The sequence below is a fragment of the Ischnura elegans genome, chromosome 6 (genome assembly GCF_921293095.1).
Source record: "Ischnura elegans chromosome 6, ioIscEleg1.1, whole genome shotgun sequence".
Classification (NCBI taxonomy): domain Eukaryota; kingdom Metazoa; phylum Arthropoda; class Insecta; order Odonata; family Coenagrionidae; genus Ischnura; species Ischnura elegans.
Window position 1 is genome coordinate 37,536,490 of NC_060251.1, and position 144,179 is coordinate 37,680,668.

The 144,179-nt window shown below is 36.9% G+C and overlaps 1 protein-coding gene and 1 non-coding gene across 2 annotated transcripts; one reads left to right on the forward strand and one right to left on the reverse strand.

Moving 5' to 3' along the window:
- The first annotated feature begins 38,019 nt into the window (after positions 1-38,019).
- On the forward strand, positions 38,020-87,044 carry LOC124160865. The gene is made up of 26 exons (XM_046536972.1): positions 38,020-38,165; positions 39,271-39,349; positions 39,511-39,568; positions 41,783-41,906; positions 43,887-44,039; positions 45,280-45,431; positions 48,007-48,351; positions 48,874-49,009; positions 50,702-50,857; positions 54,288-54,439; positions 57,834-58,123; positions 60,232-60,295; positions 60,747-60,882; positions 60,968-61,114; positions 61,732-61,904; positions 64,356-64,591; positions 65,168-65,228; positions 66,669-66,807; positions 68,000-68,155; positions 72,630-72,799; positions 74,425-74,720; positions 77,449-77,488; positions 78,899-79,022; positions 79,112-79,249; positions 84,961-85,112; positions 86,751-87,044. The coding sequence occupies exons 1-26, from the start codon at positions 38,157-38,159 to the stop codon at positions 86,986-86,988; spliced, it is 3,924 nt and encodes a 1,307-aa protein (XP_046392928.1). The 5' UTR covers positions 38,020-38,156; the 3' UTR covers positions 86,989-87,044.
- Trnaa-ggc lies at positions 82,377-82,448 on the reverse strand. The gene has a single exon. It is a non-coding gene; the product is annotated as a tRNA-Ala (tRNA).
- Positions 87,045-144,179: the final 57,135 nt, after the last annotated feature.

A 144,179-nucleotide genomic window follows, 5' to 3' on the forward strand; every position in this document is an offset into this window, starting at 1 on the left:
TCAATTTCCACGAGAAAAAAATCCCCTGGACCGGGAATGGAACCGCGGACCTATGAGCTCTTTGAATTTTTTTCTCGCGGCAATTTATGTTAATTTCACCGGCGTTCACGGGATAAGCTCGGAAGATTACACATTACCACCATGCACGGCTTTAGCGCAGGTCCGAGATTCTCAACCGGTTGTAGCTTCTTTGGAGTTCTATAACCTTTGTGTTGTCATCTTTGCTGGTACGCGTGGAACAAACATCTATTATGTTGAGCCTCGGTACAATTGCCATAGGAAATACGGATCCTGGATAGCGTAATGGCCTGCGCAGTGGTGCGGAAAGCCAAAGGTCCGTGGTTTCATACCTGGACAAAGACAGGGAGTTTTTTCTCATGTCAATCAATGTGAAATTATTGCACTAAATTGTTTTTGGGGACCCCTTTAGAATTTTGTTTTAAGCTAGGAAAAGTAACAAACTTTGTTTTCTAATAAATTTTAATCGTCAACTGGTTTGAATACATCATTTTCAGACTAGTCCTGAAAATGATAGATTATATCGAAACTAGAGGAAGATTAAAAGTAAAATGGTAGAAACCAAAGTTTCTTACTTTTCCTAACTTCCATGTGAACTTTTACCGCCGTTCAGGCAGAAGAATCGAATTATTACGCAATGAAACATGATTTGCAAAAGCCCATTTATGGTTGGTTAGGGCCAAATATTGAGCGCCCATTATGAATAGTTTGAAACAACGAATAATCACCTTAAACCCAATCACTACCATCATAAAAAATCATTAAAATGAACCGATCTATTACAATGGACCGAATGTGATCAAATCATTAAAGTGGATCGGAATTCTCACCCCCACATCACGCGTCCCATTGGCTCAGCACGCACCTACTGACAGTCGCGTCGCCATGGAAACGATGGACCAAACCAATTTGCATAATCTCTTTCGACCGACCACTCCAAATATCCCTCCTACCACCCCCAGTGCGACGGAATATCCGTTAAAACCCCTCCCAAACACCCCCAGTACTTCCCCTCGTACATCCTGCTCTCGTTTCTGCACGCAACCCTCATTCTATTGCCACCGTGGACGCTGGGAAAGGGATTCAAACCTTTCAGTCAAACCTGGGCGTGCTTCCCATGCAAACCCCTCCATAATACCCTCTCTTAATCACCAGTCATCGCGATGCCACCAGCAGCTCTCCGAGGTACCAATATCCATCCCTCCACTACAGCTACCTCTCCATCCGCATGCGTGGCGCTTCCAGAATTTTTTCCACCCCATCTTTCAAGAGAGAACACTTGCCGAAATACGTGTCTAAAACAGCTTATGATCATCTCTATCTTTTTTTAACATCACCGGGGATTGAAACTTAGATTTTAATCGAAATCCATTTTAATCGAAGTCGAATTTATTTGAAGTCGATTTTAATCGGAGCCAATTTAAATCAAAGTCGATTTTAATGTGTTGGATTTTAATCGGAGTCGATATTAATCGAAATCGAATTTAATTTAAACCGATTTAAATAGAAATCGATTTTTTTTCATCATTACCCCAGTACCAGATCCCAGATCCCAACCATACATAGAACCGCCGCGATAAAAATCACCGGGAATCGGGTTGATGTGGCGGCTAGGCTGTTGGCTTCCCACCCCGTGGGCTTGGGTTTAAATCCCGGCGTTGACGGAGAATTTTCAGAGACTGAATGATTGTGGAGGACATATCAAGTGCAACACATCGTCCGTCGGTTGGGACGTTAAGCTGCGGTTCCCTAGGCGTGTTTTGTTAAGAGCAGGCTAATACCGACGCCGGGTTCCTCTCCCCCCTACTTCCATACCCTTCTTTCTACACCCTTCCCTCATTTCGCAAATGACCTAAGCTGTTGAGCGCCAACTTCAAATGCCATTCCTTATATAGCTCCCTTCTGACAAACAAAGTTGCCCCAAACATAAAAATCCACAATTGACTTCAGTAAAAAATCCAATGGCTCCACTTTGATGAAATGATAACAAATGCTGTCTATCCGTCGAGATAGGTTTATGCGAGGCATTTCGCAATTTATTATTTTTATGCTCAGAGCCGGATTTTTCCGTAGGCTAACTAGCCTTCAGCTTAGGGCCTCCAGATGGACCTTCATTCAAATTGTGAGCAAAATTAAAATTACACTGTTCTAAAACAGTGAACACTAAAACACTGAACCGAAAGCAAAGAGAAATGTTTATTATTTGAGACACATTTTTAAAAAGATTTCTACCAATCACAATATGTTTCATTAATCATATATATAACAGTAATGATGTATTTTATTATCTCTCATGCATATTGCTAACTAAATGGGAAGTGGAGGGGCCTTATACGTGAAATAGCTTAGGGCCTCGTTCTGCCTAAAACCGGCGCTAATTGAACTCCCTCTCTTAATTGCTTAAAGCTCCATTTCCTCCCATTCCATTTATAATATCTATTACCTTTCTTCTTCCTGTAATTTTCCACGAATTAACTTTATGTCGTTCCCTCAGAAAATTGACTTTCAGCATTCCATCCTCGTATTACATTTGCTCTATCCATACCATCAGTCACCTTATCGCTTCGAGTGGTTCCCTACCCTAACCTAATGTGTCAACAAGCGCTTCTTGGCTCCTATGCAGTGCTGTGCCGTCCTACACTTCGTTGAATTAAGTTGTGGTAACTGTAGAAATTATCCATTCTGTAATCTATCATTTTATTAGTTTCACTCCAACCTTCAAATGCTAACGCGTTATTCTCAGGATTAAAATCTCCGAAATTTTTGGAAGTGTTGACAAAATGCAAAGAATTCCCATACCGAACCAAAGTTCCAACGAGGTGGGGGTTTCTTGAGCACAAGGGCAACAAAGGAAGTCTGAATCTCCCAATGAAAGGAGCGAATTAACGAGGGACAATCTGAGGGTAGAGGCGGAAAAGAAGAAGGTATTTTAATCACTATATTTCACGGGAAAGGAAGGTGAAGTAACTTGTATTCAAGTTAGAAAATCAAGGACTTTCAAACCTGGTCTTACCTGCCAGCCCCCCGAATTGATAAAGCAAATAAGTCAAGCACTAAATAAATAAATTAACCAATCGTACTTTTTTGCGGTAAACAATGCGGGTAAAACGTGGAAAATAGTATAGCTACTTCATCATGAATACATTTCATTAGCATTAACTTCTCATAAAAACCAGCACTTCATAAATTCTATCGTAGACCTCCTATAGGAAAACTGTAAATAACCAAAGCAAAGAACAATAATTAACAATAGCCGAACAGGTAGAGCATTATATATGCTCTTCGCAGTTGTCCTGTACAGATTATATAGAGGCAACTTACTCCAATATAACACCTCTCCACAGCATTTCCTTCTCCGGCGAATGGTGCTCCACAGTTTTTTTTCTCCCACATTGCAAGAACTAAAGATAATGCTTTAGTGACCGAATCCTTACCGAACTAACGAGCAAAAGATATTATGAATATAAATCTAAGATTTCAGGAATTTGTCATAAATTTTGAAGTAACTTAGCACCTACACTCACTTGAACTCCTAATATATGATTAAATGAGTGAATAGACACACTTTCTCAAATGGGGTTCTCCTTTTCTTTGGTATTCCTCTCCGACCCCGCGTTTCTCCCTGTATTTCATTGAACCCGTAATACCTGCTGCCAACACCAAAAGGGATATTCTGTGATTCTTCGTTCAAACTTTCGCGGATGCTTCCTATGGTAGTTAAAAACTTTTTTGGGGTTATGCTGCCACGTCAGTTTCTCCAACTTTTCCCAAAAATTGACATAGCCAATAAAAAAAACTTTTAACTAAAATGGGTTAATCTATATTTCCGTTTAAGAATGAATACATCTGGAGAGGTGTGGTACCTTCAAAGCTCTTTCTATGGCACGGATGACGTTATGATAGGCTTGTATTGTCGTTTCTGGGATCAATCGAAGTGGACAAGATTTATTTATTATAGTATTCTACCGATTAAGGTAGGTTTCCATGGAGTAGTAAAGAAGTTATCTGGGAGCCTCCCTTTCCTTCCAGCGCTACCTTCTTCAATTCACTGTAAGGCCTACTCCCTTTCAATCTATCTAAAAATCATATTCTTTTCCTTCCCCTCCCTCGTTTCCCTAACATTCTACCTTCTAACATCATTATCAACATTCCCTCCCCGCTAAGCACTCCTCCAAGTCATACATTCTGTCTCCTCCGTACCTCACCTAAAAGCTGCCTCTACTTGCCAACCATGTCCAGCACTTTGTCGTTCCTTTTCCTCTCCGTCCATTTCACCTTCTCCATACCCACATCTCGAATGCCTCCAATCTTCTCTCGTCTCCTTCCGTCAGCTCCCACGTTTCCGCTCCGTAGAGAGCTACACTCCAGATCAAACTCTTCACTAACCTTTTATTAAATTCTTACATAACGATCCTCTCAGAAGCTCCTTCCTGTTCATGAACGCCTCTCTTGCTAATGCAATTCGCTTCCTGATGTCCTTGCTACTGTTTTCCTCTAATGTGCTGCCCAAATAGTTGAATTAGTCTACCTGCTCAATGTTTTCACAACCTACATTTATCTTGAGTCTCACATTGGAGAAAATCGAGTTTTTATCGAAATATATTTTAATAGAAATCGATTTTAACTGAAATTGATTTTTCCATCACTGCTCAGGTACCAGCTCCGCACCGTCCTCCACCTATCCTCAACCCATCTTCCCCACGGATACATGGAACCGCCGCAATAAAAAATGCCCCCGCCGTTCGAAAACACCCCTTAACCCGTCCATCTCTCTCTCCTCTCCCCGTCTCTTCTCTCCTTTCGATTCCATCATTTATGGCACCGGGCAGCACTCGGTAGGGGCTCAATCAACGAGACAAAGTGCGGGCTCGTATCCCCATCAGTTGAGTGGTCGGACGTCGAGCGGGGTGGGAAAAAACAAAATGAGTTAAAAGACATTCTCCACACGGGGACGAGAATGAATTCGCACCCGTGATAAAGTTTTTAGAATTTCGAATGGTTGGCAAAGAGGGGAAGGGCTAATTTATCCCATGGAAATTTCCTCTCAAAAATAAAACAGTGATGCAAATAGTCTTTGGTACACTCGATATATAATTCTTCGAACTTCGAATTTCAGGAAACCACGTCGACTAACCTCCGAGGAAACATTATTGATAAATGCGAGGTGAAAATTTCGATTAAAAAGTCTTAAATTATCGGAAAAAATATTGTAAACACTTTTTATATCTTCTCATCAAATGTAAATCAAGTCATGATTCAGGTTCATGGTCAATGAAAGGTTGGAGGTCAAATTTGAGAAGACAGAAATGGACTTGAATACTCTTTGGCTTATATATTCTTCTGCCATTAGTTAGAGATAAGTTGTTAGCCCCTGTATTCTTCTATCGAATCCCGTTATTCGTCACCTCATTATCACGTAATACGGATCACAGCGCCAATAACGTTTTACACATTAATTCATCGTCTCAGCGAGGATAGTAAGTGAAGTAATTTAAAATTTCCAGAGCCTGAAGCATTATTTTCATAACACGATGTTCATTTTAGAGATTCAACAATGGAACACAGCTTTGATAACCTCTTGCCCTTTGCCGTAGCAACCAATGAAAGTTTTAAGCTCAGCAATGCCCAATAACTCACGAAGTTGGACAACAGCAATCATCATATCAAGAAAGCTGTTCCATCGAAAAAGTGCGTGAAAAATTCTAGCTCAAATATATTATTTAAATTTCCACCCGTGAAAGTGTCATTCGCAATTATTGCCGGACTCCACAGCTCTGGAAAATGACGTGAAACCTATAAATTACGAATTAAATAGGAGGAAAACAGGAAAAAAATTGATGATAGACAGAAATGCTTACTTTCCACACGTGACATAGAATAGAACTGGCAGGATTAAAAGCAGCTCATTTGCAGAGATATTCTGACCCTTCTAAATTAAAAAATATCTTTATAACTTGTTTTACAAATTTTACCAGTCAACAGCTATGTTAAAAGATTAATGAAGTCGCGCAAATCGATTCTGGTGGCTGCTCCTGGCTAAATCCTGCGTTCGCATATGGCTTCATTTGTTTCATATATCGCCAATCATGACATATGCGCCATAATTCAATACTCGACATATATCCCATGCATTATATCCAGCACGTGTCTGTTTTTTTTCATGCAAATATTCCAAACCTTAATATAAAAATAAAAAATTAACTGCTTTTCGTGACAAATCGAATTCCAAATGAAAAAATTAATTATCGAGCAACTGTTGCAGAGGAAAACCATACAAAGTGACAGGAAAAGGTAAGAGATGAGCGCAGCATAAGCACGAGTCAGAATCGAAGGTCTAGCTTTTGATAGAAATCCTCTCCAAAACGGAATTAACCAGCGTTTTTGAAAATGCTTCACAGCATGGTACCTATCATCGATTTAGCCTTCTTGCTATACGACATGTCCCTCATAAATTCTCTCACATTTGCGTGGGAGCTCACGAATCACGAATACCATTTCTCTTCATATTTTAACAGTGTCATTATTTCCGCCAATTTGGCATTTTTTTACCTCGCTGATTGCGGGAACGTGTTCCAATCACTGGGTTCCAAACAATTCTCGTTAAAACGATGGCATCCAATTCCGGCACGTCGCATTTCTCAGCGCACGCTTGATTGATGCATTCTTACCATTAATGAATCAATATCAACTCCGAACGAAATCTATTTTTGTCCACCGCAGCATATGGATCCGCATGCTATAAAGCGAGTGAAAATTAATATCCACGGGCGCGAGAGTTCAATTGAAAGAATTAACAGATGCAATGCGTTATTAAAGAAAAATTGTTCATAAAACCAAGCTAAAAAACTTAGCATGAGAAAAAATGAATGTTAATTCAAACTTTAAAAAAGGAAATTAAGACGAAATGCAAAGGAAGATTTTATTTATACGCAGCAAGGTAAAAGTAGCACGTAAAAGTTTGGCGAATGGAGTTATTCAGACAGATATCCAGTTACTCAAATTTCAGACGGATCTCATTAAGAGTTCGTGAATACTTTTTTAAATAAAAATTAACTCGATGTCATCGTTATTCCTGGGAAGTAGGTTGAAGATAAAAAAATGCTCTTAATGCTGATTTACTTCAGGCTTTAAAAAAAGAACTCCCTAACACATTGAAATCGTGTAATGATATACCGTTGCTTAGGATAGTTACTAAAATGGAAAAACAATGAAAATAATTGCGTTAAAGTTACTGCACAAAATGTCACGAAATTAATAGAATGAAATGATTTGAATTTATTTGTACTTAAGGAGAGAAGGTCAACAGCACCAGGGGTAAATGAACGAAAAAACGTACTCATGCAAAAATTAGGCGAAACATCCAAAGCTACCGACCTAAGTAGTCTCCGAATCTATACACCTGATATATTGATATTAGTTTAGGATAAAAGTGCACACAATCCTAATATAATCGACACTATGACCTCAAAGTTATTAGAAATTGAGTAGATGCAAATTTCAATCTAGCAAGCAACGTGACTAATTTTTGTCGATTTTCCATCTGTTGTCTGAGAAACTACCGGTGACACCATCAAAAACAATGTAATGTTTGGTTCTTTTCCGGCGAACAATGGCAGTGAAGGTTTCTCGAGTTATGCACCGTGTCAGGTCCCACATACATCCTTCCAACGTTTCGACAAGCAACTCGCTCATTGTCTTAAGGGATTCAGCAATACAATCACTTGGATTCCTGAATCCCTGAAGACTATGGGCGAGTTCCTTTTTTAAACGTTGGGAGATATAAAGGACCTCAACCGGTGTACAACCCGAGAAACCTTCACTATCAAAAGCAATCCTTGCTCATAAACTGTAACGAGCCTAGTAGTTTTCACCGTCATTGAAGCCATATTCAGAATTGTGGAAAAGAAATGGCATGGGAAAAATAAATCGATCATTGAAGGAAGTAATCACTACATAACATACTCCATCGGTGAAATTGCGTTGCTTGATGCATTAGGAAGCAAGTAGCTCCAGTAGAATTTTTACAAAATTCATTATCAAAGGAGGAAATTTTCATGGATACACCAAATCAGTTATGTTACAAATCCTCGCAAAGCTACCATTAGAATTGACGATGACAAAAGCATCACAACATATCTCTCCTGATTACGTTCAGGCATTTAGTCACATCAGAAAATTTTAATGGAATTGGTTACGGAAAAATGAAAAACAGAAATAACAGTTCAGATTTATTGCCGATAGTCTAAATTCCTAATCCACTCTATTAGAGAAAAATTATGTTAAAAGCATTTCCTTCCCTCCTTAATTTTCAGGTTTTAGGTTTTATCAAATTCCAGGAACGTATCGAGAGCGGTTATGGCAAAGTAGCTACAGCAGACGATTTTTCTTCAGAAGACGATGACGATACCAAAGAAAAGAGATCCATTTTAGCATAGGAACGAGGAAGACGAGTGCTCGATCCTACTTATTTCCCCGAACATACCCTAGAAATACTGATTAATATTCCACACAGCGACGACGTAATATGACATCGCTTCGGCGAAGTAATCTCGAAGCAAAAAAGGAGGAGTTAGGCCGTGGTGAAAGCGATATTAATTAGCCACCGCGCTAAGTGGCCTAGCATCTTAAGGATAATTTTAGAAATGGAAATCTGTAATGAGAATCTTCTCGTAGCGAGTTCATAAGAACAACAATAAGAACAAAGTTGCCCTCTTGGAAGGAAAACATTTCTAAGATGAAGATGTCATGTAAAAGCGAAATTTAAGTGATTAATTCATTTAAACAAGAAACGAGAGATAAAAAAAAATTACCTCCGGTTTATACGTTGCGGTGGAATAGAGGCAAAAATTAAGATTAAGGCGAGAACATCCCGCGTTTTATCACAACTGCGGTCGGGAATGGTTTAGTGTGAAGAGGGGAGGAAACGGCTTTCCCACTTTATGTAAAAAAAATAATCCGGAATTTCGAATGGGAATTTAAAAAAAACGCAGTGAGCAAGATTCTGCGATAGAGCGAAATCCAATAAGCTGCTTATGGCATATTATCCGAAGAAATGAGTGGGTCTTCCACCTCTCTCGTGCCAAAAGTCTACCATGGAAACCCATCCCACACTATTCCCAGCGTTCAATGCGTGACGGGTTATATCTACCTCATTTCCACGGTTTGTTTTCATTCAATCAAATTTGTTGAGGGATATAAGAGAGAGAAAGAGTAAATCCCATAGTAGCTTCGACGAAAAAAATCCATTTATTCAGCACCATTAGCGGACGTAACGTAAGGCCTCCCAGTGAATAAGACCTCGCAGAAACGTTCAGAAAAAAAGTCAAAGCTGAGAACCTAGTGAAACCGGCCCACATTCGCAAAATGTCACCGGATCATCTCAGAATTGAGCGCAATGCTAGTTGAACTGTGGCTTTATCCCGCTTATATACCTCCTTTTTGGTACGCGGTGTTAGTTTATGCCCTTCAGTTGTAGAAGCTTGAGTCATGATTACGGTAAATAGAACAAAAAAAAAAGATACGTATGCAAAATCCGTTCCAAGTTCGATAAAACGTCAAAACTCGTGTTTCAAAAAGAGAGTTATTCAAAAATTCTGACGACATCGCTCACTAGTCGCATTGGTTAAAATCCCGTGCAGCCCTCCGGGACTCGCGAATCCAGCTGGGACGACACCGAGGCGTCTTTCCATTGCATTGCATGGAGTTCAACATCGCGATGAAACACATTCATGTGACCGCGAATACACGGAGCACAGCTCTTTCCTAAATATGAGCAAAAAATAACGCGACTTGGAGCAACTTCCATTGGAATTTTAAAATTCTAGCATTTCATTTCATTTGCTATTGGGCTACACAGAGTTTCGAATTCGATTGTTATTTTTTTTCTGTTTCCTTACGGGCAAATATAGTGTTGGTAGGTAACTTACCTGGTATTGTGCGAATTCCGATCGATGGTACGCTTACATACTGTATTCACAGGAGATTGTATACTGAAAATTTGTAAACAAGAAGGATTTATCAAGGGAATCGGGCTGGTTTGGTGGCAAGAGGAGTGTTGGCTTCCCACCCCGTGGGCTCGGGTTCAAATCCCTGCGCATGCAGAGAATTTTTCAGATACTGCCCGATCCCTATTTGAATATGGTGTGCAGTACATTTCAAGCGCAACACTCTGTCCGTCGGATGGGACGTTAAGCCGTGGTCCCCTTGGTGACTGCCGATAAGAGTAGGCTTATGTTGACGCCTGATATTTCACCGCCCTTACTTCCATACCCTTCACTTAAAGCGCAAACTATTACCGCTGTTGGTCGACTCCTACAAATACCATACCGGATCTATCAAATATCTGGGTATGAAATACACTGTATCTTGCCACGTTAATTCAATTCCACATTTCTCCTAGAGTCCTCAAAAGTTATTATCAATAAGCATTTGAAACAAAATAATCACTTGAGTTCCTTGATTTTTACTTCAAAATAAACGCAGAAATTACTCGTGATTGTTTAAAATTAGGAATATAATACATTAGTTAAATAATATGGGGAAAATGCAGGACAATATCAAAAAATTACTTTAGCTCAAAGGTGTTTCGTAGAACGCAGGAATGTGCAGTCAGAGAGTTCTAAAAGGCATATATTTTCCACAATTCAAAGAATTTATGGCCAATAACTCCCTTAGAAACATTTTCGCCGAAGGTATTCTGAATGAATTATTCAGGGAAATCAGATGCATACATATCGATGTATGCATTGTATTGACCATGAAAATTTCCTGCCCACAGCGGAATCAACGCTAGCTCCATGAGCCATGTCGAAAAAAAGCAGACGGCGGCGCGCCGACTCCTAAATCGCTGATAAAACTGAAATAAAGGCGAAATGTTGAGGTAGCTTCACTTGGCATCTACTTTAAAACCAGAAAAGCTTTCAATTATAAACATAACCTCAGAAATTGCGAAGGCAAGTAGTGTTCACAAAATAACGGGAATTTTAGCTTTTTTTAGTATTTATTTTCTCGTCTAAATTAATATTGTTCGCCTTCAAATACCCATTAGATATTATGCGTTTGTGCCAGCGCTTCTTCCAATTCTGGAAACATTTCTCAAAATCAATCATTGGAATAGCCTTAACCTCTGTCAGCGATGTCTTTTAATGTCACATATGCTTATACAATGACGGTCCTTTCAGGTTCTCTTTATTTCTGGAAACAGGGATAGGTCAAACGTAGCCAATTCTAGCCATTATGGAGGCTGGGTCATCGTCACATTATTTTTTGGCCAAACATTCACGAAAAAGCAATGACGTGGGAACCGAAAATCGCCCAGCTCATTAAAAAATCTTTAACTTTATTGGTTGACACAGACAAAGTAAACAATGAATGCAGCTGAAAATTGTAGCATATTTCAGGGGTGAATACCAAAACAATAGTAAAAAAATTTACAATTGGAATTTGCAAAGTCACGAGAAATTTAGAAATTTTGTCCCGTTATTTTCTGGACACACCTCGTATTGTATCGTTGACTTCGCATTTTACTACCAGCAAGTCAATAACATTATAAATATTCGACTAAATACCAATACATTGAAATAGCTTGTTTCAAACCAAACGAGGTAATTTATGTAGATATGAGTGAATATCAAGTCATTCGGCAGTCACGGTCTACATTGCACATGATAAAAGGCCGTGTGCACACATGCCGCCAAAGTTATTCTGTGGAGGATCAAGCACCCTCACTGCGAGAAGCTGGGACACGAAATTATCAGCTTTATCAGAAAGACTTTTTACCGCCTCCTTGGCGAATCAATACGCATTAAAAGAGTCGAACTGATTGTTTGCTCACATGTTTTTAAGATATTAACATTGGAGCACATTTTTCGAATTCTTTAAGTTCGAAAAAGCTTAGAAGTCCTCGCAGACTAATAATTATAATTAAAATAATTAGTTATAATTGAAGGAGTGCACTCTTTGAATAATATTGGGAGATACGTAACCGCTAAATTGAACATATTTTGAGATTCCTGTTATTCACCATCGCTAAAAATGAAAATTAACTGCATTAGTGATGGATGTTAAAAAAAACTAGAGGGAAGAATAGATAGTTGCAACGTACCAAAGACAAAAGAGTCGACATATTTGTCATGCATCACGATCAGAGGTAAGTGAGCGCTTAAAAAGTTGAAATAAGAACAGAAAAACCACTTGAGGAAGTCCAAAGTTGCAAAGTCTTCAGCAGAAGATTGAGCATAAATGATGCAGAATTATGTTAAAAATCAAAGGAAGGCATAAAGTCGAGAGCAATGAGGAACTCCACCTAATCAAACTGCTACTTGCATATCTTTGGATTGGTCACCACAGGGAGAAAACGACTCGCATATCTTCCCGCCGTTAAAGCTGTAGTAACCCTAATTAAAACTTTTAAGTAGGTAAAGCTATCAAAGGATAGGATTGTAAAAAGGCAAATTTCATTGAAACAGCTTTTGAAAATGATTGTCCACGACGCCATTCTATAAATAACGTCATAATTAATTGAAATCAAGATTACAATTTGGATGCGTTCCACACTTCAATTTGATTTGAGAGACTATTTGGCTGAAGAAACTGAGATCAAGACCTAATTTCTCAATTTTCTGTTTCATTTTAACTCCCTCAATTATTTTTTACTAAAAGTATGCAACAATACTGGCGGGAAATACGAATAAAATCTCCAAGTTTATTTCTTCTAGAATCACCGTAGGAAATTATCAAATAACGAATCGAAGAACTGTAATTTGGGAGTCCTTGTGTAGGCTTTCGCGGTGAGGTGAGGATTCAGCGTGGAGGTTTTCGGGGTTACTACCGCGTAGATTCATCTCTGTAATTTGATAGTATCATATTTGTAATAATTTGTAACTCTTCTTCATATTCGTATAATTTGAAGGTAAATATCGATTCCAAAAGTAATTCTTATACTTGATTACGATCAAAAAATGTATTTTATAGACGCCAAAAAGTCATGAACTAGCGAAAATTCGAAAGGGAATTTATCGCACAAGACACTTGCAAGGACTTATGGCTATATATCACGTTGGAATGTTTGGAAAGTAAGTTGTAGAGGCACGCCGTTGAAAATGCAATGCCGGCTGGGACTCCCACATAAATAATTGCTCCGTTATTATTTCTCTCCTGCAACGGATCGCACCTCTTATTTTCTCCTGCGTCTCGGAAGCACGTTGAAGCTTTTTATTTGAGTCAAGAGAGTAGGAGAGATCTTAATGACTCGGGAAAATGGGTCACATACCTCGGAGTGGGAGGAGAGGAAGGGAAGGAAACCTCGGTGGCTTCCCCCACGACGAGTCTGGAAGGATGTAGGGAGAGACCCAAATTGCCTCCTCTCGATGACGAAGTGCAGTGATTGCGGCTCCTCGGAAGTACCTAGCAGGTAATTGGTGCGCCGGCTAGAAGCGCGCCACGGGGTTAATAATCTGCGACCGAGGGTTTAGTTTTTTTTCTTGTTCTAACCAGAAGCTATTAGTGGCCTGCAACGCCCAAAAGGTTTTGGCCGCAATAAAATACGTCCGCGGTTATTACCAGAGCAGAATGATACTAGTACACATATATATACATATTAAAGGGTCTCTTTTAGTCTATGGTGATATCTGGATAATTCAAGAAAAGGTTTCAAAGCGGATGGCATTTAGTACTAAATACTTAATGCACGTACTTTGAATGACCAACATTTTTAGCACGTTTCCATTATTTTTATACGTTTAATTTTAAAAAGTTCATTTGCTCTGTTTTGTATTTGTTTTTTGTTTTTTTACAGTTTTGTGTTGAGTTGGCGCCTTGGTTACAGGGTGAAAAACAAGTCATTGTCGTGGAAGACGCCAAATTGATATGCAAGAAATGAAGAAAGGTAAAATAGTATCAAATGATATTAAAGTTTTTATTATATATAATCGCATTAATACATAATACCTAGTGAATATTATTCTGAAAATTTTTCATAAATGTTGGTGAACTGCGTTATTGAGAGGATATATGTCTAAAATTTGACAATCGATTCAAGCTCACAATCCTGGTGTGCATTTCTTGTCTAGTCCTGTCACTTTACATTTTATATTAAATGCACTAACAACTTTTCCACCCTTGCATAGTGTTGAGGAACAGGGGATGAGCAAATTATAGGACCTTGAATCAAGAATTGCGTAGGTGGAGGTGATTATGAAAAAATAAGTAGTGCAGAATGTTGCGGAATTTTCACCAGCTATAAGTAAGCAAGAGGGATTTCGTGGCAATACCCCACATTTATAAGAACTGAGTGAGGTTAGAGCACATATGTAGAACATCACTAATTTTCTAGAAACTTTTTCCATCCCTTTGGTGTGACATACACTTATTTGAGTACCCTAAAAGGAGTATGGGAAAACATTTGAGGCCCAATATAAAAAATATTGAAGCACAAATGGAGTAAGAGAAAATCATTATAAAAAACAAATATTTGAGATGTAAGTTGCGGAGTAATCATCAGCTAACGATGGCCGGTCAAAAAACATTATATTGCAATTAATTGCTAGCGTGGTAATAAGAATAGTGTGAAGTAGGAATACAATCCTAGCTCATCACAAATTACGAGGAATTTCATGAAAATATACCTACCCCAGAGTCATTTCATAAGAGCTCGGCTGATTTCTACTCTTGAATTCAACTAAAACTAGAGACCAAATTATAAAAATTTAAAGAAACTAATGACCAAGAATTGAGCTTGAGAAAGTCTCTATGAAACAAATATACATTTTTGAAGTAGTCTGCGGAATATTAACCATCTCTTATAATAAGTGGCTCGCAAAAAGAATTTTGTTGAAATTGACTGCCCCCGCGGGTATCAGGAGAGCACAATGCTAAAGCCCACTAATAGTTCAGCATGGAGTATCAGATCATAAAAAAATCCAACTAATCTGGCACCTCATAATAGCCTGAGCAGCACCATTATGAAACCCTTAAAGTAGCACTTGCATATTATTACATGAAAATATAAGCACAAAAAGGAATGATATTAATCCTTTCAAGACCTAAATATAATAATCATCATTATCACCTTGTCAGCAATCCTAAGATCGGTTTGACACAACTCTCCACTCAATTCTCCAATAAGGTAACCTTTTCACGCCTACGTATTTCTTCTCTTTCACATCCTTCTTTGATCATCACTGGTCAACTATCCTAGGATTGGTTTGACGCAGCTCTCCACTCAGTTCTCCTATCAGCTAATCTTTTCACACCTACGTATTTCTTCTCTTTCACATCCTTCTTCACTTGTTCCATATATTTTGCTTGAGGTCTTCCTTTTCCGTTCTTGCCTTCCACTTGTCCTACGATTGTCTTCATCAGGCCATCATGTCTCAAGATGTGGCCTATAAGGTTGTTCCGTCTTCTTGTTAAGGTTTTCATGAGGCTTCTCTTCTCTCCCACTCTTCTTAGGACTTCCTCGTTACTAACTCGGTCGATCCATTTGATTTTCATCATTCTTTTGTAGCACCACATTTCGAAGGCCTCTATTCTTGCTTTCTCCGCTGCGGTCATTGTCCATGCCTCACTTCCGTATAGGAGCATTTACGTATTCCATATATTGTGTACGACGTCTTCCTTATCCCTTCCTTGCCGTCTATTTGAGCCTCGATGATTCTCTTAATCAGGCCATCAAGCTTCAAGATATGGCCTATGAGGTTTTTCCGTCTTCTTGTCAAGGTTTACATGAGGCTTCTTCTCTCTTCTCCTCTTCTCAGGACAATCTCAATAGGAAATATAATAATAAATCTGGAAATTTTTATTTAACAAGATCATTAAAACAAGATTTTGTAAGTCCTATGAAATGTCAACCAATCTCGCATTCACTCTAAAATGAAACTGTAGTCAAATTTAATTTCGCGACAGAAAGAGACTTCATATTATTCAGTACGCTGTTGAAAGATGCTGGTTAAAAAGTGTGCCTACCGACGCCATGAGGCCGAGATCTCAACTGTATCTCTCTTTTACCGCCTTTAATGCCATGCCATTCACGGTTACGCAACCCCCTCAAAGCGCCGTTAGAAATTTTTGGCACCGCTCTCAATTTTGAGCTGGCGCAACGGAGTGTTATGATGAAGATAAATTGGGGGTGATAAAGCTACTGAATCAAGCCCGCAGTTGATTACACCCCGTACTACCATTTGTAACGAAGAGAAGAGAGGGAGCTTCTCGGCTACCCATCTTCTTCTCCAGTGTCACCCCCTCATAATGCCATCCCTCAGTAAACAATGTCACCAAGGTGACACACAAAAACACTCAGTACACCAGTCATTCGATTTATCAACTACTTGAATTACCCAAAAATTCGCCAATATCTTCATTGATAATGAAAATAAATGTTTTGAAGTATTAAAATGCTGGTCATACGTTAAAATACACAATAATCAGAGTAAGTAGATTTCCGGATTAGTTGTAGAATATAATTTCATATTATTGCTATCACCGCACTTCAATACCAAGCTTCATAAGCAATTAATCTACCAGAGTTAAATATATTTTAAGTAGCCAAATTGTATTGAGTTCATATCAATATATCTGATGTTTTATTTGTCTATAGATTCTGTAAAGGATATAAATATTCTTCAGTAAATAGGAGGGTAGCTCACTTCATAGATCTTGCGATAAACATTTCCATTCTTAAAATATTGGTTTACATCAAAATTACTGACTAGCAATACCATGAAAACAGGTACAGACAACACCAAAACCAAAAAATTTTTAGCTCGGGTCCTAAAAAAATTAAGTTTCGAAGCTTTGCTTTCAATAACTTCTCGAATAACGACGCATTATGAAAACTTAAGGAAAAATAGTTAGCGTGAACACCAGATATCAAAATTTAGAATCTTTTTAAGGGTTTAAAACATACGGAGAAACATTAAGCATTTAACCGAGTAAATACGAGTGGCCATGGCAAAAATTTATTTCACAAGCCTCAAAAGATCATTAAAAAATAAGTCAATTAGTGATTTTTTCACACTAATACGCATTGGTATTACTCATTTACCAATTATCATACGGTAAAATGCTTGTGTGGTCTTTCGCAGTGAGTTGAACATTCAGTGGAGAGATTTAGGATACATGTACAGCGCGTTTCCATCTTTCTAAACTCATTTACCCCTTTCATTTATCGACATATCGAATGCATCGACTCAAAAGTTGTCAAGACATCCCGCAATCTCACTTAGGCCATTCACATGCAGCACTATTGCCGATGTGAAGAGCTCTTCGTACTACGTCAGAATTTGCAAAAAACGAGAGTCATGGAATCCAACATCCAAAGATACTACCCATGGATTATTAGTGAAGCGATAGAGATTACGAAATCCATGAAAATTTGCAACACGAAAGACGCCAGATAACAGCTATTCAAATGATGGAAAAGATTTTTTAAACCAACCCGAAAAAGAAAAATGTAAAACAACAGTGAACAATGAAAATGGCCTCCTGCCTCCAATGGCAATGAGAAGACGGCTGATTCCGACGGATGTTTATAAAAGACAATCAATACCATCACTTTGACACTGAGGAAGACAGCTGCATTTCCGGAGAAACTGTTGTCTACAAATACGGAGGCACCCGGCGAATATCCCGCTAACCTCTCTGCTCAATCACACACTAAATACTTTAACTCTTGATATGCACATTACCTTCACCTTAAGGAAAAACTATTTCTGAGTACTCGTGCTCCAGAGATATTTTAAACATCCCACAAAACTCCAGCAAAATCATCCTTGAAATAGATACGAGACCATTCTCCTAATGAACATCTGCCAACGCGAGGCAGGGACACCATAAGAACCAGAGAACATAAAGGGGCATGATGTCCTCCTTTCCACGACACATGCCTTAAAACCTTCTTTCCGTTTCATTAGAGTAATCCGACCTTCAAGTACAGATGCAAACATTCCCATAATAATACACTGCATCCCGGAGAGCGCGAGATTCTTAAAATCCGCGGAAACAGACGCATAACGTAGGAATACACTCCGCTCTCCGCGATAGCGATGCAAATCAAGATACACAATGATGTGAGTAGTCTCACTTTAATGAGAATAAGGTGTAATTCTGGCAATTCCATAAGCCATCTGCAACCCCATTTCAAGGTTGAAAACCTCCCAAGGCCATACGGGTTAGAGTGGTGAGAGGAGAGGACTAATGCGGCCAAAAATAAGATGTCATGAACGACCTTGCCACTCGTTCTATTTAGGTCCACTTAGCTGTTGATACGGTTTCACGGGAATTACGCCATAACTAAAACCTTCCGCTAATATTTATATTGCATTAGAGTGAAGACGCCATTTAAGTAGCGTCGTCGAAAATGAATTCTGTTAGAATAGGAAAATGTTTCTATTCACTGATTACATCACAGAAAAAAAATATAGAAAATGAAAGGTAAAGACGATCATTGATTTTTCTGGAAACGCTAAAATCTATAAGACTAATCTTTTCGATCCTTTTCGATAAGACTTATCGTTGCGATTATATATTATATAAACACAATAGTTTTCATGCTAGTATTAAAGAATAATACAGATTTTTAATTTTTTTATTCTTCCATGTTAAAATTATTTTTGGATTTGAAATATACATGGTATAATATAAATAATAATGATTCCAGCGAAAGGCTAATTAGCATAGGGTTACAGTTGACATTATTTGAAGCAAAAATGTATTAAGAAAATTACTACCTTGGAACTACTGTTGGAAACACAAGACATTCACGTGATCTCATTCTAGAATGCTTTCGGTGTTCAAGAGAGCACGACAATTTCCCCTGCTTCATCGGCCTTGGACATGAATCTCCAAGCGAACATTTTTTTTCGTTTTAGTAAACCATACATGTGATCTCCTTGAAAGTTTGAGGTCAACTATTCATTACCTTTGCCAGCATCTCGATATAAAATTATGTAGTCTTGGAGTGTAGGTCAATGAAATGGAATTCAAAATGTTTGCCGACGTTTCGATATCCTATCATATCTTCATCAGGGCTATAAATAATGGTTAAAAGAAATTAATTCTTGAAGATATGAAAAATGTTCAGAATTATATTTTAGAAATGATTTTTTACAAAAAATATCCTAAAGAATATAAAAAGTTTTATCCAATCCTAAAAAAATGTAAAAAATATCATTGAAAAAATATTTCATCTTTTCATGAATTAATTTATTGTAAATATTATTCATAGCCCAGATGGCGTTATAATATTATATCGTAACATCGGCAAATATTTTTCATTTTATTTCACTGGCTAACACTCAACGAAATAATTAATTACTTTAAAACTATGAATATTTTCTTTAAATAATCAGGGAAATGAAAAATGGAAGTTTTTTTTACTATTACCGAGAAATCACTTTCAAACTGTATAATACTATAGCCAGACCTAATCAAATCAATAAAAACCTCGTAACTGGATGGGATTAAAAAAATAATTTATCTTCATGACTTTTAACAATATGTGCCAACATAAATTATCATAATCTTTGCCTATTCTATTGTATACAAAAAAGCAGTTACGCCTTCTATGTAAATGCTTCTCATAATACAAGCACGCAGTTTCAAATCATTTCTTAACACTACACATAAAAATGTCATCAATGACACCTCCCAGTTGTGATCAGATACTAGCGGGAGGAGCGATAAGTCGATGATTAGCAAGCATGAATGTATATAACGGCTAAAATGAATTCACGACAACGTTAACATTTTCCATGCAACTTTCTACCCCTCAGAGAAATGTAAAATTTGATTGGAGTAAAGACAAATTTCTTTTATTTCAATGCAGAATTTCTAATTAATCGAAGAAAAGAATGATTCATTAATAAAGTACGAGTTAAAGTATTCACTCTATAATTATTTGTTGGCGGGTAATGTATATGCATATTATTGTTGACTCTTAGGGAATTGCCTTGTTGCTGGAAGCCTATAAAATAATTTTATTTTCGCCACTTCCACTGTTTCTAACCCTAAACCCTTATATTTCACGCCGCTAGCGTTGCATTCAAGATTCTAAACGCGTGTAAGCAAATGATTTTCGAGAGCTACGCCTCCCGTCGTACTAATGTTCCCCTTATCGGAAAAATGGATGGGACGCAAAAGGATTGGTAGCACAATGGGCTGGTTACCTTTGTTTGGGAAGAAAAAGTCGGAGGGATGAGGGAACGAAAATAGCAATACTAGAAAGGAGAAAAAACAGGATCACTAAGGAAGCGAATAGCAATAGCTACATAATAATCGGTCTAAATTGTTTTGAAATGTGAATAAGGTGTGACTACAGTTTCCCTTTGCATGCTTAAGAGGAATACTTGATGCACACAATTGCATTACGTAGTTACTCCATATGAATATCTAGTGCAGATGCGCAATAAAACTTTACTTGCAGGCTTATTACATCGATATAACTTTATGGCTAAGATGGCTTTAACGTGCTGGGTGATATCCTTAGCATGGTTTGGGTCTAGTATCACGGCTTTTATCACATGTTATTAAACATAATCGCGAATGATTATACCTCAGGAATACCTATAATTAAAGTTTTAATGTGCCGAAATACACAAACATCTCCTTACAGCTTTAATATCTATGATAATTTGCTATTCAATCAATGTCTTTAATGCACCAGCTAACGGGTGGTATTGCAATTTAAAGCAGGTAAAAACAGAAAAATGAACGTAAACAAAATTAAAACGTTATCGCCACCACAAATAATGAAAACACAATCATTTCTACCAAACTATCTTTTATGTAAGGCCTGTTTAAGAATCTTTCAACCGCAAATGTGTATTGGTATAAACATAAGAGGAACGATAGACCGTTCGATAGATTACGAAACACTTGGAAAATTCTATCAAACCAAATTTGCATACCAATGTAGAGTTTGATAATTTTTACCAAACAAGCAATCACCTTCGTAAAATTAATCATAACTTCGATAAAAGTAATCAAACTCAGAATCGTATTATATTAATTCGGCTATTTTTACGAAACTCTTCCGTACAATTGACCAAATTATGCAATACCAAAATGTTTTTTTTTTTATATAATAATATATAATTTATTCCATTTACAATCAAATATTACATTTTAGAACATACTTAAATATTTTGGAATATATAGGTACCCCTTTTAGTAGTTTTGGGGCTACCATCTTAAACTTTTTACATAGGTCTGGTGCTAGCTCACATGAGAAGTAAAATTTCTTTGTATTCAGTTATTTGTTCTATTGCCGATTGCATTCATTATTACAAAACGTATTTCAAATATTTGGACAAGGATAACTATTTTTCTTATTTTTCTTATATAAACGCATAATTACATACATAGAATATACAATATACCTTTTATTGTAAACTTTTTAACCCACCTTTCTTAGTAGAAACTCTACTTCCTCACACATCATAAGCCATTTTTTAACTGCGGATTTAAATCCCCATCTTTTTTCCGAGTTTGCTACATTACTCGGCAACATGCTAAACAATTTAGGCCCTAAGTAATTGTATGACTGTCGATAAATTTCGGTCGTCGGCCTAGGTATATGGAAGTTTCTCCAAGCTCTAATGTCATAGTTTTGTGGTCGGGCCTTTTCACCACTACGGTTATAGAATATTCTAAGGACTTTATAAATGAATAAATGCCTTAGTGGGAGGACATCTAATTTTTTGAATAGAGGAAATGAGTGGCTTTTCCTATACGATCGTGTTATAACCCTGATAACCCTTTTTTGCGCCACTATCAATGGTTTAATGTTGATAAAATATGCTCCACCCCAGCAGGCTATTCCGTATTGCAATCTTGAATTAACGAGAGCATAATATACCATTTTTAACACTGATTCAGGGCATATGTATCTGAGGAAGTAGAATTTTCTTACAATAGTAATCATTTCTGATTTTAATTTATTTATGTGAGACTTCCATTTACAATTTTGGTCAAAATATATACCTAAATATTTTATGTGACTAACCTGTTCGATCAAAATACATTTATCACAGGAAGTAACATTATCTTTTATACAATTTGCACATTGATAGTATAGTTTACTTTTGTTTGAGGTAGATTTACTCATGCTAAACATAATATATTTCGTTTTTTCACTTAACAACATATAATTAGCCGAAAACCACATATTGAGTGTTAATAGATCACTTTGTATGTGTTCATATAGATCATCAACACTATTAACAGAGTAACTTAGTGCAGTGCCATCTGCGAATGACGTTAATTGACCTTTAAACCTGCCAGCACATAAATTGTTTACATATATTAAAAACAGTATGGGTCCCAACACAGAACCCTGTGGGACACCACAGGTGAGTCGAATCTTTTCACTGTAGCAATTTTTGAGACGCACACATTGATCTCGATCACAAAGATAACTTTGAAACCAATCATATGCGGTTCCACGTATACCCGCTTCCCATAATCGATTCATTAGTATGTTATGATTAATGGAGTCGAAGGCTTTGGTAATGTCTACAAATAAGCCTGCAACTCTACAGTTCTTATTCAGTCCGTCGTTCAGCTCTGAACAGAATTTTAATAATGCATCCTCTGTACTCTTACCACTCATAAATCCAAATTGGTTTTTATTGAAAAAACTATGCTGATTTAGAAATTTAAGAAGTCTGACTTTAACAACTTTTTCTATTATTTTAGCAAATACAGATAATAGGGATATTGGTCTGTAATTATTTACGTTCATTTTATCATCTTTTTTAAAAATTGGTATCACTATTGCAGTTTTTAATTGTTTAGGAAATATTCCAGTATACATACTTAGATTAGCAATATGGGCAAGGACCTCCGAAATATTTGCATTTACTTCTTTTATAACTTGTGTGGAAATATTATCAACACCTTTAGATTTTTTAGACTTTAATTTCTTAATAATGCTGCTAATTTCTTTCGCATCAGTAGGAACAAAAAACAGTGAGTCAATTGAATTGGAGGTTGGGAATATTTCTTTGTATTTATTCGTATTACTTTCAAAATAATTGTTCTGGGTCAATTCTTGAATTACTTTACCATAATGTGAACTAAATTCGTTTACAATGTCCTGGCACTTAGTGACAACGATACCATTACTAGTTCTAATTTTTACACAATTCTCATTTCCTTGCTTTCCTCCCGTGAGTGAATCTAAAATGCGCCATTGAGCAGCGGTATTATTGACATTACTATCAAATAGGTCCCTGTAATACTTTTCTTTGCGCTTTTTAATATCATATTCTAATCTTTGCGTGTACGATACGTAGTACCTATTTAGCTTTTCATTTTCAGGGTGTTTCCTCATTTTTTTATGCAGAAAATTTCGCCTAGAAATTCTCCCGCACAAAGCGTAAGTCATCCATGGCCTCTTCATTCCTCCCGATCTGTTACTGTCTGACACGTATTCAGCTTTTTCAATGCAGCATTTCAATTTATTTATAAATATTTCATAGGCTTCATTGACATTTTGTTGTGAATAAACATCATTCCAGTCACATCTTAGCAAACTATTATTTAGATGGTTAAAGTTTATCCGGCAATGGCTTCTATAAACTCGTTCGTATATATTAATGGGTACATTAATATTTAAAGAACATGATACAGCATGATGGTCTGTTAAACCCCAATCGTCCGCTCTTCCCTCATACTTATAGTTATCTCTACTTCTGCAAAAAATGAGATGTATACATGTACTACCCGTTTTGCTAATTCTAGTTGGTACTCGAATAAGCTGGTCCAGTCCATGACTAGCCATAAGGGTTTGATATTCAAAGGAAATATCGTTGGGTTGTAATATACATAAATTAATATCACCAATTACAATTAAATTCCTCTCACGAGAGATGGTTAATACATTCTCCAATTCACTCAAAAAATGTTCAACAGGATTAAAATTAAGTCTATATACACCAATAATGCTTATCCAAGAAGAATCATTTATCCCTACTGATATTTTAACCATATCAGCAGTTTTTAATTCACCCAGATCAATAGAAGAACACTCATAAGTATCTGCTACATATGCAATAACTCCTCCAGCCCTATAGTTATTATTACACACATCAAAACTCCGATAGCCAGTTATTTGATACATAGATACTTCAGTGTCATTGACCCAAATTTCTGTCAAAACAATTACAGCGGGTTTTATATCGAGATTAATTAGTTGAAATACAAATTTATCAAAATTAGCTCTTAGACTTCTTATATTTTGATGCAAGACAAGGAACCTGCCACCATTAAATCCACTATCATTAACAGTACTCTGCATTTTGTTAGTAAAGATAGGTTGAAGACATACATAACTCACTCACAGAATGCTTACAGTTTCTCCAGGTCATCAGAGGATTTCAGAGTGATTACTTGATCATTCTCCTTCTTCCTTATGAGTATTGTCCCATGCCTTAGCCATAAATATTTGTATCCCTTTTCTTTCTTCGCAAGACGCGCAGCAGCGAAGAGTCTCCTCCGACCTGGACTCAGGCTCTCGTTTATGTACACCGGAGTATCGGTCGCCAAGCCCAGGTGCCGTGTGGAGAAGGTCCTTTTCACTCGCCTCTTTTGAAGAATTTCTTCTTTTGTATACCTACGGACGAATTTGACTATGATACCTCTCGTTCCGCCTTCGTGTCCCTTCTTTCCCAATCGGTGGCATGTGTTCACCATATCGTCGGTTATTTTAACACCAAGGGCGTCCCCCACACTTTTCACGATTTCTAAGGTATTTTCATTTGGTTGCTGGGGAATGCCGTGTATTTCAAGGTCATTAACGCGAGAATATTGCTCTTGGTCGTCTAACCTCTTTTCTAATTCACTCACTCGAGATTTTAAGCCAACATTTTCTTGCCTAAGTAAGTCTATTGTCGCTAAATATTCAGCAATTTGCGTTGAGTTTTCTTGAAGCACTTTAGTATTTTCATCTAATCTATTGTGCACAAACTCAATAGCCTTGTTCAAGTCCAATTCCATGCGTTTCCTGTCCTCTTTAGCTTCTTCTAGAAGGTTTATAATATGAGAGATACTAGCAGTGTCCGTATCCGCCAGTGGAACTACTGACATGCTCTTACGTTTTTCCGCAGCACAGGTAGGACAACGCCAACTTTGCTTTTCAGCGCCAATATACTCGATATCCTCTTTGGACAAGTGAACACAAGTAGCGTGACACTGAGTTTGACATTCACTGCAGGTAATCCTTAGCTGGCGCTTAAGAACATTCACATTACATACACTGCAATTAGCCATTTTAAACTGCGGTTTCCACTTAATATTAGTAACTCGAGCTTCTAAATTGAGTAGGAAGTTATCCTCGTAATTGAATGCACTTATACTCTGGACGCAACTGAACACATCACTGAGGCACCTGCCTGTCTCGAGCGAAGCACCAGCCCACGTCTGTCTCGCGTGGAAGCTCAACCATGACTCCTTGAAATGTTTGATGAAACATATCAAGAGCTCACGCTAGCGTTTGGTAAAATAAATCAAGTGCTTAGTAATTTGCATCAAAGTTAAAGTATATTTAACAAAAATACTCCCTATTACACAAGTTCGATAGTTTTAATCAAATCTTTTTTTTTCCGTGCACATTTCATTTTTCATTTAAACGACTTTATTTTTATTTTATTTGCATTTCTTCTTGAGAAAATATCCTTTGCCGGTCATTATTTTCTTAGGTCTTTCTTCTTGGTATCGTCCGCGCAAAATCATCCTATTCTGGTCATTCCCGCTGTCCCTCTTCAGAGAACAGCAACCCCGACTTACCCCAGTGGCCCATTTTTCCTCCTCTCAGGGCATCACGCTGTTTGGCCGACACTAAGCTGTTTCCCTCCCATTTCAAGGGGTCTCAAATATTCATTCGCAACAGTTTTGGGCGAAAAGAAAAAGGGCTACTATTTTATTATTTTGCGTATATAGTTGATGTTGTACTACTGGAACTCGCTTATCCGCAGTGAATTCAAAAGAATGTAACAAAAGGTCCGAAAATAAACAGAACCTAAAGCAGCCAGAGACGATAAATGGTTGCATGGATAAAAAGACGTCATTAAGAACGCATTCAGATCAATTGCGAGGTGTGGAAGAATTCAAAATATTACAAGTTAATACATGAGGAGTTAAATAGCGTCCAAACAATGGCATTTCAAATTTCGTAGTTTACTATTTAGGAGATTGGTCGTCACTGGACGTCCCTAATACATTGTTGCCAAACTTTACTCTTAACCAGTTAAAATGCCATTTCCTGATATCTGATAAGTCTGTTATCATGGACAACTTGTGAATCGCAAGTCAAACCTTCAACTTGGATTTTTTATGTGGTGAAAACTTGCATACTGGCGATCCAAGAAAATTAATTACTCTAGCATGTAAAGCGGTTAGAAAATATTTACAATGCTGGCATCACATTTCACTTAGGGTTCATCTGACTTCAAGATATTTTCACGCATTTGAGGATGACGAGAGATAAAAATTTAGCCATCACTTCTTCGGCTGAGAAAGACGTTTTTGATTCAAATAACATCGCCTTCGAAAGGAATACGTCATTGGTAGTTAACGTCATCACGGAATAACGGTTTTGAAACCCGTTTTAATAATACTCTTTTAGGCTCTATAATAAAATGACTTATATAATCCAGAATTCAGAGGTAACATTTTGAGATTTTTATGGGTTCCCACGAGACAGGAATAATAGAATTGCGGAATCATCATCTGCATGGTTATGTAATCTTTAAAATCAGAGAAAGGGTAGCAGTGACATCGAGAAGGCAACATTCTAAAATTATAATGGGCTCCCATGATATATGGGTGTAAGCATTAAAGAATCGAATGTAGACGAGAGAAAAGTTATCTAACAAGAAGTAAAAACTTCAATGAAATTTTCCGAATTTTATGTTTCTCGTGATAAAATGTTTCTATAGGCAACCTCTACGGTGATAAAAAAAAGTGCGTTGGATAATTCAGGAGCATATGAAACGGGGTCATTACTGCCTATAATACTTAAATATTAAAAATTTCTACTTTCACTTCAGAAGCTGTTCTACTACAGCCAACGTTAAATGACAGGGCCCCGTGATCATTTTTAAATATGCTCCCATGGAGAAGTGGAAAACATTTGCTGCGACTATGAACTGAATTTTTAATATATACCTACGTTTCCTTTTATCATTCCCAAATCCTTCCTAATCAAAATTATCACCGCACACTAGTAAATTCAATCAATAAACTTTTAAAATATTATATCTGGCAGCTGGATTGAACAAAACTTAATTTGGGAGAGCAGGAATCTGGCGATTCTAAAGTTGAAAAAGATCTTGAGTAGATGCAAAAAGAATAAAAAATTAAATAAGAAAATAAAAAAGAATAAAAAATAAATATGAAAAAAGAATATTTGATCCACAAATATGGAGAATTATACACACTGCAAGCCACATTTGTCCTTTGGAACGACGTTTATAAAAAATAGATGTGAGATTGACTTCCCACACATCCCTCCCAGGCAAGCGATTTATCCTAGAAAAATTCTCGATTTCCGGCTACAGATAAGCCGTACAAGTTCACATTGCACTCAAAGCGAGAGAATGATGAAAAACTTCTCCAAATCAAACAAAATATTGCACGCCTGGCGATATTACAAGCAATATCCGTGAATGGAACTATATTTGAATACGTGGCAGATAATTGCACATTTGCAAATATTCTCCTCGGATAAACCAATTTGGATTTTAAATTGCTATTTGGGCCATCAATCGCTGCAGTCCTTGTCGCCAGTTTACGAACTGCAAAACGCCATTTCCATCATAATATTTTTTTCTAACTATCCTATTTCCACCGAGGGATATCTGGGTGTTGCTTCCTCATTGGATATCTGTTGGATTAGTCTTTTCCAGGAGCTATGAAGGACATATACGTCCTTTCCGTTTAAATTCAACGGTGATTTTTATTATTTCTATGGCTTCTCTGATTTTCTGAGGGAATTAACAGCCTTCTTCTGTTTAAAGCTTCGTGTTTTCAAATTTAATGACGTAGTAGGGGCCCTACCACACGTTTCCGGCAATGGCAGGGAGTCGAAATTCCTCACATATTTATTTTATTTTTCCACAAACTTCGTAGCCAGCAAAGTACACAGCTTACTACAGTCAAACATTTCATTCAATAACAACTAGAATGCACATTGTTAATATCAAGTGCTTTGCAATGCTTCTCATGCAAAAAGAACCAAGAAATTCATTGAAAATCATTTAGCCACTTTTCGTACTGCAATTTTGCGCCTACATAATTTACTAAAATCATTGGTGTAAAAAAAACTGGATGAAATCTGTATAAAGCATATCTTTGGTAAGAAAACATACAAAATCAGCCAAGATAAACAGCAAAGAAAAACAACTTAAATTAGGCAAACCGCCATTTGAAAAATTAGGTGAGTGAAGAGAATAATCAGCGACGTTGCTCCAAACGATGACTTCACTAGAGAGAAAATATTCAAGGAAATATCAGGCAAAAAGATTCGCATTGGCAATGGAAAAATCGTTTACCATACGCTCTTGATATTCTGACGGAATCGGTTTTGTCGGTTCTGCCGGGACGTTTTTCCATCCCTTCCCGTTTTAATTGGTCCAATATGCCAGCAGTGGAACACAAACGTGTGCAACCGAAAAAGAGAAGACCACTTTCAACGCACGTGCGGTTTCAGAACCGAATGAATCATCCCCCAGGTTTTGTGGAAGCGACAAAAAGAAGTTAAAAACATCGATATGCGTTTTCAAAAATTCGTTTTTCATGAAGAGAGGCGCGTAAAGTACTCGTGCTTTGGAGAACACAGTTTAATTTAAAAAAACGCTAAGAATTGCTTCCGAACAATTCTAACCCGCTGCATTAGTTTTTGGCCAAAAAATAAAGAAAACCCTTTCAAATGTAGACCGCAATGCGTAAAAATAACTACACAATTGCCGAAAAATAACAGAGGAGTCAACATCGTGAGGTCAGCAGAAAGGATGTCGTATCCGTTTCCAAATAAAGGGAGACCCGAGGCTATTTTTTTGTTAAACAATCGGACATTTTGCCTTACGACCGAGTCCGCTAACCAACCAGTAAAAAAAAAGGTAAAACGAGTGAAGCCTCACAAAAAATAATAGCTACAGAGCCAGATGCAAAAACACAAGTTAGGATAAAACAGAAAGTTAGTGCGTTGGAACGTTGAGGGCGGTGGTTAAACCTTGCCTTTCAACCCGACTAAACCCAACGATAAAAAAAGCCAGTCAGTCAACATATCAGCGCTGGCTGTGCGTATTATTCTTCCTCATGTCCTGTTTTTTCCCATAACGCCGTGTCTGCCTTCATCCTATCGCTTCCATTCTATCCTTCTTGGCTCCCTAAATCCCTCTCTAAATTTGCTTCCGTTCCCTCTTTTTAAATTACTATTTAGGCGGTGAATTGACGGCGGGTCGGCTAATCATAAGCGAATATCTACCACAGGGTTTTTGGATGCCCGTGGACATACATCCACTCCAGAATAGGTTTGACATTATCTTTTTAGTGTTCATGGATTATACATTATTTTTTAAATATTCATGGATACGACTAGGACAGATTTGGCATACGATCAGAACTGATTTAGCGCGAGCTATTTAAAAGATTTAAAATAATGTCATTGTGGTTCGACAGCCAGGCGGTGAACATTTCTTTCACACCCATGGGAGATTTTCTCCACTAGCACAATGCCATCAATTTACTTAATAGTATATATACCCTTGGATTTACCACCGCTCATCTCATAAATATCACAATGATCCTCTTCTAATACCCTTGCGACGTAAACATTCAAATAAATTCAGAGGTAAGGAAAGAAAGGGATAGGAACAATGGAAAAAGGACGAGGACAACGTTGCTGTGGAAGATGGAAAAAGAAAAAAAATATATATATTAGGCAGTTCACCTTCGGCACCGAAGATAGCGGGTCATCCCGTTGAAACGTCAGCTAGTTATTGTGTCTCCTTTGTATGTGTTTCTGTGTTTTTATTGGTCAGTTTTGTCCGTTCTTTAAGATCGGTTATATACCCAAAAACTGTGGTCCCGGTTGCCGCCGGCCGGGTGCTTTACCATGACTTCGGCGGGGGTTTATACACAGAAAACTCCCTTTGCTTTGGCCCAAAAGAGTAACCAATAGATGGCACTTGGGCAGCTCACCACTCAAGGCTATGTCACCACTCACCAACAGAAGAAATGGACAAGAATGAAAAGAAAGAAACACACTTTTACGATAGAAATGTGTTTCGGGGTACGCTGAGCCCAGACGGTGCCTGTTTGTCTGTCCGCTATGCATTACCATACGGCCGCATGGATTGCGACCAAAGTCAGTGCATCCGTGCATCTCATGCTCGCAAATCCCGTAATGCTACTTTCAGTTGTGTCCGACGCGTCGTTTTTTAATTACCGAACCCTGCCAGTGCGCTCCGTACTAATTAGAACCCCGCCCACTGCTTACTCTCCCACCTCCCGATAATATCCCCATTTCAATCTGCCATGCTTTTATATGTTTATGCACGCTTTTTGCGAGTTGAAAGCTGATTTGGTGACTTCCAGTTCTAATACTGCCTTTGCTCTCAAACTCAGTGACCCACGAATAACCTTGCTGTCCTTTTAACCATTCACTCTGACAAATCGTGTTTCTTCTTACGTTCTTCCATATTTTTCTCGTTGAGAGGCCAGTATGACCATGGATTCCCTTCTAAGTTTCTAAGTTTCCCTTTCTGAGGGTTCCAGCTTTCCCAAGAACGCCGGATGGCTGGCTAGTTGCAAATAAAACCCTTACATTTACCTCAAATAAAGGATGATTATGAACATTTCACAAGTAATACAACGTATTTTACACCACTAGTTTTTATTTATATTTTTCCCTACGTACAATACCTACTCAAATAATTTTTTTTCCTATCTCGGAGTCTGCCTTCATTCCTTATAAAACTAATGTCATTACCAACTCTCCACCCTTTTTCCTCTCAATCCTACCAAATTTATTTCCATTCCCTTTTTTTACGCGTCCGCCTACAGCTTGTTTTTCTCCCCCTATTTTTTTACGCCCGATCGCCGTCAAATGCCTCTTACATTCGTTTCTCAGTCATTCCGTCCCTCGAGTACCTTCGTCTCATTCAACCCTCCAAAACCCAATTTAACGCCCACTCCTCTACTTACCCGACCTTTTTTATCTAACGCCATTAAATCCTCGAATTGCTGTCCTCAAGGGACCTTCGAGAACAAGGGAATTTTTCGGGTATAAAAATAAAGCGGGTCGCTTCCTCGCTAAGTCATACGGACGCAATCATTCAACAGCGATTAGAATAACGTGTGGAGGAAAAGGTTAGGGTAGATAATCTGGCACCGCATGCATAATACATGTTGCTCTAAAATAGAACGTTGTAAAATGGCGATGATTGTATGTCGTAAAACATGCTGTGCTGTGATAGCTATTTTAGACTCGCCGTTGATTCGTCATTAGTAGTCTTTTTTCCAACCATGTATGCCTATTGGAGTAGAGATACTTGATATTAACCCTAGTATGCGTGGTCATGATAAAAATTATGAAAAAGATATTTTAAATTAATAAATATTTATGTGTATTTATGAAAACAGTGCAAAATGCATTAAAAAGTAAAGACACTATCTTTCCTTTACTCGAAGAATTAAATGTGAATGCTCTTTTGGGTGTTTAGTAGGAATGATAGCAGAGCCTGATAGGTGAGTCAGGATTGGCACGCAATATCAATATGCATGATCATTAATTTAGGGAATTTTATTCTGTTTCTGAAAGAAGAGCGTCACATTAAAATCGTTTTCATTTTATTTATATTTTCTACTCTTTAGAGATGAATCGTGTGATTAACCTGAATTATTAAAGAAATTTCTGTGAAATAATTTCTAACTAACGCTATCTACTGAAAATTTTTAAAACTATTTTTTCCATACGTAATTTTAGTTAATAAATTAGAGCACAAGAGAACAAAATTTCAAGTGTCTGATTATTTTATATTCTATTGTCACAAGAAATAAGGAAGTGTGCAATATTTCAAGCCAATCAGACAAAGGGAAGAAGGAGGAAAATCAATTACAAGATTCCATCGATGAAACGGACACACAGCCTAATCATGTTAAGAAAAAGCATGTAAAAATGCACTGAAAAAAGAGACACACACTTCAAATACTCTTCCCATCGATTGAATTGAATAGTGCGATAGTAATTTTTTACCTGTTCCATATATTTCACTCGAGGTATTCCATTTCCGTTTTGCCATGTACTTGAGCCTTGATGATTGTCTTCATCCGGCCGTCATGTCTCAAAATACCATGAAGACCATGTTGTTCTGTCTTCTTATAAAGGTTTTCATGAAACTCCTCCTCTCGGCCACTCTTCTTAGGACTTCCTCATTAATAATACGGTAGACCCATTTGATCATCTTCCTTCTTCTGTTGGACACAATATCGTAGTTCTGTACCCTTTATTTATTCGCTTCTGTCACTGTTCATGGCTCAATTCCGCAGTGAAGGATGCTCCAAATCATTGGTGGATTCAGACAGGTACTATAGATCTCCTTGGGATATCCAACTTCACTAGATAAAATGGTAATTGCTGTGTTTTCTCGGCGTTTACTCAGTCCGGTATACCTGTGGTCTTTGATAGAGTTAGTTGTGTACGCCATACAGTATAGGTTTTAATACAGCATAGACACGTCCTTGAAATATCGTTCCGTACGAGTTTTTTCATAGGAAAAAAAGATAACTATTTTTTTCTCATATAAATATAAATTTACTATGAGGAAAAATGATTGAAAAAGTACATAAATGTCTGTTTTTAAGACTTAATTCACCGTCACTCGGATATAACGTTAAATATCTTCTAGTCCCTTTGATGACGCTATAACCAAGTTCCACTGTATAAGTAATATGTTTCGTCGCCTAATACCAAGAAAACCATATAAAAACCTTTCCAACATACTTTCGCCTAGAGCTTGACAATGGGCGAACACCAATAATTTCGTTTCTCAAAAGCTAGGAAAGAGTTCAACAAACTAAAAAAGGCATTAGAACCAGCTGGAGTGTGGGCCATGACCAATTAGTAACTTTTCTTTTTTCCTAGCCGTATTGATGCGATCTGATTTGATGCGTCAATTGTTCCCTTGGATGCTTTGGGACCTTCTAATGAAATTTGATGGCTGGAAAAAGGAAGATATTGAGAATCGTCGATAATTCCCTTGAAATCCAATATGCTAGCAGCAATAATGGATAATGTGAGACAACGATTATCTAGCAATTATAGGATTTAATCCTTATGAGAATCGCATAAAATTATGCATAACAAAATTACCGTTTATGACTAACTCAATCAAGCTACTTTGACGATTTTACAGTAGAGAGGGGTTGCATTTTATCATTAAATTTAGTCGGAACTTAGCAATGATTTAGTTAGTTAGTTAGTAAAGACCATTTTATACGAACCCTATTTCAAGTATCATAATGGTTATTGAGGAATTGTTTTGCCATTTATTAATCCAATACTATAACCTCTTCAGATCCGGGACATTAAACCGTTGTTTTGGTCTGAAGTTCATGTGTTATGGTTACTTAGATGTTAACAAACAACATTAACGATTTCTGTGAATCATGCTTCTGATATGATGCTGTCATGGATCTGATGGATGGAGCACTGAACTAGTTGGAATAACGTTATCTCACCTGGCCAAGCGGGAAAAACTCAAACGTCGATGTATTGTATACAATACACCAGGACCGAAGAGGATAATTGAGTTCTTGTTTTCTTAGATTGAAGCATCGGGAAATAATTTTCGATTAGAGATTGACTGGTTTCCAATCCAAAAAAATTTCTTTAATATAATTTTGTGATTTAGATAACACATGACAAATTCTACTAAGTATTCGCCATAATGCTCAATTTCCTATGTTTTTCAAATTATATAACAGCACGTTGAAGAACTTTCATTTTTCATCACTGCACATACATTTTTACTTATTTCTGCACGTCAGTGAATAATTGATTTCGTTCAATTTAACAACGCTGTCGTGATCTATAGCATTTAATGCTTGATTCCTTTGACACTAGATATTTCAGAGAGAATGAAAAGCAATTATCGTGAAAAAAATATCCTCGCTTTTTTCTAATTTGTAGCTACACAAATTTCATCAAGGACATTTGCATATCGCCCTCGGGATTTTAACTCTGGTATTAATGATAGCGTCCTCCTCAGTTCCATCCTTCTATGTCTTTCGTTCCCCGTACCAATTCATGTTTTCATACCTTTCTTCATATCGCTTTTTCCCAATACGATACACTTTCGTCTCCTTTCACCCGAAGCATGAACCTTGGGTTTTTTTTTACGACCAGTAAAATTCGAACGTGAGCGATTTCGAAGTCGTCGGCTTTGTAACGTAGAGTGATGCCTCCGTTGAAAGGGTATCCCGTTTCATCAATCCATCCCCCTCTGCCTTCCAAGGGCCTACCAATGTCCGACGCGATGAAAAACTAATTCCGGAAATCAACGTTCTCGTTTCGCTCTCCGTTTCAGCGCTATCACGACTTGATAAAAACTAATTCGAAGGGCTAGGAGGACGCAAAAAAGGAAAACCTATCATCAAACGTTTCTCGTGAAATTGGTTCCTGAAACAGTTTTTTTATTTCACAGAAAAAAAGACGATCGCATCTAAAATGGAAACCGCATCACGAGGGATGGAAAGTTGGAAAGGTGAAGATCATACCACCGACAATGAATTGTGATAACCGCCTGTGTTTGCTGAAATTTCTTCATAATATCCTGTTTCCAAGCATTTAAGAATACTTATAAATTATTATCTGTTCTGAAGATGAACTTTAATGAGAGAGAGATACGATAAAAAGACTTTTCACATTTTTTTCAACAGCTAAATGAGATCTGAGACATTCTCGAAAAAATATCAAAGGTGATAAGAAAAGGGAAACAGGTAATGTGCCAAAGATATGTGCTATCGATTTCATTTCAGGTATTGGGGCATGTAGCCAATCGCAAAACACAAAATTATGATTTTACTCTCACATTTGGAGTAAAAAAAGTGATCAAAATAATATAGCAGCATAATTCAAATAATTTGTTAACCCATGATCGAGTAATCGTAAATAAACACAATTGTACTGATATATAACTGTTGTAATGACTTTAATAGCTAAATGAAGACTAGTTGATCTTACGCTGATTGTAAAATTATTGTTATCATTAAAACCCTGTTTTTTTGTGAATGGTCTTTTACCCCTGGTAGCCACAGGCCTGATCGAGAACGTATTTCACTTACAAACAATTCGGAGAGCAACTGCTTCTAATGTATCTATCACTCCATCAACGCACCTTAGCTATTAATAAAACAGTGAATCTTACATTTAAAAGCGAGGCATGGACAATGACAGCCGCGTAGAAATCAAGGGTGGAGGCTATCGAAATGTGGTGCTACAGAAGAATGAGGATCAAATGGATCGACTGAGAAAGTGATGAGGAAGTCCAAAGAAGAGAAGGAGAGAAATGGAGTATCGTGAAAATCTTGATAAGAAGACGAAACAACCTTATAGGCCACATCTTGAGACATGATGGCATGATGAAGGCAATCGTCGAGGGACAAGCAGGTGGCAAGAACAGGAAAGGAAGACCTCGAACAAAATGCACGGAACAGGTGAAGAAGGGCGTGAAGGAAAAGAAATACGTAGGTGTGAAAAGATTAGCTGATGGGAGGATTGAGTGGAGAGCTGCGTCAAACCAATCTTAGGGTTATTGACGATTGATAATGTGCACTACTTTAGTAAAGGTTTGTGGGTGACTTAAAAATGGATTTCAATCATCATACGATCTTTGAATGACGCCATTGGCAAACTAACAGCTACAAGTTCTGGGAGCTGGGTAAAAAATAAGAAGTGGCTTCAGGTTAACAGCTGAGCTGAAGACAATTTATTCTGACGCTGATTGTGAAATAATGTTTTTTTTGTGAATTGTCATGTTATTCCCAGAAGCCTGTCTTTCTGTTAAAGGGAGTATTTCACTGACGGATAATTCGTAGATCAACAGTTTCGCTTCTATTTTCTCACTTTAAAGTATTACGCACCTTGGCTCTGCTTCAATGAAGGTTTAGAGGTGATTTCAAAATAGATTTCACTCATCTTATTACCTTTGAATGACATAATTGCTATATTCCTTACTATTAGTTTAGGGAGCTGAGAGAGTTGAGAAGTGAACACTTATTTTTTAGCCGAGACGAGACATTTATCCCACAAATCTCAAGGCCCACGCTGCTTGGAAATTTTCCATTCGGGGTTCATGCAACCTTTACAATGTTCTAATCATAAGCCTCCCCGAGCCTTTGCTTCTTCCCAATTCTCTTTCATGAAAACATTCCTAATCGGAAGAGGGACTTGACGAACGAATTATCTAAACGTTTAATTCCGTGACTTATTTCCTGGCCGTGTATTTTGACTGGCCCGTCTCTGTCCCAACCCATTCTATCTGGCTCTCCATTTAAGGACTTTCAACCCGCTTGCCTTATCTTCCTCGAGTGCACTGGGGAAGTTGGGAGGCCACGGGACACCCGGCTGATGGCTATTTAACTGATAGCGGTGACGAGCTGAAATTTTTCCACGGATGACGAGACACGGTCCGCGACCCACAAAAAAGTGCTTTGAAATGGTTGGATGTGATGTAATCGGAAATTATGTTTTTATTCCTCACAAAATAGTCGTAGGAGTGGGTGAAATAAATATTCTAAGGATGAACAGGCACTTCAAAATTTATATTGAGAATCATGTAAGCCGATCCTATTTTATAAATTTGCATGAATTAACTGATAAAAGAGCCGTCGTGTTGCAATTACACCCGCAAGTCCTGGGCTTCATCGAATGAGCATTATCGAATCATAAATCTAAGTCACAAGAGACAAACGCAAGATATACTTTTACCACCAAAAGCTTAAGCAAAAAGAGAAGTAGTAAGGTAATACACGGGACTAAATTTTGCATGAAACTATATTACTCCTTATGAAACTGAGTATATCAATAATTAATATTACTATTATGACATTACTGTTATATACATTTGATATGACAAGTATATTTTCATAAGTATATTTCACAATATACTTTTATTTAATGGCTAAGCAGAACAAACGTTTATTTCCGTTGAAAATACCTCGGCGTTTTCGTCAACTTTGTCAAGCAGTCATTCTTTATCAGTTTTGGTAAGTAGCCAAGTAAAAGTAATCGAATTGCTTGTGACGATTACATCTTACTTGTAACAATTACTCCGGCAGTAATTTTTATTTATCACGATTAGTTTTCACAAAATTTAATTATCACTTCTAATTTACCACTTATCGTGAAAGAGGAATCGTCACTACATAAAATTCACATATTATACTTAGTAAATATGACACCCCTTGTGTTGCTACACCAGTTATTGATGTAGTGCACGTATACACCACCGTGCGTACGTATCGCAAGTGAAATTGTTATAACCAATTTCTATGACTCAATCATTCCACATTTTAACCGCAACACTCGACAGTTGTCAGATGTTCTCTAAAGTGGACAATCTTACAAGATTGTCCAAGTTAATTGTAACTGTATTTCACCGATTACTTTTTAAAATAAGTAATTTGTAATCGATTTTGCTTATTTTCGTACAAAGTAACTGTAATTCAGCCCAGATATTTTTTCCCAGAACTTATACCACCACTGACTTTTTTTCTTACACCAAAGTTTCTGCAAAGCCGCTTCAATTTAGAAAAGGCAAATAATGGAATAATGCTGGACGCTCCTCTAGGACACTATAAAAAATACAACGCTTTCTTTCTCATTCCCGTAAACGAACGGCTAATTTGTCTGGGAGCAAGAATAATATCTCGGTTGGAAAAAGTTGGACGAACACTAAATCAGTCTATAGATAACGCCTGACCTTAACTCGTGGGCTTCATTCGATGCTGGGAGGTTCTCTTCATTACGAGGTCAATGTGTGTCCGAGACACACATTGTCGTGCATGGCAGCATTCAAAGGAGTTAAAAGTGGAGCAGCAGGAATATCCGTTGTGAAAATTAATATCTACGCTGGAAAATGTTTAAGGTAAGTTTATTTTCATTTAATACCACTTTAATCAGCCCCCAACTAAGTATACTAAGGTTATTATTACATTAAATCAAGGGCTTTAGGAGTTCCTACAATATTAAGTGCATCTAAATTTCGTATCCACTTCTGTTAAAATAAACTGAGGAAGCTGCAAGCTCATTCACTAAATATATTATTGTCACCTTTCTGATATTTGAAAGTATGTCTTCAAGAATTTTATCGCAGTAAAACATTCATAGGAATGCCGTAGCTTTTAATACGAGGTTTTAAAGTCAATATTAGGTTTACATTTTCATTTCTCATAATTAGCTACGATTCACGAAAATGCATGGGTTCATGATTTGATTGAAATACCTGTAATTCTTTAAATATTAAGAAGTTACCCCAGAAACATTTACCCATTCTTGCATATAAAGTAATTATATATCATGGAGTCGACGGTTATAAACTTTATCTCTCTATTAGTTATTAGAAATCACCAATGATACTAGTGAAAATCGCCACCAAATAATTATAACTATAACGACCGTTACGTTAAAGATTAAATCACCAACCTCGCCCCTGATTGAGACCCGGTAACTGAATAATCTGCTCCCATTAGTGACAAGCATTTTCCGGAATAATAAGAAATATGCATAATAATTATTTATACCTGGATTAGAAACGTCTGCGTTGCTAAGCTCAATTTTTTTCTCACTTATCATCATAATTATTCTTTTTTGTCAATGCTCTATTATTTCATAAACTAGGCAATCCATGTCGTACCTCGCGAATGGGTACCTCAAATTTGTTCTGCAAGATTCTAAACACTTAATCCTGAAGTGGAATTATTACCAACTCCAAAAGTTAACCATGGTTTACCCTTTCTCAGTGTCATTCATTATTCATTTTACATTTACAAAAGGTGCACATTTAACATTTGCATTGATTATCGTAGGTCTGTTTTCCATTGTAGTATTTTTAATTATCTCTATCAATACCCAAACTCTTGCTTCCCAAGATATTTTCCCAAAAAAGAACAAGAAAATGAGGGATATGAATGATTAAGTCGGCGATTTCAGCAATAATTGTGGAAAATTTTTCTTTTTTTTCATCTTTTCAGCTGTACATGGGAATCAAGAGCTACGGCTGCGTAGCAGTATTCACACTATTTCTCATTGTTGTGAATGGACAGTTAGAAGGTACTATTTACAAATCTTATAAGATAAGTAAAGAATTTTACCGAGGAATAAAGAAATGTAGTATCGGATTATACTTTAAAATTCATGGATTCATTCAAAATATGGATTATTCAGACTCGTACTTATATCATTCAATTAAGTTTTTTTTTAAATCGTCACAGAATACAATGACAAAATTGTGGATCAAATCGCGTTTTTGGAAACGTACGCAGAAAAATGGTAAGTCAAGCACATATTTTTAATATCACATAAGATTTACAATTATTTACAAAAAATTCATTAACCGCCATTCTCAATTCCATTCACTCTCCAATTCATTCCTTGTGATTTAAAGAAAAGTTTAACGAAACTTGGTATCAGTTAGAGCATCTACTTCCCTTTCATATTTACAATTATTGTATAACGTAATATGCAGAGGAATAATTAAGGATACAGTTTTAGTTACAATTTCAATTCATCTGCATGAAGGCATGAAGCATCTTATTATTACTTAAAATATTAAGAGTTATTACAGAAAGTGAAATTCATCAATGAAAAATTACATTCGGTATAGTGCTTGAAGCATATTATCGATGGGGAAAAATAATGATGCCTCGGCTGGAAATGGGCTAGTTTGACATTAATGTATATGTATTCACGATCAAATTATATCCTATCACTACACAGCTGACAAGGGGAATACACGACCTTCGCATCGCCGATCGAGCTCAAATTTTGCGAATCGGTAGTTTATGGGTACAAATGTAATATGCCGAAGCGAGACGACGCATTTCTCGTAAAATTCCGAGAAAAAAGCAATTAAAAATCGTTAAAAATGAAGGTACGCTATATAAGATGTTTTGAACGCCCTTGTTAAACAATAGGGCGGCAGCCCAGTGGATACGGTGTCCGACTGTGGAGGTGAAGGGTGCGAGATCGATGCTCGCTCAGGGAACTTTTTTTTGTGTTAATTTTTAAGAATTTTTTTGTTTAAATTTTTAAAGTTCGTTTTCTTATCTTCGTTACTACTATTGAATATATTTTTAAAAGAGTTTTTTTAAATATTTAAATCAGGAATGGATCAGCTTGGGATTAGGAACTGAGGATGAAGGGTGGATAGAAACCCGGCGTCGGCATAAGCCTGCTCTTAACGAAAGGCGCCAAGGGGACCACGGCTTAACGTCCCATCCGACGGACGGTGTACTGCACAACTAGTGTAATCCACATTACACGTAGGGATTGAATTTAGGAATGCCCCTTAATTCTTTACCGAGATTTGGATGTGGAAGGCCAGTACACTGCCTCACCACTCCAGTTAATCCTTTATTTGCAATTTTCAGGATGGGACTCATCATAAAGACATGCAAAGCATAGTGATTTGCGGCTCCAAGAATTTTACGAGAAGTGCGTCGTCTCGCTTCGGCATATTACATTTGTACCCATAAACTACCGATTCGCAAAATTTGAGCTCGATCGGCGATGCGAAGGTCGTGTATTCCCCTTGTGAGAGCAATTATTTTGTAAACACGTTTATTATTATATTCTGAGTTTTATACGTTAGTTCGGTCCAATTAGAAACTCTCTTGGTCATTGACATAGTTACTTAATTTTATCAGTATCAATAACCACTAATATTGCTTGATTCATATTATTGCTTCAATATCATAATGCTTACTACACTCCAGAAGATCTAAAATTATTATTTCTACAAATAATTTCAGAGATTATCTGAAAGGTCGCCCAATGCCATTTCTGTGAATATCAACGGAAGCTCAAAACAGAATGAAACAAAAGTGGATTAATTTTAGGGATTTGAAATTTGAAATTTTTCGGCTTTTTTTCCTCTTAGGTCACAAATAAATCGTTCACAATCAAGAAGAAAATTTCATTCCATCATCTAAGACACTTGATATAATACGAAACATGTCACCTAAAAATAGGAAAAGTAAGTCAAGTTTTACCAATATTTATGTATTACTTGATCGCATCATCAATGGCAGCATAAATGTGAAAAAAGTCGAGGTACACAACATTGAAAGAAGTTGTAACCATATAAAACCTCTAATGAAACTTTTGCTGATAGAAAAACGTATGCATATACAAATCTTTAGCGGTCTGCAAATTTTCGTAAATACTTTTGTGTGTCATGTAAGCAGCATGTATGTTTCACGTCAAGTGATCCAAAAAATATATATTATCAACAAGAACTTACTAATTAAGAATGATGCTTTGAAAATATCAGAACAAAACTGAACTCAAGCCGTACTGTGATATATATATTATATAATAAACGCAGTATCATGATGATTCCAATGATGCTAATTATGTATTCAACGGTGTTCGGCGAGATGTTGTGGAACATAATGATACAATGGTAAATGAAGAGCAAACTTAGTGCATGTCCACAGTAATCTAATTGTTGCTGCTAATTATACTGTCATATTGTTTCCATAGGGCATTCAACCATATATTTAGAGCCAAAATTCCTGAATATTTGGAAAGAGTTCAAGCTCACATGACGGAAAAAATTAAAAGTCACAATGATGTGCCAAACTATGAAGATAAAATATCTGTGAAGGTAAGAATTTATTGATGCAAAATGAAACAAAATTGGTGTTTCGTACCAGATAATAAAACAGTACATTTCCTTACGAATTTCCAGCAAATGAGATTCACGACTCATCATAGCCTTGAGGTTTTAGTAATGAATATCAACCACAATTAAATTGATCTATCGATAAAACAATTGAAGGCTAAAAAACTTAATGCGACAGTAGTCATGACAACATAAAGAATGGACTTAGGTGATTGTAATGAAAAAAGTGGCAACTTAAATTGATTTGGAAAATATGTCAATTCAAGAATGTAGTATTTGTAAAGAGCAGGCTTTCGAGCATAGAATGACACATTTTAGGCACTGGTCACAACTTTCTAGAGTGTTCAAATGAAATCAGAATCAGCAGGATTGCTGGAATGGAGACTTAGCAAGGACTTTGCGATGGCATAGATTTATCGAGTCTACAGCCTTGTAGTATCACTGAACTGCATGCGCATTGCATTGACGCCACCGATACTATCCGAGTGAACTCGAGGATTATTGAGGAAGTAGGAAGTCTCTATCTAAAATTATGTCCACAGACCCATTAAAGCACGGCAAAAATTCGATACAGATCAGCAATTTCAAAAGGTTAAGAACTTGAAAACTTTTCAGGGGAATACACCAAAAAAAACCCATCACTTCATTTGGAAATGTACTAACTTGCCAATACGAAAACATTATTTCGAGACGAAGAGGTCAGCATACGGTTAGAATTAATGTTCGGGTAAAATTTGACAATTCTTCCAGTGTTAAGCTTACAACTGTTGCTATTTGTAATTTTCACTAGAGTTCCATGTGAACTCGAGGATTATTGAGAAAGTATGAAGTCTCTATCTAAAATTACGTTCACTACTCCTCTGTAACGCTGCTGTTTTGTCTTCGTTGGTTGGCTACCAAACATATTTATTTATGCAGTCTCATCAACAATACCTTCTTATGTGGATGTTCTTAAAAAAGAATCACTTGATCTGATTATTCGTTTACGCTGTGAACAGTCTCTTCCATTGGGAATATTAGTCAATAAAATAAAGTCAATATAAATCAATGCAACAATAGCTTCCTCCCACGAAATAAATTACGTAATTAAAATCGTCTCGAGGAGACATTACTCTAAAAATATCAAAAGGCGGAGTTCAACAATATTCATACGTTAATATACCATTCCAAGACATTTATTGACTTGAATTAAATACGAAGAGTATACCGGTCGACGTTTTCATAGAATTATTGTAATACCGAGATTTTAATAGTGAAACTCATTTTGATACCCATCCCATAAAAATTACTCTTAAAAGCAGAGATACGTAAAGTATTATCACGCATTTATAATCTTTGGAACAAAAATGACAGAGCTAACTCCAATGGATCTAATGGAGACATTTCGCTACCTTGGTTTGACAAGGTTCAAACTGACCATCAGCTGGTTTTGAGAAAAACCTTGTCAAAGTTTTAAACTGCTCTAATTCTATTATTAATAGGAATTTAATTTAATTTTTGGCACATACACTAGTGATCCACTAGATACACTAGTAATTATTACTTTAAGAAAATATGTTATTTATTTTATTTTTTACATGTTTATATGAGTAATAAAATAAGTAAAATGCAGTTAGAACCTTGTCACACCAAATATTAGTTTTTTTATCCTTGCAGTTGGAACTTTGTCACTGTTCTAAATCTGTTATTATTTTACATAGAGAAATAAAAACCGGTGCAACACATAGAGAAACATAAACTTAGTTATCTTGAGTGAAAACACCAAATTTTGCAAAAATGTCGGTTAGAACCTTGTCAAACTAAGGTAGCGATTTAGCTAAGCAAACTAAGAAATCGCATTGTTTTAACATAAATATTAAAGTAAGTTAAAATAATTGAAAAATGGTTCTATTCTATTGTTGTCCATTTATTAAGCATTAATACTGCCTTATCAAGCCATTGTGAAAATGAATTTTGTTTCAGATACCGAATGGAAAGCTTATTTACTTAAATTTAACCTTACACGAAGGAAAATTTAAGGCCGAAGCTGCGCTAAGACTAAAATTTAATGAGCTATTGGCATACGATGGCTTGGATGCAGTGTATTCCATAGAAGCTCATTGGGAAAACTTAACGGTAAGCACACATTGGAAATTGTAAAATGCATAAAAGTCATGTAATCAATATACGAAGTGAGCTAATCAGCAACCTTAGCAATTTAAGATGGCCACCGTACAAAGGCCATTTCGATTATTTACGAGCGACAAAGTTAAACAGCGAATAATGTACTGAACTAAGGATCGGTATTGTAAATACGTCTTCGACGAAATAAATATTTGCAAAACTAAATAAGCAAGCACTAATATTTTCTGTTAGCTCATGGTAACTAAATAACCTCTTTATCAAGTGTAACTCTGACGATCCACGCTCAAGGACAAGATCCTATCTATTTATAAGCAGAAGTAATTCCGGCAGTACAGACACCTAGTAAGACAATTCGTAGTTATATAATATGGGTACAAGTGGATCAGTATTAAGAGCACTACATCTACTAAAAAGTCCACCAACGGTCCTCATGATTCAACGGACGACATAAAAATTAAAAGAATGTTAAGAAATATGGGAGTATAAGGAAACATCATTGAGTTTAAAACGAATCCCATCTAATAAAAAATTCCAACCAATTATTTACATCGATTTCTTCATTGACTTTGTTATACACAAATCATAAAAATCCCAGCAGCAGGCCATTAGATTTCTCATAGAAAAAAGACGAGAAAAAATTATTGTGGACCGCTAAGATACCCACGCCCCACTTGCCCTGTTGTTGATTGAGCTAATGCATAGAAGTGACAAAAACTGCAAATAAACAAGGTATCCGATTTAAAACGGCAATGATTTATCCTGAGAAGTCATATCGCGGGAGTAAGATTTGCAAATTTGTCGATTTCAAGGACATGCACGTGGATGTTTCCGCTACAAACTTTCGTTGAACAATGCATAAGTCCAGAATTAGTGGCGAGTTAGTCCTAAAAGAGAAGGAGAAAAAAAGAATAATTCTAAAAATATTGAGGAAAAGACAGGGGAGCCTAAAAGATCGATCATTGAAAAAATGGATGAAGATAATTATCGAAGGGTAAGTGGACAAGAAGTGGGCAAGTAAATATCTTGCACGAGCAACATGGGTCAATTATTTTGTGATGTTAATTTAAAGTAATCATACTAACAAGAAATAACTGCTCGGTAAATGAACAAAGTGGACAGCTGCGTCTATCCGATTCCGGGGTAATCACCAGGGTTCATGACGATGTATTGCCATGCATTACTTACCCTAAAATTCTGGAAAATAATACATTTTCTATTACCACTATCCTAGGTCCAGCACGGATTCCGAATTATGAAGAATAAAAAAGGGTACAAGGGAGAAGTTTCCGGTTTCTCGTCCGGCCTTCGCACCATGTTCAAGGTGCGGCAGAATCTTTCCAAAGATAAACCATCGATTGAAAGCATCATCAGTCACTGTTGTGGGTGAGTTACAAAAGTGTTCCGCATCAACTGGGGCACAACAATAACTACCTATATGTAAAAAAGATTGTCTGTTTGTTAGTCCACAGTGCGTTTCCATACGGCTGCAAATTAGTATGTAGGTGCGTATTATAATCCCAAACGCTTTAGTGCTACTATCGATTGCGTTCAATGCGTCCTTTACGTTGTTTTCTCATATTCAAAATCCGGCATTCAAAATCATACACCAAGTACCTGAGGAATACAAAATTCCTAAAATCAATTACAATGTAAGAAAATTAAAACAATGATTTCCATGTAAAACACTTAATAACACACTTTCATAATGATTACACGTCTTTTTTACACATTACGATAACACATTTTACAGAGCTGTTTCGTACGCTGAGCTCAAAATCGAATAAAAATGTTCCCAGCAAAAAGAGATCTTTAAACATAGCATAGATGTTTCCTTTCTATATTTATGAATATGGTGAAAAAGAAATGTCTCCTCGTCCTCTATGAAAAATGTTTTGTACTGAAACCTTAACATAAAATAAAACTTTTTTATTATTATTTTTGCAATGTCACGTCTAAGTAAGTGGGCCTACGCGCGTTAAAGCACGAAAGACTCACAAAGAATGTTTTTTTTTCTCCACTGAAGCCATAGAGGTGATTCAGATCCATCAGAAAACTTAGTTCCGTTCGTCACAATGGGCGCTGTTGACAAAGCGATATTTGTTCATTCACAGTGATAGAGTCACGTGTGTACTACTCTTGAAAACCATGAACAATTTATTACATCAAGTTTAACCAAGGGTGCACTGGTTCAAGAGAAATCTTTAATACTTCAGAAGGTGGTAGGGGAGACAACTTTAAGCATTTTTGTCCATGTAGCTACATGGGGTCACTACTCCTTAGTTACTGACCCATGGCAACGCAAAAATTTTGTTAGATGCACTTGATAGTTACCATGGCAACGCTGAATAACGCAATTGCAGTGACGGGAGGGATCTGAAACTTGTGCTGATTGTGCTTGAGATATTTTTTCGCTCAAATTTATGCTGTCCACAAAGAGAATGGTAGATTATTTTTACGTTGAACTCCAAATAATCGCAAACATTTTAGCTTTCAAAGACGTACTTTTTACGATAAAGGCTTCAATTTACAGATGGCATAAAAATTTTCTAAACTAATATTTAGGAAAAGTCTTTGTTAATTACAGTAAACATCATTTCTCAATCATTATTTGCAAGAATCATAAGGAAACTAAAGTGATTTTAAGACCATTGTGCAGCATTCCTCGGATAGGGAAAGAGTTGTAATTTTCCCCATTTACCGAGGTGATTAGCTACAACAATAGTAGCAAAAAAAGGAAGAGAAACATATCCCTAAGCACAATCAACACGAGCTTTATATCTCTTATCACTGCACATCACGTTATGCAGCGTTTTCATGGTAACTGTAAAGTACAGCCAAAAAATATTTTTTCGTTGCCATAGCTCAATAATTAAGAATATGCGACTTCAAGTTTATAGGATGTTTAAATCTTTAAAATCGTCTCCCCTTCCACCTCCTGAAGTATTGTAGATTCCTCCTTAATCACCCTGTAACGTAACTGGCATATAATTCACTCCTAATCCCAAAATATAATACGTTACGTGTTTTTTAAACATATATATTTCCTATATGTTTAACAACTACAAGTTCACACAAACCAGTCTCCTGATATAATATTATTATACCCTTTAAATGACGATTTACTCCTAATAAGTCCCAGTCAATTATTCCCATATAAAGCCATGTAGGCCCTATGGGCTTTTACACGATAGAATTGTGCTTATGAATGCACATTTCCGGCAACATAGACATTGATTATGAGAGCGGTTGGTTTGGGCTGTAACCCCACGGTAAAAGCTTACAATTGATATATACCAACGATAACTACTTAAAAAGGCAACTTACTCAGAGCTCTATTATTTGTCCTAGAAGTACTGAATTTTAATACTGGCAATGCCCACGGGCAAACAAATTTAAAAGCACAACTGTCTCATAAAAAATCAATTTATTCTTGTCTGAAGTTAGACGCAGTTCAGATCCATAAGGAAAATTATTTTCCTTGCACATCAGTGTTTTTTTTTGGGGGGGGGGAACTTTATTTATTTCACTTTAACATATTCACGAGGGCACACAGAGTTCACAGTGATTTCGTGACTTTTTTATTCTGATTGCTATGGAATTTTGGAAAATTTCAAACGCCATTAGATTTTTACGGAGTAAATTCTTTATACATGGTATATATGAACCGCTAACTTCAGAAAGGCATCATATCCAATTTGGCTAACTTTACAGAAGCTAGAAAAAAAAAACCTAGTAAACCCACATGTGTACCACATAATTAAGATTAAAAAAAATATTTTGGTTTTATATGACTGGGATTTTTTAACTTTAAAATGTACTAATTCAGTAAAAAAAATAATTTAACAGAGTTGGCTAGAGATTTTAGTCCAACCGTCCAACTTGGGTGATGTCTTTCGGCAGTTAGCGGTTCATATACACAAGTGCATAAATTTGATGTTCGTCTTCGTCTTTGCCACAGGGAAATCAATGTTGCAGTGAAAGGAATACCAAGCGACAGGAAATTAGTAACGGAAGAAATCCAAAGGATAGTACTGAATCATTACAGAGAGATAATAGCCGGAGACAAAGAAGCGTTGATCCGCATGGCATTGATAGACTCATTATCTAGGACTGAATCAAAGTCTTACATCCCTAAATACTTCAAAAAGGATGATTTACCTTCAGGAGTCCATTCACCATTCAAAATGTCAAAATGCCAATCTGTAACCGGTCCACCTCAGAAATCAGGGGTGACAAGACCAGAAGAAATTACCATCGGAAACTTCAAAAATCTACCATTTTTGATAAATGATGTAGAAAGACGGTAAGGTAGAGAAAAATTGCTTACAAGCGTTAGACATGTGCCAGAGAGTCGTTTGGAAGACTTAAAACACGCAGCTAGAGAATTTTTTTATATCAAATTATATATTTGAATACCTAGTGGAAATATAATTTCGTAAATAGACCTAATGATAATATGATCACAAAATTATTAAAATTGCACGATGAGTCCTTTCCCGAAACTTAATGTTAGGGCCACGAACAAAAAATGTCTATTAAGGTCAAGTAAATAAGCTGCACTTTTTATGACCCATACTAAATACTTATTAACACTAACCACGGTTTCAATATTCTTAATAATTATCAAGGTATCTAATTTTCTTTGTTATGGCAGGCTGAAGTCCATAGTACTTTAGGATAATGGTTTTAATGCCAGGAATGCTTGAATAGACAATTATGACATACTTCATTGACCATTACCACCCATATTTTTAAAAGGTATGCTATACATCAGCTGAAAACCTCATATTCCGTACTTTAAAATTGGAAAACGTATTTTTTTTAGGGTATTTGAAACTCAAATGAGAAAAAACATTGAGCTCTACTCAGAAGAGATCGTATCACAAGCTATGACAGAATTATCTGACAGAGGCTTAACGGACATCAAAGTGAAAGGCCTCACGAAGGATTTCTCTTTCAATGTAAGTGTCACATACCAAAATTATTCTTATGGTTAAAATAGTGATCAAAAGCGTAAAGGTAAATATTTTCACACACAGCAAATTAACTTCACGAAACTTTGTAACAGTTCAGATATCGATAGGAATGCCTTTTTGTTCATGACCACTTATGCTTATACTTAGCTAAAATGGACTAAAGTGGAGAAAGAAGATACTAGGGGTTAAATGCTCCTCTAAATTCTAGCCAATGGCAAGGGAGATGGCAATACCTGTGTTAATATGATAACCTATTGAAAATTTTCAAAAATCGATTATAATTGATACCAAGTTCGAGCTGTGATTGATTGGTATAGGAAGTCTACATTGGCACAGGTCATAGAAAGGTAAGTGAGAGGAATTAGGAACGAATTATTATGCTTTGTAAAGGTTGGTGCATCTGTACATTAAATATTTCAATTTAATAGGATCGCAAGAGGTACAAAATAAATTGTTTTCGATCAATCAAATTACTGCATCCTACAATCCCCAAGTAATAGCTAAACTTAGCCAATAATGTTTTTTCACGTACCCTAGTTCTTGACCACCAGCCTTAAAGTAGAGGAAAAGATGCATGCCAACAGAAGAGAACAGTTGCAGAAAAAATCATCCAGGTGTTATAAAAGGTGCCTGTCCATCCAGGTGCCTGTCCAAACAGGGATGGCGGGTAAGAGATTAAGGCACCGTTCGAGAGCCCAACAATAGCCGCGTACGTGTCGTTCGTCAAACGGTACCCATGGTCCGGTACACCACACACTACAATGAACGAGTCACAAATCGCACTCCACTCTGAAAAGTTAGAAGGAAGGCTAAAAAATAAGAACGTACCTACAAGCAGGAGAACGGATAGAATGCCAGAGGTTTTAAAGATCGCAGGCACGATCAAACATACCTGTTATAAAAGTAATCGCAATTACAATTTTAATTATAGTATTACAGTTTTGATTTCTATGCGTGACTTCATGAAAAAAGCGCCTAAACACGACGAACTTATATCAATAGTTATTTAACACATAGTGGTTTCAAAAAATTGTATTTTACATTTTTTGTAAGTGTTTGCGGGCTTTATTTGGGCTCTTGAGCGGTGGCTTAATCTCTTACCTTCCATCCCTGTTTGGACAGGCTATAATTCATTAATACCTCAGTTATTCCAGTCGAATTTATTCACAAGGTATTCTACGAATTATAACATTCCGCCTTAAATTGACAGTAGATCCTTTGAGATTTAATTTGAAAAACAGGACAAGAAGCACAATTTCCAACGAAGAACTTGTTATATTATTAGACAAAATATAGACAAGACAGCATGTATTGTTTCCAAATTTCCCAAACTTGACGATCAAAAAAATCTAGAAATACTGAACCGGCTTGAATGCTTGAAACGGCTGAAATTCTAGTATTACAAAGTTAATGAAATGGTCGACTGTCAGACACTTTGGTAAAATACCTCGTATCATAATATCCTGCGTCAAACTATCACATAATTTCTAACAGGATATAACATTGCCTTAGTGCTTTTTAAGTTGCGTTAAAAATAAAACTATGTCCTTCCGCACAAAATTCATCCATTACAATAATAACGATAACTTATAAAAGGAAATTTAATGTAATCATCATCATAATTTCCCATTCTAAACACAATGTAAATATTAAACATACTTACTCCTATTTTTGCAGGTCCCCATGCAACAAGTCTTCAAAGGACAAATAGCATTTGGCAATGGGCATATTACAGGAGGAGTCGACTTCAGAAAAGATAAAATCACGGAATTAGATTGTTCATACGATAAATGTTTACTTTCTTGGAGGATAAAACTCCCAGGAATTTTGGAGGTAAGGAATGATACTTTTAGATGAGCTCTAATGATAAAGTGACTCGGATAAACATGTTGAATTTTAATAATATAGTAAGGCCATTTGGTATTTTGGAATTATTTTTGAAAATTTTGAATGAAAAAGTGACTTCACCACTATGTGATGTTTGCTTATGATCAAGGCAACGGAGCACTATTTTCAACAGAATGAGCACCATGACAATAGCCATGATAAAGTTATTATTATAGCATAAATTGTTACACGTCGACCATAAATCCGGGTGGTAACATAAAATCAGGAAATATATAAAAACAAAAATATAAAATGCAAATTACCAGCTTGGTTGATAGGTTTCATCACAAAATAAAAATTTACAAAAAAAAAACAAAATACAAAACATAAAATACTAATGAATTCAATTGATTCGGCTTTAACTTTGTGAAAATCCATGTTGAAATGAAAATGTACAACCTTGGTATCTTTTCACAGGAAAAATTTATTCGTACGACGCGTTTCGACGCTGAGGCGTCATTATCAAGTACACTCTTGTAATATCTACAATCCAATATACAGCCAATTCTGGCAGGGGTGGAGGGAGAGGGTTATACAGGGGGGGAAAATTGGGAAGGAGTGGGAGGGTTGGTGAGGGAATGGTTGGGAAGCGTGATTAAGCCCACGCTAGGAGAGGCAGGTAGGGTTCCTGGGCCGGGGGAAAGGGTTGGTTTGGAAAGGGGTAAATTTTTGAGGTTAAGTGCAGTTGTAATGAGAGGTGAATTTCTTAGGAAAACGATGTCATTAAGGACATGTCCCAAACCCAAATTTCTTTTTATCTCCAACTCCTCCAGGACGTCCATCTTCCTCCCCTTCTTGACTCTGTGTAAAACGTCCGGTTCGAAGTCACTATGATGTCCCTCTTCCCACAGGTGTTTTGCAAAGTGGGATTGCTGTAGATTCCCCGTGCGCAAACACCTTTTGTGTTCTTCAGTTCTGGTCCGGAACGCCCTACCCGTCTGCCCCACTTTTTTTATAAAATACTAAGTACAAAAAATTTTGAAAACGCCCCCAACAACCCCTTTTTTAGTGAAGGGTTGAAATAACACGTAAGGTTATTGGGAGACATTTGAAGTTTGAGCAGTACATACGACTAAATATAGCGCATATGATACATTCGCATGCAATGAGTACACCAGAGAAGTGCTTAACCGTGAATTGCATAAGATTATGACAGAGAAAATAAGTTTTCCACCGTGAGTTTCTATTTTTTCCAGGCGCACCGCGTCCAATTTTTCCATTGGCAACTGTTTCACCACTTATTCTCCCACTATAACAATATTACAAAAGAGGATCCTCAAGACGGCCTCGAAATGTGTGGTCACACATTTCGAGGCCGTCTTTAAATGAGTTTACAAAAGTCGCCACTCGTATCGCTGACGGACAAATAGATCCGAATTTCACGGAGAAATAACGTATAATCAGGGGTATTTACCGAAATTTCTACACATGATAATGAGATCTATCAAATTCATTATTTGCCCATGCTATTCAAGAACAGAATTATTTAAACAAAGTTACCTATTCTTGGGACCGAAAATTTACTGTCAGTTACCAAAATACATAACTGACGAAACGAATGTATACAGATATTGCAAAAGGGTAAAGATGTGGTTGTTTGATCATAATGATGTTTCACATTTGCTTAGGTGAATGAGATATTGTATTGAAGGGAATGAGATTCTATTATTGTTTTATGTCAGTTAGTGGTTTAATATTCTATATGTTTATTTATATATATTTTGTTTACATATTATACATGTTTCATATGCTAGGGAGCTTATTAATTCTCAATCCGAATGATCCAGCAAGGTAACATTTTTGTGTAATATGTACAAAAGCACTCTAACTGAAGAACGAGTCGGTAAACCCAAAGCGGAGTATTAACTCCAAAGGAGTACCTATGTTCCTGTAGCCATGTAATTCTTAAAATTTATATTTGTGTGGAACAATAAACATTATTATTATTATTATATTTTATATTTTCTCAGCATTTTTGCTGGTTTTAGGCGAGGTACGGGTATCACCAAGTACTCTCGTCTCTTTATTCTGTTTTGAAAAATTTTCTGACAATTCGGCAAGTATTTAAAATTGCTGCTTTTTGTGTTGTAATAAACAAGTTTTTCGGCAGTCCAATATTTTGAAGACCTTGATGGAGTGAATGAGGCACTACTCCTGTGGCGGAGATAATGATAGGTTTTATGTGTACTTTATTTGATTTCCACAATCTCTTAATTTCATTTTTAAGTTTTTCATACTTTTCCATTTTGCTGGTGTAGGCTGTAGTGATATTATGCGAATTAGGTACGGCAATATCTATCAAGTACGTTTCATTGCGAGTTTTATCTTGTACTACTAGATCAGGTCTAATGCTATGGACTGTTTTATCGGTAATAATTGAACGGTCATAATAAATCTTACAGTGGTCGTTTTCAAGGATGGTTTTAGCTGTGTACTTATAGTAAGGATCTCCATTTTCTATGAGTTTATACTTCAGAGCTAATTTCTGGTGTATGATGTTGCATATTTGATTGTGACGGTGCAGGTAGTCTTTTTGAGATAAGTTAGTGCATCCACTTGTAATGTGCTGTATCGTCTCAGAGGCATTATCGCATTCTCTGCATCTGTCATCCAATAAATTTGGGTGTTTAATTATATATTTTTCATTATTATTATTATTATTTTTATTATTCCTTGCAATTACAAACATTATACTACAAATTGGAAAAATGTGGATCACCGCGCCGCGGGCATTTTTGAAAAACGATGAAAATGCAACATAAATGTGTCAACAGAAATCAGTCTTCTGAGGAATGGAATCGGCCCTTCTCCATGCAGCCCCCTTGGACTCTCCGAGCGTCGACAAGTTGACCTGAATACGCCAACAGGTTCACTGGCGAAACTGTTTTCAATGACAACAATGCAATCGGAGGAAATGGAAAATCATCATCGCTCCCCACAAACCAAAGAAGCAATGGTTTTCTTCCATATTCCAATAATTATTAAATACTGCCGCCATAAAAGAGCTATAATTACTCAGTTACCCCCAAAATGAATATTCTGAGGCGATTGTCCTTTCAGAAATGCCGTCAATGATGAAATCGACAGGTTTTAATGAGATCACGCTTCCTTACGTTCTCCTTCTGCCCATAAATATACAAAATATTTAGGACACAATTATGCTTTAGGATTAAAAGAGATCAAATTCCAAATTGTTTCATACCAAATCAAAACAATATTTGGGTTTTCATTTACTATTATCAAAGTTTTTAGGGAAGGCCATTTCGTTTTCATTGGTAAAAATAGGTGAATCTGTATTGTTAATAATAGCTATTTTAACTGTACTTTTGAAAAAATTTTAATTTAAATAGCAACTTAATCCCTTATTTTCCCACAGTTGGTACACAACTACCGCATCCAAATGGAAGGCCAACAATATCAAGGTGAAACAACCACTTGGCCGAGAGAATTGGCTTTCACAATCCGAACGGAATTAAGCTTCAAGAATATGTCGTCAAATTTGTTAGCATTTGATGAGGATTGCTTTGGGTAAGAATCACAGACGATGAAAAATATTCCTTAATAAGATTACGCTGCCTTGCTCGGTAATAATTGAAACCGGACAGGATAGTTTAGTACAATGAATTTTTCATCCTAAAACTGTATGTAAAACTAATTTTCCCGTTTCATAACTATTACAACTATTTCTTATTATTTTTTCCTCTTTATCTTATTTATCCTTAAATATATTCATCTTACAAATGTTAACATAATATTTCAGTATTCAGAACTTCCCTATAAACGTGTAATGAATGCTACACATTTAATAGCATAAAACCACGTTGGTAGCATAGAATAATATAATTAATTTTTATATCAAGAATAAAATCTTAAATGATTAAAACTTCAAGTAATCGCTGTTCATTGTTAACTGTTGTTGACTGTCTGACCCTAAGATTAATATTTCATTTATTACAGATAGGTATATGTACCTCAAATCATGAAAGATGACGCTTAAGCAAAATGCAAGGCAGCATGCCGATCGTTCTACTTCTTTTAGCAGCTCGACATAGAACCCACTTCTTTTAATTTTTCATATGAAAAAGAAGCTGTTTTTTACCAGAATGGACTTTTTTCCTATTCTACTCTATACACCGATTTAATTCTACATTTTCCCTCCTATTTATAATTGAGAAAATATTTTGATAAGGTGGAACAGTGATCCACTTGAGCAATTCAATTCACAGCCAAACCATTTCTATAAGATTAGTTCGAAGGTATAGTCAGTTATCAGAAATCCACTCCAGGTATGGTATGGTATTTTGAAAGAGGCGACCGACAGTTTAGGTCATTTGCGCCATGAGGGAATGGTAGGTAAGGAAGGGTGGAGAGAAACACGGCGCCGGCATTAGCCTAATCTTAACGAAAGGCGGTTAACCAAGGGGATCACGGTTAACGTCCCATCCGACGGACGGAGTGTTGTCCTTAAAATGTCCTCCACGCAACATTCAAGCAGGGATCGGGCAGTCTCTGAAAATTCTCTGCCACCGCCGGGATATGAACCCGAGCCCACGGGATGGGAAGCCAACACTCAAGCCACCACAGCAACCCGAACCCCGCGAAATCCACTCCATTTATCATATTAATAATGTGTTGATGATGCATGTACTTCTATTGATTTATGCCATTTGAAAATGAGTGAGCATATTGGAAGAATTTGGATTTCACTTATCCTACGGATCACAATGCATTACTCAAAGGGGCTGTTTAGAGGAGGCCCGATTCCATCCCATATAAAGCTGAATTCTGTTAGCACTTCGTTCGTATTTCAATACGTTTTCAAAAATTTCCGCGGCGCGGTGATGAGTGAAATGCGATCAATTGTTTTTCCATTTTGCAGTATAATGATTGTAATTCCGAGGAAAGACATGGAAAAAAGTGTATACATCACATAAGCATGTATATTTACTGTTAACACCCCTTTATATTATACTTTATTACCCAGTGAAACTCGGATCATTTTGTCCGTCAGTGACGTGGACATTAGTAAACTGCCTTTAGTAAACCTATTTGAGCAAAACCAAGTTGAGTCATAACACATTTATAGACCGACTTGAGGATCTTGCTTTTAATATGCGTGGCATTAATCATGGCAGAGTGAGCGGCGCCAATTCAGTTGCCTTTCGGAAATGAATAATAAGTTCCTACCTACCTCGCATGATTTAGAACAATATTCACGCCAAACTCGGTATTCTTTGAAATGAAGTCATTTCAAGGAATGAAAAAAAAATTTCAGACATTATACCCGATTTTTTTTTCATCCCTTGACTATCTCGCAGCATCACCATCGTAATATTCTCCCTACTCCTCGCACAACCTTATGAAGTCTACCATTCTTTATAATTTATTTGACAATACTGTTTAATATTATTTTTTCATTGTTTTTTTACGTTTTTCTTCCTGTTAGGTAATTGTTTTATTTGTTATGGTAAGTCATCTGTAATTAGGCTCGTGCTATTTTTGGGCTGCAGTAAATTAATAAATAAATATAATTAATGAATATAATAAGTGACTTAAGTCAAGGATGTGTAAGAGGGCAAACATTTACATTAATTTTGCAGCACGCGTAAGATTTATTCGCGGAATATTAATTAATTAATTATTATCAAGCACGGAAAATTTATTTTATCGAAAGAATGCGTCAAATTAAATCAATTTTACCCCAAAAATGATCTGAAGAGTTGATAAAAACTTCAACTTTTTTACACATTCCACATAAATGAGAAATAACAATTTTACTTGAGATATAAATTTTGCTTGAAATTATCAGAACCAGAAACTGATGTATCAGAAACTATGCGAGCGGGGACCCAGAAATAACCGAACGAAAATAGCTACGTGCGTATCTGTTATAGTTTGGAATTATCCGGCTACATGGGTGTGAATTCACTCTTTCTAAGTCACTATGCGAAACTTTGCTTGCCTTGGGACGGTTTTAGCAAACCCCTTGGACAGTTTTCCTTCGAAGATGTTTTCGACCTCTTCGATTTTTGTATTGGCTGACATTCGCGACCAGCGTGCAGCGTTATTGTCAATATGTTTTCCACTCATTGTCAGAAAAAGTGTGTAGGAGGCGGTTTAATTGTTGCCAACAGATTTAAAAGAACACCCCTTGAAAATATCCCAAGTGTAGTTGCGGAATTCGCACTTCAAACGCAGCAACATTTCGATCGAAGGTATTTTTAACTCCCATGTCCAGAGCAGATGTAAACTTGGAAATTAATCGTGCCCTCGTGTACGAGAATAGGAGGCATACTATTGATGGACCTGCTGAGCAATATAGTCTGTCGTTGAGTCCTATATTTGCAAATGATAGGAGTTGTGGCAAAATTTCACCCACCACTTGTTGACTCTTGATCAAACCGTTTATGCGTCAAAAAAAACTTACGATACAGCTTCCTCACCATCCTTACCGACCGGATATCGCACTTAGTTATTTATTTTGTTCCCCCGGATGAAAACGGCGATGATAGGGAAGCGTTTTGATGACATTCCGGAGATGAAACTACAATCAAAGGCGGCACTGCATGGCATCGGGAAGGACGAACACCAAAGGTGTTTCGCGCAGTGGAAAATCTTTTGAACCAATGTATCACTGTTAATGGAGAGAACTTCGGAGATTACAAACATTTGAAACACAAAAAATAAATTCTGAATATTTTTAAAATTACGTCCGGTTATTTTTTGGTCCCACCTCGTAAAAAATATGCAGATATCAGTTCCAAACTGCATTTATACTAGCGACATCAAGGTTAAAAATACTTTGGGTTCGGCTGTACAAAAATTCAACTTTTTCGATCATTTCGACGTAAAAGACAAGAGAAATTGAGCGAGCGACCAATTAGTAGCGTATTCCTAATTCCTAACTGTTTTTACGTAATAGCGAAATTGTACTTCACATTGATGAAGACACAGAAATCCATCAGTTGGCTCTGCAAACACATCAAGAGGAATTATCTAACTTGATTGCAAAAAATCTGGAAGATGTGAAATACTTGTTGACTCAAGCTTTCAGTAAGGCCATATCTACAATAAAACTTAGAGGATATCTACCGAATTGGAACTATGAACGTGAATCCATGGCCCAGCCGTCACGAATGAGTATTTCCGGAAATATATCCTTCTGTTCCCTGGAAGAGCTCATCTACTCGGAAGATAAGGAATTTGGGCAGAGTGAGTATTTACTGAAACTTTTTTTTTTTATTTTAATTTTATCATACTTCAGTGGCATGTATAGCACAATAATAAAACAAATTGATGATCGTACTCTTCAAACCCGCAAAATTGAATATTTCACGTTATTTAATGAAAACACTTCGTGCAAGGTTTAGAAACTCAGTGGGCTGAGCGGGACTCATTTTAAGCTGAAATTATATACGTCGAAAATTAAGGTCTTTTTTTGTACCATAATGGCTTCTATAGGTCTATAGCTAACTTCCGTTTCTAATTCTGTACTATGGTCTAGCCGTCTGTTCTCGTGCGCAGCACAGTTCTAAACAATGCCTATCTTACTTATTATTATTATTATTATTATTATAGTAATCTACCGATTAAGGTAGGTTTCCATGGAGTGTTCAAGAAGTGATCTAGAAGCCTCCTTTTCCTTTCAGCACTGCCTTCTTTAATTCACTGTAAGGTCTATTCCCTTTCAATCTATCTAAAAATCCTTTTCTTTTCCGTCCTCTCCCTCGTTTCCCTAACATTCTAGCCTCTAACACCTTTTTCAACATCCCCTCCCCGCTAAGCACTAACTCAATCCATACCTTCTGTTTCCTCCGTATCTCATCTAAAAGCTGCCTCTCCTCTCCAATCATATCCAGTACTTCGTCGTTCTATCTTACTTAGATTAATAGTAATTAATGGTTATAACTCTAACTATATAATGAAGACCACTTCATTACTTTCCATAGAAATTCCTTCATAAACTAATTGTTTATCTTAATCTTCATTCTTAATCAATAATATTACAAACTGTTCAACAATCGATTCTCTCAACAATCAAATCAAATATCCTCCTGGAATACATAGATGCAAATGGCGCAGAGCAGTTATTCATGTTTTTGACAGTGTTTCACCAATTTTAAAAATCTGAAAAAAATAGGAATATTCTTTGATAAAGGATAACAACATCCATTTTTTCCGGCGTGTCTATTGTTTCCTAAAAATTTTAATTCAATTTTGAAATTTCCAAACGTATATGCAAAAGTTTAATTTTCCGTCAAAAATGTTTGAAAAAAATCAGGATAGTAGAACGTATTAGTGCATACATTTCAAAATTAAGAAGCAGATTTTACAAAAATAAAAACTGGAGATAAGGTTAAAAACGAAAAATCGTGTTTCAATATTTTTGGGGCTAATATCCAGTTTTAGGGCTTGAAACTTTGGGAAAACACAAAATTTTTGATGCACTTTAAGTGTATATTTTTTATTTTACAAGACATTTGGGGGCACTTTATACCATCTTAACCGGCTAGACTCTTTTGTCGTTTTCCTCTTACTTTCCGTCCCTTATATCCCGAAAAGTATGGCGAATTGGCAACTGAAACCAAAACTACACCTGATGGGTGGATTTCCATTGCCAATCATCTAGCAAAATTTGAACGGAATTCGGCGATGGCACCCGAGGGCCTTCCCTTGTTACTCAAAATTAAACGGAATACATACTTGCAATCTCCTCTCAACTGCATGAATCAAAGATGAATTGTAGCAGTCTCTTCAAATAGATACCCATTTAGATATTAAACGCATTAAACTTGAAATTTCTTAGGAAATGTGAGTAAACTCTTCTCGGGATTCACAATGGGTTAATTTATTCATATTAGCCAACATTTCAAGGTCCAACTCGGGGATCATCCTCAGAGCTACTGAATATTGACTTTGAACATTTTCTTACTTGGATAAACCCGACGGGAATCCCGAGAAGGGATTGCCCTTAGAACCAGATGTTTGCATAAAAGTGCTGGATCGTTTACTATTTAAGAAACTTATGGTGATATCTATCTAGTGAGATTCAAAGTTAATCATGTTAGAGAACCATGTATATTTTCTATTGAATAATCGATACGTATATATAAAATTTTATCAGGTATCTTAAGATGTATTCTATATAAATTTATTAAGTAATATGAAATTTGAGCATACTTCTTTCTATAATTATTACTTGTTTCATTTCTATTTTATACACGCCACTCTTTCAAAATTTCAATTGTAATTATTCTATCTAGGGTTTTTAATCCGTTTAACTTTAATAAATAAGTAAATTATCTCGGTTCAAATTTCAGGGGGACCAGCATCCATTGAGTACGACAAGAGGCTACCTTTCCTTATGAATGCATATCACGACAGGTAATTACTGTGATCATAAATTTGTCTCACATAATTCAGAAAAACAACCATGGTTGCATGAATTCATGACTTTGGACAAGAAATTCATGGACAGATTGCTGTGGTAATTAGAATAATAATAAATAAATTTTTATTTGCTAAACGACCTTGCGCACCTCCAATTTAATAACTAACTTAATTTCTGTTAACAAAGAAATAGTGAATTAAAGTTCACGATATCGCTTACTGTGTCCGCCGTTTATCAGTATCTACAACTTCTATATTACGGACAAGGAAATCGTGCGCCCGAATTGTCAAGACAATATTTTTATGCTTTCGTTATTCTTATCCAATTTTTTTTTCTCTGCATCTTGATGTTATTGATAATTATAGAGATATTTATAAATACATGCGCTAAAGTTTGAGGATTCTAATACTTAAAAGAGACAATTTTCCTACATATTTTTGTCAGAGCCTTCGAGGTATACTTTAAGGATCACTTAGAGTACTACTTGAAGGCAGCATTAAACGAAGCCAACAATATTATCCAACTACGCGGCGTTAACACGTTTGAAATCCCAGGAAAGCAGAGATATCAATTGACCGAGGTAAGACCATTTTATGCGAATTATGCTTGCATTTAACGTAATAGCTATCCCTGTTGGTGAATCTGGAAATTTCTTCATCACACAGGGCCCACTTGCAACAGTGGAATTTCTTAATTGTTCAGTTGATGACATAACGCCATTCCTGGTTCAAGAAAAGTTTATAGACAAGATACTGCACGAAAACAATTATCTTGAACTTCAATTCAAATCTACATTGTGGAGAAATTTAAAGGTAGGTCAGCTTAGACGGTCAAATGCATTCATTATAATAAAGGCCTTATATTAACGTTACTGAAATGCATAAATGATACTCATAAAAAAACAATAATTAAAAAAAGAAGAGAGAAAATAATTAAGTTTCAAATGGATACTAGAAATAAGACATGTATACTAGAAATTTGAAATGAATGTCAAAATTCTAGCAACAATTTGCAATAAAATCCTCAACTGATCCAGGTCACGGTACTCTACATCAATGTCACGTACGTCAAAATTCTAGTAATTTCTTTTTAATTAATTTGAAATTGAATGCTTTTTCTTTTTCATAGAAAAACATTTTTATAACTTTTTACGCCTTATATGCATCAACATTATGCACTCATGAGAATAAACTGAAATGGTAACCTTCCACACAATTTTATTTACCATTTTAGTTTTTTCTCATGGATATAAAACATTTCCACCAGATATCGCCGGACACTGTGAATTATATTCTGCACTCATTGTTTTGCATAGTCCTGATGAAGGTATATAAATATGCCGAAATGATTTAAATTCTTCAAGACGTGTACTAGAATACAGTGAATTGAATATAATGTAGTATCAGGATACTGTACTTATTTTTTTAAGGTTCGATGTCTCTACGAAGCAGAAGCACAGGAAATAGTATCCAATGGAAACATCGATGGTGATTTGCAGGATGTTATTTACAACATTAGGATTCGAATTCAATCCTCAGCTGACTCAGGTCACTGGTCTCTAGGGGCAGCTGAACTGCATACTTTCAAATTGGCATGTGTAGGGTGAGTATATAATACCATTATCGCACCTAACAAGAGTAAATTACATAAGGGTTTTAATGAGTCCATGGTTTTGGTATTCAATTTCCCGATCTCGTTTTAAAACAAGTCGGTAATGGTTGTATAATTAGATACTTAATATTACGTCCCGCTAATGTTCCTGAAGATTTCTAAGGAGGTAATATTACATGTTAAACAACATTTTATACGATTTCTTCGAATAAAATTGTTCAAATGAAAACAATTGTGATGCATTTGATAACTGCGGATCAATTGTTTCAACTTTTTTATTTAAAAAAAAAAACAGTGGGTTTTCGTTCTTACATGACACGTTTCAATGCGAGCAGAAATTTTATCCAACTGATTCATAAATAAGAGCAAAGTTCATTTTTATTAATAAGCTCTTCCAAATAAATATGGTCTTGCTGCTAATGCAATTAAAAAATGCATGAATTTAGTCTAAATGGGCAGATTTTGCAGAAGGGCTTTTAAATATTTTAAAGTCAATCGCATTATTCATGACTGCCGAATTCTGGGTTCTCCTGCTGCATTTGTTTTTCATTGACTACAGTTTTAAAAGCCATCCTGCTATCGTCTTCAGGTCGAAGGTGAGAAGTCTTGTTCCCAATGTCTCATTTTTAATTTTTAATTTTTTTATACTTTTTGAGGATTTATTCGTATCAGCGAATATAATTATTATCATGATTTTACGCCGCGTTGTATAAAAATGTCGGCGTAAAAGCATCCTTTCCTTGAGCGCTGTTTGGTCAGTATTCTCTTACACACGTCGCTGATTGGGTAGCCATTTCCTCCGTTAATATTAAGTGTTTTGTGGATTTCCAAAGCTTCCCTGATCTGCCTTAGATAGTAGAGGCACTCTATCTTCAATTCAATAACGAAAAATTCCATAACCTGGAATTTGGCAGTCATCATGAACATCGCCGCGGAAACGTACTCAGGAATCAATATAATTACCTAATAAGCCTCAAAGCTTCTGATGTGTGGAATGCCTCAGTCCAATAAAATGCTTTTACGAATTGAATTCGTGTCTCCTCATACATCCTGTGTCCAGCCAATCAAAGAAGAAAAATTCATACATAATTCTTGGCTTCCCAAGGAAATTTAAAAAAAAATCCACGTTAATCTTACTTGATAACTGCGACAGTTAAGGATATTAAAACACCAATAATTACTTCTCATTACCTTTAAATAATATTATATTTATACATTTACAAGGGCAAGGAATAGGTTAGTTAGCACAACCTGCATTTAAATTTAAAATTTATTCAAGGCAAGCGAAAAAACTGCTTAGACCTCTTACGTTGATATTGACATCACCTGGCATTATATTCTATGTTCCTTATTTTTGTATCTTACTTGAGATCGACTCACATTTTAATTATGTTGCCTTTTCTAACATTCCACTTTTTGACGCAGCTGTTAAAATAGGAGAGTTTCCTTCATCAAAAGAAAACGAAAGGCATTGATTGCGATTCATTATCCACCGTTAGTATATTCATAATTTACAAATAATTTGGTTTTAGAAATCCCAGTTTAGACGAATGTAAATGGTCAATTTTAACCTCATTTGAAAAAGACCAGATTGCCGCCTAAGCAATGCCACTCCACGTGACGTTACAGGGACCTAGATGCTATACGAGTAGATAGCACTTTTACATCGTCTAAGATTAGCAATGTATGCATGAGGAACACAGCTCAGGGAAGCATCTCTTAATAATCACGTGTTCAAATTGCCTGTGGTCGGGTAGCCGGGTACCTGCTAGCAGGGTACTCTACGCTACCGCCATGCTCGGCCAGCATCGTAGCGGCGTTCATAGCTTACCACCCAGGTGACTTCACACAGCAGCAGCCAGACGTCAAACGTGCTTTTCCCAGAATTCATACTTACCCGTCGCGTCTTCGCGCGCTTGAAATTATTCACTTTTCATTTAATCGCGAAAAATATATATTGTCATTGAAAAATCTAAAAACTTCTAAATATGTACTCCGGGAGTAATAATCTTTCAATTTAGGCAGTAAAAAGATAATGGGAAACCACCCTATTCTAATAAGGCACCTCACTTAAAATTACGAAAAACATATTTCTGACCCGAAAATGGGAGTTGAAATGCCAACATTTTATGTGAACAAAATTTGAAATAACGATTTTTAAATTCCCAGTTGGAACATAATAAGGGAATTGTGCACGCATAACACCAGGGACTAAAAACTCACGCACAACTCCCGATTTTTCCGGTCGATGGACACCCTGTACATCATCTCCCATTATTATTGTCACTCCTATCATTTATCAGAGATTATTTTACATAGTACTTCCTTAATCACTCGGAATACGTAGCGTGAATCTTTGAAAATAACAATCTCTACCGATTCATCTCTATAAAAGAATCATCACACTCAGCCAGATTTAATTGAAACTTTATCTTTCAACAGAAACCTTGTCACTCAGATAACGCCATCAGGCAATTCTGATGATCAGATCAAAATATTATTTAACTCCACTGTCATCGACGCACTGAAAGTATCTGAGGACCTCTTCATTCACGCAATTGAAGATGCTATTCAAAGAGTGGATGCCTCCAAGTTTTTACCCAATTGGGATTACACTACAATTCCAGTGGCAGCAGAAAAACTGAGAGGTGTGATGTTCACAAAATGCTCAGAAGCTCGTAAGTACCCCAACTCAGCAGGTTCTTTAAAGTTATACTCATTCCTATTGCATTCATATCCTTGAGGAAAAGGTAAACCAAAATGGTGATTGAATACCATTATTAATTACAGCAAACAAATAAAATCCCATAATAATTACAGCAAGACGGACAGATTCGCTCATAGCCTCATTTTGGTTGATAAAACTTAACGATAAGCATATTTTAGATTCTAAATGTTTCATAACCATTGGGTGGGTGAGAAGGCAAGGGACACAAGTGATTTTTTTTTCTAACACAGTCACCGAAGATGATCGAAAAAATACACAAAAAATTATGGCTATGTATACGAGTGAATCTTTGCTATGAGCAGAGATAAAGTGGGAAAAGAAATGCTCTGCAAATTAACATGTTGACCTCTTTTGTTATATTCAACTTTTTTCTGTACCTAACTCAGTTTATAAAAAAAATCATCTGTACCCCTTGGCTTCTCGCCTCATCAATTGATATTCATACCTTTAGTCCATGTTTATTTGAATCACATATTACGCATCGAAGGTATAAACAACATATTACAATAACAAACAATATTTGCAGATGACATAAAATGGTCACTTGGAGATCTCCCAGCTGAGGTGAAGGCAAAAGGACTAGAACAGTAAGTATCCTAAATAATGACGACATAGGAGTTTTGAAAACCTGAGTAAAACCAATGGAAATCAAGTGACAAGCTGGTCATAACTAACTGTCGACTGGTGATACAATTTTTTCTCAGAGGGTGCAGAGGATGTCTCAGAAAATAACATTTATTTCCGCCGGAAAGCATTTCGCTGGAAAAATACTGGCCGCAATTTACTAATCTATTTAGCACGAAAACCTTTGGCAGCACTGAATTACTATATTTTATCCATTATGTTTCCATATTTATGCACATAGTTTCTGGAGGAATATACAGTACTTCCGTAGGTGGTGGGAGAGAGAATTTTAAGCATTTTTTATCATATAAACATCGGGTCATATCTTCTTCATTAATAAACGTAGCCAAGCAAACCTTTTTTTAATGTCATTTGCAGTTACCATGACAACGAAAAATTACGTAATAAACAGTGATGGAAGGGATCTGAAACTTTTGTTGATGGTGCTAGACATATGTTTATCTTCCTTTTTTGCTACCATTTTTGCAGCTAATCACCCCGGTAAAAGGGGAAAATTACAACCCTCTCACTATTCGAGGAATGCTGCAAAATGGTCATCACATCACGTTAGTTCCAATATCATCCGTGCTAATAATGATAGAAAACGTTATTTACTGCAATTAATAAAATAAATTTCCTAAAATTAGCTATGAAAATTTCCATGTTATCTATGAAAAGTTTATATCGCTAATAATACGCCTTTGAAAGTTGAAATGACTACCATTCTGAATCTGAAATGTCCGGAATTCATAGCAAAACTAAGCAACCATCCTCTCCGTGGATAGTCTTAATTGAACGAAACATAATTCAACTACAACAAGCACAAGTTTCAAATCCCTTCCATCATTGCACACTACGTTATTCAGCGTTGTCATGGCAATTGCAAAGTGCACCCAAAAACATGCTTGCGTTGCCATCCAACAATATGCTTTGTTCACTTTATGCCATCCAATAAGAGAATGGTAGCTATTGCTAGTGTTTATTTTTTCACGATAACATATTTCATAACAAATTTACATGGAAATACACACAGGATAACATAAAAAAAACTATTTTTGGAACTTTTTCGGAAATTTAAAGGTAAATATATTTCTGACAGAAGATCAATTCCATAAAAACATATCTGTTACGTCATTACGGGGTTATGCCTTTCTCCGCGCGTTATACTTTTCAACGGGAAAAGTGGACAAATGAGATACCGTAATTGACAACCGAGAGAAGATCCGGGTCTAGCGGATTCGTAGTCGGGTTAATACGCCACATATCCACCCGAACTTTCTTGAACTGGGCTTCGATTAAAGCTACGATTTTCACATAGAGGTAGAGACAGCGGTGATATATTTATTTCGTGAGACAATGTGTTAATTATAATATTGAAATATCATCTCCTTACTTAATTGCAGCTACGTCCGGAAAAATCTCAGCGGCTGGGTTAAAGACATGACGAAGTCAGTATTTAAAATGGCACGTGATGCGATTGATAAAATATTCTATCCCTACTGGAGAAGGGACCCCCAGATTGAAGAAGAACATGAAATTACGGTATTTATATCATTTTTATCCCCTGGAGTCATAAGCAAGAAGTTATGATTAGGATTGGCATGTTAGAAATATATTTGACTCGTATATAAATCCCTTATCTTACAGCATTTCCATTGATATAATTTTTTGTTTTTTTTTCCGGCGAATATTTGCAGTGAAATTTTCTCGGGTTTCCCACCGGGTCAGGTCCTCAATTTCTCCTTCCAACGTTTCGACGCACAACTCGCCCATCGTCATCAGGGACGTTGGGAGACGTTGGGAAGTAGTGTATCGAAACGTTGAAAGGAGAAATGGAGGACCTGACCCGGTGCGAAACACGAGAAAACTTCACAGCATTTCCATTTACAGAGTTTGCGACAGCTCACTGACTTCCACGGGCGGTTTAGGGTGCTTGGGGACCCTCGGCTGGGACTCATAATGGGGACCTCCTGATGGGGAGTCCTATCCCGGAAAAACTTTTTAAATAACATGCTCTGAAACAGATTTTGACGCTATTCTGGATGTTAAAAACTAGTTAAAGTTAGTAAAAAAAAGCAATTTTTAAAGTAAAAATGCTGCGCGAAATGAGAATTTCACAACTTATAAAACTTTTTATTGTGCTACGGTTCTGATATCTATTTACTGATTTTTTTTCCTTGAAACTGCACTGAAATAAAAAAAAATTCTAAAATAACCTTTTCGAATAACCCTTTCAAAAAAGCATGAGGTTCTCTTTTTTTTCTTCTGCCACATTTATTTTATGAATTTTTTTATAATCTTTTGACTTTGTTGTAAATAAAGAAGAATTTTATGATCGCAAAAAAACTTTGGTTTAACTAATCTGATTATTTTTACTGCACTTTTCATACGCGCTTCACGATAGAAGTGAGCGTTTTGGGGGCCCCCTAATCTCGGGGCCAACGGCGATTGACGACCAGCCGACCTGGCCAGACCGCTTCTGCTGTCGTCATTTCGCTAAATTTATTTTAAAATCATTTACATATTTTTACGTGGAAGTTTTTTCTGTCATTCCGCATATGCTTTATTAATACTGCGCCTACTGTGATGAATGAGGTATCATTCTAAACTTAGGTTTTTTCCTGGCACCAAAATTCAGAAAAAGTACTCCATATAATTGCGATTCTGTAATACATACATTATTCTGCTTTTATGCTCAGCAGCTATTTTACTTACACTCGAAAATTTTTCGCAGGTTGCGGGCAAAACGAGAAGCAAATTGGCAATTGTATTAAAAGAAAGACGAATCAATGGAATGAGAGCTCCTAATGCTGAACTCAAGTCTAATATTTCTCAGATAAATGGAAACGTTATCACCATCATTGTGACAGAGAATTTTAAGGACTTGGAGGTAAGTTTTAGCAATATTTTCTTAGATGTCTATCCGGACGACAGTTATTTACGAGGTGAGTTCAATAATTAATGCGACTCATTTTTTTCTCACGACCAATGTTCGTTTAAGGCCCGTACATCCCAATTTTTTTTAAATATCCTAAAATTTTATGAGATGGTGTATGGTATAATTTTTGGTTTTATCCCGGCGAACGATAGAGTGGTTTCCTATTTCTTTTCTATTGCCTAAATCGAAAGGTTACTACTCCTGGAGAACGTATTTCACGCTTTTTGATTTTTAAATGGCGATATATATTTTTCGAGATTAAATGAAAAGTGAAGATTTTCAAGCGCGCGAAAACGCGACGTCTAAGTATGAATGATTGGGAAAGCCCGCGTGGCGTCATTCTGGTTCCGGCTGCCGCTGTATGAGGCCACCGTGGTGCGAGGCTACGAGTGCCGCTACTATGCATTCTGCTAGCAGGTAGCAGAGTACCCTGCTAGCAGGTAGCGCTTGCCTTAAATAAGGATTATTAATACCCTATCAAATGAAGGAAACTTTCCGACCTTAGCCAGTTTTAATGGGTTTATGGTAATGGGATTATTAAGACATGTTTCCCTGTGCTCTGTGCCTCATGCATGCATTGGTAACCTCAGACGATGTTTAACTCCTATCCTCTCGTGTAGAAACTAGGTCCCTGTGACGTCACGTGGAGTGGAATCCAATGGGCGCCAATCTAGCTTTTTTCAAATGAGAATAAAATTGACCATTGCCATTAAAATGATTATTAATAACTTATCAAATGGAGGAAACTTTCCGACAATTTTAATAGGTGATTATTAAGAAATTTTTCCCTGAGCTCTGTGCCACATGCCTTAATTGGTAATCTCAGACGATGTAAAACTCCCGACTACTAGTATAGAATCTAGGTCCTTGTGACGTCGCGTGGAGTGCCATCGCATGAGCGCCAATTTAGCCTTTCTCAAATGTGATTAAAATAAACCATTCACAATCGTCTAAACTGGGGTTTCTAATACAAAAAAATTGTATATTATGAATACCCTAATGGTGGGTAACGAATCACAGTCAATGCCTTTTGTTTTCTTTGATGAAGGAAACTACCCAATTGCAGTAAACTTTTTCGAATTTCGCACCGGCCGTTTCCTCGTCAGCGATAACCTCCGCAAAGAAATAGGACACCTGAAGAAAACCATTACCCAGAAAGGCTTCAGCTGACGTCATATAGACATGGCCCTAAAAAGACCCTTAACCCCTAATAAGACTTCTCCAAAGGAAGAGTCTACTTCGACGACCAAGGCCCATCTCCCATACATATTCACCAAATCGGGGAAGTTCTGTAGAATCCTGAAGAGGTTTAAAACCCACACCATCCACTTGACTCCACCAAAATTACGAGATCAACTTGTGAAGGCAAAGGACCCAACCGGGTTAAAAACTGTAGGAGTCTACACAATACCATGTGAATGCCGAAAACCTACATTGGAGAGACGGGCCGCACAATAAGAGACCAGAGTAAAAGAACACCGCAGGCACCTACGTTTAGGACAACCAGAAAAATCGCCAGTAGCTGAGCCCAGCATACGTGAAAATCATATGATTCACTGGGAAGAAACGAAGCTCTTATGTCGATCCCATGGATACTGGGATCGCGTGATGAAGGGATCCATTTGTATTTGGAAAAAAATCAACACGATAAACAGAGACTGTGGCTACAGCTTAAGCCATGTATGAGACCACCTCTTAAAAATGCGAAGGGACTGGCAGCCAATCAGGAGACGCTGATACCTCTTTCACCCAGGTAGTTTTGTTTATATTCCCCGAGGATCGGGGTAAATGGCAATGGATTCCTAAATCCTTGATGACGATGTGCGAGTTGTTCATCGAAACGTCGGAAGGAGATATGGAGGACCTGACCCGGTGTGGAACCCGAGAAAAATTTACTGCGAGATGGTGTATGGTTGTGAGAATTTGTGCTATTGAAAAATAGGTTATTGATATCTATATTTTAAATTCTTTTTGTGATATCCTTTAGATATTGCTGTTTCCACATTGTTAAGAACTCTCACTTGAAATGCTGTTTGCGAAGTGGAAATTTGAAACTTTATAAGGAATCAATGAGATGGTCAATTATAACAGGACTTTCGGTTTATCCTTTATGTGTACCATCATTTGCAAAAGTCATGCAACAAATCGAGCGGCTCCATTGTCGATTTCGGCCACCATTAAATTTTAATGATCACTATCTGGGTATGAATCTTCATGGTAGCTCGGAAACGACTCACGAACGAGTCATCGTGACACGGGAGGAAGACAATGTCATGAGCATTGAAATGAAAATGTACAACCTTGGTAACTTTTCACAGGAAAAATTTATTTGTATGTAGCATTGAATGTATATTACTAGGGATGTGCGGGTAATCGAAAATTCGAGTCGAGTGATTCGAGTATTATTACGAATGTCGAGTCGAATCGTTTCGGTTACAGAGCTGTCGAGGCCAGTAAGTTCACAAGTCTGCCGAAGAGAGCGCTATCATGGAACTTATGTCGCAATATCGTTTTTAAAGACCATAAGTCGTTCTAATGCCTTGGCCTAGGAGTTTCAGCTCTTTTATACGTAGCAGTCAACCACTATAATACTCGACGTGGGTGCCGAACACCTTTTCGTCAGCATGAATACTCAAGATCCACAAAAAATCGTTGATATAACTTTCCTCAGCATGTAGAACAATTGATTTTTCTGCATGGGAATTTGAAAGGATAATACATTTACGTGTACAATCTTAATTACATTACGTTGAAATATTGTGTTGTATATCTCAAAGACTGGGGAATAACAAGGAGTATTTGAATGCTAAATTTAAAAAAAAATACGTTTAAGAAGAAAATTCGTTGCCTTGATTGTCGACTACCCCTCGTAATACAAATAAGCGTAAAATAGTTCACGTGCGATTTCCTATTAATAAAAATAATACGATTTATTGTTCTTGGAATCGCCCATTGACCTTTCGTTAGGCGCAATATTGGAATTGCTAAGTTCAGGCGCAACGTGCCTGAAAGGCACAGTTGTATAAAAAATAATTAACTCTTAGCACGGCTCAGTGGTACACTTTTAAAGTTTAAAGCACCATTATTAGTGTAGTCTAACACATAAATGATGTCTTTTGTGCTACGCACAGACCCCTTCACACACCGTCATCCTGACAAGGACCGATCCAGCAAGATGCAATTCAATCTGCTCCTCAAGTTATTAAGTATTACTATATTCAATGCATTTGAGCATGTGAATTCTATATGATTAGTATTTTTTATTTTCCTACATTATATATCCAATAATGCTTTTATTTCGCTTTATTTTACCATTATTTTGATTAATTATGCTAAATAATCCACCAATGATTTGTCGGTATAAATAAGGCTGCATAAAGTGTTTAAAACAAACAGCGACTATGAGAATAAAGGGTCTATGCCACCTATTGCTATGGAGAAATGAAAAGGCAATTGCGCTGAGCCTGTCAGAACCATTGCGCCCGACGGAAGCTTAAAAATATAATGCGGTTAGGCTATCCCAGAGAGCTTATTATAAGCCAATGACAAAAACTTGTATGGAGACTTTATAGAGATAGGCGGATACATTATAGTGAAAATAAAACAGGTATATGGAAGATAAGATGCAAAAACAGAGGTTAAACATTTTCAACGGTTTGTAAGTAGGAAACGAAAAAATCTTTGCTTATAACATACAAAGAAACAGAATTCTTAAATTTCTTTGGAACACTGTTCCTGTATCTTGGTCTCACGACAGATAAAGATTTTTATATGTGGTTGTTATGTTTTGGGGGATGATGAAAAAATCAGGAGTCATTTTAGTCGAGATGTTGGACTAATTATTTCTGACAGAAAAAAATTGCTTCAGGTATAACTAGTTTGTTCATTTTTTAAAAGACAGTGGAGGTATGTACCAAGCTAGTACTTTCTTTTATTTTTTTTCGCAAGTATTCACTTGATTTATTCGAACTATTTAGAAGTGCCTCCGGGAAATCGGTTGTTTTACGAGACATCTACTTCGCTCTTCCATCCAACGATCCCAAAAGTGATTCCATAATTTCTTTTGGCTGAATATCATACTCAAAATAATAAGGAAGTGATTTAACCACAATACCGTCACCATTTACTATGAAAGAAGCAGGTAAATGTGCCAGACGCTTAAGGTTAATGCTTAACAAATTCCTGGTGAAGTTTGCTTGGGTTTTCTACCCGGTTAGTTTCTTATAGACAGTAGTTTTGATGGCTTCCTCCGCCATCGTCCTCAGGGCAAGGGAAGAGGAAGCCATGGAATCGTGGGCTTACAAGCAACTCACCCGGTGGAAAACCCGAAAGGATTTAACTAGCATCAAACGCCGGGAAAGAACAATATCATCTGTCATACATTTTATCTTCATGTACCTTAAACATACAGCATATTATTTTTCAGGTAGACCACAGCATTGAAATAAACAACCCTAATGATGACACACTACCAAAGAATGCAGTAACGGGAACAATAAAAATGGAAGTTTCAGATTTGAAAATAGATTGGAAATTATATCTCAATTTAGTCACTGGAGTCATGAAGTTCGAGAGCATACAATCGGCATGCGCACGGTAAGTTAAGCAATTATTTCAGATATTGTGGAAACATATATAACCATAAGTTGGCGGACTAGATCTGACTTTCCATACCATCTTCAGCAATGAGTTTTACCCATTTGTTTCCTATTCTTCGTGCCTTGCGCAAAGTCTGCGAGAAAACTGACTGAAGGGTTAATTATATTTCTTCCACACAAAATCGTAAAGAGTTGAGGGAAGGCGATTCAAATCAAACTATCGTGGGGAGAAATTAGCACCCATCGATAGCTTCACATCACTTATTTGTCGGTGGTCTTCGTCCAAATATTTTTTCAATAAATATAAAACAGCAAATTTGTTGCCTTAGATTTGAGATTTGTTTTATCACTAACTTTTGGCCTCCAGGTAAGAAAATGACATAAGTTTTCATCTATCACGTCAAAATTTTAATATACAGGTCTACCTTCTTTTTGTATCACATGTTACGCACAAAATTTTCATAATAAACAATTCAAAGGGAAATCTTACCTTATGTAATGTCTATACAGAATAATTACCGATGAATGTGAAAGGTTTACTCATGGGTGTGAATTGACAAAAAAATATTAAGTACATGCAAACCGCTCAATACTGTAGCACCCCACGAAGCAAATTTTGGACTACGTGCCTGTGTCTAGCGATAGTATCTCCTACAATGCACCTGTCGCTGGCCTTCTACAGCGTCAGTCCACCGGTAATAGTCACATCATTATCGGCGTCAAAATGATGTGTCGTCGTACTTTGCGAATTCATATCTGAGGTTCAGTGCGAGCTTTAATGAGAAATAATACATCATTTTAAAGAAAGTTTTATTTTCAATTCTAATTCATATTTTGTTTAAAGTAAAATTTTAAAATGTGGACACGCCAATGCGGTAAATGACTCCGCGCACCGTAAAATTAGCCGTTTTGTCAACTTGGTGAACTTTGTAACTAAACCTAGGGAAAACTACAGCGTCTTAAGTATTCATCTTCCGCAATAAATTGCACACATTAATGCAGATTACTAAACTGGCTTTTGCGTATTTTTCGGTCGCTTATTTTGTCGTAAATTGATGAAAATATTTAAAAAATTATCTAGGGCTACAGTTTACCCCGAAAGAAAAAATTATATACTCATAGTAGCACTTTTTATAACAAAAAATAATTCAGAATTAAGAATAAAATTGCCTTTAAAATTGCGTATTATTCATTATTGAAGCATGCACTGAAACTCAGATTTAAATTCGCAAAGTACAGCGGCACATCATTTTCACACCGATTGTAGGCCATGTCGGTTGATGTCAGCCAATTGGAGAGCAATAAGTAATGCCTCTTTTAATCGACTCTCAATCTAGCAGACTGTGGTCACAATCATACAAGGTGCAGTGAAAAAAACTTGACTTGTTAGAAGAATAATGACCACAGTTTTGAAATAGGCGTGCCTATTTTACCCTAAAGCAGCTTAAAGAGTGGAGTCAACACAAAAAGTATTAAAAATTGTTCCCACCACGCTTTCATTCCTGTTGATCATGACTCAGGACCAAAATCCATCCTTTGGCAACCGCTCGAGTTTAATAAATGCAAATTGATTGCCTAAATTGACTCAAATTTTCTACTGAATATGTTCTCATTATGTTTCAGGGAGATTTCAGGTCCAAAAATAAATGCAAAAATCCCCGATTTGAATAACACAGTAATGGCGGCGTCTGAGGTAATGAGACGTATCGTGCAAGAGGATGCATTAATGGCTATATTGGAAGTAATGGTTGAGAAATTAGATCGCATTACTTCAACGTATAAGCCTTCAATTTGGGTTTTCCCGCACTGGCTGTGGAAAGGCCAAACAAAGGTGATCTCGGACAATGGCATGAGGAAAAAATTGCTGGAAGAAGCCATACATTTTTCTGGGAAGGATTTGTGTGAAGAAAAATCATTAGGTAGGTACCGGTGTAATGGGGGAGTGAAATTAAAAATAATCCATTGCTAATGAGTGCATCTAGGCAATAATTAACTACCAAAAGAAACTACCTAAAGATAAGCATGAAGTAGTCGACTTATTACTCCCTGACATTAAGATTAATATTCGAGAATATTCGAGGTGCATTAACTTTCCATTGCAGATGTTGATTAGTAAGTCAGTGAGAAGGGGGCAAGTTCTAATAGATACATTAGACAACCCTTGCGTTGAGTACAGGATGAAGATTAATCAAAAGATGGCCAAGAAAATGCTAATTTCTTAAGCATCGCAATCTAAGAATGTGTGACTTAATATTAAAGGAGGTGAGCAAAAACTAGAGAAGGTAGAGCAACTCAACTATTTGTACACAACATTAGAGGAAAACGGATATAGCGGTAAGGACATCAGGAAGAGAATTTCCTTAACAAAGGAGGCGTTCATAAATAGGAAGGAGCTTATTAGAGGATCATTATGTAAGAGATTAAAGAAAAGGTTATGGAAGAGGATGATACGGAGTGTAACGCTTTGGCGGTATGGAAACATAGAAACTTAAGGAGGACGGGAGAAGACTGGAGGCGTTTGAGATGTGGGTCTGGAGAAGAACGGAGAAGGTGAAGCGGAAGGAAAGAAAGACGAACGTCAAAGTGCTGGATATGATGGGTGAGGAGATGCAACTTCGAGGAAAGAAACTATGGAGGCAGAAGGAATGGATGAGGCGAGTACATAGCGGGGAGGGGATTTTGAAAACAGTATTAGATGGTAGAATGTTAGGTAAACGAGGGAGGGAAAGGAAGAGAATAGGATTTGATAGAATGAAAGGGAGTAGGCCTTATTGTAAATTGAAGAGGGAAGTCTATGAAGGAAGGGCGTTAAATACCCAGTGCCAGCCAACCGGCAGTCAGTCTGTGTGCTACTCCATCATCTTGATTAGAAAATTTCCCAGAATAAAACATCAGTACATTGTTTTCAATTTACTATAACTCGAAAAGGGGATAATCTGAGAAAAATTAAATGAAAAATGAAACACTTTTGCACGTCAAAAGAGTTCACGATGATTGCTGAGCGCCGTTAATATCCATTTATTTAGTTCAATGAAAATTTATTAACAAAAAATAACTAAATTTTGCAAATGAGCAACAGCAATAGGAGCCACCGTCTATGACATCACCTCGATCTATCTCTTTACAATATCCTATACACAGCCCAGAAAGCTGATATTCTTCTCTCGACATTTATCAACCCACTTCAGCATGGGAGAATATGTGAGGGTTACATATGCTGCTGAGATGCAGCTCGTATTGACGGGCCAAAAATTGTTATAATTAAAATATTCTACCAAGTTAGGTAGGTTACCTATATGAGGAAATAGGTAACTTAAATATGGAAGTGAAGGAAAGGTTTACGAGAACTGAAATTTGGAGTATGATCCTATACCGAAGTGAGGCATGGACAATGACCGCAGCGGAGAAAGCAAGGATAGAGGCCTTCGAGATGTGGTGCTACAGAGGAATGATGAGAATCAAATGGATCGACCGGGTTAGTGAAGAGGAAGTCACAAGAAAAGTAGGAGAAAAGAGAAGCCTCGTGAGAAGCTTAATAAGAAGACGGAACAATCTTATAGGCCACATCTTGAGACATGATGGCTTGACGAAGACAATCGTCGAGGGACAAGTGGATGGCAAAAATGGAAATTGTATACCTCTAATAAAATATATGGAACAGGTAGAGAAAGATGTGAAAGAGAAGAAATACGTTGGTGTGAAAAGATTAGCTGATAGGAGAACTGAGTGGAGAGCTGCCTCAAACCAATCGCAAAATCTTAGGATTTTTGGCCAGTGATAATGATGATAAAATGGCAATAAAATAATAAACGAACTTCCGCGAAAGACCTCCGGCTCAAATAATTGCAAAAGGCAGTCAGGTATACTCTAGGGAAACATAGAAGGGGGAAAGTGTATCATCAATGCTAGGGAGCTTAGGTAGGAAACCCCTAAATGTAAGAAGAACCATAAATAGGCTATGCAAAGTGTACAAAGCCTTCACAAATGAGCGGGGTTGGAAAGAAATAGGTCTGAAGCTAGACTCACCCTCCTACATAGGAAGGAAAGGTCATAAATTCAAAATGAAGTTAAAAAAACAGAAATCAGGCATTTTGAAAATATCCTTCCTACATATAGGAATAAAGGAGTGGAACGACCTACCTGAAGTCATTTTTAAGGTCATCCCTGCTAATGCGAAAATTTTTAGGAAGAAGTACTCATCACTAATTTGTTAATTACATAGTGGTTTAAAAGGAGAGTGTATTTATTCGGCAATGTTCATTTGTTAGTTGTCTTGTATTAGAATTAATGTATTTAATGGATTGTTTGGAATTGGTTTTTTAGGAAAATGTTATATTCTTAGTAGTATGAGATTAGAATGAATGTAGGTATTATTTTTTATCATGTGTGTCTTTTCTGCTTCTAAACTTTGTATTAGAACTTGTTATTCATGTGTATAGATCTAATGCTGCCACCAGGCAATAGTCTGCTTGCAGCAATGTGTAACAATAATAATAATTCTTTTTAATTAGACTATACATAATAAGTAATATGATTTACTCGATCATAAATACGCGAGAAATGATTTAATTACTCGTTTCAAAATTAATTTATCAATCAAGACTTTAGTAAATTCTCCTCATTTTCATTTTCTTCATATTATTTCAGCAAATAAACAGTCATTACATCATGAAGACGCCGACAGGAGGTAAGAATAATCCTTACTTTTTTTAACATTTTCTAGTGAATACTATACACATGCTTTATTTTACATAATTCGTATGACATTCAAAATTATACATCTCTTGAGTAAGACCTAAAATATAGGCTTTAAATGAAGCTCAATTATTCGTCCGTTGAGAGTGATACTCAAGAAAATGTTAAAGAATAGTCAAAAAATATTTGCTCTTTCTCGCAGCTTCAATGACTTAGTGGCCCCAGCGTTGCCCGACTGATGCTCGTCAGTAAAAACATCTGCTGCCGGCAACGTGCTGTTGCTAAGTGACGGTGCAGCCAGCACCTATCGCTTCCCACAAAAATGTAAAAAATCGTTTAAAAATCAACGCATAATTGAAAATAATTTATTACATATATACATAGACACCGAAGACTAAGCAATCACAACAATGTCATCATTTTATAAAATATACAATAACAATAGTTTTAATTCTGAGAGGCGTACGAAACTCTATAAAAACGCTAAAAGAGCCTTTAATTTATAACATGTATATACATTTGTTCATGTTAAGAATGCGAGCTTAACGTTGGCGAATGTTTTCAATTTAGGTTTACTTAAAAAAGCTTGTTTACTTGTTTATGCACCAATATCTATATTTATCAAGTAAGGTAAAATTTTAACCATATTGTTCAACGCGCAATATAATAAGGACAGTAATATATTAAAAAATACTACCAATATCATGCAAATAGCTGAATGTGTATGGTTTTTATAAGAGTTCAAACTCGGGTCTCTATAATTTTGGTTCGGACAGTACGTGCTGCACCTGGCGAAAGGGTAGGACATCATCAAAACGGGAGGATGTTGGCGGTTTGGATTCTGAAGATTCCCTGACTCACCAGATTCCCTTGAGAAAGCGACCACCACCGGTCGTGAAACGTTGGGGCCAATGTCGCGACGAAATAACCCAAAACGTTTTACCATCGCCATAACGACCACCCCCGAAATTTTTTGTGAGGAGCTGATAGAAATATTTAAGGTGCCAGTAAAATAGCTTTTAGGCATACATAATTTCACAAAATCAGAAATAAATGCTTAACTTACCGTGTACATAACGATTGTGTGCTCTCTGGTTTCATGACTCCGGTGATGAAATTGAGATATAATTTCCAATCTGTTTTTAAATCCGAAATTTCTGTTGTTCCCGTTACTGCATCCTTCGGTATTTTGTTATCATATGGAATGAATATTTCCACGTTATAAAATACCTGAAAAAATGTTACGTTGTGTGTTTAAGGTAATAACCTAATAGCTGCATAAATGGATCACCACCAAAACGAACCAAGAATTTAGTAATCAGAAGGTACTGAATATTTACTGTTGAAAATATTGAAACAATTATCTTGATGAATCATTATTAAATTTCTCTCAAAAATACAGATTATTAAATCGCCTCCTTCGCAGTGCAGAAGGAAAATTCCGTACGATTTCTTCGTGGTTCACGAAGCTCTATGACTTGGGCAGATTAGGAATTCAGAAACATCTCATACGATCAACACTTAAAGTAAGTATGATGAGTTCACAGAACGACTTCGACCCGTTGGATCAGTAAAACAAACTATTATCACAAGCTATTTCTCTTTTGATTGACAGGACTCACTCACGTTCAGCGTCAGCAGTGGCATTATAGAGCCTCTAAGGTTTGACGATACCTACAATACCGAGAATTACACCTTCAATGAAAATGGTATCATGTTTGAATCACGACTCGTGAATACGCGCTCCGTCAAGGTAAGTAATAACTAACAGATTGCGACTTTATATAACTTTAATGCCTATCCATAGGATTCCACAACTTATGGGATAAGATACTATAGCACTTAAGGTAAATTTACATGGAACATTTTATAAATAACTCTGAGGTATCTGAGGTTCAATGATCAGCCTGCGTCTTTTAACTACCCTCTTCCATTACACAATCAGGCCAATTCTCTTTCATGATAAAAACTAAAAATGGTAATTTTCACACTTAAATACAAAAATTAACTACCGACCGTGGCTTCAACAGATTATGTGATTTTCAAGGTTGCTTCAGGATTGCTTGATTGCTTTAGTATTTATACCGAGTCAAAGTAGGAAGTGGGGTTCATGGAATTTGCGTAAGGGGAGTGGGATGGGGAACAGTTTGGGTAAAAAAATTAATAAAGGCCGATAACAGGAAACATACAATAAGTGGGGCGTGAGTGAAGGTCAAGGTGAGACAGTACAAAATAATACATCATCACTAAGTACATGCGGACTATTCACTATTTAAAGTTTTTCCATAAAATCTAATTTAAGCCATTAGTATTACCATTTGTAGTTTTTATCATGGACATATCGAACTTCCACCAAGTCAAGCCTGAAACAACATTATAAAGTATGAATATTATTGTATTTCTATTAATATACTTTCTACTATAATATTTATTAGTATACTAATCTATATATATAAAAGAAAGTCGAAAATCGTGTTAGTTAGAACACTTATAACTCGAGAACGGCTGCACCAATTTCAATGAGATTTGGTTCTTTGGATTCGTCTCAGGCGGGGTTAACATATAGGGCATTAAAAAAAGGATAATTTCACACAAAAAATTCATCTCTTTCCTATGGGCATGATTTTAGGAGTTATAGTAACACAACAATTGATAAGTCGGTCAAAACTACAAATTAAATAATTTGTTTTGTTTTTACCACTTTAATAACTGAATTTAGTAACAATATAACATTTTAATTACCAAATATATTCAAAATATTAATTAAATTGAAATTACATTTAAAAAATTTAATTCGAGCTAATTGTAAGCCCAGCCGTGGCCCAGCTCGAGTTGACACTTCACTACCGTGTTTGTTAACAAATCTCCAAGCAATTGTTGACAAACGGTAATTTTCGTGTTCCTGTCGAGGAATCGAGTAGTTTGCACTCATTTCCTTGGAATGATTGCAAATTGGTTTCAGCGTAAGGTGAGCTCATCAACAAAGAGTTCCAGAATATGATTGATCACCAAAAGAATCCAAGATGGTTGATTTAGCGAGCCAGAACGAAGATGTGGATGACTAAAACGAGGTAAATTCAAATAGTTTGTACTCTGCATGAATTCGAATCTTTTAAATGTGTAACAAACGAAGTCGAAATCACCAACTATCTATCTGAATATTTTAAGTCCTTGGACGTACCTGGCTTACCAAGGCACGATTTACAGAAAAATGTAGTTTCTGTGTTCATGATCTTTCGAAGCCTAAACCAACCATAACTATCCAACGGAACGTGTTTGGTGATTAAAAAAATTGGTAACGAATGTGATTCACGCAACTTTACTCAAAGGAAAATTCAAAGGTGAGGAAGTCCTCATTCCGTAGATTCCATGATCTCAACTATATGCCCTTTTGAGCCTAAACGTATTCAATTTCCAATTCGTGTTGCATTCGTGATAACGATTAAAAAATCGCATGGTCAGTCTTTCAGTTTTTGTATTGTTTGTGCTCATGTGCTAATGAAAACCCATGATTTTCTCATGGTCAATTTGACGTGCTATGCTCACGAGTCGATAAACCATCCTCTGTATTTCTTCCTTCGCTCCAAGTGCGTAGCTAGGATAGGGGGTTTTGGGTGCAGCTAATACTACGGGTCTGTAGGGTATAGAAAACTCGCTAAGGTAAGCGGGAAGTGTGGGGGCACTTCCCCCAGAAATTTTTTAAGATAAATGGTTCAAAATAGTGGGTTTTGCGGCTGTGTGAATAGTTAAATATGTTTTGTTTGTTAGTCATCCGTCCCCCTAATGTTAATAACAAAATCTTTCATTAAAAAATTCTCTAAGCTCTTAAGGGGGGGGAGGGGGTTTATCCCCCAAAACCTCCCCTCGCTTCGTCACTGCTTTGCTTCGCTATATTTATTTAGCTTCATCCGCTTCATCTTGCGCCTGATAACAAAACAAAAACTGTTGTTTATAAGAAGGTGCTTGACGCAAGACATTAAACTCGAATGTGTAGGGCTCACCGTGGTGCGTTTACGCAGTGCATTTTTTCCAAACAGAGATACTAAAACTGGAGCGCCTTAAGTCATTTAATGCGAATGCTGCTTCATAGGGACTTTTCTTGCACGATTTTGAGCATCAGTCAAGCGTCGGTCTGGGGTTGTGTCAACCTGCCCCCTGAATGGGCCAAGTGAATGCAACAGACTTGGACCTAAAAACATTTCTTTACAGCTAATAACGCAAATAGCCAACAACTGAATGCGTATAATTTTTATTTCATGAACTGCTTTATTAAACCACAATGCCCAAAATTTCTTAAGCTAAAACGTAAGAAAATTTGTTGAAAAAAATCCGCGTAAACGTGCTCCGATTCACCCTATGTAGATTCAATAAAGAAAATGTCTTTCTGACAAGCAATTTTGGTACTCATTTACGTAGTTTTATTGAATTTGTATCCTTATTTTATTATGATAAATTAAGCATGATTAAAAACGATACAGCCGCTCTTGATTTATAAATGGTGTAAGTAAACTGTAAGTTCATTGATTGTTAGGCGGTACGAAGTTCGCCGGGTCAGCTAGTATTATTATACTTTCAAATTGTATACAAAAATCATATCTTCTTCCTCGCCCTATTTCTGCAGATTTCCTTCAAGAATGCTTTACCAATCAATCAATTGCTTTTTCAAAATCTACAAAAAATACACATCCTGGTTTCTCGATGCCGATCTAGCGTCCCTCTTCGCCTTCCTGACTCCGAAATGATCATCTACCAAATAATAGTTATCTTTAGTCTTCAAATAATAGTTTTCTTCGGGAGCTTCCCCGGCGGAATACCATTGATAACATCTTCTCAGTTTAGTTAAATACACTAAAGGATGAAGTTCGCCATGAAAAAATATTTGACTTAGCCGGGATTCGAACCCGGATCTCCCGATTGCCGGTCAGGCGTGCTACCAGTTACACCACCAAGCCATCTTCTCAGAGCGAACTTCGGGATGGGTTCTCAGTTTAGGCTGTTAAAGGCCAACATTTCTATTAGAAACTCCCCGACTGAGTCTGTCTTGGCCCTGATGACGACGAGAAAGTTTCTCATCAAATCGTTGGCCTTAAACAGCCTTTCCCGGTGCGAAACCCGAGAATTTTTTATCTACAGCAGAGTAATTTTCGCCGCATACCATATTTGGATAATAGTTGCATAATTTCCTAAATATCCAAGAATCCAACAGCTTTATTCATTTCGATAGAGGAATCTGTTCTCGCAAAAAATCCTCCATGAATGATTTATTGCTCATTAATCCGATGAATTATGACAGAAGAAGGAGTCTAAAACATTCCACCCCCACTCAATGACTAATTCTCGGGAAGCTCTAACAGGGTGTTTTCTAATCCCATAGCTATTTTTGTCTTCTGAACGTGGATAACTCTTAGTACGGAAAAATATTTACTTCTGATAACTGCTATTTTGAGTAGAACCGTAATAAGTGAGATTTTAAAGGACCGGTATTTTTTTTCTCGCATACAATGGTTTCCCACTCACCAAGTTTCACATTTACAAAGGTTCCGGGATGACCTCTCTCACTTATAAAGATACATAAAAGAAAATAGGGGGAAGAGAGTGTAAGGAATCTACAAATAAATACTTTTAACCAGTAGCGTAACTATGGGGGGAGTGCGGGGATAAATCCCCCCCCCCCAAAGCCTCAGAGAAATTAAAATAAGAGGGTAGTTTCCTTCATCAAAGAAAACGAAAGGTATTAATTACGAATCGTTACCCACCATTAGTGTATACATAATATACAAATTATTTGGTTCTCGAAATCCCAATTTAGACGAATGATAATGGTCAATTTTAACCTCATTTGAAAAAGGCCAGATTGGCGCCCATGCGGTGCCACTCCACGTGACGTCACAGAGACCTAGTTTCTATACGAGTAGATAAGAGTTTTACATCGTCTGAGATTACCAATGCATGCATGTGGCACAGAGCTCAGGGAGACATGTCTTAATAATCACTTATTAAAATTCCCTATAGCCGGAAAGTTTCCTTCATTTGGTAAGGTACTAATAATCCTTTTTTACGCCACGCGCTACCTGCTAGCAGCCTGCATCGTATCGGCGCTCACAGCCTCACACCAAGGTGGCCTCACACGGCGGCAGCCGGAACCAGAGAGACGTTACACGGGCTATTCCCAGCATTCATACTTCCCATCGTCATGTTTCCCCGCGCTTGAAATTTTTCACTTTTCATTTAATCGCAAAAAAATATATTTCTACTTCTGGAAATATCCTTGTTTAAAAATCTAAAAGCGTGAAATACGTACTACTCCAGGAGTAATAATTTCTTGATGTAGTAAATTAAAAATACAGGAAACCACCCTATATTTTGGAACTAATTGTCACTTTTTGACGTAGCTATGATAACTGCACATGCTTCAAGTTATATATTTACTGCCAAAATTATGTAAAATCTATTTCCAGGCATGTCATTTTTCAAAACTTTTCCCGGACCCCCGTTGTCTGTGGGGTATGTCGCCAACCCAGGGCATCCCATCCTCCCCAAAGCCTATTCCTATAGTTACGCCACTACTTATATGTGTATAATTATCAATAACTTCAAATGTTTTACATTGTTTTACGTAAAGAAATAAGTTTATGTCTCTTGAGATTCTCTTGTGGGGGCCTCTTTTGAAGTCATTCCTCATATCAAAAATAGATTACCTTTTTAAAACGACTCTACAACTGCATGTCTAGATTCACTGGGTTCGAAGACACATCAATGTAAACATTGAAATTTTCATCGAAAAAACATCTCTGTCTTTTAACTTTGTTAAATTGTGAGTTTGGAATTGATACAGTCATGAAGAATGTGTTCCATTCAAGTCAACGTTAATTGAAATGTATACAAATCTTAAGTTTGAGTGCGAAATAGGTGTCTCTCCATTCCATACGGAGTCAGACGGCGTATAAATATAATTCCTCATCTGAAGTCGGCCAAAAAATCTCTCACTTATCGAGGTTCCTAGATTCTCAGATGTAGACTCTACATAGTAGAGGCTTTCCAGGGTAAAAAAGACGGGATATGGCAATGAGTCAGAGTCATAGAGGTTGTGAATACATAGGTTTCCGTGGTGACGTGGTTCCATTCTTCCGGTTCCACCGCGTCGGATGTTGGTTAACGTCAAGAATTTCGCTAGCATTGCTGCCAGCGTCTTCAGATCGAAGATGTCGGTCCACGATTCTCGTCCTTGTTGTATACGGGCTCAGTCCCGCCAGTTGTCCCGGCTACGATCCCCTTGACCCGTTTAATCAGTCTATTCCAGTTGCCTAAGATTGCTACCACTGCGATGCCAATTATAAGAGACTGATTAAACGGGCCAATGACATATACACAAAATCAATCGATAAGAAATACTCAAAATCAATCTCAATCAATCGATTTTCCCTATCAAAATTGCAACTGCTTTATTCCCTTAAAAATTCATAGTTTCAGGCAGACGGTGAAGGATATCTACCTGACGGAAATAAGATTACACGGATTGAAGGAAGTCTACAATCACTGGTCTATGTTTATCACCTTTATTTCGACCGAAATAAAAAGAGGGTACAATTGATGGATACAAGCCTCTATTGCATGGGGTATGTATTTTATTTTTTTAGCTTTTTTGTGTAATTTTTAAGAAAGAAATATACTCATTAACTATGCTGGTTGTTTCAGGAGGAATCTTTAATACCTCACAAGGTGATAACGGAAACAATTTTTAAGCATATTTTGTCGATGAACATCGCAACGCAACATGAGTCGCAACGCCTTAGTTGTTTAGCTATGGCACACGCAAACATGTTTTTGAACGCACTTTGCAGCTACCATAAAAAAGTTTTTTCGTGGACACCCATTACGACATTTTATTCAATACTCTGGTGGAGTTTTAAGAACATAAAATGATAAGGTTGGACAAAAATGTGCGATTTTAATTGCCTGAAACAAGTAATTTCATATTGGGTGAGATTGCCCAAACTTATTGTTGATAGTCGCTCAAACTTCTCGTTTAGTTAAGCCCATAGGTTGCAGATTCCTCCAGAAATACCCTGCCCTATTTATTGGAGTTAAACATTTTTTAAAAATATATCACTCAGGAATTATACTTAAAAACTATAATTACTGCTGGGATGTTGCCCCAAAATCATTACTTTATTAGATGAAGATGATACGGTAACGTTTTCTATATGTTTAGAGCTTGCAAGATCGTTATGTTCTCTCTTTACAAATACAGCCCTTACACAGCCATGAATTAAACGCTGTGATAGCTGTTTATCATTTGACCGCTCAAAATTTACCATATAATTTCGATGTCATCCACCGTCATCCACTCTAATATTTCTTTACCTTTCTTGCTTTCAATTATGGAAAGGTAACAAAGGAGTGTTTGGAACTTACAATTTTAGTACTAAATAAATGAAGATAGAAACCATGAGGTATAAATTAGACCATATTAAACTTAATGCCTACTCTATTGATCGCCAGAAAATTCACTGAATCCGAACGCATAGCCACTTCTTCAAAATTATTCATGCCTACAAGATAATTTATAGTTTCAATTTGTTTCCACGACAACTGCATTTTACAGTTGACTCATTCCATGCCACATATAATATATAATATATTAATTAAACGGGTTATTAGAAAAACCCTTTATAATGTACCATATGATCAACAAGAAAATATTCTTCGATATTTTGTGGAAGAATGGTATTTAATAATTTTCTAAATTAAAACACAAGTCCCGTATATTTCGTATTTTTTACGTCCGAGGACTAGGTTTCGAATAAAGTTATGACACCAAAATATTTTTCAAATGAAATACCGACATACAATCGGAGAAATAATAAAAGCAGCTCATGAAAGCTTTATAAGCTCTTATTTTACAAGAATGTCAGAGGAAATTAATGGTTTTTAATGCCACCATTTAATCATTTTAAGAATATTTTATTGTTTTTAAAAATGTAGGCGCATGCACATGCTTTTCATGTGAAAAGGTTTAGAAATATTTATTTTCATGTGTATGCACCTAATGAAAACTACCTTTTAGCTACCTACGCAATAATTTATCTTATATACCCTGAACCAATTCCAAGAACACATCTTCATAACTTTTCATGATATTTTCTTAACGCTAATATTTAAGTTATTATATTGTCTTTGCTACCATAATGTATCCGCCTAAAATCACTCAAACAAGTCTTATAAGGAAATCATTACTATTTTTTTCTTTTCAGAGGTATACACGTGGATTTGGTCCCATCTACCGTCAAATATGAGGAATACATGAAAGATTTCGCGAAGAAGCTCATTTATGGCCCTATTCTCGATAACATAGAAGATCTACTTTCCAGGCATCTCATCGCTGCAGTTGACGAAATTAACGATTCCGATGTGGTTAAGAACCTATTTCCGGAGTGGAATATCGAAAAATATGGTTACTCGCAAAGAGATATTGAAAAATACTGCTCTTGAAACAATGAATAAAATCAAACACAGATATTCATGGGTACAAACATGAAATTCAAACATAAAAATAAAACATAACGAAAAAAACATGAAATCTTACAATGAATATTTTACATTAGTAATATATGAAATATTCAAAACTAAAAATGAACCGAGGATGTAATAGTTCACCACACATCCCAAGAAATCAAATATTAGGTCATTGGTGAGGGTCAATTACTATGACCACGAAGTCCTGATGCCTCAATAGGTATTAGGAGCAGCGGTGTCATGGTGCCGGAACGCCGTTCCGGCATTGGTTAACAAAATACATAATAGTCAAATGGCACTTTAAACAATGTTGTTGCCTCAAAATTACTAATATATACATTCGTAACCAAAACAACAAATTTTGTAACAAAATATCAATAATAACATGTATGTAATAAAAGAACAAACAGAGTAATATTTCACTTCTAAAAAAAGCTAAGGGAAGTGCATTCCGGCAATGATAATTTTGCCATGACGTCACTGATTAGGAGGTAATGATTAAGTCAACTGTATATGAAATTTGGACTTTCAATATGAAAAAAACCAATATATTTTTTGCACCACTTCTGGAAACGTTGAAATATTAATTGATTTGAGAATTCGGTATGGAAACCTAAATTGTTTTCGCATTTTTATCGTACTTACTTCGTACAAGAGGTGTGTGGGCTTAAGCGATGCCGCGACAATTCGATGGTGGTGACGACACGACCATCGAGACGTCGGCAGAGATGGAGAACCTCATCCGGTGGGAAACCCGAAACAACTTCAACATCATCATGCGCCGGGTAAACCTCAGATCTTTGATTACCACATAGTTTTGAATGTAGCACAATTTCGAAATTTTCTAAAACGTCCAGTTTTTTTCCCTTGTCACAGGTGTGTAAAATATAAGGATCAAAATTAGCCTCGTGTAACCAGTCACCCAGATGTTTATCAAAACAGATTTGTCATCACGGTTTAACAACGAATTAAAATGTTCACGGGCCCTAGTCTTTATTTGGCGGCCAGTCTGGCCAACATACAAACAGTCACATTCAGGAGTGTCACATCTAAGAAGGTAGATACCACTTTTCTGTATATTCTTCGCTTGCTCTTTGACATTAAAAATCGCTTTAACGAGGGTCATATTTGAATTTTAAAAAAAACACTTTAAAATTGTTCGCGGTTAAGGTACGGGCTAGGTAATGCGATAAACCTTTTCGAACGGTACCTTCCACCAGTGGCGCAGGGAGGGGGGTTTTGGGGGTTAAAACCACCCCCAGAGCTCAAATAAATTTTTAAGTTTAATTCTATTTACTTAATTGGATTGATTTTACTAATAAAATAGTGTAAGGATAAATACATTTAACCCTCAGAAAGCCGTGAAACCTATTTTCCATAAAAATCCGTAATTTATTAATCTTGCACCTACCGCTTATCCTGGTGGGTAATCCATACTCCCACACACCACGGCACTAGCTGCACCTTAACCCCCCCGCCCCCGCCTTAATTTCTAGCTGCGTCCCTGCCTTCCACCCTCTGACTTGGTCACTGGGCGTCCGTAAGTTAGCCGCGGAATCATAATGGGGCCTATCTTAGGGGGGGATGCAAGGGGTTCTCCACTGTAAAATTGCCGGCCCGGAAATGGATTTGACGCTATTCTGACTCTTAAAAGCTATATAAAAACTAATAAAAAAATAGGGTTTACGAAAGAAAAAATACTATGGAAGGGGCGAATTTCACAGCTCATAAAATTTAATAATGTATTGTGGTTGTATTATCTATTCAGTGAATTTGTTCCTTGAAAGTGCACTAAAATCGAAAACACAACTTTAAACAACCTTTTCGAATACCCCTTTTCATAGCTATAAACTACCATCTGTAATAATCTAATCGATTTCCCGCTAAAACGACCCGCTTAAAAAAAAAAAAAGATTTTCAAATAAAATATTAAAACTCGCCAAAAGACTAGTTATTTTCTAAAGTAAAAAATAAATATTTATTTTGATTTTATCACATTGTAACAATACTTTGGTAAAAGATACTGCATTTGTTTTTTTGATACTTATCGTTGTTTTCTGGTGGCTCAATTCTATTCTTATGACGTTGGAAACCACGTAATTATTATTTAACCGAAACCAAGTTATTTATTACCGGTATGTACAATCAAAATTTGGGAGCAAATAAATTATTATTGATTCTTCTTTTAAGAATTTGCGATAAAAAATTTTCAAAATTATTTTAAGACCCTTTCACACGAAATGCAATTTCTCCTGAAGAGCGCGCATGAGACAAAGTTTCTTATTGAAAGTAGGTGTAAAATTGAATAAGAAGCAAGCTGCCAGTGTATAATACTTTTCCTCATTTCTCTTTGGCGCATCCTCTCCTGGGAAAAGTGGATGCCTCACGGGGGCAAAGCCATTAGTCACTCTCCATTTCTTATGAGTCTCCCCTGCACTCCTATTAAAACCGCTGGGACCGCGGGCCCATAATTCTTTGCGCCTTACCTTTCTTCATAGCCCCGTGACTCCTTCCTCCTGCTCCCGAGGGAAACCTCAAACCCGAAACCTTTGAAGGTTCTCAAGGCGTTGCTTCCTTCCCGTAGCTGGGGAATGAAATTTTAACTCCAAAAGAATTACTTTCTTTGACTACAAGTGACCCGTTGGTGTTTTACGCGTAGTTAGCCCTAAAAAAACTAGCTTCTGCTTATTTTTTTGCTCAAAAATTGTATACACGATCGAGGATCAGCTTAAACTACTAAACACTTTCGACATTCCACTAAACATTTATCGCTGTCTGTGTCCGTACGTGCGTAGGCAAATAAAAGTCATGTGAACGCATTCCCCATCAAAGGGATGTGCACCAAGATTATTAATAGTTAAGTGTGGAATCTTTTGTGCATACATTTACTTCAGGCAGAGGGTGCTGCTTTATAATGAGCTAGAAATTTCCTGAAATCGAGAGTTTAATCGGACTGAGCAAAAAAGGTGAAAAATCCTGGTTTTAATACAAATTCTTTTTTTCATTTTTTATTATAAATACTAGTTGTGACTCAAATCCTATATATCCTAATATAATCCTATTTTAGTTTAAACGGGGGTTTCTCATGCAGTATTTTTGAAATGATTAATGAAATTTTTCTTACCAACAACTCTGTTCAATGATTTCTCCTTCACTTACATTGTAAAGGTTACACTGGTACCTTGCACACTTGTTTTGTCATAATTGTCCCTCGTACGCATTTTGAGTACTATGATCGCCGCTGAAGAGGTGGTAGAAATACTCACCGGCAGCTGGACCATCCACGGGTATATAACCCGGTGAAAATTGAGGATCGTCGTCGTCGTCTGTTCAATGATTTGAGTCTGCGCGAGTGATGCAACGTTTGAGCGCTAAATGCCCGTCTATAATTCTTCTATCTTCTATCACCTTTATTCTTTTGCTCTTATAGGATTTACCTACAGCATAATAAAAAAATATTCATTCATCCATCGTTCCCACTCGCTGACAGCGGCCGTCATTATTATGAAGTAGGTAGGTACTTAAGGATTCTGGTGCAAATAGCAAGCTGCTTCAGGCCTCATGTGGAGCAATAAATAATATTAATACATGTAAAGTAACTTGAAAATTAAATTTTACTTCACAATCGGTTTCAATAAATATTGCGTGACATCATGTCAGAAAATTACCAATAAATTTTAATGTATCAATACACTTATGTGGAACGTTGAGTCAAAAATTTGGTGTAATGAGATAGGGTCTAGTAAATCTCCATAGATTCCAATACGTCCCATTCTTTTATATAGTGTAAGTCTACATCTGCGCACTGCAAGCCATCTCCATTCGTGCGTGGCGTGAAATGTTATGTTGCAAATCGTTCACCTGTAAGTTGATACACAGAAGAAGAGAAAAAAGAACATATGGGTGTACGTCGTGTTTAATTTGACTACCAGATTTCAGTTCGACCTCGCATTTATAGTAGGCGCTCATTTCTCGAGGGAAAATGAACCTACACCTACCAGTTGAGCCTAATATCTCTCTTATTTAACAATTTCTATTAGACTTGAAAAATAGGGAGGCTCTAACATGTTCTCGCTATAAATAGCATATTCTCGCATATTTTTTTCATGAGTTCTCGCGATAACCACCAGGTCAGGAACTGCTTTACTACCGACATTCCGATGCCCATCTCGGCCCTAAATCTTTCTTCATATCTGTTCTTCATCGCTCTGGAAATGGTGGGCGGCGAATCTTGGTAATTTAAAAACCAGCATAAAAAATGTTCCTACTACATCTTTGTAAACGTATTTCTTGATTTAAGCTTTCTAAACAGATAAGATCAGCAACATCCTTCGGAAGTTTGATATGAAGTCCATTTTCAAACCCCACAATCAATTACGACACCTTTCGGGAAATTTCAAGGACAAGAACCGCTTCAAATTGAAGGAGTGTTCGAAATTAAAACATTACGGAAATTAAAACAAGAAATACATCGTGAAAACATGATGCACAGTTAAAACTTGACAAAAAGAGGTTAATAGGGCCTAGGGTGCTTAACGACGTCGGCCGTGAAGCACAGGACACGAGATAGATCCTGAAAAAGTTCAAGTCATCGCGAATGTGAAGCATTTCAAAACTAGTCTCATTCGTAAAGGCATCTAAATAAAGAAAAAACCAAAATAATTTCAACAGAGACACCGAATTGAGAATCAGCACAACATGGAACCCATATTATTTTCCATCCCCCCCCCCAAAGTCCTAAATACTCACCCCCTCAACCCACCTCTCCCACCTGAAATATAGCCCAAACACCACCACCATTCCCTTAAAAAAATGACCAGCGGCAGCCGGTCAAGAAACACCGGGTGAATAAACCCTTAATACGCAGCATACATCCGTGTGTCATTTTCTATCTTTGTCGATGAACAACGCTTCTTCAAAGATAGGTTGCTGCCGGTAAGAGTACCTAATTCCGATTCCCTCCATAATGATAATATCCAAATTTTTCACAATCTATGATCATTCATTCAAAATTATCATCATGAGCATACCAATCAAAGTTTGAAAATTTTATTAGTTTTATTTTTGGAAACGGATACCTTCTCTAGAACATTTCTAAAGTACTCCAAGGATATCTTCCCCAATCGGAAGAATACCTTGATAATAATAACAGGATAAAAAATCATAAAATAGTTGGGCAAAGTCTGATTGATATGATTTAACACTTTCAGGCGAGTACAACCAATAAAGTTCTCTACGGTTTGCGCTCCGGTCCAAATCCCAGTGTTGGCTGAGATTTTTCAAAAACTACCCGATCCCTGCTTGATTATTGCATGGAGGTTTTTCCAAGCGTAACACTACGTCCGTCGGATGGGACGTTAAGCCGTGGTCCCCTCGGTGCCTTTCGATAAGGGCAGGCTAATGCCGACGCCGAGTTTCTCTCCTTCCTTCCTTCCTTCCGTAACCGTCCCTTATGGCGCAAATGACCTAGACTGTCGGTTGCCTCCTCCAAATACCACCACTGAGAGAATTTTCACTCATTACACTGAGAACAATTTTTAAAACCCTTTATAAATAAATTAATTCATTGTGGGTAGCATATAAGGTAAGATTTCTTTTTAAATTCATTCATATACAAATTTTGTATGACATAAGGGACAAAAAAAGGGTATTATATTGATTCAAAAGTTGACGTGATAGACCAACTCTAAGGTCATTTTCTTATTCAGAGGCCAAATGTTAGCACAAAACAATTCTCAGATCTAAGAAAACGAATTGGATGTTCCCCATTGTTATCATGATATACATCAGTGGTGTCGTGGAGCCGGTACGCCGTTCCCGCACTGGTTGACAAAAGACATAATAATCAAATAACTCCTTTATCAATTTAGTTGCTTCAAAATTTCTAATATATACATTCGTAACCAAAACAAAAAAAATGTATTAAAATTTAAATAATAACTTGCAATAAAAAACAAAAACAGAGTAATATTTCACTTTTTAAACAAGTTAAGAAAAGTGCGTTCCGGCACTGCTAAATTTGCCATTACGCCACTGATATATGCGTCTAAATTACTGCATTCGAATATTAACTTATTCCGTGATTACGCTCAACACCTTTACTATAATCGTCTCCAGAATTACATACCATAACCCGTATAACCCGTTCCTATCATTTGCTTGGTCTCTGCCGGATTCTCCTCACAAGGTTTACTCCCCTAAAACCAACCCGTCGGCCACTTCCTCGTTTTCCTTCCCGTTGATCAAGGCGCCCTAAGGTGTAAACGAAACTCCAAACTAGGATGATCAAAGGGATAAGGAAGCGGATTAACTAATCAATTAAAATTTGGTGGTTACACGAGGTATCCCGTGAGAACTAAGTTGGAGGCGACAAAAGGAAAGCAAAGGCCTTGGCGTAAAGAAGAGGTTACTCTCGCGCGGGTTCTCTTAGAATCTTTCTTCAGTCCACGAAAGCTCTTGGCTCGTAGGTTAAGATTTTGATGTATTTCCATCGTTTCCTCGAGAATATGGTTCAGCAACCTGCCTTAGAGTCAATTGTTTAAATGACTTGTTGAAGGGTAGAATTTGTTTGTTTTAGATTCAGCCTCAAATCTTCATTACGACCGGTAATTCAATTTAATTCATGAAGTTTTTACAGTATAACTTTGTCTTTGGGCCTCAATTAAAGGGGTTCCTCTTCATTCTATTTTTGCTCGTCAATTAATTTCATTACGTATTCTCTACCTCATGATTAAAGAATCAAACTCAATCGTATAAGACCTGGAATCAATTGTTGATACACATGTAACCCGATCGCAGTGAAAATGGTGAAAAAAAATAGACGGTTTTCTGCCCAATCACAGTGTAAAGACTTTGTTTCAATGTTTTAAACACAAAAATTGTACATTCCCTGTGTACAAATGTCCTCCTTATCGTTTCCTAGGACACATTTTAACTTAAATTCAAGAGAAAGTGGCGTCAATCAATATTGATATTCCGTAAATACTATTAAGCTCCAAATATAGTCTGGGAAAGAGTGATTAAAAATGAAAGAGGCTATGAATGAATGTATAACATTAAATTAATACATGAAAGCATAAAAGATTTTTACAATTGAGTTATTTTTATTCTTAATTTTACTATTGTAAAAAATCACAGTAATTATCTTTCATGCCTTCATGTATCAATTTTATGCAATGTAATCATAAATACCCCTGAATAAGACGAAGAAATATGTCGAAACGGTAGCCAAAAATGTTGCATGCTTTATCATTTAATTACTATCTCGTGACGGCGGTACTTTAATCTTTACGGTTAGCATCCTGTTACAGTAATTTTAAATTTGAAATTAAAGAACACGCGTGTCTGCTTTTGCCGAAGTTATTTCATAAACATATCCTACGGCCGGACCCCCAACGTTATTTCCAGATGTATTTCAAAGTCGAGTGCGAGAATGGAAAGGGAAAAGTGAGAATACGAAAGAGAAGGCAAGGAAATGCAGAAAATAGGTTGAAAGAAGAGAGGAAATTTGAGGGAGATTGGAAGGAGACAGCGGACTCACAAGGCGGAAATACAGGGTGGAGAAAATGCAGTGGATGTGACGGAAGAAGTGGAGGAAGATGGCATTTCCAGAAAATTTTCACTGGTTTTCTGCCAGGTCGAGCATTTTGTCGACGTGTACTGAGATGGCTTGATCCTCGACACTTCCCATGGGTGTTAACTCAGCTTTGTTGATGTCACAAACAGACGAAGAAGCGTCGGCAACGGAAAATTTAACCATAGAAAGGACCCGGAAGTCCTTTTAATGGATAAATTCATCAAAGATGAGAGAGAGGAGTTTCAGGATGTCAAGAATAGTCGGTAGCAGACAAACAGAGCAAAACACACTTAGTTACAGTCGCCTCACACCTCGCATCAGTCATAATTAAAGCACCGATTCCGATGAAAATTTCAAAGACATTTTTAACTTAATCATTAAAATTCTATATACTCGAAATTAAAATTAATATCTACAAAAATCTCATATTCAAATCGTCGTAGGTATAGTCAATTTAGCAAATAAACAGATTAATACGTTGAAAATGTTAAACTTTTCTTTCGCGAGGTAATTATTATCATTAATGCTATTCATAGATTTGTTCATGTACCGATTAATTATATAATACTGATGATGAATTTACTTAGAATTCTACAATGTAAGATGGTAAAAGTAGGAAAGAGAAATAATATGGCGTGCCCGTGAACGAATAAAAATGTACTATAACCTCGTATCAATGAATGTGAAAGATTTGCAAAAAACAAATTACGTACAGGCTCCCCGATATGATACAGCTACTTTTTCTGTGCGTCTATCACCCTCTTGATAAGTCTAACCCATTCAGATGGAAAATAATATGAGAATTTTCCACCAAAAATGCAATGATAACATCAACATATATTGTTGACTAACCTGACGTTGCGAGGGAAAGATAGTACCGAGAGAAGTAGGAAACTTGGAACTTAGAATTCATTGTCACATGGCAGGAATTTTAGATAACGCATAAAAGGCACGTATGATTATGGTATCCATATGTAGCAGTAAACAATAAAAAAAAACGATTTCTATATTCCGCGCATGGGATCAGCTTATACCCCGCTCCACAACATTGTTCATTATGTACGTCCCTACGCGTGCAGACCAAAAACGTCATGTGAACTCATCCCCGCCAAAAAGATTTGCACCAAAAGAATTAACATTTAAGAGCAGAATCCTTTGACTTACGTTTTCCCTTTGAGCGTGCCAATCAGTGTGCCTTATAAATGCAGTGAGGTTAACAAAACATTGGTTCCTTTGGTAAACTTAAAGGTATTGACCTAATTTTTCCACTAAAAAGTACCAAAGTACTCACCATAATCAACCTTATTTATTTAGGCGAAATCTCTTCGAGTTACAAAGCATTTATTTTCCATAATTATTTCCTTATCTTCTTCTCAAGCACTTAACCTCCTTAATACTCTTCTAAGGGTAGGTATATTGTTTCATCTCAAACGAAAAAAACAAACATCCCCACCCAAAAAACTACACACTTTGATGACACCCTGTTTACAGAATTACATTAAACACCTCGCAAATCTTACCGCCACTATGGAACCCCAGCTTAGAAATTTTTTAATCCCGTATATCTTTAATTACTAATGAGTCCTTTAATTTCATTCGGGAAACTCAGAAAATGAGGTTTCTTGGTTAGTTAACTTGTCCTTTTACGACTTCTTTTTTACAGAAATCGACCAAAGTTTCGATGAGTTATCATCATCTTCAGACGTAAATTATCATGTATTTATGCTATAATTATAAGTAGTTACCTAACCTCGTTACCTAACGAGGAAAGAGATAAAATTTGAAACGGATGCGGAATAGGGGAAAGAGATGGTTAAAGATATTCCTATATAGAGTGTTGTCCTGGTTGTTGAATTTTTTTTAATTCCTAACAGCTCTCTCGAATCTAATTCGCCGTGGTCGTTGCATAAGTTTAAAGTATCCATTTGAAAAATCACTCCAGTGGCACTTACATATTTCAGTGTTTAGAAAAACTATTTTTACCATCTTAAAAATTTTTAATACAAACTAAAAAAGCATACCCTTACTCTTGCGCCATCTTTCCGCGGATTTCCTTACGACATTAAATTTTGAATGCAATTTCATAAATTTGGTCAACGGGGCAACATGTCCTGCAGGTAAGGCTACGGAACGTAGCATCGTGATTTAAACCCGCGTGAAGTCTTTGAATATGCCTCACGAAAACTTATCGTGGGAAGATTTTCGGATGAGAAAGTAAAAGAAAGGTGCTATTTCGCACTCGTCCGACTGACTCGGAGGCTGCGCCCTAGGCTGAGATTGCTTGGACAAATGTGAACGTATATCTTTAAGAGCGACACGGAGAATATAATATTAGAGCCCCACTATAATTCCAGGTCCGACAGAAGCTATTAATTAAGAAGGATATTTTGCCGAACTGATAGATATGGGATTTCGTTCTCACCCGAACCAAAAAGGACTTTAGTAATTGCCTTAGAGCACTTCCTTCTCATGAGTAAACGGGTGGTGTCCTAACACCTGCCACACGCCTCTGAGGCGGTTTGCGGGGTATTATGTAGACGTAGATGAAAAATCTTCCCCATACATGCACGCTATGAAGATGCACAATTCACGAAAATCAGATGACAAATGTCAACCTATGGCTTCAGATACTTCTCCATGAATAGAAGAGATATAGTGGGGGCATAATTTATGCTCATTTGAGATTTCTTTCACTGCAACGTTTTTATAAACTCACTTTGTTGTTTGTTTTCTTTTCAGAATCAAATGTTACAGCTCAATTAAACCGACTTTTCGATTATCTATCAACCTGATATTTTCGGGATAGCTGAGAACTAGATGATAATGCAACATCCAAAATTTTAAAGTTTTAAAGTTTTAAACAATCTCGATTTTTATTCAGAATTTAAAATTAAGTTAGTTACGGAGATTAGTTCAAATAATGGCCACCAAAATATGATGGCGGTGCTGCGATCATTTAACCCATCAAGCGGGAAGGATAATAAAAGTAATTCGATGCACCATTCCTCATAAATGAATAATTTAGGTTCAAGCGTTCTATCTTCAAATTTATCCGCTATAATACGAAAAGCATTAAATATGGTATGATGACGACGAATTACACCAATCAAAATGCTGTCAAGATATCCATAAAAAGGCTGATAATGCATCGTCCTAGACACAGATATAATCTACGTGGTAACAAGAGCTTCCATTAGCTTATGAGTCCTCTCAAGAAGGAGTGGAACCTCTTTAGTTCTACTATGCGTTCCTAGAAGACCCTTTTAATCTCAACAGCAGACATCCAGTACAAATAGTACCCTAAATAAAGAAGAGCTTTTTTTCCATAGCCACGGGAAGAATGAAGCTTTGAAGCAAGTACTAAGTATGATGTAATTTAATAATATATATATATATATATTCACAGTTCTTCCTAAAAGAATAATTAGGGCGAGGATCTAAGATGCCATATTAAAAATTTATTTCCTTAAATACGAAAAGTATTAAATATTCAATAATGAGGACGAATAACTCCAATCAAAAGCAATGTCAAGATATCCAGAAAAAGGCTGATAATGCATCGCCAAAGAGAGAAAAGCTACGTGGTAACATGAGCTTCCATTAGCTTAAGTGTCCTCTCAGGAAGGAGAGGAACCTCTTTAGTTTTACAATGCGTTCCTAGAAGACCCTTTTAATCTCAACAGCAGGCATCCGCGTCCAAAGGCAGGAAAAAGAAGAGACCGGAATGGTAGGATGTACGAAACAAAAGACTACTGATCGTCGAGGAGGAAAACGAGTGGTACGGAAGAGAAGAACAAACGAGGATCGTGTGTGCGAAGGACGTAGGCAAACACGGGTAGGATGAGAAAGAAAGGGTTCTGCCGTTCATGAATGAATAAGACAAATTGAGCGATTCACGAGCCTAAACTCGATGAACTGAATCAAAGTTTTCTATGCAAACCGTTCAAAAAGGAACGACACTAGCGATTATTTAGCACTCCTCGAAATCCAAATCGTTCCAAATGAACTATTGTTTATTATACACGTGAGATATGGGAAACTAGAATTGGAAATAAGAATTGAGTGGAGAGCTGCGAAATATTAATCTTAGAATTGCAGTCCAGGGATGATAAGTATAGCAGGGTGGTAAGTATAGGATCTGAAATACTATAGTGAGTAATACTCACAGGGTATCATGAAACGTTAGGCAGCTTATAGCCATATTGGTAAATGTATTCTATAACATGTCAAAGTAAGAAACGCGTGTAATTATTTAATTTAGACACATGCACAATTAGTACTCCATATACACAAATAAATTCTTTCCTTATCTCTCAAGGATTAAATTATTTGTGAACGATAAAACAAGAGAGCATTTGCCAAACAAATACGGGCTTTAATTAATGCTGCGTTAGAGTCAGCACTCAAAACACTCCAAAGCGCACTTTTTTCCATATTACCTTTTTAACAGCTTGTGTCTTACCAACCCGGCCACTCACCAATTGAGATGGTTGGCGGGGTAGGGAGTTATGTTTGGTGGACGCTTCTCACGGAATTGAAGCGTGGACAATGATAGCGGTGGAAAAATCAAGGATAGAGGCCTTGAAAATGTAGGTATGCTACAGTAGAATGCTGAAGATCCAATGGATCACCCGTGTTAGTAATGAGGAAATTTATAGAAGAGTAGGAGAGAAGAGAAGCCCCATGAAAACTTTGATAAGAAGACATCAAGGCATGATGGCCTGATGAAGACAATCGTCGAAAGACAAGTAGATGGAAATAACGGAAAAGAAAGACCTCGAATGAGAGATATGGAACACATAAAGAAGGTTGAGAAAGAGGAGAAGTACGTAGATGTGAAGAGATTGGCTGATAGCAGAATTGAGTGGAAAGCTGCGTCGAAACAATCTTAGGATTTTTGACGAGTGATGATGATGTAGAAGTAGAAAAGTTGCCTCCCCTTAAGATTTCGTTCATAAATGCAATCGTCGAGGGACAAGTTGATGGCAAGAACGAAAAAGGAAGACCTCTAACGAAATACATGGAAAAGCTAAAGAAGGTTGTTAAAGAGAAGGAATACATAGGTGTGAAAACATTATCTGATAGGAGAATAGAGTGGAGAGCTGCGTCAAACCAATCTAAGGATTGTTGGCCAATGATGACAATGATGATGCAGAATTAAGCCTGACCTACACGATCATTTTATCCACCATTTCCGAGTGATCACTATCGCGATCACTAGAGTGATCACTCGCAAATGATCGTCGCCGGCATTTGTTTTTCGCGATCAGTCTGATGATGAGGATTCCCATCACTTCTTTCATCACTCGTCCGGTTGCTTTTCCCGTCGCTGCAACCGTCTCTAAAACCCCATATCAGCCAATCAGAACGCATTCCCGTATGGAGCGATTGCAGGCAACGTTTGGCAATCGTGGGAAAGACATAGAAAACAAACACGCTCTATAACTTACCCAGGCGGGATTCAAACCCTCGACCTCGTATTAGATAGGCGAGGACTTTACCCCGCCGCCACCGAGGCCGGCAAAGAGAAGATCTTAGTATAAGCATATATTTGTATAGTATATAAGTATAAGTATATAAGTATAAGTAGATATTTGTGGAAGTAGGATAACAGCCAGTGTCTACTAGTCACTCTGCAAGATTTTGTTCATTGTGAACGATTCGATGGTCTGAATCGATTCAATGAAGCGACTCATATAGATGAACCGAAAGTCCCGACTATAAAAGAGAGGAGGATGAGTAAAAGCGGAGGGGAACAAGTTGGCGGAAGGGAAAAGAGTAGAGAGACTGAGTGAGGAGGCGGATAGATGAGGTGAGGACCAAAAGAACAATGCATTGTCTCTCCCTTATTGCGGCGCTGTCTGTTGTACCACTCTCTCCCCAGAATAGAAGCGAGGGTCATGTGGGAGTCGTGCCAACGAGAAAGGGGGTTCTGGGGAGGGGGTTGGAAACCCGCGAAGGCTGAGTGACGTGTTTGCCGAGGAAATTGGGTGCGGCGCGAAGTGTCCCCGAAGTGCTTCCGATGGGAATTCGATGAACATGCATTGTCGGACACTTTCCCACCACCAAAACTACCAACCTCCGCTTTCACCCCGATATCCAACCCTTTAAATCGAAACTTGAAGCTTGAACGTGGTGGAAGGGCTCCATATTAGCAATGATAACACTTTGTGACTTCCACATTTTTTTTTTTCCAATAACAACCGGTTTTTGCTGTCAAGCCATTATCAATTGCATAAATACCATAATATGTGATATTTATGTACGTGATAATGGCGTGACACCCGAAACCAGTAGTATTACGCTATTATCAAGTAGATAAATACCGTAATAATGGGTGAGAAACGTTTCAAAATACTTCCTATTTGTCGTTAATTTGTCAATAGGACAATTAGTACATTGATCCAACAATACTGTCAAAGAAGCACTTTTTTGTACAACTGCCTTAAAATTCGACCATATTCTTCTAATTTTTTACCCCTTATTACGGTTATTACGTACTTTATGGCGTAACAGCCAAAACCGGTAGTAATTTTAAATTTTTGGAAGTCATTCACTATTTTCATTGCTAATATCCAACCCTTTAACTCACAATTCATGTCTAACACGCATTTCCAAATATTCCAGAACCACTTTCGTGCCTCTTAAAGAAGGGAATACAGCCGAAAAAATTACAAGATTATGGTCACATGTTAAGAGTATTTTACAAAAAAGTGCTTCTTTGAACTGACTTTGGCACTACTGGTGGACCAATATACTATTTGACCAATACACAATGTAACCGACAAGTACGCAGAATTTTGCACCGTCTCTACGAGAAAAAAACCACAGATAATCAAATAACTAAAACCATTCAACTCCTCCCTACACATCACCCTTTAAAACGTTATACTTTGGGAAGAGGAGTGAAGAAAAGTGCCCGTCCTTGGTCACTGTTGTGAGACAACTGCAATTTATCTTATTTCATTCATAGCCAGTGGTATATTCGTGAAACAATCAGCTAACATGCAACAGTAGACAACGAGGTTCAAGTATGCAATACTTTTCTCGCGCTCCGCAAGGCTATTTCTATAACAAAATGATCAGGCGGCGGTCAGATGTGAGTTTTATAGTAAATAGATTACGGTTCCTCGCTAAAACAGGAGCTAGAGAAATCATTAAAAGCTACAGAATCATTAAGACCACATGACTTTTCATAAGAATTACTACTTAGTCATAGAAGGTTATTTGGGAATTCCACCGGGTCAGGTTCTCCAACTCCATCTCAGCCGACGTTTCAATGAACGAGTTGTCCATTTTCTTCAGAGCATTTCGAATCTTGGAAATCGTCCTCCTTATATACGGATGTCGGCCATATCAACTGGGGCAGGATTTGCGTGATTGGAGTTAAAGAACCTGACGCGGTGGAATCCCCGCATAACCTTCCACTATTCGATACGCCGGGAAAGCCTGCGATCAGTATTTACTAGTCAGTCTCAATTCCACTCTCATAAAATTTTCTCCCAATACTTCTAAGCGGCTTATGTCCTCTAGTTCATTTACAATAAAGCATTACAATTGCCCGCAAGACTTCCGAAGCATCTCCAGTTTCCAGGATATTAACTGGTCCCAGAATTTTCCTTGAGCCATAATTTGGAATTATGGTTCAAGTACTCTTGGATTCATCCCAAGGCTTGGCATTGGAAAGCAACGGTTTCCCATCGTGGAAGCTGGAGAGTGCATAGCGTAAGTCTTCAGTGCAGTTACCGAAAAGATTTTGGGTGGCGTCCAAAATGACGCTGCAACATAGATGCTGTACAACTGAAAGATATAATAGAATGGTCGAAAAATAATTGTTGATATCAATGCAGAAATTTAGCTCCACAAAAAAACAATAAGATAAGCCGCATCGCACGCATAGAAATTATTTCTAAAACTAAGCAGCTTAAATACATCTAGGATGTCTGGCCTATTACTATTTCTATAATAAATTCAATTAGGTTATTACTTTATAAATATCTCCCATTGCTACAGAACTCATTTTTCAAGTGTTATTACATAAAGAACACTGCGACTGTTCATATATGGTTAACAATGATTTGAACTATGAAACCATAATTAAATCGAAACTTGAAGATTGTACGTTGTGGAAGGGCCTTATATTAGCAATGGAAGACACTTCGTTACTTCCACAATTTATTTCAAAACTACTGCCGGTTTCGGCTGCTACGCCATTATCAAGTAAATGTAATAGAGTTAACCTTGAAAAGCTAAACCACTTATTAACAATTATTGATTAGCTATTGAAACGGAATGAGGTGAATATTTCTCCGATATTCAAGGAAATCAATCCATAATAAGCATTACAAATATAACCGACTAATTAAAGTTTTATTGCTTTGATAAAAAATGGTTACAATTAGTGCAAATTAACCAAATTAGATCCATGATCATCCATATGATTTTCCGGGAAAATAAATTCCGTCAGTATTCGAATAATATAGCATGCGATAGTGGGAGAATTTTATAGTCAAGTCCACTAAGAATTTGAATCCCGGTCGTGACATCTCACAGAAAAGACCACTAATATACGTGCGATCATTTAATGTGAGATTAATTGACTTTAACATTTATACACTCACGTTCCATACAAATAAGAAGACACGAAAAAATTATATCTTTATATTTATGAAAGATATATTTAATTTAAATAGTTCTAATTGAGTTAGCTTTGTAAGATATGGAGAACAACTTTCGGTTTACTATGACAGATGTATTATTTCATGAAATTCTTTTTTTTTTCCTTTGTCCGGCGGGATGCACTTGCAAAGCATAACAGGAAAGGGCAATTTATATTTTTTCTAAATACGTGAATAGGCATCAGTATTCATTTTCGCCGACGCATAAGGTTTTTATGATGCGTAATATATGGTTTAAAAATAGATAATCTGCAGACTGCCGTCGGATTATTATTATGCATACTTATTTTTAACGAATTGATGGCAACACTTCAGCTTAGAGTACCCAGAAACATCATTCTCATAGCATTTTAGACGAAAAGTTTACAGAATGTAAGGACAGTAGCGCCCAGAATTTGCGGTCTTTTGGTCGGAAATGATTTTTGAGAGGTAACTTCAGGAGAATTAACTTTTTAAATTAACACCGTTTACGAGCAATTGTGAATTTGTGAAATATATGGAAAGAAATGAACACATTTCTCCGATATTCGAAAATAGCATTCCATAATGAACATTAAAAATTAAACCAACCAATTAAATAATTATTTTTTTATCAAAAAAATATTACAATCAATTTAAATTCCGAATTAAGTACATGACCATGCGTATTAATTGTTTCCCGGTACATGCACTGTTCAATTTAAAAAGAGAAATTAGTACATTAATTTCTCGCGATAAACTTATGCATATAAAAGCCAAATTCGTGACTTTAATTTTTGTAATCTGAAAACTTTAACATGGTAAAAGTACTTGATATAAATAGTAATTAACTTAAATTAAAGTGAATAGTTAAGTTTATGATTATATTTTCCACGGAAAACCTTTTGTTTTGTTCCATTTTAAACAGAAGGCTTATATCGTTTTCTTCGTTCGATTTTCGAAATTACGGTTTAATACTCGTTGGCGATAAGCCTATGATATATTCAATCATAACCATACTCATATTTTTGAAATGCAAGCAAACCAAATGTTCCAGTTGAAAACTATGAGTCATAAAATTTGCTGGAGCTGATGAAAAAATATTCTGCCAGGATTCAAATAACATAGCATGCGACGGAAGGATAATTTCCAGAAGAAGAAGTCCAGTCCAGAAAGAGGTCCTGGTCGTGACACCATACAGGAAACCACTGAAATACCCACGAAATTTGCAGTTTATTGCCCAGAATTTGCTGTCCTTCGGCCATGGAATGGCTTTTGAGAGGGTTCGCCCCGGTGCACGGGGAAAACACCACTCGAAATGGTGCGGTAGGAAAAAATTTCTCGTCGCGCCCGGCGGCCTCTTTCAATAAAGATCTGAGGAAATACCCTGGCTATCTCAGTCTGTCTGTATGCACAAGCATTCGCGTCTGTTTCGTTCAGGAGTCGTCATGAATGATGAGCGAGAGAAAGATAGCAAACACATGAGGACGACGAGAACTCCAAGATTACACAGGCACTGTTCTCTGATAGCCGATATTAATCCCAAAGCTGGCACGCATTCTCGAATAGCGGAAAACTTTATTTAAGCTATAGACAATAATAAAAGTTGTTAAGTGGTACTGCTAAAAGGTACTGCTGCTCAAGAAGTAGCAGTACTCAATAGCTGAAATCGAGGATAATTATCTTCATTACGTCAGCACCTGAAACAGGTTGGTATCATGGGTACAATTACAAACTTTGTATTGACAGAAAAGCAAGGACATGTAAGATATATTTTACCAGTACTTTTAAGCTGAAATTGAAGATAATTACCTTTACGTTTTTCATCATAATATAGGCATAAAATATACCTGAAACTGTGAAGTACCAAGGGTACTCAAGAATTAGAAGTACTTTTCAGCTGAAATCTAGGATAATTACATTTTCGTCTTTTATCACTCCGTAAGTATACAATGAACCTAAAACAGATTAGTACCAAGGGCACAATTTCAAACTCCGTATTGGCAAAAAAGCAAAGTTAATGTGAGATTGACTTTAACATTTGTACACTCACGTTCCATATAAATAAGAAGACACGAAAAAATTATATCTTTATATTTATGAAAGATATATTTAATTTAAATAGTTCTAATTGAGTTAGCTTTGTAAGATATGGAGAACACTTTCGGTTTACTATGACAGATATATTATTTCATGAAATTCTTTTTTTTTCTATATCCTGCGGGATGCACTTGCAAAGCATAACAGGAAAGGGCAATTTATATTTTTTCAAAATACGTGAACAGGCATCAGTATTCATTTTCACCGACGCATAAGGTTTTTATGATGCGTAATATATATGGTTTGAAAATAGATAATCTGCAGACTGCCGTCGGATCATTATTATGCATACTTATTTTTAACGAAGTGATGGCAACACTTCAGCTTAAGAGTACCCAGAAATATCATGCTCATAGCATTTTAGACGAAAATTTTACAGAATGTAAGGACAAAGCAATGTTCATCAAAAATCTTTATCCAATAGACAGAAACATGTACACAATTTCCCAATCAACATTTACAGAAGGAAGAGCAATTACTGTTTAACGCCATAAATGTAATATGATTTAATAAATATCAGCATTGCGTTCCAGGTACCGAAGGAGGAAGTTATTAAATTTTTACAATAATTTCATTGCTAACTATTTTATTAACGACAGGGTACTCTAACAGTTGCATGGAAATTATGGATTTGCTAAGCGGTAGTAGAGATTTTAATTTAAATCATTGGCGACGATTCCTATCGATTATTTCTAATTATTTTGTTTTTCCAAAAAGTTATAATATCTCTTCTGAATATAAAACTAATTAGTTCATATTATTACACTAAAGTGATGATAATAATACTATAAGAATCAATTCTGTGATGGCTCAACGTAGCTCACGAGTTTAACAATTAACAGTTACACGCAATACTACGCCTATACGATTTAACATATCAATTGAAGGTAATTTTTCTAACATACTAAATTTAAAAAAATATCTACGGCCATTCTAAGCAGCACATCTTATATAAAATACATTTCAAAACAACATACATAATATAAAACTAACCATCAGAGAAAGATGTTGACATTAACAAATGCAGAAGCGCATTACGATGATAAAATTCACCAGAGGGCACACTGTCCATTATACCGCTAAAAGTAAAATAAAACAAGTAAAGAATATACATGTATCCACTCGATGAAATTTTCCGGGTTTACATATTTTATTCTTTTTAAATACAAAATATTGGAGTACTTCCTGTAGCAACAGGACCAATAACGCCAACAATTCTAATATTTCATCAGCATGTGAGTTCCCTATTAAACCGAGAAAAAATAACTCAGCCAAATCAAATGACTGAGGCTACACACGAAGTAAATATCCATGCATACTACAAAACGGACCAGAACATGAGTTTTTCATAAAGTCCAAATGATTAAAATAAAATGTTAAGGAACTTTGAAAAGCAAAATCATAGCAAATACTCATTTAATGCGCTTTTTAAAGAGTTTCCTATTAAAATATTGACCGAAAGCACAAAATCCCATTAAAAAAACCTTATTATATGACCTCATTCAATGAATATATCATCCCTGCCCTCATCTGATTACGCTATAAAAGTAACCATTGATGGCCATTTTTACCAGTTCTCGCAATGATGCGTAGTGAAATTTGTTAGCCAATCTTAGATTCGGATTCAGCAGCCCAAAATACATGTGGAAAAATAAATCAAAATTACCTCCAAACACTCATCTCAAGGCCTTTTTTTGACATTTTAGTGGAGTTTTAGTAAAAAACACAAAGTTCGGGGTTTCAATTTCCATTTAAGCCTTAGCTTGTGGATTTCCGGACGAAATACTATTCATGGCTGTCTCAAAGGCAAACAACTATCATAATCATACAGTAAGCACCACTCTTACATGTAAATAGTCGCTTTTTAGCATCTAACAATCATGAAAAATTGAAACCAATGAACAGATTGTTGCGTTCTATCAAGTTAATTGAGCGTCAGTGAAATTAGTACTGCAAAGCTCAATTTTTCGGGTCTTCTTCACGTCATTTATTTTATATTCAATCAACATTTTCCTTTGAGAGCTCGTGACCTTACAAAATAATCAAAAATCTTGAGAAACGTAAGTATAGTTGTAAGTATTCAAGCATAATTAGCCTTTAATTTATGCTCAGTTCATTGAATTCCAATCATACCAAGAGAGTTCAGTTCACATGCAAAATATATTACAGGATTGAAATAATTGTTAAAAGCAATTGATGAGCACTCAAGAGGTATTGCATATTTAAAATGGATTATCCCAGTTTTTGCATTGGCTTAAGAATGGCGTAGCTTGGCTTACGGGCTGCCCTCCGCGTCGATTCCTCTTTGCGCGACAGTTTCGCGGGCGTAGCAGGAGGAGCCTTCAGAATCGAAGCGTCGGTACCTTTTTTTTTCTCATGTTGCATAGGCCTAAGTCCCCGCAGAAGCCTCCATCAACATTGGTTCAAGAATAACAACCAATAACTTCTTATCCCACGTACCCAATACTTTCAGATGGCATTTCTACAAATATTTCCAACAGCTACAAAAGGCTTGGATCTATTTTTACAAACAATGGATTTCCCCGATTTAGTGACTTACATTACACATTTTGTATTCTGAAAATCTCAAATGGATAAAGTATACTGAGACGAAGTACTCTTAAAAATATCCATGTGGACCGCGCGTTACGACGATTGAGGAAAAGATTATCTTCCAAAGCATTTTCTTTAGCAAAACGATTTTGATGAGTACCATACTGAGGTTAGTTCCAAACATTTCAAACTATATCCAGTTTTCTTTCGCTAAATCCGAGTGAAACACAAAAATAATAAGTCATGTCCTTCATCTGAAGCTTATTTGGATCGAAAATGAAGGTGGATCACGGATCATTTCCCCGAAGCTTTTTAAGTTCCCGGATGAATTACAGCCTCTTCCTCGTTTACGAATGGAAATAGAATTGTGAATGCTGAATTCGGTTTCAAAATGAGTTGGATGAATACCCATTTCTGATTTTCCACGGATGTCTGTAGGAGGCCTACAAAAGGCAAAGATTGAATCCAAAGCAAGATTTTTTCAATGGAAATCGATCCTGAATAAAAAAAATGGTAAACATTGAGAGAATGACATACGAGAACACGGAAACCTGCGTCTCATGGTCCTACATTGCGAGTAAGACAAGAAATTTTGTGAAATGAACTCACTTCGAACCAGAGAAGAAAAGAATGACAAAAATGCATCGCTTCAGTTTTCTCGAGACTACTTCGATCCCAGAGACAGATGTCGTAAAGCAATTCCGAGAAATGATAGAAAGAGAAAAATTATTTTTTTTAAATATATATCCTCTTCAAGGAAAATCGCTGAATATTCACGCTACGCATATAATAAATGTATATTTATCCCAAAAGTTGATATTAATATGGCATAGAAAAAAGAAAAATATACAAGGTGGAGAAATAATATGTCAGGAAGTTTTAACTCTGGATAACTGAAACCTGTAGGAACCATTATTACTGTTTAGGTCGAATTCGAACAATTTTAAAACAATAGAAACTTTTTGCTCCGTTACGATTGGCCGCGAGTTTTTTTTCTGTTGACGAATGCTCAACATAAAGGCATTGGCAAACGTAGGCAAAGCATAAGAAGTCATGAGTAGTCCAGAGCATTCGGAAAAAGGGCAAACCCGCAGCCAATCGGTACGCATGGCTCGAAGTTTCTGTAGTATTTGTGTAATTGTGCATTCTGCACTCTGTATTCTGTAATTGTGCATTTGTATAATTCTGTAGTAATTGTGCAATTTCGACCTAAATATCACCAGTAATTTTGGTTTCCACTGGCATCAGCTATCCAAAGTTAAAATTTCCCAGCACAACTTTTCCTTGCCGTGGATATACAACAAGTTACCTCATTTAAATTAAGTATACCGGGACTATCCGCTGTGATAACTTTACGGAGTCTCCCGCAATTCACATTTTGTGTGAAAAATCGATAGAGAAAAAATCATTCGACTGTCTGAGATTCGAACCCGAATATTCCGATTTCAAATCGAGTGCTTTAGCTGGTTAAGCTACTGAGGAGTCATTAGCATCGATGGAAATTTGAGGACCACCTTGTCCAGCATAGCCTGGCTAAATCACTCTATCAGAAATCGGAAAATCGGGAGATCCGGGTTAGAATCCCGAGCAAGGTAAATTATTTTTTTCTCTGTGGATTTTTCGCACAAATAGGTACCTCATATTATGACAGTGTCGCAGCAATTCGTACCAAAGAAACTAACCAGTGGAAGAAAGTCAAGTTTCTGTTTCATTCCTGAACTTTAACTTCCAATAAGTTAACCCTGATAATATTGAAGTATGAACTATATGAAACTTGGAAATAAGTATGCAAATGCAATTCATACTCTTAAAGCGTTCGTTAAAGTTTATGTACCGATTAGGTGGAAAGGTCACACAAAAAATACTCCACTCAAATGCCTTCCTAGTAGCCTGTCTATATCCTCATGTTTATTCCTACGAACAGAAATTTTTTGCGCAAAATTTCCTCGAATATTTTTTCATCCTGTTCCACATTTTACTAGTAGTGTACATTTTAGTTGTATACTTGTGTATTCTAAATGTTTATTTACCTTAGTATGTATGTTTGCAATGATGCTAACGATGGGTTAGGAAGAGGGGACTTTTAAGACTCAACCTAGCCCGAACAAAGGCATCTATTTTTTATTACTATTATTATTATTATTAGTATAAATCTAAATTAGCCCCAAAGGAACGAATGCAAAAAAGGTGAGATGTAATTATTTAAAATTCTATTACAGAATAAACTGAATATTTTGGGCCGCAACTTTATGAAAATTAATGGCTGATTTAGAAAATTAAATAACTCTAATATTTTCACTAAATTTTACTAATATAAAATGCAATGTTCCACCGATCAGCGAATTCATCCAAAAACTTGTTTAAGTTCTTAAATTATTCCATAACTAAATCCTCCTCGACTTCAAATTCTGACATCTCATTAATTTATGATTGTCGATATTGGGCACATAGATTGCCCGAGCCATCTTATACATCGGAACATTCACGAAATATATATACCAATTACAAATAAAATGTATTCAATCAATGTAAAATCTTAATTCCTCGATGCTGCACTCTCCTTCGAAATATAATGCAGCCTTACATTCATAAGGTATGATTCCAAATTTCTTTGAATCAATATGACAAACCACACAATGGCAAAGGAATATTAAGGACCAAACTCAAAAAAGGAGATTCATTTCAGACCATGAATCGCAATTTATTGCAAGCATAAGGAATATGGAAGGAAAAGATGTGTAATGATGAAAAAAATTTCTGCGCTATATCTGTCATGTTTCAAAGGCGAAAGATGCCACCTGCTTTCCATGAGTTGATGACGTCGGTTTCGGTTCAATTATCGGCTTAGAAAGATCCTTTCGCTGGGGAAAGGAATTGCTTATAAGTGTGTAAAGAAGAACGTGCCACGCAAGGACCATAAAAACGACCGAAGATCATTGAAAAGTGGAAACAGGCTAATAAAGTCGTATAATATTTGCAGCGAGTACCTCGAGTCGGAAAAATATAGATGCCATTATTTCCCAAACACTATATAAATCAAAACCAAAGGGATATCTATGAATTCCAAGCCATTTAGAGTAAATTTAAATTCACTCAGGAATGGAATACCTCAAAACAGTGTTAACAACAATGAACAATAAAAGAACAACAAGGAACGGGCCATGAAAAAGACCAAAAATTAGCTATTAGCGGAGAAGCGCTCGGCGTGATCTCATGACTACATCAACTCATCTTCAAAACGGTTACATCCGTCGAAATGTTGCGGCAAATATCTCGAGAAAGAGGCGAGGGAGGAAAATATATGGCCGCCGTTATTTTTTAAACTCTATCTCAATCAAAATTAAAACAAAAATAATGAACTTTGTAAATTTAAATTCGTGCCACAAACCAGGGGCGGTGAAAATACCTTCACATTAAACTAGACCCCGTCATCAATTCCATGGCATTGCAGCTATTTCCCTGCATAACCGTGTTACTCTCACGTAGTTAACGAAGCCTTTTAGCACCCATTAGTCTCCACGAGGCAATTCTTCTTTCCGAGAATTATCCGCAAACAAGGCGACATCCACAATGAGCCTGCCAGCCTGCCTTCCCGAGAATTCGGATTCTTCGTTCCGATTCCGACCTTCTCCTTCCTCAGGCATCCCATCCATTCCACCCGAGGAGGTTGTAAATATCTGGAGGGGCACCACTGGTTTCGAGCGTGCAGCGAAGTGTGGCCGGAATAGGGGTGCTTGGGTAGCACAAGCCACGCCCACTTTGACCAAAACATTGACAACCCCACAAGGGTCAATGCTAACTATTTTGTGAAATTCTTGGTCACAACTCGTTAATACATTAAAATAAACTATGGAACGCTCAATTTAAACATTTTTTTCTTACTTCATTGGTAGGCTTTGCAAATTATGACTCAAATATCTCTTCCCAGGGAAAATGTCAATCACCACGGTTAGGTTCTACAACTGCCCCCCCTGAAAATTAAATTGTTGTACTGCACCTGCACTTGTACAGGTATTGAATTTTATTATAGCCAACGGAAATTGACAAATAAACTAATAAAGTATATTTAAAAGGAGGTTCACCACCAGTAAAGTGGCTTACAGACACAGGGTTTATATATCTAAATAGAAATATCGCGAATGATTAGAAAAATCCTATGACAATCACCGGCGAAATACTAATGATTATGGTAAGATTTTACACTTAATTTAGTTCATTTTCAGACCAAAACTTAGCCACCTCAAAATATCAGTCGGAGACCGAGTCCAAAAATTGTCAAGCAAAGATGGCGGAACTTTGACCACGCCAAAAACTCGGAAACAGCGCCTCAACATATTTACAACCTCTTTGAATCCACCGCACTAAAATTCTCTCTTGCTCCATTCAGATTGCGATTGTCCCACCAATCGTGCTAACAATAGTTGGCAGAACTGGTGGTTTGAACGCATTTCCGGACAATAGTACACGTAGTTCCGAACCTTGCCACTTTACGGTGCTTAGGCGCTGCGAAACCGGAAGAGGAAGCGACAAGAGAAAGACGAAAAGTTTGTGAAGCTCCCATCGCTCCATTTTTTTGATGGGGTTGTCCTAGCAAGGAATAATATGGGTGGAAGATGAATCATACGTTAAATACGCGTTGATCACAGTAACATCTTAACTCTACATACCTCAACAGCTTTGCTAACCGTCAGTTTCTCGTCCAATTAAGATTTCAGTACTGGAGGGCAGCACAGGTTTCACCGTCGTAATATGAATGTACTATAGTTCTCACGACCACTGGAACAATCGTAATGTGAACGAGGCATTAGTTTCTTCGGGATCACTCCTCTTTCCGTGAATTATCCGCAAACAAGGCGACATCCACAATGAGCCTGCCTGCCTTCCCGAGAATTCGGATTCTTCGTTCCGATTTCGACCTCTTCCTTCCGCGGGAACCCCATCCATTCCACCGCACTAAAAGTCTCCCTCGCTAACTCTCTCGCCCTTCCTCTCCGCGTCCCAGATTGCCTTCAACCCCTATCCGCGCGAAAAAATTTATGGCCCCGACCTACACGACTTGCGGTTTCTGTTCTTAAAGGAGAAAGCAGTTAAGTGTGGGGAGTTAAGTCCCCCGTCCCATTGTCTTCGCCACACACCCCCTCCCTCGACAAGGGGTGAATGGTTGGGGGAGGAAGCTTAGCGAGGAACGGGCATTGAAGGAGTCGAGACGGCATTAGCATTCGTGATCTCGATTGCCGTTGCAGCAGTGGTTTCTGGATTACATCGATCTTGAAGAAGAGAGGTTTATTCGGAGTTGAGGGAGAAAAAGATCGACCCCTAACATCACTACCATAGTCGTGTATTTACTAAGCCTGAGCCCTTTACTGAGCCCTTTAAATAAAAACCGGGAAAGATTTATCGTAGATTTATATGTTTGAAAAATAATTGAATTTGTTTCATTCGCAAAAAAATTATTGCGCGTTTCAAGATCATTATCAAGGAACGGTTAACCGAATTAGTCCACAAAAGTAACTTATATTTTACAAAGGTGGGAATAAATACCAATAGAACTCTTTTCCACCGTAAGGTGTTTTTCGAGAACACTATGTGAAGTAGGTTCCATTCTGGCGTACTATAAAATTGTAAATAGATTTCTAAACATATGAAATATCAATACGAATATAAAGATCAAAATATTAGTACAAGTCATAAAATATCATAACAATCAATAGACGAATAAATATTCGCTCGCAAGTAATAGTTAACATTCTCCAGCTGAATTTTCATGATCTTGAAAATATATTGAAATTTATATTAACACACTCCCAACGTAGTTAAAAGAAACGAGGAAGCAACCACATTTTTCGATATATTAAAACTTAAAAAGTAAATCATAATTATCACCAGCATGTGAAAACAAATAGCATCATCACTGTAGCTATGAGGATAACGAATTCAGTAGATTTAATCACGGCGATGACAATGGCCCATTTTATTGAATCAGAAAAAAATAAAACGGAAGAGGGAAGAGCATTAATTTTACCTTAATTTTAATTAATTAATTCTGAATTTAAAAATTGATCAACTAAATGCATACCCACAGGACCTCCATCGGACATCCCATGACTTGCTGATGTATGCCTCAGAGATATCCAGATGTCAACTGTGATTTCACAGGGACCTTACGGAGATATCGGTATCTATATCCTCAAAATCGACCATCAATTGTTCGATATTCGGTAATTTCTCGTGGTTGGTTGAGGGATTGTTTGTTTTTTTTTATTTTAGAGACCTGGACAATGATACTTCACTGCGAAAAAAAAACAAAAATACATTAATCAATACACCAGAGTGTATGGAGTAATCATAACAGTGTTTGATTAAGGTGAACGGGTTCTGAAGGTGAAGATTATATTGCATAGGGCATGTATCCCCAATATTAAAAGTTGGACTCTCAGTAAAGGAGATATTAAATGCTAAAAATGAAGCACGAAAATTTGGAAATTCCAATTTAAGTAGTACTGAATGTAATGCTTCAATTATACGTCTTTCCTTAAAAAATATGCCTTCACAAAAGACTTTCTGATGAAAGACATTACGCTCACTGACTGCACTCTCCCTTACGTCGAAAAGTTGGCTTACGCACCGACCTCTTTTGATTAGAATGAAAACGAGGTGGGGTGGAAAAAAAAAGTCTCTTACGGGGCTCAAAATAAATTATTTGGTAGCAAACGAAAAAAAACCAGTCCCGGGGTACACTATAACGTCGAAGATGAACTAAAAAAAACTAAGGGGGAAAATTCTCCCAGACGCCAAAAATGAGCCTTCATTACAAAATCTCACCCACCGCGATGTTGCGAGACGCACGTAACACAACTCGGCAAACTTTATTTTCCATTAACGGCCCCTGCTCTGCGGCCGTGTTATCTTTCTGGATTCTTTTCTAGATCCCTCCAAAAAAATTAGAGCAACCCCCTGAAGCGGAGTCGTTCTAATTGGAGAAGGTCGGCCGCTTTGTATTACACAAGAGACAACGGAAAAAAGCAAGAAACTCTTTCACGCACACATACAGAGATAACCACAACACCCTAAATCAAATGGGTTAGTAGAAACAGAAGTTCAAATCTGCTATGTGGCACAGAAAAATATGCAGTTTTTGTAGAATATGCAGTTATGATTATGAGATAAAATTAATAGTTAGAACGCACAAAATCTGGCTGCAATAGTAGCAGAAAAAAATGATGCTACTATCTTCTTCGAAACATGATTGGACTACCTACTGAATCGCACTGTCAGCAAAAATCCTATTCACTTTGAAAGATGAACAGTGTATTCGATTTTTTCATTTTATTCGTAACAAACGAGCCGAACGTATTGTTTTTTACATATTTTTTAACAGATTTTCCCCTGTATTAATAATTTTTGCATCATAATTGCTGCAAGAATGTCTACTTCTTGCTGGATTGGTTGAAACTTTAGATGAATGGATACTCCTTCAGAAGACATTCAACCTCACATCAACACTATTCTCTCCGGTGAAGTAGGTACTTCAAAAACTTAGTTACTGACACAGATATATACACTAGATTGGCAGTGGCGGGGGGTGGGGTGAAGCCGGGACGCTCGTCTGGCGGCCATGTTGCTTTCACCCACATATGAGTTTGCGTACGTAAGGAACTGGAGGAAAATTACATTGTGAAAGATAATGGTGATTTGATTAAGGCTTTTAACTATAGAAAACGTTGTCATTTTCGTTTAAGATAGATCAAATTAAAAATAAAGGGAACGATCGTAACACTTACGTGGTAAATTAGCCGATCTTAGAGCGGAACATAACCGGGACGAAGTTATGAAATTGGTAATGCCAGCAGAGCTAAGATTATTACTAATTCGGTTCCTGCTCAATGTATTAGATTTTGAATCCAAATGCAAGAGTTATCTCGATACAGAAATATTTTACGCAAATATAAAAGGGGCGTAGGAGATGGGGGAAAATGGTTATCTACGTCGTCTGCTAGGAACGGTCAGCTTGCCTACTATCGCGAATACATGGTATTGTTCACCCTTAGCTTTACCAGCGGCATTATCATGCTATTCGAACAAAATAATTCGACAATTCCAAAGGTTTGATGTTTCCACCAACTGTATGAGTTGTCAATTGCACTGATTTTTAATGAAGTCTCGCAATTCATAAGATACTAGAAGAAATGTCCCCTAACCTTTCACTGCCACAGGGGCGGATCCAGGATTTCTTTCTGGGAGGGGCACAAGCAAGGCCGTATCCAGGATTTTGTTCAGGGGGGGGGGGACACAAGGATACCTCGTCATACCGAACGAAATGATAATGGGACGGTATTAAAAATCTAGCATATTTTTTAGGGTCCGGAGGGGATCCCCTTGGATCCGCCTATACACTGCCATAAGTAATCGGGCGAAAAATATAACTTAATTGAATTTGATTCTACTTCTTTAAGACCATTACAATCTAGCTTTCTTTACAAGGCAGGCTGCTTGACGCTGTAAAATGCTTTGTCGAAGTCGTAAAGAGTCGGTGCGACTGAATTCCTATATCCTTAAGCATCAATATATAATTTACAATATTTTATACAGGCAGTGTTTTAGATTTTCCCTCACGATCACCCTATTGGGAACTTTAAAACAAATTATTGGCTTAAAAAACTCTCAGATTTTACTCACACACCATTTTATATACAGAATCCACAAAATGATCACGTAACTGATTAGCACGAGGTGGAAAGGTTGAATTATTTTGAATGTAAACAACCTCGTCATAAACCACGTTCCACATAGCCTTGCTCAGGGCCGGATTTACCCAAAGTTACGCTATAGGCACCTCTCCATTGAGCGCCCCTCATCACTTGAGCACCTCCCCCTCCCTCCCAGAGTTTTATGATAAGGCATAGCCACTCGCATGAGGTAAGGTTCGGAAAAAAGGAATAAACACATATATGGCTGACAGCATAAGTGTATGTTTGAATTTTTATGCAGGTAAAACATAGACAATTCAATTAAATAAAACAGATATTCACAAAGTCAAAACTTATGCTTTTGAAAGAAATTCCTTAAGTTACCAGACATAATTAGAGGTCCATCATACACGCTCCTCAGATCTAAACAAGTAATAATACTTAATAATGGAAATAAAATACGGATACAATATAATAATACAACAGCGGAATGTACATGGCATAAAGGAAACCAGAGAGAATCTTTTCTTGGTAACCACACAAAACACAACTGAATAACGATCATTATGATTTCACGACAAAACACGAAGATAGAGACCGAGATAACACATAATTTTGTTAAATACTGATGCTAGAGATATGAAACTACCGCATTTGAAATAATATCGCTTTCAGAAACATCATTAAATATTCACTTCCGTCACACACCTTTAGAATTTATTTTCGAGAATATTTTGCATTTTAGCAAATATTAGGTGCCACAGATTCATGATGCTATTTCTACAACTATGTGAATTTTGCCTAGAAAAAAATTTAAAATGGTAGACCATAACCTGCACTTTTCGTTTTAGAAATTTCGTGGTGATACGTTCAAAAGAAAGGCATTGGAAAAAAATTTCATGCGGTGTGAGATGGAAGCGGAGACATTACTTAACGTAAACCATGCTTTCCTTATATCTATTATTTACGTGTGTAGAGACACATTTTCACCCCCAGGAACTTTTTTCCTCGAAGAGTACTTAAAAGTGCACCCCCATACAACGCAGTGGTTCACCATTCTTCTTCTAAAAAGCACCAAAAGTAGTAAAAGTAGCCTCTAATACACGGGTGTTAATGGCACACGAGTAGCGGTCGGTGAAAGCAAGATGGCTAGTTGCGCAAAATAGTTCTGCCGGCCGGCTTCAGCGCCACCGTGAGGAAAACATAGGGACTGCCAATCTAGAAGTATATATCTGTGGTTACTGATGTGACAAAGACTGAAAACTGATAGTTTTTTATTAATTACCTTCATCACCTCTAAAACAGTAAATTTTAGGCTTTTACGGTGGGGGAATATAACGATTAATAAGTAAGGACGATCACTTACAACCATGCCCTGGATAGGGACAACCTTCCCAGGCGGGACTCGAACCCGTAACCTTTACTTTGACAGGCGAGGACTTTACCCCACCGATACCGAGCCCGGAAAATTAACCAATGAATAGTAATTTTTAAAATAACCGGAAAGATGAAAGAAATTAAGTCTAACGAGATTATAAAAGTAAAAAAAAAACATTACCAAGGCTACAAACTTTAGGAAATCAAAAACCTTTCCCGAAGTGGACACCAGCCCTACTTTGCACTCTAACTTTCATTTCACTAATCTTAAGTCGATTATTTACACCAATTAAATGAATTGATTATGTAAAAAAAAAGGTTCTTCGTGATTCATGGAAATCAGTCCGCCGACCACGAAAACAACTCGAAGCGAAGGTGGGAGAAAGGTAGAGAAATAATTCTGGCCTCTGAAAAGTAGTGAAGGAGAGGGTTAGAAGAAGGATTAACCCATGGCGACCAGAACGCCCTAAGTTTTAAAGGATAAATTTGGACGAGGTTTGGCTCGGTATAACGGAACCTTTTGTCCGTGGATCGAAATGAGAAACTACGAGCGTGTGATCATAAAAGCCAGCTGGAATGTGGAAAGGCAGGACGGTTTTACGTTTTTTTTTTATTTTCAGGGTTTCTGTAATATCATTTTGCTCCCTCCTGATACTTATTCATCGTGAATGCACCCATGCGTGCCGTGATTGGTTTAAATTAAAACGCCGCCGGCAGGGTATGCCGCTGATTCAGGCCTTGCGGTCCTCTCACACCGTAATTCGACTGATCTTTGTGCGTGTTTTGAAACATTTTTTTTTGTCCAAAGCCAAACTGTTTCCATGGTCTTTCTACCCTTGCGTTTTTTTTTTTCAAGATAAACGGAAATCACGAAATGTTTTCCTATCTCACGCAAAAATTGATTTATGAATATTGGGAAGTTGAATCGGTTCTATGAAAAGCTAATATTTATTGAGAACAAACGTTTAACCAGGAATTTTATATTGGCTCTTGAATTGAATAAAAGGGCTGGCTCTTCCATACATATCAGCTATAAAGTAGTTTTAAAATACATAAACGCCAAATTTTTAGAATAATTCAAGCCATGAATATTAAGGACGAAAATACAGAACTCAGTCTCGCACATTATTTACCTCGAAATATTATACCTAGACTTTTTGTGTATTATAGATTTAAAAGACTGCTACATCGCAAAATGATGATATTATAAGTATTACAGAGAAAACCGATTACAGAGCATTGATAAGAGCAGACATTTTCCACCTAAAAATTTTGAACTTCACAAAGAACTGATAAGTTACAGAACTCGAATTAAAATACCTGTGCATCATCGTCATATGAAGATTGCTAACCTACAACCTAAGGAATTCAAAGGTAATATTTCACTCCTAAGACGAGAATTCAGAGATATATACTTTGATAAGCCCAGTTGGAATTAGATTAGATATTTTAATCCACCAATACTCACATTACGTTAATAAAGCTTTCTTCGTTAACTACCTACATTCAAGTCGTGCATGGTAACTTTTTATAAATATTCTATGCATTTATATGGAGATGGAATCAGTCTACTTTTGGATGAGCACAAATAGCTTAAAAAAATGTAGCATGCCTATAATTCGTTAATCATAAAAAAGCGATTTACCAGAGGCAAAGCTCGGTGTTCGAATTAGAATTTTAGACCACGTTTGTTTCCTATTCTTAGATGGGTTTATTAAAAAATGATCTAGAGTTACAATATCCTGTCACGTAAAACCTTACATGCATGATTATATTCATTTCTTTGGTGTGAAAAAGACTTAACAGGAAGATTGTTAATTTTCCTGAGATTTGAATGGAAAATAAATCAATATTAAGTTTCGAGAAGGTATATATTCTGATAAAACCGACCGTTAAGAAGACTCTTGATGTGAATACGATGCTCTTCGTTCGTGGGTGAATCTCTTCCATGTGGACCGTAAATTGTCTAAGGAACTTCTTATGCACTCGCAAAATACTGAACGGAATCCAAGAATTATGGCTCCGAAGTCAGTCAGGCATGGATGTAAATTACGTGTTAATCAGCGCAGAGGATGGTACACAGTCGAGGTCCTTTGTCGTAAATAGAGCTTGCCGCACGGGGAATCACGAGATGAATATTCGAACTAATGATTTCCGCTCTTTCTCTCCGTTTCGTCTTTACCCCGGATATTGGAAAGGCTCAAATTCTCTGGAAGGAGTTCACTGAAACGATGAAATTGATGACGGAGAAAAAATTAATGAAGACATTTTTTGACAAGCTAGCACTGTCTGCTAAGCTGATGATTTTTCTCTGGAATGGTCATCAAGGTAAAACGTTTGTTGGAATCGAAATGAAAAAGAAAAAATATGTCTTCCTTTTCTTGAGCATAATTACAAATAAAACCGAATACAGAGCATTCATAGGAACATTTATATCCCAAAAAGGAATATTGAACTACATGTAACGATAATAACGTACAGAGCTCAGATTTTTAATGACTGTGCATCTTCGTCATGTGTAAGACTACTAGCCTAAATCCTAAATAAATGATGTCAAATATTTTACTCCCACGGCGAGAGTTTAGAGTTACATACTTTGATTAGGGGTTTCTTCATATATATCGATTATTTGTAAACCACCTTTACTTGCACTAAAATGACAAAGGTATTTTCTTTAGCTGTCTAAAGGAAGTTGTCCAATGCATCTAATAAATTATATTATGCATTTATTTAGGCATGATATCAATTAACTTATGGATTAACACAAGTAACGAAATATCCATCCATTACATTATACGTACGGCAACTTAGGGTTTTAATATATACAGATGTTATTAAGTGTGCAAGAGATGTTAAGTCATGCTATATGGATAAAATGAAAGCATTATTTTCTTAAGTCAACACCATTTAAAATCCACTATTTTACGATTGGGTGTCCGTATATTGAGAAGGATGGGATGAAACCAACAAGGCACACCTCAATTTGAAGCATACAACAATAAAATACATTATTCACGCTCCAGGGCTACACGATTTGAGCAGAGAAAAAATATTAAAAATAATGGACATGATATTCTACATAAAAATTTGGCGCTTCGGATCAAGTATCTTAACTTGCAATGACGCGATCGATAATTGACTCCTATCTAAAGGAGAAAGAAGGATCGACTTATGTTTCAGAAGGATTAATCCCTCTTTTCAAGCCAGCCAAAATTAAAAGAACTACGTTTCGTTAAAGCGACCGATATGAGACCGGCTATCTCACCATAACAGGCATTAGAACTACCATTACTAGTCAGAAAGTCGTTAGGATGCCATGCCTACAACTTACGTTAAGAAAATACGCGCTTAGTAGAAAAAAGTGTCTTACCGCCCATCGCATGTAACTAAACTGAAAATTCTGAGAATGAACTTCACCAAATTAATTTAAATGCTAATATTATTACTTATTCAAATCCAACACAAACGCATGACTTGAACATGTAAATTGGGGTGAGAGATAAAAACAGAAGAATCAAATTATACGGTGGATAGGCTAAAAATAACCCACGTTTCAATAACATATCGTAAGCGTTGAATGAAACACGAGATTAACTTAAGACTCCTAGAATAATACTGAAATATTTTATCATTACCATTCAAGAAAGCAGAGGAAAAGACTGGGAAAAATATTGTAAAAAACATATGGAAAATTAGGCATTGCAAAAGAAATAAAAAGTGACATAAAACCGAAATGAAAATGGTTATTTTGACGACAGAATTGTAGCTTCCAGATTCTTGCTTTATTAACTCAACGGATTTTTCATCACGTAAAATAAATTCACCAAATGTGTTTCCAACTTTAATTGTTTACAGTTATAAACATTGATTTCACGAACGGAATGTTTCGATGTGGAAAGGCAAAGTCAAACCACACTGCCATGCAGATAATTTAATGAATATATTTCTTACTGAGTCGACGGTAGCCATTTTCATTGCTCATCGTGAGTGATATACTGTGAAACAACAATTATCTTTACAAAACAGCATGTTAAGCTCCTGTATCAGATATATTTTATTTTTTACGCATTCTGATGTATTCATTTTAATAATCATTCGGCTGATGCTCTACCATATCAGAAGATAGAGGGAAATATTCAAATATAAACACCATGAAAGAATTTCTGAGTAATTTAAATTTACCCTTATGAAAAAAGTAGAAAAACGAGGCATCTTAATGCAACCTCCTTAAAGAATAGATAGGACTTAGATGAGTAAACGTTGACTTACTGGTCTGAATTTTAGGTAGTACAACGCGGCTCTAAAAACGTGAGCATGCATTGGACGGACGCAGACGACGAGGAGGGAAATGAAGGAGGAATATGAAGAGGTGGAATGGCGAGGAATTAATTCAAGTGGGAGACGAGTGGATATGGAAATGCCGTCGGAAGATGAAGAGAGAGCGGGGGAGGACAAGAGACAAGGGGGAATGACTCGAAGACAGATTGCTTTATTGGGACAGAGAGGCAGGTCCTCCGGCAATTTGAAGCCGCCTTTCGCATTCCAAAACATCCCGGAACGAGGAATGAATCGCAGATAGGATATATAGAAAAGCAATGCGTGACCCCGACGGTAAGGCAGAAAAATATACATGGGAAAGCAGGAAAAGAAGATGCATAAGCATTTTCAATGGTGTTAAAATTTCCCTCTACCTTCCCAAAAACCCACAACGTCAAGCGATGATGATTATTAAAATAAATACATCAGAATGCGTAAAAAAAGTATACTTGATACGTGACAAAGAAGCATAAACCGTTGATTTGTAAAGATATGGGTCGATTCAGAGGATATGGCCATTAAATATTACAAAATAATAATAAGTAATCAGGATTGCCGTTTAATTTTTCTTGCTTTAAATCTCCACTAATAACCCTCAATCATGGTTGAATACGATTGTCATGACTGTCACTGAAAACTGTGGAATCTAAGACTATGAATGAAAAATACTCCTAAATCCTTATGAATAGCACCTGGCCATGATATTCACAAGTGAAATGTAATGGTTTGGTGTCCTGCTCATTAAATATCTCCTACACAAAATAGGAAAGGTAATGAATTTTATCCACTTTGGAAATAGTTTAATAAGTAGAGATGGGTCACTCCTGAAACATTACAGAAACCAATTTATTTTTTAAGTTCTGTACGTCATAATTCTGATGAAATTTACATTTCCTTTCAACAAAAATTCTTCTCTTCGCTTTAAAAAGATTTTCTCATGAAATTTCTCCATTTCAAAACAATTTGCTGCTGGATGATGTCACAAATTCAATCACATATTCTTCTTCACCTGGTATCAGAACCTGCACGGCTGGTATTCCTACCTGAAACCATAAATTCCAAGGCTACCGAACGAATCTAAGAGTCTCTGACCCATCTCTAATTCCGAAATTCATATTTCGTATTCCATCTCAACTCTCTCCTTTCATTAATTCTTATTCAGTCAGAAATAATTCATCTCCCTCTTCCCGGTGTCACTCTTAAATTTATCCGTCGTCAGTATTCCAGAGTCAAAAATGGAGTCCAAAGACAAACGATTAATTTCCTTGGTGAGTGGAGATATTAAAACAACGGATCCTCTCAAGAGAAACAGAAAGTTCTCAATAGTGGAAACATCAATACGCTAGCCTCCCATTAACTGTCGGGACAAATGAATCTGCAAAAGGTATCCCCTTATAACTTGAGGATGTAAATCGTTAAAAGAGATGGATTGAGATTCATTTTCGACCAAGAATATATCCATCCTGATGAATGGTTTAAAAATACCGTAACAGTTACGGACGAATTTATTTAGGAAATAAGGTATTGGAAAGTTATTTCGGTATCCATGAGTAAAAAAGTAAACTGTTACTACTAGTATTGGCGGTCGATCAAATTATTTCAAGGAGGTATTTTCTATTTCTTCCCTCTCTTTGTTCCCATCCATGGTAAAAGATAATTTCGAATCTCAGCACCAGCAGAACTGTAGTAACGCCACAGAATCTATTAAACCTATTCCTCTCAAATGTTGCCTATCACACATATTTGTGGTGCGGTATTTCCTTTCCTTCAATATTTTTATGGACGATATAAATTGTGATACCATACGATTAGGTTAATATATTTTTTACAACAACTATGTACAACCAACAGATACTTCATTGATGTAATTAGGCAGATGTCTCTCATATTTACACGAAGAAGATATTCGAGAAAGCATGAGTGTCTCAATCATCAAAGCAACACTAAAATAAAGTGAATGCTTGGCACTGATCTTTAAAATTGATTTTATGGAAGCCAAATCGGGCTTACCACAGAGAGAGTGGCTTCAGAGCTGCCTATGCGTCGGAGCTTCAGTCGAGTTCCATCCTCAGCATGCTTGAAATGCATTTTTCTTCAATTTATGCGTTGATTTTTTCCATTACAATGTGATTTTGTGAATTTTATGAACTTCCGAAAGGTGGTGCTACTGAATGATGGTGAAGATAAAATTGGATCGAGCGTGTAAGTAATGAGCAATGGCAAAGTAGAATGTGAGAAAAGATAAGTTTTCTAAAAACCTTAAGCAGAAGACGGGACTACTTAGTTGGCCACATTATGAGAGATGATGGCTTGATGAAAACAATCGTAGAAGGACAGGTGGAAGGGAAGTAGAGCAAGGTACGTCCCCGAGTGAGTTACATAATGAATGAATGAATGCTTTATTGATGCTCTGGGAAACCCATAAGAGCAAAAAAAACTAAATACAATTAAACATTCTGCTCAAAAATACAATAATTATGAAATATCACAACATAAGCAACATAAGCACAATTAATCAACTCAATGATTTGTACAACTCAAAACAATACATTTACGGTTTTAAATATTCATACAGTTTACTCTTGAAAGATTCCGGGGTGGTGGAGCGTTTTATTAAGGGGGGTAATGAATTCCAAAACTTAGAAGCAGTGATCTGGAAGGAATTTAGGTATAGGTTGGTACGGGCTTGGGGTATATGGAGAAGGTTAAGGTCTGACCGGGTTCTTCGGAGGGAAACACTAGTCCTGTAAGTGAATAAGTTTTACAGGTATTCAGGCGTTTGAGTACGAAATAGGGAGAACAGAAGAGACCCCAGGAAGTACTTCCTTCGGGAGCCAGTAGGCAGCCATTTCAAGGCAACAAAATGCTCAGAAACATGAGGCATGAGACATAAGGCAGATTATAAAGGATGTAAAAGAGAATAAATATGTCGCTATTAAAAGGATAGCGGATAGAGAGAGGAATGGAGAGCTGCGTCAAGCAAATATTAGGATTGTTGACTGATGATGATGATAAATCTGATTTTTTACATTATTGAATTACTATAGTGGAATTATGATAACCGTGGTTTAATCTTTTTGGAACGGATAAATAATGACCGAAATCAATGGTGATCGATAAAAGATAAGTCACAGTTCAAGAAATAATCATGAGAGAGAGTAGTGTGAGAATTCGAGCAACAGAAAATGGATGGAAAATTAAAAGGCTTCGATACGGGAGGAAGGGTGGAGAAGAGAGAGAAAATTGAGGAAATGGAATAATTTTGGCGTTGTTAAATACACGAGAAAAATAAAGACATACAGATAAGAGAGAGAGACAGAAAGACACGATATCAATTAATGATCGATAAAGTATAAATAGAATCAATACAAAATAATTGACATAATAATTAAATAGGTGTTTAAATACGAGGGCAACTTCAAACCAAATCATTTAGCACCCTTAACTTAACTTCAGCTTAGTAATGGTTTGTAAATTCAAAACCAGCAAATGACGCGTTTAAGCTTTCGGAGTGTGAATCTTGGTAGTGTACCGAATTATTTCTCATCCGTGATGCATTATTTTTTATACTTACGTGATCAGTATGATATCCAGTCCTTATAAAGAACTGGCAGACCACCAGGCGTTGCTCGGAAAGGTTAGTACTCATAGAAGTGGGAAGCTTGGAACCTTTGATTACATCCGAGTTTTGTGTTTCCTCTTGGAGCGTGTGAAGAGGTATGCCTACATGGCAGGCTTTCCTTACGCAAAAGTATAATGATGTGACGAAGCAAACATTAATGGGATAACGACACAAAGAACGCGTCGAAAGCAACCGGAAGTAGTTCTAAGGGGTTTGGGAGTATAAGATGCACCTATGCACGAACTTCAGTTACAATCCATGTAGCCGTATGGAAACACTTAGCAAACAGACAAACAGATATACGTGTACAATAAAATACAGCGAATTTAGATTTTCAGGTGATTCTGTATGGAATTCATGGGTTACAGGGAGCGATGTACCGATATATGTCCTTTCCTAACAACGATTGAATCATTAGTATCAAAGCATTACTTATTCGCTAAAATATCACACGAACGTCAAAATATTGTGGCATAAAGAGCCGACAAAATTTGAAAATTCGCTCATTGAACAGTTGACTTCAGCTGATATTGGAAATGCTTGATCAAATAGAAATCCGATTACTTAATTGGTCGAAATATTTCATGGAATTTATAACTATTGAGTAGCGCAGCTTCAAGATGACTAACGACCCTGCTAACAACATTGCTACATGTTAATAAACACACACCGGCTATAAATGCAATAATATAATTATAATAATATATATTTTCTCTAATGTACATGTACATAAAATTAATTAGTTCTATCCAGGGAAGAAAGGTAGCCTGTAATGCAATAAGCTTGAAAAAAGGATAACTTTAAAAGTCTTAAAACGGAATTAAAAAACATAAAACAAAACGTACTCATTACGAAAAGAAAAACAATGAAATAGCTTCGAGCGAAAAAAATTTCAAAACTGTAATGTCTATAAAATGAATAAAAATGACGAATGTACCACCCATAAGAAGTTAAGCAAATCATGCTAAATGCATGTCAGATCCTTTACAATAACGTTTCAATATCATCAAAAGTTATTATACATATCAACCTATGTATTTACCAAAGGTATGAATATATAACAGCTATTTATAGGCTAAATATATAGCTAAATATTTACCAGTTATATGAATACATAAGAGCAACATCCCATCAGCCTTTTTATGAAATAAGATAAACAAAGTCTGACTGTAAAAAAAAATATTTTTGCATTCACGCAGAACATGGTTAGCGAGAGAAAACGGAAATAAGAAGGTATGTTTACAAAAAAAATTAAGATTTAAAATACTCGTAGAGGGAGAGGCAGGAGGAATAAGAACAAAGGGGTTGTACCGCGGAGGGTAAGAGGAATAATGGTATACAGACAACGGAAGAGAAAGAGAGAGATGGAGAAAGAGAATTAATTAACGAAGGAAGAGCAAAGGGGAAGCAGGCATTTGCGAGAGCCACCACGGGAGGGACACATGGGGCGTATACGCTGCAGCAGAGATAGAGTGAGAGGAGGAAGCCCTTTCGCTATATATGGGAACGCTTCTTGGGAAGGATGGCTGGGTTTGGTCGCTTCCATTGTAGGGGGAGAAAGGGGTGAGGGTAAGTTAAGAGGGGAATATGGAATGGGGGAATAGGAAGGGAAGAGTGAGGGTATAAGGGCTTCGCGGACACGCTAAGACATAGAGGGATATAGCTAGAATTGCCGGGGAAGAGAAACATGAGGGTTTTACGGGGTTGAAGCAAAGGGGGATATGGAATGGGGGAATAGGAAAAGGGGTGAGGGGGGTAAGGGCTTAGCGGACACGCTAAGACAAGGGTCTTCAACCCGTGGCCCCCGGGTCGCATGCGGCCCCTAGAGGTTAAAGAAAATATTATAACAGGCCACACAATACACAATATAGAATTTATTTTATTACAGTATTCTAACGATTAAGGTAGGTTTCCATGGAGTACCAAAGAAGTGATCTGGGAGCCTCCCATTCCTTCCAGCGCTGCCTTCATCAATTCACTGTAAGGCCTACTCCCTTCCAATCTATATAAAAATCCTATCCTTTTCCTTCCCCTCCCTCGTTTACCTAAAATTCTACCCTCTAACGCCATTTTCAACATCTCCTCCACGCTAAGTATTCGCCTTATCCATACATTCTGTCTCCTCCGTACCTCATCTATAAGCTGCCTCTCCTCGCCAACCACAAAAAATAAATAAATAAATGTTCTACAATCGCAAACAACAATAAACACAAAAATCGCATTGATTGATTAAAATATTTAACCAATAAAGATCATCGCACTTTGAAATTATATGTTTTTTTGTATTTCATTGATGAGATAATAAGGTTATGTGGAGCAATGTGGCCCTCCGGGCGATGTGAAATCGATTTTTGGCCCTTGCATGAAAACAGGTTGAATACCCCTACGCTAAGACATGGAGGGATATAGCTAGAAGTGCCAGGGAAGAGAAACATGAGGGTTTAACGGGGTTGAAGCAAGAGAAAGCGAGAGGAGGAAGGATACTACAACTAGTAGCGGAGGGAAAAGGGGTTATGTGCGCAGGGATTTAGAGGGTGCGAGGAGATGTGTAGGTACGAGTAGGGGATAGGGACAGGAAAAATGCTCCAAGTAGATGGAGATAGGGTATAGGGAAAGGAGGAGAGTGTACGAAGGGATTTAGTCAAGGAACTGGCACGGAGAAAAACACGGGACGGATGAGCCGAGTATGGTAAAGGGAAAGAGATTGATCACTCGGCTTTATTAAGTGAGGTTGAGGCTTGAGGCTGTACCCTTACACTTAGGGAACGTTAACCCACAAAACTGATCAATTTTCACGTACATGTGGAAGTGGGTATGTCGGAAGATCCCCACGTTTATCTAATTAATTTATGAGTGCTTGTTAAGCGAAGTCCTTGAAAATCACATTTTCCGATGTAGGCACATAATCAAAACGTTCTGGCCTCCTTGGCAAAAATATAAAATATGTTGGCACCATTGTGGAGATGGATTAGTCAAAAAATCACCACATTTATCTAATCAAAGTCGTTGCTTATATAGCAAGACCCTTTACAATCTCTGACTTACATACATGAACAATATATCCGGGCCTCCTTGGCATCAGCACAAAATATGATGGCATCATTATGACAAATGTATAAATGCTTGCCGGCCTCGGTGGCGGCGGGGTAAAGTCCTCGACTGCCAAACCGAAGGTCGCAGGTTCTAGTCCCGCCTGGGTTTGTTAACCTTATCCAGGGCATGGACGTGTGCGAATGTTTTTCATTGTTAATTGTTAACTCCCAATAATAAAGGCCGTAAATGTGCTGTCTATGGGGTGATGGAAATAAATAAACAAATAATAAATATAAATAAATAAAATTATAAGTTAGAAGATCTCCACGTTTATATAATTAATTTATTAGTGCTCACTAAGCAGTTCCTTTAAAAAACACTGTCTCTGACTTAAACAAAACATCCAGCCCTCCTTGGCAGCAACAAAATATTATGTCACCATTTGCGATAGCCAAACTACCATAAACAAGCTCCTATATGGTTGTAATATTTATTTATTATTTATCTTCATCGCCCCGAAAAGAGCTCATTGAAGGCCTCTAACATCAGGGGAAATAACGCTTAACAACGGCTATTACACACAACCATACCCTGGATATGAACCACCTACCCAGGCGGGACTGGAATCCGCGACCTTCGGTTTGGCAGGCGAGGACTTTACCCCGCCGACTTGTGTATTATTTGTAAAAGTCAAGAAATCAAATTCTTCCGTATTTTGTCGCACTTCGCTTCGTTTTAGTTCTTCTGCTTAGCCGTCTTCTTGCCCCGTTCTTGGACTACCAGTCCATGAGGACCAGAATAGGGTAGCTGGAATGATTTACGAATAGGACCCTCACGTAGAAATGCATGGCCCTTTACAATCACAGACTTACAAGGAGTGTCCCTCAAGTGTCACCACCAGATTTCGTTCAAATTTTTCTTGGTGATAGCAAATGGATACCCAATAGTAGTTTTGGTTTCAGCAACCATCGCTCAATACTTTTCGAGATATTAGCGACGGAAAGTAACAGGAAAATTCTTAAATGTATGCTACCCAAAATACAGCAATATAACGTTAGGCCCCTTGCACACACACCGATTTTGGATGGCCGGTAAAATATCGGCCGATATTTTACCGGCGAAGCGATGCTTGCACACACGCCGGATTTTTACCGATCAAACGATAAATTGCTATGTTTTTGAGCCGGCGCCGGCGATCCACAGTGACTAGAGATCTTCATCCTAGCAAAAGAGTATAAGGGCTCATTTGTGTTCCCATTCCTACGAATTTATTCCTCGATTGAGGTATACCTCAATGATGAATCGATACAAATACACTATATAATCTTATTAACCACAATAGCATTCGTCGTAAAGCATTGAGAACTTATTTTTCAGCTGATTAACTAATCCCTTTGTATTCTACCAATGGATATACCTACATTGCATAATAACCGCAATTAGTGCGAGCTATGAAAGTTAACTTATGACCAAATTTCATAATGCAGAGCTTTAATAGCCTAATATGTAAATTTTCTTGTCGAGAACTAAGTTATCAGTCAGCCAAAAATAGTAACTGCAGTGAAAAAATTATATTCTGGGATATGAGTTGAAAATCGTTTCGACAGGCTAAACGTGCTTACAAATATTTCTTGGTATGCAATAAGTAAAAAATTCCATTCGTACGGATTAAGACCATTGCTTTTCTGAAATACCTAAAACACATTTTAATGAAGTTTTGAAAATTCACGCAATGGCTTGTCTTGATCCAATTTCAACTGAGGTTAAATCATTCTTTACACAACATAACAGATTACTGATGAAAATCACACAGAGAATACGATAAAACCACTTCGACCGCAAAAATACAGAAAATTTAAAATAATGATACACCCAATATTGCATTACAATACTATTCTCCACAGCTAAGATATTCAACAACACATTGGTATTTACCATACGAAGAGCTTTTATATTATTCCACTGGTACGACGAGAGGCATTAAAACAAAACACATCAAGTGAGGCAATTGCGCTCCGGCTAAGAGTGAAAGTAATCCACACCAGCCCTGTGGTTAATCTTGTAGGGTGCGGAACACCCTTAACCATTAACTTCAGCACTTATCCACCTGAGTTCCGAAACTTGGGATGAGGGTCTTAGTATCAGGGTTGGCCGCAAGGGGACAGTTTATTATGTGCCCCAACGGCCTTTTGCACTACCACCGTGGGGAATGGCGCTTCTTCGAAGAAAAGGGCAACGAGAAGTTAAAATAGACGACCGTCCTCTGATTCACTCTCTTGTAATATACTTTTGAGGACAAAGGAACATTTGAAACACATTTAAATGTTCACTTAAATATCAGGCTCAAATTATCCGACTTTCCCAAATTTTTAGCTTGCGTTCACAATTAGACCGGCTGGTTTCAAAAGCGTTCAACGAAATATAGTTCATAAGAATTTAATGTATAACATTCGATATCCTTACTGCTTTGAAGCTTTTGGAAAGGGAGATATTTTCTCATCTCATCGTATATTTAAGATGTTGCGACAATAAATATTCCTCAACCAATAGAATCTCTCTGAACAAACGCTTATGTGTTCTAATGTGTTTAAATTTTTACGCGATTTAAATCGGTCAACTATAAGAGGGAACAATATTTCATCTCCATCTCATCAATTTCTTTAATCCACTCCAAAATTTCTTCTTTCACATCCACTGAAAAGTTCCTCCTCCACCATTATCATCGGCTGCAGCGATAAACCTTTATATGATACCACAATAAGCACTTTCATCCGCTTGATAGTCTCAGTGGTTTGGCAAGCGGAATAAACCCAAGAAAAACGAGGCGAAAAGCAGCGAGGAAATGGGTTCAGTTTCAACTTCAAAACGCCGAAAGAAAACTCCTCCGAAACTATCTTTCGGGCCCAACACAATGACAAGGCAGACTGAGACGCGATGGAAGATGGAGAGAAACAGGGTCGGAGGAAGGAATAATAAAAATGAAGATGCTTTCTTGCGAACGGCATCCCCCCCAAAATTACTCCGAAAAAAGCCTTGAGCGAATGGTTGAAGCAGTAAAAGGGTTAAGTCGGTCGGATAACAAGGCTCCAATTTGGGTCGGAGCCAAAGGTTCGCGGCGTTGAAAGCTTGTGAATACCACTCACTCCTACTCGTGCTGGCTTTTGAGGCGACCGGAAGGTAAGGGTTCTCCTCCAGAGGGGAGTGGTTGGCGAAATATCCACTCCTTGAACCCCAAAAACCACACCAAAGGGAATTCAAAACACCCGCACAACAACAGCGGTGCGTGGGAGCCCAAGCCCCTGTCGATTATTTGGAATAAATGATGGTCCGACTCGAGACCTCGATTTAGGTGGATGAATATCTGAAATATGATAAGCGCTTCGGTCGTAAAATATTCCAAAATATCAGTTCTCTTCATTTCACATCAAGTTTAATAATAATTATAATATGAAATCATGAGCCTGATGTTAAGGAAAATGACAAATGCAACAGATACTGGAATGCTGAGATCAGAACTGACCGATCAAATCAAAGCCACAGACCCGACATGGTTATCATTGACTAAATAAAGCGACAACCTACGCTCATATTTAAATTGAATTCAAGAGGTAGAAACTTTGCAGAGATCCATTGTAAGAATAAATAATAGTACTTTGCACTTTTCCACATAAAAACTTTAATTCAACAGAGTCGGCATGTTTCACTGCACTACAGCATTATCAAAACTTGATACAGTGCCGTGAAGAATGTTGACTCTCTTGAAATACAGCACTATCACTTCATATCTTACACTCATAATTATATCGATCCAATTAAACCATAATGTTCAGAAATCACACTTCTCCAAAATTAATAAATATGCCCAACTTACTGTACATATTAAAACCCTGTGAAAATGCAATCGGTGGAGATATGTCAAGTTGTCATAACAACGACTGGAATCACACCATGTGAAGTGCTTCATCAATTTAAAAAGCTAAACCTAGAATGCATGTTAGAAAAAATACAAAATCAGTCATCCTGAACTATTGTCATATTTGCCGACCGGTCCGAAGTAAGGGAAGAAGACTGTAATAACTGGACAAAACATGTTTGAACATGACTTGGTTCGTGTACTGTGGAAAAACCTAGCAAGATACTAACAGAAAAAAAGATGATAATTATAATAAAAGTAATTAAAGTTTATTTTCGTAGACCCTAAAGGTCCTAAGAGCTTTTCATAAATAAACTTTTAGCTTGCTTTTAGTGCTAAAAAAAACTATGAGATATAATAAAAATTCCGAATAACTTCGCAAAATAAATAAAATTCAATATGAAGTGAATACAACCTTCCATATCGCAACAACTTTCACTCAATACATAACTCGACCAGAAATAAAATACAGTATTTATCTGGATCAGAATAGACTGAGAAAAAGGAAATGTGAAATGTTAACAAATTTTAGAGAAAAAGTGACTGAACAGTGATACATAGAGGCATACTCTAGAGACACCATGTTTGTAAACCATACACATGAATTGTAGTTTTACATTTATACAGCAGGGATAAACAGATCATACATAACATTAAAATCATAGAGTTAAAGAATACCTTAATTTAGGATACAACCTAATTATGAACAACTAAATATGCTTGGGAAAACCATTTTCGTTTTTCAAAAATATGTTGTTGAATAATGTTCAAATATACAATCCACTTTGATTAAAAGCCATATTCCATAATCAAAAACTTAACTATCTGGAGTAAATAATGGTCGATAGGCCGCATGCTGCCTGCCATCCTGATATATTAAATATTAGTACATAATTACACAAATGAATGATTATAAAAGCCAACTATGATTAAGATAAAATTTGAAGATGACAGAATCAGTTATAAGTAGGTGTAAAATCCGGAAAAAAGATCAAGCAGTAGTGATTCTTCCCCTTAAAGCATCTACATTTTTCCATACGACTGCACGGATGGCGACCAAAGTTTTTTACATAGGTGCATCTCATAAATTCGAACCCTGTAGCGCTACTTCTGGTTGCGTCCGACGTGCCCTTTGCGTTGTTTTCTCATTACCGTTTTTTACGTCACGTCATTCATATTCGGCGGTGGGACATTCTGCCGGATAGTCACACCTCTTCATTCGTTCAAAGAGAAAACACAAAAATATTGCTACGTGAACATGAATCCCACGTTTTCCACTTCCCTGAATTCTTTCCTTTCTGGGTAACACCGGGTGGTCTGCTAATTTCTTATCAAAACTCATTCAAATCAAAGTTTTTAAAAATTCAAATTTACACCCAATAGGAATAACTAAAGTAAACTAAATAATGATGAAATATTCCGAAAGTGGTTATTAGTCCAATAAAACTACACATATTATGCGAACTACAGGAGAAGGTAGTAAACCTATTCGTAAGCTGAAGAATACCTCAACATTTGTGCTTGGCATGCCTCTGTAAAGCCTCAACAATTAAGAAAATCAGCCAATACGGGGAAGCGATAAATTTAGTCCATAAATCAGACCGCGGAGGAGTCGGGGCTTGAGTGGGAAGATGGTCATGAAATCGAATCACGAGACATCGGTGGTGGTATGCATGCTTTTGTGTTTGCCAGGAAGCCAAGTTTGAAACAAGAGACGATCAAGTATCGGGCGAGCGAAGAGGTCGCCACTGCAGGTGACATGAACGTCGAGGTCTTGAACGACCGAAAACCATGCCGGTAGTATGAGGAGGTCAGGCCATTTCGAAGCAGTAGAAAAAATAACCAAGGCAGATTCATGACCTATGACATAACACCATCCAAACAAGGTGACGCAGGCCGGCTCATATTAAATTCTCGAGCGACTAGGAACTTCAATAGCTTGTGAAAATCATGACGAATAAACTTTCCCATACCAGGAGAATAGGGAAAATTATTTCAATTCATTTTTATTAGGCTACAAATTTATTCCTTAATAACATAAAAAACACTCCACGAAATTCTAAATAACTAACCGTCATTTAACAATTAAATGTACCTAAATCGCTCCAAAGGCTAAAGAAAACCATACCGACATTACTGATAGTCTCCATGACTGTTTTTACTCCCCCAGTCATTAAAACTGAAATAATTAAAAAAATGACCAAGCTTTTGAAGTATCCTGAGACAGCAAATTTATGCTAACTGAAAGGTAAGGAATACCACAGGAAAGGCGATTGAAAAAAATCCAAAACCAAGTTTTTGTATATTTCTTCCATCAATTTCTTTACCAAACACAGATTAGAAAAAAATCAATAGTACCCATTAGCGTCTCAGCCCCCCTATTATTATCAATCAAATGAGAGCAGATTTTACTGCAATTAACGACCAATACCTAATGCATATGCATACTTCTACCAACCGTTATTCTATCAATTTCTGTACCTCATTGCGACTAGAAAAAAATACCATTTGTACCCCTTGGCTTCGCACCCCATCAATTACGATCAATAAAATCAGAACATATTTTACGGTAATTAACGAGCTACGCCTTATGTACCTGCATACTTGTACCATCCCCTGAGATATGCATCCCCGAAGGTAGTAATTAAAATGAAGAGCGAACAGTCATTAAGTATTATCAGGAAGCGGAACCACTGAGGAGAGTAAACCATTTTCCTTCAACAATAGCGGAACTCAATCATTTTTCCAACCTCGTCCTCACGGATGAGATGAAGTTTTCAAGGGCCTCCTCGGATAACAACTAAGTGCATGCCTAGAAGCATTGGGAGGGGGCTTTGAGCTCGGGTGCACTTTGATAAATCACCGCCCGCCTAACGTGCCCCACTGCTTTCCCCCTACTCTGCTCCAGGGAAACTCTATCGTAACAAACACACGCCCTTTCCATCGGCGCGGCGTAGTTATATCTCCGCAGCGTGCACCACTCTTACGACAAGTGAACCGCGAGCTTTCTACCCCTCCTACCACGCCCTTCCCGGCATGCTACGCGACCCTCTTCAAAATCCCGCACCGACACCAACAGGATCACCCTCAGGATGGAAAGGGTTTTAGGGGGGAGTCACCACCCTCTGAGTAGGGGAGAGAAAGATAAGACCACTGTCACAAAGAATGCGATGCTAAGCGAAAGAACTACTCTTAGCCACGTGGCCTGAAATATCCCCAACTTGGACAGCAGTCAAGGCGGAAGGCATATTTATACCCGCTTTGTTTCACTGACACAAGTTTTGACTAAGTTGATGCTATTATATTGGTTTGACTTACATGGCAAAACCATTTCACAGTAAAAGTCAATACATTGGCCTCGGTGGCGGAGGGGATAAGTTGTCGCCTACCATACCGCGGTATGGAAAGTCGCGGGTTCAAGTCTCGTCTGGATAGATTGTCCCTTCCAGAACATGGATGTGTGTGAACATCCGGTGTTGATTGTTTAAACGCCCGATGTAAAGGTCTCATTATGCTGTTTCCGGGGGTAATTGAGATAAATTAATTAATTAATAATAAATAAATAAATATGAAATAAAAGAAGATTTAAAAAAAAACTTTTCAAAAACAGTATGAAATGCACTACAAAGTACGAAGTAAGATTTTAATCATTCGGAGAATAAGATAGATGCACATATAGATAGATACAAAACTATTTATTGTTCAGGAAAAAATCAATAAGAACAAAAATAATAATAAATTATATAAATAAATGACTGTTTGTTGGCTCATTAAATACACGATAGATGACTAAAATGACGAAAACTGAAATTTTTGAAACTTCTATGCAAAATTTTATTCCATTTCATGACATAACCAAACATAGCAAACGCATGAAATCTAAGTAAAAAAACAGCAAATAAAGCTATGCACCAAGCCGGAATAGATACAAACACAAAGAAAAGTCACGTATTCTTACCTAAACAAGTACCAAAAATGCCACAGCAAAAAAATTAAACAAATACCTGCACACATAATATAAGAAATAAGAGCAACTTATGCTATTCCCGAGACACTGAATAATCATTATATTTAACTCTGTTAAAGCAAACATCAAATCACCTACTTGACTCGCCCAGGAGAGCGATTTCATTCACAAACAAAAATAGAAATTTCTAAATAATGGCGAAGGACCGATCCCAAATTCTTCCCTATTCTCACTATTACACTAAGAACACTACGCTCGCAGTAATTTTATGTAAAAAATTATTCAAAACAAATTTCCATAACACAATGAAATCGTATCTAAAAAACATTAATGCGAACGAATTCTCAACGTACGATTACACCGTTCTAGTTTTTTAAATCCTGATGTGTAAACGTAACGAGCGGAGAAGGTGAAAATATTACAGAAAGATAAAACGAAAGAGAATTGTTCGTACGCAGGTTTCCGCGGTGATTACTTGAGTTCAGCATTCTTTCGGGCTGCATCCGCGTCCGTTGTCGAAGAACCACAACAGTTTCGCCAGCTCTCCTGCCAGCGTCCTCAGGTGAAGGATGAGGACGCTGGCAGGAGAGCTGGCGAAACTGTTGTGGTTCTTCGACAACGGACGCGGATGCAGCCCGAAAGAATGCTGAACGAAAGAGAATTGCCTCGTGAATGACCAAGAGACATGCGTTTGAGCAAGGAAAGAAGGATAACTCACACTAAAAGATGCATATAAAATGAAATAAATTGGCACGACAAAGGAAGAAGTTGAGAGCTACAATAACACAAAACAAGGCTCGTAATAATATTTATCCAAGGGATTTTACCACCCAAAATGTTTCTTCTAAAGAGATTCTTCACCGTGATTCTTTCCACTCGAACCTGGTACATCTTCAATGAGTGATTTTTACGCTTCCAACTTAATACTAGTAAGCGACATAAATATTTTTAAGCCTAGGAGATCATAAGCTTTCGAAACTTTGACCTGGGGTGAAAGAATGTTTACCATTCGACCAAAATCCTTACACAAATAAACTATATCCCCAGCCAGCATCAATATGAAATAACCGATCTTTCTTGATCTATTTGACAAGTGTAAGAAAAATGTCTTCTATAGGACACGGAAACCTAAACTTCCGCCTTCTCGGTACACAAGGCGGTATGATTAACTACTGGCTTGAAGCTCTCCTTGGCAACAGAGCTCGGAGGGCACAGTTTCCTCAAGCATCGCATTTGGAGTGCGGTGGACTATGGAGAAAACAGGAGACGCTAGGATTTGGAGGGGGGCAAAAATGAGGAAGTAGGAGTACAAAAAAGTAGTCTCTCGCGCTCCTGCGTGTACGTGCGCGAGTGGTAGAGATGGAAGACTTGCGGTTTGCACCCCCCTCACCTCATTCCATAGTAGTAGTTGTAGTAGGGGATAAGGACAGCGCCCCCACGGGGAAGCGGAGCTCGTTGAAACGACAGGGTGCTTAGGGGGGAGTGAAATTTATTCAGGAGGCGGGGGTGAAGTTCTCCTACGCCACCCCCTGCTGTGCCTGGGTTCTAGGGTAGGAGGTAAAGGGGTGCGGAGCCTACAGGGAAGGAAATAGACACGGACGGACGTCTGCGGAGAGAAGTGGGAAGAAAGGAGCAGGGCTGTTACGCACGCTGAAGACTTCTCGGGGAGGACAATGCAGGTTGCCAAGCCACGCGCTACCCCCACAGCGGTTATCGAAGTGCCCAGCAACAAAACAAAAGGGGAGGTGTATGCGAAAATTGCCCCTCGCCATGTGAAGAAGACCGGCGCTCCATTAAGACGCTCGAGACAACGAGCGGAAGACAAAATTTAGCATCGAAAATGTGTTACGCATATCTCATACGAGGGGATGAGAAGCCAACGGATACAACTTATTTTTTTCTAAACAGAGTAAGGTAAAGTTAATTGCTAGAAGAAATACACAAAAATTGGTTGCCAAGGGATACGAGTGAGTGTCAGTTCTGTGCTGGCATCGAGTGGAAAATCAAATGCACTATAAAATACATATAATTCATCTGGTTTGTTTTCTATACCTAATTTTTGTACCTAACTGTGTATAGAAAAAAGAAAACACTTGTACCCCTTGGCTTCCAAACCACTCAAATATTATTATATAAAGGTATCTTTTTATCATTCCGTATGTGCTCTGTTAATACTGCACCTACAGTGGTATATATGAGGTATTATTTTAAACATTGAATCACCTGCTTCTGATAACAAATACAACCTCAATCTCAAATTTCACTATTTACCCATAAATTTGACATAAAAGTTTAGTTTTTTCCATCTCTAATCCCCACTAGAGGCGTATCCATTCAACAAATACGTTTTAATTTATTCCTTAAAAAAAGGTCTAAAAACCCGTTAAATGAAAAACTTAACCAAAGAAACGTAACATATACAGAAAAAATATTAAAATTAAAATTTCAGTAAGTGTGCGAAATTTTCGGGCGGGTTAACAAGTTATTCATGAATGATGAACACATGTTCATGTTCCAATCCGGCAGCAAATATTTATTCCGAAACAACCATTGAAACTTCTTGTAATTTGCAGACTTAAGAAAGATAAAGGCTTAACAATAATTTGTGGCATGTTACACTTTTCTACTGCTCCAGAACTCTTTTGGTTTTGAATATTCATCATGGAAAAAAATCTGAAAACTATTGGAATATTTTCTGAACTCAAGAAATACAGGAGAGCATTAATCATATCTATTCTCTTCTAAAATTTACTAAAAATAACAAGGTTAATATCCTTGGGAAATTAAGGCGATATTTAAAAAGTGCATATTTTAAATATGCAACATAAGAGGGCGATAACATATTTTAAGCCATATAAATTTATAGGTGACCATACCAATACATGTGAATCATTCCTGATCATTGATAAAAATTACGACGGAGGCAAGAAGTCACATTTAGGAAACTGCATGATCTGTTAAAGTGCCAGACAAACAAGGATGGCGGATGCAATTCAAAATTGCCCTTGACCACAATGAAGAAGACAGATTCCCAATTAAAAATACCGAATCATTAAATGTTTTTGGCAAACACGGTATTAAGAAAAATAAAATATTAACTTTGAAGTTTTTGTTAAAAAATACGCGACCTTTGAAACGCTTTGATTCAGTATTTCTTTCGAACATAAAATAATTACTCAATCTGAAGAGAACATTCAAATTTATAGGTCAGAGAAATATTTAGGCTCAAAAAGTAGTATTAAAACAATCGAATGCATATAATTTAGCTGTATAATTAATTAAATGGAATTCAAATCTATCTCCATGTATCAATTCTATTTATCCGATAAGTTCACAGACGCCAATGTTACATAGAGTTGACCTGACATAAGAATAAACAGAGGAAAATCTTTATTTAATATATTTTCAATTGCCATTTAGTATATCATTTTGAAGAATTCAAATGTTGAACTGAGAACAGAAAAAAAACTCAAAATCCAGTATAATAAACTCAATAGATTATCATATTATTACCCACTGGAGAGAATATCTACCCATGATATTTGGAATGACCAATAGTATTTTAGAGTGCACAATAGCATTAGACCCCCGCACTTCATCATGAAAAGAAAAATCCAATTCAAAAAGCACGGTGGAAAAACGATTACCTCGGCATCGTATGGCTTTACGGAAAAATTATTCCCAGTTCTAACTTATAAATCCAACAACGAATGCCACAGACATTTGCTAAGCAAAATAAAATATGACGATAAAATTCGTTTGATTGCATTTGATAATTTATGGTCATAAAATACAAATGCTGAGAGCCAGTTCTTCTAGCGTTCCACGAATGAGTTTTAAATAGTTTTTTTTCTAGCTATAATTACGGCTTTCCCATGTTGGTACAGCATAATTTTACTTGATTATCCCTTGAAATGATGGCTAGGATTTATAGTTGCATTCCAAAAACTCCGGAGGCCACCGCGAACGACGCTGCATGCTGCCACACGAATTAATTCAAAATACATATGCATAATACAATAAGAATATGAGCATTTACATTCGAGCATCCATCCGTCCAAAACATACAGCAAAATTCCCAGCGCAATTCGATTTATGCCAAATGGAATTCAATGCTATGGAAATTGGATTGACATCCCTTGCCTAAAGGTTGTTTTGACCCAAATCTGCTTCCTTGAACGCCCTGAAGCACGCTCTTGGTAAATGGAATTGACAGCTTCCGTATAATGAGTCCACATTAAAATTTCCACGCTCAATCGTATGCTTCGCTGATTCCAAAACGGATTATACATATGCCGAAGGACTTGATAACATTTTCGTCTTGCCTCACAGAGGATTTTCAACGTACATGATGTTGAACTTAACATAGTCATTAGCGTTCAGCTGAACAAACAATTTGACGCCCGTCTCCTATGGGAAGTTCTTTTCGGAATAAGATCAACAATTTTGCCTATCAGAACTTATAACGTTAACAAAATGAACACTCATGTACTCACAAGAAGCATACTCACAAAGAAACTCAACACTCATGTACTTAACGATCAACGTTAAGTACAAATTAAAAAGACATATTTTAGCCTGAATAATCACCGATTTTCCACCACCTATGTGGGACAGTAATTACAGAACACATACGTCAGATCTGCCTCAACACCTGTACAGAGATAATTCCTATCTTTTTAAACTTCTACATTTATCTTTGTAACAATGAAATATAGCAACCTTGATGTTCAACCATCGTTGTGAGAGTTTGATATTTTGAATAAATCAACTTCCTAAAATGCAGAACATTGTTCAAATAAAACTTAATAATACATTCAACGTCCTCTCTCTCAATCTGTTCACGGTGACGGGTCACAATCTTAATGACATGGAATTTTTGTTCAAAGGCTTTTGATTATATACCTCTGTTGATCCTTGATTAATAAAAAAAAGTAAATGGCTCGTCAACGGAGTAACCAACGCAACACCAGAACCGATGTTTGAAACTGATCAGCAAGTCTATCACCTTGTAATATAAATGAATTTCGGAGATATAAAGACAAAAAAAGGAGCAAAGGGGATGAGCCTCGAATGAATAATATGAAATCTGCGCTTTTTCGAATCGTTCGGGCTGTGATAGGTGACATGTAACGATACTGTGATGAAGATAAATTGTTAAATTGGTACCAATGCCAGCCCAGCGGAAGGTTATCGAGAGAGCGGAAAACGCAAAATAGAAGCGTACTTCTATGAGGACCTTCTGAATTCCCGAATTTGGGCTCGTTTTGATGTTGTCTCAGATTCATCCCAGCACGGTAATTGGTAAAATCATCATCATTAAATAAATTGCTTCAGCCATCGGTTATTCTCTAAATTTAATAGACAAACTGATTTTTAAAAAAGATCGGCTATCGACCAAATGCTTTCGGCGGACGAGGATAAAAAGAAGAAGTGGTGCACAGTGACGTACCTCGATGCACTTTCCCTGAAAATGGCTCAACATTTACCCAAGGACAAATTCCGCATGGCTTTTAAACCTTATGCCACTCTAAGGAGACTGATCGTTAAATTTAAGGATCAGATAGACCGATTGGATAGGTGTGGAATATATTCATTGAAATGCAACGATTGCAATGGTGTATGCGTGGGACAGACAGGAAGAAGTTTTAAAATCAGGAAGAAAGAACATTTAAGTGCTTACAAACATAAAAAAAATGAAAAAAGTAATTTTGCGAAACACTTAGTATGCAACTGCCATATGAGCGATTTTAAAATGAATATTTTAAAATTTTGCACTGACCGACGTGTACTGGACTCTAGGGAGTAGTTAGAAAAATTAAAATTAATTTGAAGTCGGGACAGTAATTTTATAAATGAATATCTCTACCCATCTTTTTCCCCTATTCTTGCGTCAGTTTTAAAATTCATCAAATAACTAGGTAACAATAAGAAGATAAACAAATCATAATTTACGCCTGAAGATGATGATAATTCATTGAAACCCGGGTCGCGCTCTGATAAAAAATAAGTGGTGTAAGTAATTGTCTGATATCCAGGAAACTTATAACGGAATACCAAAAGTAAAGCAAAATAAAGCAAGAGTAGGTGAATTTTGGGTAAATTTTGCCGCACTTCGCTCAGTGATGAGCGGATCATGACGTCATGAGCAGTCGGTGGGATCGTACTGAATGTAACAGTGCGCAGAATGACTCTCAATTGTTTCCTCCTGCTCTATGCTCAAGAGGACTCTATAGAGGAGGACGAATTCTATTTCATGGAAGGTCGATTTCTGTTGCCACTTCGGTCGCATTTCAATCGGTTTTCATAAATTCCCGCGGCGCTGTGATGAGTGCGACCCACTCTTATCCAATATTTTGCAGTGTAATATCAAAACCCAGCTTTGTTGGAAAAAATGATCACCAGTTCAAGATAAAGTGCCGATCACAAAGGACAAATGCGAAGCAGTTCTCCTTCTTGAATAGGACCATAAGGGACTGGAACGACCTACCAGCAGAACTATTTGAGTCCTTCCCGAAAAATTTACATAGTTTTAAAAAGCGGCTGAAGAAGTAGGGACCAAGGGCTTTGTATAATGTTTTCTATTGTTTTTTCAAATGTTTTCTATTGTTTTTTTCAATTTTTCTATTGTTTTTTTCAATTTTTTCTATTGTTTTTTTTCATCATATGTTCATGTTACCACCAGGCTAAATGCCTACTTGTAACAATTTTAATAATAATAATAATGTTATTAATTGCGACGTATAGCATTTAAAGATATTTGAATTTGATACATCACGTTATCATGTATACAAATTTTGGTTAACACCCAAATCTTATTTCCCCGTGAACCTTGGAACACTTTGTCCGTCAGCGATGCCAGTGGCGACATTTGTAAGCCCATTTAAATTCGCGGAGGGTGACAACATATTTAGAAGCTGATTTGATGATCTCCTTTTGTAATATTCGCGTCTATGTCTATAGGGAGTGAGCATATTGTTTCTACGCTTACTAAAATGGCAACTGCTCTGAGCCCATATGTTACTGTACTCATACCTATGACGTCAGAGCGCCCACTAAGTGAGCAAATGTTAGCGCTCAGTGCGGCTAAGTGCAAATGGCTTGGAAGTTCACTAAGTGTCATCCGCGGCGAGCCAAGTGACGACTCAATTAAAGGACTAACTTCTACCGGAATCATAGAGTTCTAAGAGAACCATGTTACTAGACTACATGCGTGAACAGTCCACTTTTATCGCGTCATCGCAGTTCCCTCGAGCCACGACTCATTGAACGACTCATTTGAAAATTTGTCTCTACCACATATGTAACAAACGGATGAGCATAACCACGTCCTTAACGATTTGGCTAGTTATTACACTCCTATTTATCATACAAGTTCCCTCTGTA

Excerpts from the sequence above, each read along its gene's own strand:
- LOC124160865 (XM_046536972.1), top strand. Across the intron at positions 49,010-50,701 it reads CGAAGGATTTCTCTTTCAAT|GTCCCCATGCAACAAGTCTT; the intron begins GTAAGTGTCACA and ends CTATTTTTGCAG. Across the intron at positions 60,883-60,967 it reads AGAGATATCAATTGACCGAG|GGCCCACTTGCAACAGTGGA; the intron begins GTAAGACCATTT and ends TTCATCACACAG.